The sequence below is a fragment of the Emys orbicularis genome, chromosome 6 (genome assembly GCF_028017835.1).
Source record: "Emys orbicularis isolate rEmyOrb1 chromosome 6, rEmyOrb1.hap1, whole genome shotgun sequence".
NCBI classification, from domain to species: domain Eukaryota; kingdom Metazoa; phylum Chordata; order Testudines; family Emydidae; genus Emys; species Emys orbicularis.
In genome coordinates, this window is record NC_088688.1 from 19,685,139 (window position 1) to 19,829,317 (window position 144,179).

The following is a 144,179-nucleotide window of genomic DNA, read 5'->3' on the forward strand; positions in this document are numbered from 1 at the left end:
TGTATGTCCATTCTGCTTGCATGCTTTCTACCCATACTTTATGCCATAATTATCATCACATCACTTTAGTAAATAATGTTGACACATGGTTCCATAACAGCTGTAGAATGTCCATCTGACACCCTCGCAATCAGAAGTTCAGCTCTTCAAAAAGGGGACAGATTGAGCCTGGAATTTCTTCATCTGCACAATTTTCTTTTACAGACATAACAAGGAAGATATGGGATCACTGGTAGCACTGTTATAGATGAGTAAATCTATTATTTCCTAATAAATCCCTTCAAATAATCCATTCATCTGATCTTTAAGAACTGTAAAGTGCTCATTAATCATACAACTGGTGAGCACTGATTTACAGATTAATCTAATTAGACCTCATTTGTTTCAGGTGAAAGCAGCTATATTAACAAATGCTGCCCAGTGCACAAAGCTCTGCACACGTGGCATGATATACAAGTCAGGATCAATTACAACGTTGACTTTGCTGTTCGTTATAATGGTGCACACTTGCACTGTTATAGCTAAGAGTCTGTCAACATTCCCATTGCAAAGTCAAACATCGCTTTTAAAGGATTTATTACTCAGCCATAACATTTGGTTGACTCTTGGCATGCATGAGCTAAGTCCAGAAACATTTTTTTAATTTAACAAATTGACTAATCCAATTTCAAATCACTTCAGACTGGGAAAAAATCAGACTGATTGTTCCATATATTTTTGAACTTCTTAGAAATATCTTTCTTTTATAAAAATTAAATTCTGTAAAAGTAATTTGGATTTAGGTCTTTATAATATTTGGAAAAAGTAAAATGGCCAATTTCTGGCTAGCTGTAACTGCATTGTTCAGGGGGTTGGTAATGGGCTATAGATCCTCTTTGTTATCTCTAGTTTTCTGGACAGTGTGCTAGGTGGACACATGATGGTGGTTTGGTGGTCTCTGTGCATATATACCTACATAAAAATCCTCCAGCATATTTAGGGCCTGATTCAAAGCCTATTAAAGTCAAAGGAAAGGCTGATTGCCTTGAATGGGCTTTGGATCAGACATTGGGACATTTCTTGGACCTTTTATAGACAAGCCAAGTATGTTATAGGACCTGGAAAATGAACAGACACTATCACTCCTAGATAGTAACCTTGAATAGCATTAAGGTACATTGGTGGGGAAGTTTATAACGTTTCCCAAGCTGTAACTGTTCTGTGGATAAACAGAATTTCAATCCCCAGGACTGAAACTTTGGTTGCTTTCATCAGCATAAAATTCACTGTTGCCGTTTTCCTTTAAGGTTTGAAAAAATTGACTACGACATAAATGCATTAATTTTTCTTCACTTTATTTTCCCTCACAGATAAAGGCATATCAATACTGTGCCCCAATTCTGAGTTGCTCCATTACTGAACTCATTGCAGGAATGGAGGGGGGTGTATGCAAAGGTATCTTGAATTCCTTTTTGCAGTCCCTATGTTTTGGGGCAGCTGTAGGCCTGCTAGTCTGCTAGTGCAAGTTAGAGCAGCCTCAGGACTGCTTTAAAGTACATTCTAGTTCCCAAGGCTCTCTATAGGCTCAAGGAAGTAGAGAATAGTCAAAGCACACTGCAGTCTGCCTATACCCCGTTCCTGGCTCCCTACATATTAACTCATCTCTACCCAGCCTGCCCCGACATGTCCACAACATAGGTGAACACAGGAGGCACACTCTGTGTAACTGAGTGAGAGTAAGGAATACACATGTGAATAAAGCTTTGCAGGCGCTGTATTATTGCTTCACCACAATGCATTGGCTCTGCCATAGGCACTGCCAAAGAGGCACCTTCACTGAACCAGCCTTAAGCTTATAGCAGTGAGGAGAGTCACATTTAAAGCAGAAACTCATGGGCATGGCAAACATCCCTTCCACTGATCAGCTCAGTGTTCCTCAACATCAGCAAAATCTGTCATATATAGAGTATCATGTGCTGTTGCAGGACCTCTGGATTACCTAGGCTCAACAGCAATGAGTGAACAATCAATGACTGGCTTAGAGTTTGCCTTGTGTTTGTGAGCTGAAGCCAGACTCTTAGCAATACTTCAGCATGGGTTCTGGGTTTCAATTATATTGAAGCTGGTTTGTGCAAAGAGTCTGGCAGATCTTTGCGTATCTAGTAAACTCTGGTGTTGTCAAATATCTGGCATAATAGGAAGGTTGGCTCTGTTCTCATAGGAAATATTGTGGTACTCCTGTGAATGAAACAGGTGTCTGAATAGACTCCATCATTAAGACTTTTGTTGTCTACACTGCAAAACTAATATGAAGGATACATTTCAAATCAGTGTGATTTATACTTTTAGACAGATATTGCCTTTTTGATTCAACAGATGTGCACTTTGGACTAACTGTTAGATAACAGTGTAGACCAGAACATTTAACTGACATGGCAATTTTTTAAAGCCTGCTTGCAAGAAGAAAAGAAAATTCTACCAGAAAAAAATGCTTCCTATTTATTTTCATCTGCATCTAGGTAAATACAATGTAATGGAAACATTTAAGGACCTATAATCTTATTTACATTCTGAGCATGAATACAGTTCCCAGTACAGTGCAGACATCTGTCAGACAAACAGACAAGACTGCAAAGATATTTAAAAAGCTCTTTTCTTAAACAGCAAGGAAGCTGTTTGGGGATTTTGGCAGGCTGGCTGGTGTAAGATATGCTTTGTAGGTTGTTTCATAGGGTATTTACTATGAAAATTGTGGTGATAACTCAAGGACCAATCTAATTTGTCAGGCATTTTAATTTTGAGAGTTTTGTTCTGCCCTTACCTAGTTCAATCATTTTTATTATTATTATTTAAATAGGAAATAGCATAACACAGATCACGCATTTGTATAACACTAATCAATATTTTGTATTTCAATTTAATCTAACACATCTTGAGGGGTAATAAATCATGAATGTATTATCAGTTGTAGAATAAAATTTAGTTTTCTGTAGCCCCTTACGTACACCAAGTATCACTAATTCTTTTACAAAGCAGCAAGTTAGATAGTAGCAATACAGCAGCTGCGTAAGCAAATACAACCGCCATTGCACACTTGGCATTGCTCACTTGGCCTTGGACGTATGTCCTGTCCTATAGAATATGGGCAGGGATACAACTCCTATTGTTTTGGCGGGGGTAGAAACAAAGAACCAAATTAATCCTATTGCACCACACTACAATATACTCAATCAATGGAGTTAACACCAGGGGTTAATTTGGTCCTTTATCCCATCCCTAATTTATCCAGCTTGCACCTTCCTTTCTCCAACACTGGTCTTGCCTGCCACACTTCTAGGGCTAGCAGCAGACTGAGATCATCTCTGTCAATTCTTTACTTTAAAAAATATTCCTATTCTCTCTTGCCACATAGCAACTGCAACATGGTTCCAGCCCAGTGGAGAGCCACTCATGCTGGTCAGAACATTTTTGACTAAATGAAATGTCATCAAAGCCAAAACATTTTGTGGAAGTGTTTCAGTTTTGCCAGTCTTTGTCAAAACGGCTTTTGGCTTGGGGAGAGAGTGAGACTCTGTCACACTCTGTAGCCTTGTGGTTAGGGAACTGGCTTGTGAGGGACCCAGCCTTAAGTTCCTATCTGCCTGAATCAGTGCTCTGGGATGAAAAAAAATCTGCTCTGGATCAGTCAGAGCAGGTATTTGACCTTGGCTCTGCCCCCTCATGCAAGGCCAGTGCCCTAACCACCAGGCCACACACACTTCAATGCTACAGCCTGAATTGAATACCTCAGCTTTTCGATTTGCAAATGGGCATTTCAACCAAAAGCTGTTTTCACAAAAAATGTTTGAAAGGTTTTGTTGTCATTCAAGTAGGGACCCAAAACAAATTTTGAAGCCTTGAAAGTTTCCACAGAATGGAATTGTTGTCCTCTGAACAGCTCTAACAACTAAATGGATTCTCCCTACAGCAACCACCTGACTGGAGTTTCATGGAGCGACAAACCTGCTGCACCTTATTCCTTGAGATGGGGCCAATACCTTTTCAATGCTGCGGAAGTTGCTCCACTTTGCTGAGGGGTTGTTTCACCATTATAAATGTTGTTGGCATGTTTAGAGATAGCTGCTACTGTGCCACTACTGAGAGATCCACAGAGCTGCAACTTTGATCCATATTTGCAAGTTTTATTACAAAATAGATTTAAACTTGTAATGACATTAAATTTGCATGACAATTTGGAGAATTCTGTAGATTTTGGGGGGAAATCTCAGCAGAAGCTGTTTAATTTGTTGCTGTAAGATTTGTTACTATTGCAGTTACACTGTAAGTTAAAAACAAAAGGGTTTCTCATTTTCGTGGGAAATCAGAAACACAGGTCTGGATTGTAGTACCCCTCACATTGATTGCCTTCATTGGGATTACTCAGGGGAGTAACTCCTAAATTATTTAAAAAAATGAGGAGTCCTTGTGGCACTTTAGAGACTAACAAATTTAGTTGGGCATCAGCTTTCATGGGATATAACCCACTTCATCAGATGCATGGAGTGGAAAATACAGCAAGCAGGTATAAATATACAGCACATGAAAAGATGGGAGTTGCCTTACCAAGTGGGGGGGTCATTGCTAACGAGGCCAATTCAATTAGGGTGGATGTAGCTAAATTATTGTGTAGCTATTGCTGTGCACTTCTAGGCAAGTGGTTAGTTCAACTACCGAGAACAGGGACAACCTTTTATCCAGCACTTTTCTTCCTTAGACCTTTTTGTGACAAGGAAGAGGAAGTGGCTTTACTGATTATTGTTATACATCAGTTAGGGAAAGTTGAAGCTCATAAATGAGAGAGACCTGAGATCATGGATGCATAATCAGCCCCATCATTTAAAAATCTTTCCTCCATCCTGTGTCCTCTTCATTAAAGCTAGGTGGAGTAGACAGCTTGAGTCATTTTGAGATAGGTCAATTGAAGAGGAAGTTTGCCCTTTCTCTCATGACACAGATCTGCTTCTATCAGCTGGCTGTCTTCCCCATTCTCTTGGAGTTAACTGAGGAATTTCAGGCTTGCCAACATGTTGCTCAGTAATCTGTACCAACCTACTTAGCAACAGATCTATGTGCTCATGGCCATTGTATATTTGTCTCAACCCATTATTCATACTACTTTGTTGGTCCTGCACTGTCCCGATTCACTTTCTCATGGAAAATAATTGTTTCATTGCATTTCCTGAGATCTTTTTGAATGCCCATTTTCAACTACTTGATGTGTAATTTTGCTGCATAATTTGGAGTGTCTCCGCTCCAGTTTTTGGATGCAAGACTTAGCAACAGAGAAAGGTGCTAAAGAGAGACAAAACTTATGTGGGTGGCTGGAGATTAGCCATTTGGAAATCTATCCTTTCCTTTGTACCACAAGCTGTTTTCATGTTTCTTCTCCAACTCACTGTACTTGGGTGCTACTCAGCTACAGATGCCTTATTTTGATCCCCAAGGCCACCCTGAGGAGCATTGGAGTGAAGAATATTTTCAGTTTCTATGTCCTCCTCTCAAATCAACAAAATGGGACCCCCTCTTTTTAAATTCCCTCTTCAATGGCTCGCAACTTAACTGTTTTCCCCTGACACTAACATTTCTCTTTCTTTCTTTCCCCGATTTAGCCTCCCCATCTACCATTCCCTCCCCTTCAATGGTGTGGAGTATTTGTCTTGCGGTTCTTCTAGTACATCTTGATGTGTTTAGGAACTGGATCCCATAGAGCAATGCTTTCCCTTGAGTTGAACTCAGAATCACAGCACCTCCCTGAAATATAGCTCCTCCCTGAAATATGGCAATTTAGGAAGCTGCCAGTTAGCTATGTTTAAAACCAACCTTGAAGCTAATGGAGATTGCATGTGTATATAGACTCATTAGACATGCCCTTATTTGAGAGTGACATACCCACCTCTCCAGACTTCCCCTGTAGCGAGCTGCTCTGGAGATGGCATTGGGGAAGTGCAGAGCCTACAGGATCCTCTTGCATGGGCTTCCTCTTCTCTAGTTCCCTTGGCACAGTGAAAACTCATTTCCACTAGATGTAGGTCTATAGCATTTCAAAATCTACCCCTATGTCCTTAACACTTCTTAACCAGAGCTTCAGAAGGTGATATACATCTTGGATTCCTCTGAGAATAGGCAGGTGATATGCTACATGTGTTTATTTATCTAATACAATTTAGCAATTTACAACCGTATCAATTCTTGTTAGGTTGTCGTGTAGCATTTTCCAGTACATTTTGATTTGGTCTGTATCAGGTTCTCTCTCTCATCAACTTTCATTCGGAGCATTTTATTTTGTTGTTGTCAGTGCTGCAGTGCTGAGCAGCTGCCATACCCCTTGACTAAATTAAGGAGAATGCTGCAGCATACATGTTTAAAATTCATGTCTGCCACTTACTAACTTCATTGGTATGAAATTCAGAACTCCTCTTATTAAACACCGTTAAATATTCTCTTTATTTCCAAAGACAAATATGAACAGAAACACAACCAAACATGTACTGTATTAAAATCATTGATTCACAATATTTAAATTTCCAGCTAGCCTCCAATTAGCAGGCTTTCCAATATTTGAATAGAAGACCATTTTAATGTAATTACAAACACATTTTAGGCATCTAAATTTTTTGCATAATTTGTTCCCTATTAAACTATTTATGTAGCCCTTTTCCCATCAGAAACAGAGAAAGCAGAACAATTTTATTCCTTACTGTTACAATAATTAAATATGCAAGTAGAACAGCATATTAATAGAGTATAATTTGTTTACATTTAAAAGAAAATTGTGTTAGATTAGCATAGCAAAAGACTATTTCCATATCCAGGCAGTAATATGCAGGCCTAATAGCAATTTACAGTGTAGTTAAAGAATATTATTAATAAAGTAATACAGTGTAATTCTGTTTGCCCCCACCATATTTCACAATGTCTTTAATTACAGCTAATTCCATTGAGACTAATTTGGGTGTTATTAAGCAGTAGATACAGGAATCTTAAATACAACCTTTGTTAATAATTAATATGGAAAGTTACTGTGGAGCATGTTCCTATAAGGAAAAGTAAACACATTGTAAGCATTTTATAGGAAGATTAATTTTCCCATGGTAGAATCTTGTTATAAGGGTCAATAATTAGTAATACAAGATTGACACCTAAGGAAAGTTTCATTGAAATCTGAATTTCATTTGAACAGAGTTTAACTACAAGATTGCTCCAACTTTGCTAATATTTGTCAGTTATATGTTTGATCCTTGAGCGCCCTCAATTCCCCTTGAAATCTGCTTTCATTAAAGCTCAGTGTCTTATGGGATCCCTAAGTTTGCAACAGTTTGCTGGAGTATAGCATGAGGTTTAGAACATAAAGAATCATATTGCATAAGACTTGGTATAAACCTGGAAGCTAAAGGCCATTGTCAATATTTTGCTTTTAAGAAGAAAATATGTATAAAACTGTTACATGAAAGAAATGTAAAATGTAAGATCCAATTCTAGGATCCTCACAAGAAAATACAGTAAGAGGTACATGAAGGCTTGATTCTGACCTCACATTTATTTTACATTATGTTAAGGGAGTTATACCAGTGTGGAACTGGTTTTAGTGAGATCAGAATCAGGACCTCTGGTGAAAATTTTATTCCTGGTTGCATAGATGTAAATACAAAAGAACTCAATTTAAGTCAATGGAGTTCCTTCAGCTGTTTCAGAAGAAGGTGCAAGAAACTCTGTAGTGGACATTTAAGAAATAATCTGCATATTGAGGATGTTTCTTCCTTCTTTTGAGTCAGTGGTTGCCTTATGCCTTGGAACATGAGTTATTATTAGTTGTCATTGTCCATGTATCTGTCCAACCATGATTTGCATCCAATGTTTAACTAAATATAATGTCTAGAGGCCTCAGCTAGTTTGGGCCCCATTGTGCTAGGTCCTGAACAAACACAGTAAATGGCAGTTCCTGGCCCAAAGAGTTTACAGATGTTTAAAAAATAAACCAGAGTTACTAGACACTTTCCCAGACTTCTGTTACTATGCCTTAGATTTTGGTTTTTCACCACTGGTACCTCCCCCTGTCTTTTGTATTCAATATGAACCAGATCCCCAGCTGGTGTAAGTCACCATAGGTCCGTTGACTTTAATGGAGTTATACTGATTAACACCAACTGAAGATCTTTTTTTATATGCTAATATGCACAATTTTTATATGTTAATATGCACAAATCAGGATAATTGTGGTACAAAGTTCCAATTGCACAACCCTTATTCACATTGAACTACTCAAAGGGCGTACCTGACACACAAAATGACTACATGTGTCTTCTTCTTTTGTATGGCTTGGGTAGCAACAACTACCAATGTATGTCTACATTTGATAGCCAGCACATTGCCGGAGCAGTGAGCTGGTGCATTTCCTTCAGGCCCCCGGTGAAAGAATGAATGGGACACTCAGATATGATGTGCTCCGTCATTTGTGCCTGGTGACCACGGTCGCATATGTTTGCCTCATTTTCCATTTAAAGAAGGTTTGTTCACATCTCTCATGAGATGTCCTGATACGATTTAATCTCTACCAGTCTTTCTGACATAAATCAAAACCCAGTGGCTCCTTGGCAGGGTCAATGACAAGCTGTTTGTTTTGAATGGTCGAAAAGCTCCAGGTGTCTCTCCATTGAGCCTCAGCATTGAAGTTGGGTGTAAGGGTCTTGACACGGTTCAATAGCGGGTTGCGGAGTTTTTAATCTTGTCTTTGGTGGGTTCTGCAGGTCATTGTGCAGCGGGATCCTTGTGTTTGCATTGACATGGTTAAGAAAGCGAGATGTCTGAGCAGCTTTTCTAATCTGTGGAGCCTGGATGTGCGATAGGATTGGGAGACAGTTGACTGAAGTCGATTTGAGCGTCCCTGACACTATGCACATAACCTTGTTGAGTTGAGTGTTAAGGAGTTTAGTGTGACTGTTGTGAGACCACACTGGTGCACAATATTGAGCTGCAGAATATACCAAGGCAGTTGTTTTGGTTCGTAAAGTCTGTGGACTGGATCCACGTGATGTTCCGGCCAATTTTCTGATAAGCATGACACGAGACCTGACCTTATTGCGGGTGTTCTCAAGGTGTTGTTGAAAGGTCAAACTCCAGTCCAGTGTAACACCAAGATACTTTGGGTTAGCCTCATGGCTGAAGCTCTCACCGCAGAACTGCACATCGAGTTTGGTATTAGCCATTTTATTGTTCTGATGGAAAGTGGTTACCATGTTTTTTGGGGGGGGGGTTAGGCCTAAGTTTCCAGCATTGGAAATAATCAGCCATTGTGCTAAGATCGCAAGTTAGGGTGCAGCTGATGGTATGAAGCCTTTTGTGCTGAACAGTTAAGACAATGTCATCTACATGTGTAAATGTTCACCACAGTGAGTAAGGATTGCACATTTGGGTCCTGGTAGTTTATCTGCCCTTAGGGCTCAGTCCTGTGAGGTGTTGAGTCCCTACAATTTTCACTGAAGCTTAGCACCTCATAGGATTGAGCCCTTACTAGTCATTTCTTCCCTGCAGTAATAATCCATTGTTTGCCATAGCAATGAATAATGATGTTGTACTCACCTCTGGTGCATCCCCTATGTGCCTCGGTATAGCAGGCTTTCCTCCTCAAATACCTCCTGGTGACACTCTGGTCCTGCGGTGGTTTGCCTTTTCTCACAACTCAGCCCTCAGGCCATGTCACATTTTAGTCCCACTTCTTCCCACTACTCAAAGAATAGTTATCAAGGGTTTGCTGTCAAACTGGGGGATGTATCTAGTGAGTTCCTGCAGGTGTCTGTGCTGAATCTGGTACTAGTCAATATTTTCATTAATGACTTGGAAAATGGAGTGGAGAGTATGCTTATAAAATGTGCAGAAGACAGTAAACTGTGAGGGGTTGCCGACCCTTTGAAGGACAGGATTAGAATTCAAAATGATCTTGACAAATTGGAGAAACTGCTTTGAAATCAACAAGATGAAATTCAAAAAAGACAAATGCAAAGTAGTACACTTGAGAAGGAAAAATTCAAATGCACAATTACACAATGTGGAATAATTGGCTAGGCAATAGTACTGGTGAAAAGGAACTTGGGGTTATAGTGGATCACAAACTGAATATGAGCCAACCATGTGATGTGATTGAGGAAAAGGCTAATATCATTCCTGAGTGTATTAATAGGAGTGTCGTGTAAGACATGGGAGGTAATTGTCCTGCTCTACTGAGCACTGGTGAGGCCTCAGCTGGAGTGCTGCGTCCGGTTTTGGGAGTCACGTTTTATGTAAGATATGGAATAATGAAGGTAGTCCACAGGAGAGCAACAAAAAATGATAAAAGGTTTAGAAAACCTGATATATGAGGAAAAGTTTTTAAAAACCTGAGCATGTGTAGTCTTGAGCAAAAAAGACTGAAGGGGGACCTGATAACAGTCTTCAAATATGCTAAGGGGTTGTTATAAAGAGGACAGTGATCAATTGTTCTCCATGTCCACTGAAGGTAGAACGAGAAGTAATGAGCTCAAACTGAAGCAAGGGTGACTTAGGGTTAGATATTAGGAAAAACTTTCTAACTGTAAGGGTAGTTAAGTTCTGGAATAGGTTTCCAAGAGAGGTTGTGGAATCCCCATCATTGAAGGTTTTTAAGAACAGGTTGGACAAACACCTGTCAGAGATAGTCTAGGTGTACTTGGTTCCAGCCCTACATTTCTATGATTCTATGATAACCAACTAAGCCACACCGTATGGTGGTGTGGTGATGTAAACCAAAACATTCAGTATAGGCTAGTTTAAGCCCATGCTAAATCATTTCTCTTGTTACCCAGCCTGGGATTTAAATGCAGCTCTCCAAAAATAAAAGACTAATGCATTATAGGTAAGGCTGATTAGTAAATATCTTTGAAGATGTCCAAAATAGTTAAATGGCATTTGTTTCACTTCAGATTTTGGAGCTGGGTACATATTAAAATTCTCAATAATCCAAAATTCAGATAAATTCTCTATCTGAATTGCAATTATCTGCAATCCATTCCTCTCAACGTTTTTTAAAATAGATTTATTTATTTATCTATTCTCAGTAGAGCTGGCCAAATATGCAAAATAGTGTTCAGACGCATTCATTTAAATTCATGACTGTAGAGTTCACAAGTAAACATGGTTCAGCAGTGATTGGGTCCACCAAAAAAGAAATTGTAAGTATATCATCATATCCTACAGATGGCTAATATTCATATGTAACTGTCAAGCATATCACAACGCCAAGCTTGAAGACAGACAGCATCAGCTTGTACTTGCATCTGAGCCATTAAAACCCAATGGGCCCCATGCAAAACAAACTATTACATACTGTACCCGGGGACTGGCAGGCTCAAGAACACAGGCAGATTCCAATCATTCTGAAACTCTGGAAAATGTGAAGAGTCTAAGCAACAGTCTGTTCGAAGGCAAAGTGTTTCCTGGCCTGGCAGGCATCAGGTTATATAAGACTATTTGCACTAGGCAGAGGAGAGTTTCAGTGTGGCTAGGGAAAGTTGCAAGCCCTCAGATCCACATACCTCCCACAAATGTGCTGCTACATCTGCAAGAAAAGTCACCTACTTCTCCTCTCTAGTCTGGTTGCATCCCCTAATGTAGCTGGCTCTGGTGGTGGCTCACGTGTACAGGGTTGGAAGCTTAAGTTCAGCTCAACAGCCCGAGCTTCTCTTACCTTCTCTCTTGGCACTCAGCTCAGCTTTCAATGGAACCCAGGGTCTCTCCACATGCCCAGCAGTGTGTAGATTTAGGGTGAGTTGGGAAACAGGAAAAGGTGTCAAATCTATCAAAAAGTGGTGAGGAAAAAAAAAAGGGGGAGGAAACGATTTAGCAACAACCCACAGCCAATTAGGGAGGGACGATTACCTCTTTACTGTACAGTGTGTATGCAGTCTAACACTGTAGTGACCGTTTTTGTTGGAATATCACATTGTAAAGTCATGTCAAATATTTGGCCCATTTTCACCCCTAAGTCAGACAACATTACTGCTGTCCAGCCTTCTTCCTCCCATTGTATATTTGTGTTTTTTAGATAAGTGCATTATGAGATGTCTCATCACAGCTTGATACATTAACAATTATCACTGCTCTTTGTTTACAGTCCTTCCAATGTTTTTCAGCTCTTTGTGACTGTTCAGATTAAAGCCAATTTAAATTGATGTTGAGAGTAAGGTTCCATTAAATACTATAACAAATGCTTTGCTAAACTACAAATATATAGGGCCTGATTCCCTGCTCTTTTCTGGGGTGAAAGGGCAGGTTGTTATGCTCAACTCTTGTGGACTTTAGTCCTTGATTCATCCCTAAAAGTGGATGAATGGCAATGGTCTTAATATAAATTTGAGGACCTATTGTAGTGCTGTAGTTGCTACACCAACCCATGCTCCATCCTCCTTGCCAGAGGATGCTGTGAAGGCCAAGACTATAACAGGGTTCACAAAAGGATCACTTGATGGTTACCTGTTCTGTTCATTCCCTCTGGGGCACCTGGCATTGGCCAATGTTGGAAGACAGGATACTGGGCTAGATGGACCTTTGGTCTGACCCAATATGGACATTCTTATGTTCTTATGTATGCCTTACATGTGAGAAAAGAAATGCACATTAGAGATAAACCAAAACCACCTCATACAGATGCAGAGCCAAACTTTCCCAGAGCTCAAAGTGGTTTGGTTCATATCCATCTCTAATTTCTACCCATTGCTGCTGACTTTTACCAAAGTCCAATGCAATCTTCCTCCAATAAATTCTCCTAACAATGGGATCTGAATTGTACCCAAAACAATACTCTCAGTTTTCTTTTTCACTTTTAATAGTGCCCTGTGTTACATTGAATAAAACACAAAAGACCCTTTTGTGTAAACCCTGGCAGAATCTTTATTCACAGTCAGAAGTCTGGGAGATTCCCTTTTTAGAATTGACAAACCTCTCTGCCTACACAGTCTCCTGTACAGAATGATAACCTCTCAAAACACCCATAATCCCCAAAGGAAATCTATGTTATCAGTTCTCCACATGAGCATCTAGAACATAAACACACTATCCTCTCTGCATGTAATTTAGTCCTCTGGGAAGACGAACACTCCCTCAGTCCGTCTAAGTTAGACACGATCCCTAAAGCATACAATACAATAAATCAATGTCAACTTTTTCCATACCCTCCAAAACTTCCTACTATTCTAGTGAGGACTCGTTACCTATTTAGCAATATGGTAAAGGTCAAGTAGTTATGGCCTCTTGACATCTGTTCATGACCCCGCTCCCCTTATGCAACCTCCAAATCAGTATCTGATTATAATGGCATGGTCACAGCAGGTCATACTATAAAACATAGGAGGTAAATGTATAGGTCATGTAATCCCAATCCCACACCACTCTAAATATATTGTAGAGTGAACCTTTATGTCTGCACTACAGCACTGTAAGTAGTGTGTTTTGTTTAATAAATCAGGCATATAATTTATAGCCAACTTCAGAGTAAAAAAATATTATTGTATTAATATGGCCCAACTTCATAAAATATAAACTCTGGGTCAGATCCTCACCTGGTGTAAATCTGCATAATGCAAATTAATTTAATGGAGCTACATTGGTCTACATCAGCTGAGGATCTGGCCGAGGATCTTTTCTAATGTGTCATACTTAATAATGTATCTCAGCTCATGGAGCCAATGTATTCTGGAGGCCAGTTCAGTGAAGTTATTGCAAGCCCTTTGCAGACAATTAAAAAAATAAATAAACCTACTGCCTGGTGCCTCTCTCTGCTGTGAGTTAATCGGTAGGTGAAGGATGAAATGCAATATGAAGGTGTTCTGCAAAGAGTGGGAGTTCAGCTGTTGATATTTCACTAAATCAGATTGAATACTAACACTGCAACTAGAGAGACCAAAGATAGAAACAAATTTCATTTCAAGTGACCATTTGTACAGCTGTGCTGAAGCAGTCTAAAAGCACCACAGACGGTGAGCTTTCCAGCCTCCAGAGCTCTCCAGGCTTTTCTCTTACTGATATCAATTTTAGCATTTGCATTTTTTTTAATTGCTGCTGCACAAATTTGCAATGCCCTCCCAGCACAATTTGACAATGTTTATCTATTATAAGTGACTTTTAATGTACCATTTACTTTACATAAGAACATAAGAACATCCATACTGGGTCAGACCAAAGGTCCATCCAGCCCAGTGTCCTGTCTGCCGACAGTGGCCAATGCCAGGTGCCCTAGAGGTAGTGAACCTAACAGGTAATGATCAAGTGATCTCTCTCCTGCCATCCATCTCCACCCTCTGACAAACAGAGGACACCTTACCCATCCTGGATAATAGCCATTAATGGACTTAACCTCCATGAATTTATCTAGTTCTCTTTTAAACCCTGTTATAGTCTTAGCCTTCACAGCCTCCTCAGGCAAGGAGTTCCACTAGTTGACTGTGCGCTGTGTGAAGAAGAACTTCCTTTTATTTGGTTTAAACCTGCTGCTCATTAATTTCATTTGGTGGCTCCTAGTTCTTATATTATGGGAACAAGTAAATCACTTTTCTTTATTCACTTTCTCCACACCACTCATGATTTTATATACCTTTATCATATCCCCCCTTAGTCTGCTCTTTTCCAAGCTGAAAAGTCCTAGCCTCTTTAATCTCTCCTCATATGGGACCCGTTCCAAACCCCTAATCATTTTTGTTGCCCTTCTCTTGAACCTTTTCTAATGCCAGTATATCTTTTTTAAGTTGAGGAGACCACATCTGTATGCAGTATTCAAGATTTGATATAAGGTCAATAAGATATTCTCCGTCTTATTCTCTATCCCTTTTTTAATGATTCCTAACATCCTGTTTGCTTTTTTGACTGCCGCTGCACACTGCGTGGACGTCTTCAGAGAACTATCCATGATGACTCCAAGATCTCTTTCCTGATTCGTTGTAGCTAAATTAGCCCCCATCACATTGTAGGTATAGTTGGGGTTATTTTTTCCAATGTGCATTACTTTACATTTATCCACATTAAATTTCATTTGCCATTTTGTTGCCCAATCACTTTATTTTGTGAGATCCTTTTGAAGTTCTTCACAGTCTGCTTTGGTCTTAACTATCTTGAGCAGTTTAGTATTATTTGCCACCTCACTGTTTACCCCTTTCTCCAGATCATTTATGAATAAGTTGACTAGAACTCATGAACTTTAGAACATGAGTGGTCAAATACTCCCCTGGTACAAATCTATTGGGTTCCTTGGGGTTAAACCAACAATGAATTTGGCCTCCTTCTGCTTGTCAGGATGATTTACCAAAATAAATTAATCTGTTAACAATTTCATTTAAAAAAAAATCTGTTTCTAGGCTGTGATGCTAAAGGTTTATAACTATCATTGCAAGAGTGAGAACTAACGAGCAAAAGGAAGAGCTAATGTCCATATTTTATCTTTCACAGAACTGAATTGCTATTCATTACTTGGTTTTACAAGTAAATGTTTGGGATTTTAAAAAAATAGATGTGAAACAAACTCTAGGTTTTTCTCATCAATCCCAACTTCTTAGGTTGTGTTAATGCTCCTCCAAGATATAAAAGTTTATCTGAAATATATCTTCATCTTTTTTTAGTCCTTATAAATTGCCATTCTGCTATCCCACAATACAATACCTTTTACTGCTTATTTTGGCAAATCAGTTAGTGTAATCTCACCTGATATGGGCTGCCAAAAAGATTTTTGTACTCAGTTATTTTGAAATTTGTCAGATTTGTATGAATAATTAAGGTATATCTTTTCTATTTGGCATAAAGAATAACAGTATAAACAAGGAGCTATTTTAACACACCTAAAATCTGTAGGTCCAGATCCTTTGCACCTGCTAAGGTCCATTTGTGCCACTGGATGAATGCACATTTACCTTAAACCACCCCTAAAGGGACTGATGAGGAATATCCTAGCCCGGGGGAGTTCCAGGCTGCTATAGGTAGTCTCTCCTCAGCACTCATTCTGTAGGGTGTATGTTGGGACCACGCCAGGAACGTGCCAGCATGAGGAAGGGGCTTATGAGGACCAGAGGTGGTGAGGCCAGAGTGAGATTCACTCCACTGATCCCTCCCCAGTGCAAGCATCCCTTGGTGACTGTTCTAGCCAATGTAAGTTAGAGCAGCCCTTTGGCTGCTTTAATGTTCACCAGAGGCCAGTCCAGGACCAAGGGAGATGTAAAGGTGGCTTAGAGCCATCTTTATCTTCCCCTGCACAAGTGCACTGACTGAGTTTGGTGCAGTTGAAAATTGTGCCCAGAAAGTGCAATATAAATACTAAGTACTTTTTTAACCAGAAATTCATCTTCCCATTTCAATATTTACATGAACAAACCCAAGTCACCACAAATCTTTCTTACCACTGAAAGATGCTCACAAATAAATATTCTTATGAGCTAGGTGAAATTGGTTGGTCATTATGATGTATGTAGTCTCAAATTTTCCTTTTTTGGGGTAACTGTAAATATGCAGATATTATTACTTATATTAGCCTCTCGAAGCCTCAACTGAGACTGAAGCCCCCTTGTGGCAGGTGCTGTGGCTACACATTAGAGACCATAAAGAGCATGCAATCTAAGGCTCTGATCCTGTAAAGACTTAAGCATGTGTTTAACTTTACAACCTGTGGATTTGTCTACATTTGAACTGGGAGGTGTGTTTCCTGGCTCTTATAGACATATTCGCTAAAGCAGTGTAACAAGGATAGCCTGGGCAGTGGCTCAGGCTAGTTGCCTGAATACACACTCACTTGGCGCCCCAGGGACTCCAGAGACCCTACTAACAGTGGATAAAGTTAAGCACATGTGTGAATCTTTGCAAGGTCTGGGGCTAAACAGACAAGGGCGGGACCAAAGAAGTATTATCTCCACTTCACAAGTACAGGGAGATGACATGATTTGCCCACAGTTTCAGGCACAGCCAAAAACATATCCCAGATTTCCTGAATCCCAATTAGTGCCTTAAGTACAAGACCAGCCTTCGTCTCTGACAAGGCATATGATATGGTTTTCCAAAGTCATTTAATCACTGCTACAACCTTTCAGAAGAAACCAAAATGTTTGTCCTGGACTGACGTGCTTTTTTTTACCTTTCTATACTCTTCAGTCAAAGTAACTAATGCATGCTCTTTTAAAAAAAAAAAAATCTAGCCCTGCATATACTTATGGCAACTACTGTATACTGGATTGTATATGTATATGCTGTATTTTCAAATTATACTACTAAATCAATTCTAAAAACAGGTCAATTGATATGATACTTCAACATACATTTCTCCACTGTCTTATGGGCTAATATTGAATTATCTTTGAGTAATTTGCTACATCTTTAATTAGACTGTTTAATAAAAGTTTTCAGTGCCCAAGAATACTAACATAACAACGCCTCTTCTCCGGAGAGGAGTTCTAAAGATGTATTTATTCCACATGTTTCTTAATTTTTTCCTAGTGAATCATACTGTTTTTTTTTATATAAATACATAGCTATGGCTCATGCATTACCTCAAAAGATAGAGCTACTGTAAATAGCCACTCTTCCACCAGCGGCTAAACATTACGAAAGCCATAAAACTGTAATTATGCATAAGTATAATGATAAAAAACCTGGGCGACATAAATAGCTAATACATTTAAACATGAATAATTCTTTCTGTTAAGGCTTAGGGACCTGATCCTGCAAAAACTACTGCATATGGCTAGCTTTACTGGGCCTACTCATATACATAGTGTATGTGCTTAAGTCTTTGGGTGGGTCACAGCTAGGGTGACCAGACAGCAAATCTGAAAAATCAGGACAGGGGATGGAGGATAATAGGAGCCTATATAAGAAAAAGACCCAAAAATCGGGACTGTCCCTATAAAATTGGGACATCTGGTCAGGGCCGGCTCCAGGGTTTTGGCCGCCCCAAGCAGCCAAAAAAAACCCAACAACCCGCAATCGCGATCTGCGGCGGCAATTCAGTGGGAGTGAGGGACCGTCCGCCGAATTGCCGCCGAATAGCTGGACGTGCCGCCCCTCTCTGGAGCGGCCGCCTGAAGCACCTGCTTGCCAGGCTGGTGCCTGGAGTTGGCCCTGCATCTGGTCATCCTAGTCACAGTCCTAAATACCGCCTGAAGACTCATGGCTTCTTTGCCCACAAGAAGTGAGTCCAAGACCAAGTTATTCTCCTGACCAGATTCTGGCTCCCAGTTCCATCACCTTTGCCCTGCTCCAAAAGTGTGAAAAAAAAACAAATTTATGTTGTCTTCCTTTGAAATATGGTTCCAGTTCAGAGCTTGGTTGTTTGAGTTGGGTCACTGATGACAGGGCCAGGGACTGTCTCTCACTGTCCAGTACCCAACACAAACAGGGCCCAGATCTCAGTTGCGCCCTCTAGGCACCACTTTAATACAAAGAATAACTGGTACTGTGGAGTACCTACCTGTTCTGTATGAAGCATGTACAGAGTTGATTGCAGCTATTCAGTGAAGATACAGCCTGCCTATAATTGAGAGAGCACAAAAGCACTCTGGCCCCTCCTCTCCTGCCCCAATAACCCTCCGCCTTCCCGTACACCCCTAATGTGGGAGGCTGTGAAGAGGTGAGAATGTAAAGCCACATACACCAGATCTATGAGTCCCCTGGTATAATTCTTCCCATCTCCTGCTCCCTTTATTGCCCTTGTACACCACTGGATCAGTGTAAAGGGGTTTTAACAGAAGCCAGAATCTGGACCCAGGTTCTGTTCTTTGCTGTTCCAGAGACTTTCTCTGTGCCAGAGACTTTCACCTGTCTGTGTCTCACCCATCTATAAAACAGGAAATAGCTTACTTACCCAAATATCACATTGAGAACACCACAGTAATACAGATAAGTAAATAAATAGTTTTTCTCTTTCTCCTGCCTCATTCAGTGCCCCTTTCTCCCATTTTCTTTCTATCCACATGCATTTTCTTTTCTTTTCCCTTTTGTTGCATTCTGTATTTTTTGCTCCCTATCAGTCTTCTCTTTCCATGGTGGCTCCTGAACCCCACTGCCTCAGTCACCAGAAAGCTACATGCTGCTTGGAGTGTGGAAGAGGAATCCATTGGTAGATGCATGATGAGGCTAGGTCCATCTGCTCTGACAATTTGAGTCCCATGAGGGCCGGGAAGCATTGGCTTGTGGTCTGCTGCTTGAGTCTACAGCCCTGGGCACATAAGCTTTTTCTGCAGTTGTATTAATGGCTGCCGTAAGAACAGGTGAGAAAGGGAGGCAGCAATCATGGAGCTGCCCTCCACTTTAACCACAGTCAAACGATTGTGGAAAGGACAGATCCAAAGCATTCAGCCTTTCCTGCTCCAGCTGTTCTTCTGCCCCGCTCCTCTCTCCCTCCCGGATTAGCCTGGCACCCCACAGAGAGGCCGGGAAACCCTGAACTAACACAATTAGGGACCATTGTAAATGGAACCTAAATCTGCCTAGTGAGGGGGGGGAAGGGTCTGAAATTAGGAGTAACACCCTGGAGGGGAAGGCTCTCTGAAATGCTTAAACAAGGACACAAAATATTCACATTGTTGCACACGTCACATTGAACTTTGTCAAATAACTCACTCCTTTTGCCGCCCGTAGAAGGCTTTTGTTGATGCCAGCATTACGAGATTACTCTAGTCTCTTATTTATTCTTTTTCAGCAATGTTTTCAGATACAGTACCTGTTTTTTCTGAGTGCCAGTTAAAATGTGCCTCTGGCAGCAGTACTTCCCTAGTGACATTTTCAAATGCCTCAAGAAGAGTAACCATACTGACTGTCAGATTTCACTGAGTGGACAACATCAACAGTACAACAGAACATCTTTTATTCTGAATAAAGATGTGCAAAATTATCAAGCCTAAGTGTTTTTGTAGGTTGGAAATACGTGTCTCAAATAACAGGGTAGTTTACAACCCAACTCTACTTTTGACATGCTGATATCCTCAAATAGCAACAATAAAGCTTCTGTCTTCTTTCAAGATATTTGTCATCTCTTGATCTTAAGCCAGAAAAAATTGAATTCTGGGAGATCATAACTACAAAACTGATAGCTTATGTCCTCAGCAAGTGCTTATCAAGTGTAATCCAGAAAGATGGTACATTTCAAAAATGACAACTAAAAATAATGAATAAAGTTCGGCTTACTGGAAAAAAAAGCAAACACGGCTTCAAACGGAAATGGCTTTAGGAGCTCATGGACTTCTTTCTAAGAGTATTTTAAATATTGATACTTTTACTGAAAATAGTGTCTACAAATGACTATCTTGGGGACTTTATAATGAAATTAATACAGAATAAAAGCCTATCTTACATGAAAGGGACAATGTCAAGTTAAATATCTTATAGAACACATTTATTTCCTATGTTAGCAGCACTATTATAGCTCTTCAGACTGAGAACAAATACTAAAAATCTTGCCTCTATCTCTGCATGTCCAATCTGGTGCACGCAGACACTTGTGAAATTTTTGTGCACTATCACTTGTGTATGGAAATGGCAGAAACTATTTGTGAATCTCTCACATTGGTGTAACTCAGAGTCAGGCCTTCTCTGAGCAAAATGAGTACAAGTCACGCTCCTAATCCTACAAACACTCTCACACAGGCTTCACTTTAAACCTGGGAGCAGTCCCATTGAAGCCAGGGGTCCCACTGCAGGATTGGGGCCTAAATGTGCACAAGTGAAACTTTTAGCCCCTCCAAAAATGGGCAGGCAAGAATTTCCCCTGACATAAGGAATCTTCAGGTGATGCAAAGCTAACAGAGCTGCTTGTCTGCGTCCCACTTGGCCCCCACCCTAGCATAGTTAGCAAGAGCGTGCGTGTCAGGATGGGAAGGAACATCATTACCAATAAAGCAAATATTAGATTTTCAAGTTTATTTCTTAATTCTTATTTTGACAAAGCAAAAATATTGGCTTTAAGACCCTTTACAATAAAATGAACCACCTGTATAAAACTACATATAATATCAATATGTCATGCCACAGGCCTGCTGAAATAAAATTAGTTTTAAACCTGCTTTAAAAAGGGTTAGTTGCATGGGTATTCTAAGGCGAAGGGGGGGAAATTTTCCCTGGCTTCAGAGCCATAGGCTCAGACTTAATCCTGTCTCTCAAGCCTTCTGGCTCCTACAGCTTCATCCCCTTGGCCTTCAGGAGGCCAGAAGCTGAGGAAATTATCTGGGACCCAGCTCATTAAGGGCCTTAAAACTCAGTCTATGCCCCACACAGGCAACCAGTGAAGTAAACACAACAGCAGGTAGGCATAATCCCCTCTGTCCTTGTCTGACAGTATTTGAGCTATGACATTCTGTATTAATGCAAAAGAAGGATCAGCCTTTTTTTTTTTTTTTTTTTTTTTGGTATCTCTTAATAAAGTGCAATGCAGTATCCTACCATTGGTATCACAAAGACATGCCTCATGGCTGGGCAAAATGAATTAGCCAGCACACTAAAGTATCTTCACCATCTTTTATCATATCAGCAAGAGAGAAACTGCTTAAAAACACACTATGGTTTGTGTTCTGAGTTATAGATAAGATAGAAAAAAGAGCTATTTACAGCCCCTGTCATATAAAAAAATTCTTTATCAGGGTAAAAAAATCACAGATTATTGAAAGTGAAATTACTTTTAAAAGCCAGACCCTCAACTGGTGTAAACTGGCATCGCTTCATTGACTTCTGGCCTTGAAAGTCTAGTTTTCAGAATTTTTCAACTATCTTTGAAACATTTTTCTCAGTTCTGGACAATAAAAGTAGTCTCATCAATTTTACTTTTGATGCTAATGCGTAATCATGCAATGTTTGCACCGCAAATACAATAGGGAATGTTCAAATCCAAACCCAGCAATTTTTCATCGAAACATTTTTTTAAAAAATAACTGTCATAAAAATAAAACATTTAATGTTTGATTTTATAAACCTTTTTCTTATTGTACAGAACTTAAATTTGGGGCCCAAATCACCTGATTGTCTCCACTGAGATATCCTATAGGCTCCTGCACTGTCCACCATTCCTTATGTATCCTAGAGCTCTGCTAAACAATACTGGGCCAGGCAGAGGGTTGCTGGTAGATCAGATTGGGTCAAGAGTCTCTTGTCTAGGATGTCCCCACCATCCCCATTACCAGGAATCCCCAGCTTTTTCTGCTGTGCTTCCCCTCACTGCTGATTCCCAACCTCTTTCTTGGATGTTAGCCATCTGAGCCCTCCATGTCACATTTGACCTACCATCAGCCAGCAGAGACCAAAAGGAAGCATTACGCAAACAGAACTTAAAGGGGCAATTTTAACCACACTCCTCCTACCCGCAACTACTAAAATATTATTGTTCTGTGTGGTGCAGTGTTATGCAGCCCTTTCTGCTAAAGTGCCTAAAGGTTGCTACCTTCTGGAGCTCCTGACATTTACTTTAAAGTGCATTGCCAAGATAGGGAAATTAATGCCAATCTCAAATTAGTCAATTGCTTCCAACATAAATGTCCAGACCTATGTGGATCTGTTAAATAGTAAAGACCAGAATCTCTGGTCCGTTCTACTCCCTCTTGATGACTGATGCAGCACAAAGGAAAGGGGAACTGGCCACAATCCCCTAGTTGGGGATTTTCCCAGCTTGTGGGAGTTCCCAGAGGATGTAACTGGCTCCTATGCCTCTCTTCTTGCAGCCTTGGCACAGGGAGCATGTTGGGCAGGGATGGACATGCTGGATGCACGTATCACTCCAGCTATCTTCAGCTGGCAGATGGTTCCTTGGGGACCATCACCAGCTGGTGGGACTGCTCTAACATGTTCTGGGGCTGTAGTTGGCTCCCTGATGGCTTCTCCTCTCTGCTGAGCCAAGCAGAAAAACTGCACAGTAGAGAATGTGGTCCTAAAGGTCCCTGAAGTTTATAATAATGAGAAACGGGTGATTTTCCCATTTAACTACCATTGAATTGGACATCTTAGCACTTGAACATATTCCACTATGGAGGGCTAAGCAGATGCAAAGGAAACTATAAATAAAAATTTAAAACAGAGCAAATTGCTGCCCATTGTAGTGGGGCCTATAAAAAAAACCACAAGCACCCCTTAGAAATGAATGAATAGAAATGAATAGAAGTCATTATGATGGGAGTAAGAATGGTTGGCATTAGTTTCTAAAGCTGCAGGCAGAACAAGTCCAGCTTCTGAGCAACAGGTCAAGAAAGACAACAAGGAGTCTGGTGGCACCTTAAAGACTAACAGATTTATTTGGGCATAAGCTTTCGTGGGTAAAAACCTCACTTCTTCAGATGCATCTGAAGAAGTGAGGCTTTTACCCACGAAAGCTTATGCCCAAATAAATCTGTTAGTCTTTAAGGTGCCACCAGACTCCTTGTTGTTTTTGTAGATACGGACTAACACGGCTACCCCCTGATACTTGAGGTCAAGAAAGGATGGCCCTGTAGTTAATAGCCAGGACTAGGAGTCAGGGAGAAATGAGGTCTCTTCCTGGAGCTGCCACACTGTGGCCTTAGAAAAGTTATTTAATATATCTGTGATTTGGTGTCTTTATCTGTAAAATGGGAACAATAATACCTACCACTAATGGGTGTGGTGAGGATAAATCAATATTTGTAAAACTTACAGATATCCTTTGGTAGAAGGTGCAAGATATGATATTTATTCAAACTGTTCAGTGGTATTGATTAATGGGATATGCCACCTCTAATCCTACTTTAGATGCTTAACTGTGTTCTAGAAAAAGCATTCACTCCATTTACAGTCATGTCAGAAGATCACAGTCACACACGGAATGGTACTTAGTTGATCAATTTGCCATCAGTATAATTGTGGCTCCGCCCCCTTGTGTAATGCTTAAATAGGAAGGCACACTTTAAGCAGCCATTTCAAACTGTGCTGAATTACACTCATCATTCCTGCTTTGACTTCTGAACTTTGATTACTGAGCCACATGAAGCAAGTCTGAAGCATGCTTTGGCCTCTGATCATTTTTTCTTTCACCAATCTCAACATTTTTATACATTTCACCTCTGGAAAAAGAAAATACAAAAAATAAAAAAATCGAAGAATTCTTCAAGATCCTTTTAGCAGCACTAAGGCGATATGACACAGAGAAGAAAATGTAGTCAGCAGCAATTGTAAATTGTCTGGAAATCATAAATTAAAATTAAAGAGTTCAAATATGAAATAAAATCATTTAATCTGGATGATTTATGCTCATCCTCAGATGCAATTATTTACTAACACCTCTGTTTATTGCTCTTTTGACTTTTTTAATTACTGTATTCCGAAAATTCAATTACAGAGTGTAGTGTATATTTCAAGCAATAGTACTGTAAATAAAAGGAGAACCAATTAATAATGTGCTTAGTCTAGCAAAGCTAAATCAAGTGTAAGAAAAACGCTTGGAAACTTGATCAAGGTTTGAAGACTAATGGAAAAGATCCCACGATTGGGGAAATCTAAAAGAAATGGTAATGTGTTACATGAAAGTGCACTGTTCAATGGACACTCCATAACAGGTGAGCTAGGAAAGATCATTGGGATTTCCGAGGCTGGTGGCCATATGTACTGTTGGGTTTGACAGACATATTTTGGATTCTGTTCTAAAGCTATTAAACCTCTCTCTTTCTCTAGGGATTGTGGGAGTTTCTGAGAGTGAGGCTGTGTTTGGTATGTGCTGTGTGCACTAGCTGTGTTTGTTTTTATTTTGTTACATGCTGTTTTTTTGTTTTAGGGGTGTTGTTAGTGCCCTCCTTTTTCCTTGAGGAACTGAGGGTTTCTCTGTGGTGTCCACTTCAGATGGGTTTAGCCGTTTGACCCGCAGTGGGGGATTTGCTGCGTGCCTGCTGTTTCCTGCACTGTGCAGCATGTGTTGCTGAGAGTAGGTAAGGTTATTGGCTGTGCCAATATAAAATCTGCCTCTCAAATGAGTAAATCAATAGTGATTTTACTGGCCCAGGAGCAGTTTGTGAATTGTTTGGTACAGGAGGGACTCTGGGTCAAGAAGTCTTTTGTTTATGTTTTTCCATTCCTGCTACTAAAGTAGTTTTTTCCAATCTCCCCCCCCCCACGCCCCCACCTGCTTTCCTTCACAATGAGACGCTAGTGTCTGATCTCCCCTGTTATGGGAAGGTACCTTATGCTGTTAGGTTGATTCTGTTAGGCTGCAAGAACCCAAATGTGAGACATGTTATGTGACTCTGGAGCCAGGTTTATGTGGTTCTAAATAACCCTGAACAGCCCTTGCACCTGTTTTTAAAGCACCACATAGATGGGGCAGATTATACAGTGTTTGCTACCTCTGAAAAGATTAAATGTTTCCTGTGAGGTGACCCTGGTCATTTGAGGGGTTCCTGGCCACACACTTCTGGCTTGGGGGTCCCTGGGAAGAATGTGGGACCCCAGGATAGTGGGAAGGAGTCTGGGACATCAAGGGACCAGCAGGACACAGAGTCTGCATCTGCACTGCCAGATTCTCTCTCTCCCCTCATCTTACGTGGTCTGCCATTGTCCAGGGAGAAGCCTCCACAGAGGAACCCTCTGTTGTGACCCCATCACTTGTGCCTGTACAAAAGTGAGTCTGGGAGGCTGAGGAATACCTAAGCAGGGTGACAGGTAATATTACCAGTTTCTACTCCCAACTGAAAGACCCTCAGGGCCCCAAACTTTGACTAGACGTTTGGGTCAAAAAGGGCAACACTATTATTCCTGTTGGTAAATGAAAGGAAAAGAAAACGGCACCAAATGTGCCTAGGGTGAGGGGTCACCCTGACTGAGCCTGCAGCCAAGCCCAGTTGGGGAGGGGAAGGGCTCCTATCTTCTGCTGGTGTGCCTCTCTGGTGGCAAGGACTCTGTTAAGGGTCCTACATACGACTGATCCCTCTCCAAAGACTCAGCAGAAAGGCAGGTTCAAGACAGTGGATGCTTTCGAGGCGGTAGGCTGAGCTGAGGCAGATGATGGAGCTGAGGTAGCTTGGGCTGAAGCTGTAAAGAGCAGCACCCTATCGAAAGGACTCCACTTCAGGCCTCACTATCCAGCAATGAAAGATTAAATCACTTCAGCTGGGTCATGTGGTACAGCCCCTATAGTAACCCAGGCAGCAATTCCCTTCGGGGCTGGAGACTGACCTGCCAGAATTCTTGGACTCCACCAATCCTGGACAACAAGCTGTGACTGTGAAGCTAGGGAGCAGAGAAGTGGCTCAAATACATTAGCCACTCACAGCTGCAAGAGGAGGACTGAGGCTGGGACTACTGTTAAGACTCCCTGGGGAGTTTTGCCCAATAGAAACTATAAATCTATTGATTTCTAGTTTTCCCAAGTTTAATTTTGTTGTTCCCCCAATAAAGTTTTCTTTGTCTCAAACCCCTGGACTCAGTGCTTCTGAGTGGGGATGTATGTAAAGGGTATGCAGGGTGGTATATATAGTCTTCCAGGTTTTTGGGTGGGAGCTCAAGCCCGTGTTATTTAAGTTTTCAGAAGGAACAGCTAGACATTTGAACTTGTTGTCGACAAACCTTGGTAGAAAGGTTACACTGTGCTTGGGTTAGGAATTTTTGGACCCTAACTAGAGTTCTAGTTAGAATTTAACTGGGGAAAGGGAGGATCCTGCTTGGATTTTCACTCTCTAGAGCTTCCCATCCCTCTACTTTCCTGTTACTGTATTGGTACAATCTAGGGTAGAATCTACAGCCTGCTGAGCACCTCCTAACGGATGCTGAATTTCTCAACTCCAGTTAACTTCAGCACTTCTCAGGATTGGGTCCCTAACCCCTAGAATGGCATGTGGGTTGGGAAAGGCTCAGGAGACTACAACCCTCAATTCAATAATTTTCTCATTAGATTCTCTCCTTATTCTGATTTGCTTTGGAAGCAGCCACCTTCCCCCACCTGAAAAATGTTCTACTGCTAGCGCATGGATCTAATTTCTCTTTCTGTACCTTGTGACCACTAAATCTATCAGCTTTCAGTCTCACTGCTCCAGTATTTCACATGTAATGTGGTACCAGAAGTAGTGATTTGTGAAATGCGATAGCTACTTTGTCTGTAAAAGCTGTAGCTCACATAAAATTGTAGTGTTTTAAAAAGCAACCAGAACACCAGAAAGAGCTCTCCAAATCTTCTTCTGTCTTCAGAAAAAAAAAGACTTATAAATGGGAATTGATTCTTGTAAAACCTTCATAAAAAATAAATCCAAATGTTTAGAAACATCTGTTGTGAAGCACAAGATTTCTTTGAATGAGTCCAGCCTAAGAGATCTGTGACTGGTTATATCCTGTAATAAAGACAAGCTAACTGAAATGTTTTCAACACACATTTTAATGCTGGTTATTGAAAATATCCAACATTACAGACAAGCAATCTGAAATGTTCCCTCACCGTACTTTGAAACAGGTTCATATCTTAAAATGATTTGATATTACACTTAAAATGCATATATGGTCATACTTCAGCAAATTAGATACCAAACACTGGTTCTTTTCAAAGGATGGTATTACTCACAATACCCAAAGAGAAGTAGAGTCGTCTAATGGACTAGGCATGTGTTGAGAAATGAAGACAACTCATTTTTGTCCCTTCTATGCTAGATGATGTATGTGACCTCTGCCATATCACTTAATAATGTAACATGTGGGCCTCAGTTATCCCCGCAGTCACATGGGGATAATAATACTTACACATCTTGTACAGCACTTTGAGATTTGGCTATTTAAATTTAAAGTATAGAGCTGGGAATAATAAGTATTCCCCCACTTTTCAAAAACTGAAATCCAAAATTTTGTTAATGTCATTGAAATTTCAAATTGCAAAAGGTTACCACCGGCTATAGGAAAATATTAATAATATTTGCAGTGATGTTTATAAACATTCACTACGTTTCATTGCTCTGTTTAAGATACTTAATAAAGACATCTGAGCCAATGAAGTCATAGCTCCTGCAGAGCATGTGGTCCTGCCAGCAGGGTTAGGAAGTTGCTTCTGGTTTCCTTAGTAGCCCAGTCCTGTGGGGGTCTAAGCAACCTCAACTACCACTGAGTTCAGGATACAACCCTAAAAGGCCAGCATCTTAAAATGCATATTAACCACTTCAATTCCCATTAGTGCTCTGATCACTGCTTTTACTTTGGATTGAAAAATCTTGGGGTTTCATTCAGAATGAAATGAGAAAAATATTGGTATTTCAGCACCTCAAGGTTCCCCACCTTTGCAATATTCTTCTTATTTTATTGTAAAATCCCTAGACAGTGTGGTCTAATGACCCATTCACACTCAAACATTTAAAGGAGATTTTACGTGAAATGTTACTCAGGAGTAACCATTCCATTACAAAACATTTTATTGATTTAATGGGATTGCTCATTTACAACAAAGCTATTGGACTAATATATATGTATGTGGCATCCTCATCACGGGAGGTTACTCAAACAACTGTCAGTGATGTTCTAGCTATACTTAATCCTACCTTAGCATTGGAAGAATGGACTAGATGACCGCTTGAGGTCCCTTCCAGACCTACATTTCCATGATTTTGTAAAATACATGATGGTGTAGTCTGATACAAAGCTTCTACTGGCATGATTTTAAGATGGCTGCTTTAACACATGAATAGCAAAACCATGAGTGATATATGCAGGTGATCATAAATAAATGCCAATAAAGTCTTTATCACTGATTACATGCTCATGTTCAGATGTAGCTGAAGATGGTGGAAACCACACAAAAATAGCTGAGAACAATTGATGAGACTGTGGCATAGCTGAATCCAAGTCAACCCTTGAATGCTAGTGCTGAACCCTAATCTAAACCTAATCTGGATAAGGACCCAAATAGTGCTTCTTTGGCCCTTCCTCACAGGGCACAAAGAAGTAATTTCTATTAATGTATTTTAGTGACTACTGACAAAATAACAAAATACCATGCCAGGTTCTTCCCTCCACTGCATGAATTTGTTAGTGGGCAAAAAGAATAAGGTTCACCCCTAAGCATTCAGGAACGCCTTACATTGGATGATCTGCTCTCACAATGGGAACTGCATCATGGCACTAAATAGACATGGCCCTATCCCCATCTATCCTCCTACCCACTCCATGGACTCCTGCCCTGGCTGGTAGGATTTGTGGAGCAATGAATGTACTAGCCAGTGTTCCTATTTCCCCATTCACTCTGGCCAGAGCAGAATTTGGCCAGGTATTTGCACAGCTATGCTCAGATAAAAGAATCATTCAAAGTTAGAATACAAATTAACTGTGTGGGTTAAAACCAGGGCTGGATGAACAACTTCAAAACATACAAAAACCAGCCAAAACTTCTCTCATTTTCTGAAGTGAATGCAAACCTCTTATCACTCTGATTCCACCATTCCCTCTTTAAAGCCCTCCATGAGCTCACTCTCCTCCCCCACACCACGCACAAACTTCTCATCCTAACCTTCAAAGACCTCCACCCAACCACTGACCTTCCATCTTATTGTGAGGTCAACTTGTACTTCTGCTCTGCCAACAATGTCAGCCTTGATCATCTGCTTCTCCCACAAGTGCCTTCACGCTTTCTCCCACGCTGACCCTAGTCATGTGAAAAGTCCCTAGTCAAAATTCCTTAAGCCATCACCTTATCCTCCTCCAAGTCCCCCCTCTAGGCTCACCTCTGCTGTAATGCAAACTAGAAACAGCAATCTGATGATGGCTAGTCAGGTGACAACGTGATTGCTGCTACTGATTGGCTAAGAGTTATGCACACAGATAATCTGTGCTAAAGTATCCTTTTTTTTCTTTTTGGTTACCCCATCATCTCTTCTTCTCCCTTCCATTCTGTTTGTCTTATCTACTTGTTATACCTTGTATTTTAGACTATAAGTGTTACACACCATTAAGGTATTTTACAGGATCCCTGTGATGCTGGGATATGAGTTATCACTACCCCTTCCTAGGGAGCTTTAGCTCAAGCTATAGTAGTTCATGTTCTTTAGCTGTGGAAGTCCCTGGTTCAGTTGCTGTTGTGTCAGCCAACATGGCGGTCATCATACAAGCTCTTTGAGTCAGGGACTATCATGACTGTATGCTTGTACAGCGCCTAGCACAATGGGGTTCTGACCTTGTTGAGGCCTTTAGGCACTATTTAAATAAAATGTTACTAATAATATATCCTATTTCCTTTAAGCAAAGAAGCTGAGTGGTTTAAATGTTTTTATTGTTTTGCACTATGACATTTTTAACGAAACAATGAGTTTGAGAAGCCTCATCAGAGCTTCCCCTCATCTCTTTTCATCACATCCTCGCCACTTTCAGCACCATTCCCTAGCTGCCATGGAGCAATTGAGCTCAGAACAATCGCTTTGGCAACTGCCATTCCTATAGGAATAGAATACAAAGTTAAGGACTTTGCTCCACACATCAGCTTCTGAATAACCAACCCCACTTCCTTTTGTGAGGGGAGGGGAAGAAGGCTGGGGGAAAAGGAGGTTGGAGGAAAAGGTCTCTCATTCAAATACTGACCATCCTTGTGAGATCTGATAGGACCTCAGGCCAGGGTGGAATGGATACAGGTTAATGTGTCATTGTTCCTCTAGAGCTGATAGTGCCATTTTATGATTGTCTTCCCCTCTGATACTCAGCTATTTCAAGTACTTGAAATGTTTTGCTTTCCACACCTTTTTGTTAGCTCCACAGCACGTCAGATTAAAGGAGCAGAGGTGTATTTCCTGCTTTTTAGATTTGTTAATGGAAGTCATACAGCTAAATCCCAGTGCGCCATGCTGAAAACTTCCCACTGCACATCCATATGGTCATGAAGGTTCCAGTACACTGTGTGTCTGAAGTTACTGAATGGCTTAATTAAAACATTAAACTGATTTACAGTTCCTAAATAATAGGTATCATTAAGCTAACTCTGCTTAAAAAGGGTTTTGACACATGTACACTTTCAGCCATAACATATGGAGCAAAAACCTGAGCACTCAGCAAAAGGATACAGCAGCAGCAGCTAAAAGTTGGACATCAAAGCATTTTAAGATGTATGCATGCAAGATGCTAAAGCAAACCAAGGTGAAGGGTATGTGATGACTAAAGAATTTCAGGTTCCTGTTATCTGGTCAAGTTATATAGAATCAGAGCTGTACAATGGATTGCCTTGATGATGGATGGTAGAGTCCCAATAGTGATGAGTGGATCACCTGGAATGAAAATGGAGAGTTGAACTGGTAGGATCTAGTGGGTCAGACACCAGCTGGCATAAACTGGCTGATTTACACCAGCTGAGGATCTGGCCCATATGGTTGCATTTGGCCTGACCTACATGTTTGTTAAAACCAAGGTAAAGTCTACCGCTGAGTAAAAATCCATTAAATCCCATTTTGCAAAATTTGACCAGAAAAAATATTCTCAATGTCCCTTTGGGACACTTAGTGGCCCAGAAAAGATATTTGCTCTTTTCACACATAATAGCTGGTTTTGCAGTGAAAAATCAAAGCTTGAGGTTTTTGCCTGTTTATTTTCTTCCAAACTAAATTTTAAAAATGTTGAGGTTTCTGTTCAAAATTAGGGACATTTTTGAGTGTTTGCTCCAAAGAACAACTTTTTAAAGTGAGAACTATGGCATCCTCTCCTGGGCTTTAACAGAGAAGGAGGAGGACTCAGAAATAGGATCAGGGGAGGAAAATTATTTAAGGTCCAGCAAACATAGACATACAATGTTCAAAATACATTTGGGTCTGAGCCCCTGAATCTGAACTCCCTAAAAAATCCAGAGATTCTTAGGCAGATGGATTGGATGCACATAGTGCCCTGCAAAAATGAAGTGTTACCAAAAAAAGTTATTTTTAACAATTGCTTAAGGTGACTACATTTTCTTATTGTAGAATTTTCTTCCTGTTTAAATGAAAACCATTCCAGCTGGTGGTTTTTACACCAGAATCAGATCCAGACTTGATAGTCTAGACTGTTGTTTCAAGGTATAAATAAAAACTTTTGTCACACAAAAGAAGCCCCCAAATTACAGATTTTGTGAAACAGGTTATTATCAGTTAAATAGTAAACGTGCTACCTGGACAGAAAAAGTATTAAAACATATTTACACTTGAAAAGAAGTAATTAGTAGTAGTTGAATGATTATGGAAAGTGCCAACGAGGACAGACGAAAGAGTGTAAATAGATAAAGACAGAGCAATTTTTTATTAAATTAAAATCACTTAATTACTGCAAATGTTAAATATGCAGTTTTCTGACATTTAAATGATATTTTTCCCCAAAATTAAAATGAATTGTCCATCCCGAATTCCCACCTCTTAGACAGCATGTAAATGTCAGTCCTAAATTAAAGTTAACTAGAATTGGTGTCTGCTATACATTTTAAAAAGATTTAATTAGAATCTATAAACCACTTTTTTATTGAAATTTCCAAAGTGTTCTATTATTCTAAACATACAGCAAGCCACTTACTCGCAATGTTCAAAGATTTTAAGAGGTTTAGGTCAAAGGGGAGTTTCTGGCCTTGTAAGCTCAATAACACCATCTGTGAGAAGACTGGAGACTTTTGCCCATCTGGAAAAGAAAGCTCTTGCTTTGGAATATCAAAGCCTGTGCTCAATGTACAGGAAGGATCCCATCTTCTCTGACCCCATTCCTGGGTTGTCGTTGCCCTCTCTCTAAAAGCCCTGAGAGTCATGGGAAGGGCCTGATTGCATGTCTCACCTTACATCATTGCAAACCAGGATGTAAGGAAGTGCATAGAGCTACCCTGGTGTAAGGGAGGACAGATTCAGGTGCAGAATGTTTTAAGCTAAACAGTGCCTGTCCTCCAGTGGGCTTTACTTATATACATAGAACAACTAATTTGAGAATGTCAAATTAATTAATTGCCACATTTGCTCTGTACTGTTTAAGATATTTTAGGACTGATCTGAGATGCCAGCAGGAGCTGAGGAACAGGTGTCTCTTTGAGATGTGTGAGTGTAAAGCAGTTGCATTATAATTAGTCTAACTTTCCTAAATCAACAAGCTCTGGGAGTGTTGTGGAATCCATTCCAGTGGTTTAGAAGTTAGCAACTATAGCCAGCAGGTGAAAGATCACATTTCAGTTCCTCCTGCTCCTGGCTTTTTGTGCATATTCGTCAAATGAGGGGAGCAGATGAGACTGTGAAATAGTCAAGCATTCTCACCTATTCGTTATTTAATAAGGAAGCATAATAAAGAAACAGTAGAATCTGTAGAAGGTTTTATGGTGGTAATATGCCCTTTTTGTGGCTCCCTGAATTTGGCATGGGATTGTCAGGGATCTGATAAAGGATCTGAGTCCATAACTGACATCAGAAATTGGCCAGTCATGAGTGCCTGAATAAACTAGATATACAAGGCTAAATCTTCAACTGAATGAAGCCAATAAAGCTATGACAACTTATATCAGATGGGGATCTGGCCCACAGACTTTTTATTTACTGCTTATATTTGGATACTTTCATCGTAAGCCATAAGGCTGGCTAGCATGCTTCTTTTTCATCTGCAATAAAGAAACAGTACTTTTAGGGATGGACATATTTAAATTAAAAGCCTGATGGTGTCTTAGCAAAAATAAATCAAAACATATATTTAGGCATTTAGTGAAAATTAAATTAAATGTGTACCTATCACAAGTCCCCCTAGCTGCATGTATAGCATGACTTCAATGGACTTAAGCACCTACTTAAAATTAAGCACACACATAAGTGCTTTGCCGAATAAAAGTGGATTTAAGCATACATTTAACTATTAGTTAAACTAGGGCCTAGAAAAGGCATTGTCTTCAGCATTTGGGTCCTTTATTTTTAAAAATAAACTCATGTAAGGTGTTTGTTTTCATGCTGAAATTAAAGCTTTGGAGCTTTTTTATGTTGCCTGTTTAATTAATTTTAAAAATCCCTTTCTGTGAGTTTGCCTACTATATGGCTACTGTACGCATAATCATCACTCCATTGAAGTGATTATATTAAAAACCTTTTTACAGTGCATGCACTCAGATCAAGATGTAATATGCATTTCATATCCCCTGACTCCCCGTCCTAAAATAGAGACAAAACATTCTGTAATCTCAGATTGCTTTGAATTAGTTTTAATTTGATTAGAAATATCCCACAAGGCTACCCTAGTACATAGAGATTATGTGTAATTAATGCGGTGATCAATTAGATCTGAATTGTTAGTCCATCAAGAAGCAATAACACAGGCTCTGATTTTCAAAGAATTTTCCCCTAATCCTCTTGTTCTAGTGCTCTTTATGAGGAGATACAAAAGCTCTTAAATTAGGACAACGTTATGCCACACACATTTGGAAAAATCCTTCTGCTTATTATTTATAAATATGTAACTGATATATCAGTCGAGTTTCAGTGCAAGTGTAAACAAGTACAACTCCAATTTACTCCACTGGGGGTTGTGCCCATTTGCACCAGACTGAAATTGGCCCACTGATTGTAAATAATAGGCCAAATCCATCTCTGCTGTAATTCCCAGGGGTTTATAAAAAAGCAAAATTCTGCATATTTCCTTTTTATCACAGTTCCTTAAAAAAAGAGAGTTAAATAAATCTTGAGGTTGATTTACTTATCTGAAATCAGCTGGTCACATGGACAGTGCAAGAACAAAAATAATTCACTGAAGAGCTTGTGTTGGATGATGCAAATTGCTGATATCAGACTTCGAGCTATAATTTGAAGGCAGATTTGACATGAACCACACATGGTAAAAGTATTTGAAACTGCCCTGGGGACAAACAGTTGTCCCCAATAGTTATTAAAAACAGCTATACTAAATGTACTTTATAATATTGAATACATTTTTGCATTATTTTGTTGTATAACAGGGAAGACAAAGATTTACAGTAGGTACATGAATAAGAGGTGGCAGGATTGGGCACAATTGTTTGCTTCAGGGCTGCTTACAATTTGTGAAGAGACAAAAAGATGCTAAATTCAAAATGAATATTATGCACAATGTATATAATTCAACCAGTTTTATTCACTGCACCCATGTAAGATAGGCAGGTGATATTATTATTATCATACCCATCTTACAGATGGGTACACTGAAGCACAGTGAAGATAATTGATTTTTTCGTAGTCAAGTACAAAGTCAGTGGAAGAGATAAGAATAGAATTTAGGATGCCTGTCTGGCAAGTCCCTGCTTTAACCATTGGACAGCAGTTCGTGCAAGTGCACCTCTAGCTTCAGAATATGCTCGTGCAGAAAAACTGCAAAGAAATTCAGTCACAATCTCTGTTATAAATACAAGTTTATGCATTTTACAAATGCAGCAGAAATATTTCATCTTGGATTCACAGATGGTGAAGGAAGCTTACACCTGGCCCCCACTGGGATTTAAACCTGTGACCTCAGAGATGTGTGAGAAAAATATGTCAGCACTCTTCCACAGAGGCTATTGTGAATAATACTCCAAGCTGCAATATGACAAGAAAGGAGCAAGATCTCCCTTCTGAAGCTGTAATAAAGTTATGTACTTAAAACACATACCAAGGTGGGAATTGTATTCCAGTGTATTACATGTAAAATCATTAAATAATTCATGGAAATTTATTATTCAATGGGCAATTCCTACAAAAGCTAAAATCAGACAGCTGAAGCCCTCTGGAATCTTTTGCTTCCTAACTGCTACATGTCAGTCTGCAAACTAAGGTATGAATATTTTAAGCAGAAGCTACTTTTTGTGTGTGTGTATATAAACAGTATGTGTCACTGAAGGTCACAGTGTCTCATCTATTAAAAACTGTACTTTAAAGAGGGATTTAAAATACTTCATTTTAGGCTTCTGATGTTTGCAGCAGGTTCAAAATACAGTTTTGTGGTGTAATTTTGGTCCAGGTCAGATGCAGAGCCTGAAAGCCCCTTTCAGTTCATTAAGTAGGTAATGAATGGGCAGAGACACGTAAGGTTTCACCTCAATATTGGGCCAGTTCAGTACAGTCTTATTCCACCACAAGACCTCCCTGTCCTCAAACTTGTAGTTAGAAATGTATAAAACATTAAAAGCTGATGTTTCTAATACCACTGATATTTACTCCACTGAAATCAATGGAGTTGCCCTGTAATAAGTAATATCAATGCTTGACGCTACTCACTCTTTCGTTTCTTAGTCTGCATTTTGAGTAAACGGCTTCCACTTTTTCTGTTCTTGGGACCACGATTTTTTCCCTAACCTTATTCTCAGCAACTAAATAGATGCACTGGTGTCTCAATTCATTGCTCACCCTACCATATCTACTAGGGTGATTTGGACAGAACATACAAGTGGTGTTTAGTCAAATAGTTCCAGATTATGGAATTTCTTTCCCACCTTTTTTCTTTCTTTCTTTCTTTCTTTCTTTCTTTCTTTCTTTCTTTCTTTCTTTCTTTCTTTCTTTCTTTCTTTCTTTCTTTCTTTCTTTCTTTCTTTCTTTCTAAAACCACAGTAAAAACCACTAAAACCCCCCTACATTAAAAGAATGTTAAGGATGCATAAGAACAGCCATACTGGGTCAGACCAATGGTCCATCTAGTCCAGTATCCTGTATTCCGACAGTGGCCAAAGCCAGGTGCTTCAGAGGGAATGAACAGAACAGGTATTCAGCAAGTGATCCATTCCCTGTCGCCCATTCCCAGCTTCTGGCAAACAGAGGCTAGGGACACCATCCCTGCCCATCCTGGCTAATAGCCATTGATGGACCTATCCTCCATGAATTTATCTAGTTCTTTTTTGAACCCTGTTATAGTCTTGGCCTTCACAACATACTCTGGCAAAGCGTTCCACAGATTGACTGTGTATTGTGTGAAGAAATACTTCCTTTTGTTTGTTTTAAATCTGCTGCCTGTTAATTTCATTTGATGACCCCCAGTTCTTGTGTTATGAAAATGAGTAAATAACACTTATAGAATCATATCATATCAGGGTTGGAAGGGACCTCAGGAGGTCATCTAGTCCAACACCCTGCTCAAAGCAGGACCAATCCCCAAGTAAATCATCCCAGCCAGGGCTTCGTCAAGCCTGACCTTAAAAACCTCTAAGGAAGGAGATTCCACCACCTCCCTAGGTAATCCATTCCAGTGTTTCACCACCCTCCTAGTGAAAAAGTTTTTCCTAATATCCAACCTAAACCTCCCCCACTGCAACTTGAGACCATTACTCCTTGTTCTGTCATCTGGTACCACTGAGAACAGTCTAGATCCATCCTCTTTGAAACCCCCTTTCAACTACCCCTTTCAGGTAGTTGAAAGCAGCTATCAAATCCCCCCTCATTTTTCTCTTCTGCAGACTAAACAATCCCAGTTCCCTCAGTCTCTCCTCATAAGTCATGTGCTCCAGCCCCCTAATCATTGTTATTGCCCTCCGCTGGACTCTTTCCAATTTTTCCACATCCTTCTTGTAGTGTGGGGCCCAAAACTAGACACAGTACTCCAGATGAGGCCTCACCAATGCCGAATAGAGGGGAATGATCACTTCCCTCGATCTGCTGGCAATGCCCCTACTTATACAGCCCAAAATGCCGTTAGCCTTCTTGGCAACAAGGGCACACTGTCGACTCATATCCAGCTTCTCATCCACTGTAACCCCTAGGTCCTTTTCTGCAGAACTGCTGCCTAGCCATTCAGTCCCTAGTCTGTAGCAGTGCATGGGATTCTTCCGTCCTAAGTGCAGGACTCTGCACTTGTCCTTATTGAACCTAATCAGATTTCTTTTGGCCCAATCCTCTAATTTGTCTAGGTCCCTCTGTATCCTATCCCTACCCTCCGTATCTACCACTCCTCCCAGTTTAGTGTCATCTGCAAACTTGCTGAGGGTGCAGTCCACGCCATACTCCAGAGCATTAATGAAGATATTGAACAACACTGGCCCCAGGACTGACCCTTGGGACACTCCGCTTGATACCAGCTGCCAACTAGACATGGAGCCATTGATCACTACCCGTTGAGCCCGACGATCTAGCCAGCTTTCTATCCACCTTATAGTCCATTCATCCAGCCCATACTTCTTTAACTTGCCGGCAAGAATACTGTGGGAGACTGTATCAAAAGCTTTGCTAAAGTAAAGGAATAAGACGTCCACTGCTTTCCCCTCATCCACAGAGCCAGTTATCTCATCATAAAAGGCAATTAGGTTAGTCAGGCATGACTTGCCCTTGGTGAATCCATGCTGACTGTTCCTGATCACTTTCCTCTCCTCTAAGTGCATCAGAATGGATTCCTTGAGGACTTGCTCCATGATTTTTCCAGGAACTGAGGTGAGACTGACTGGCCTGTAGTTCCCCGGATCCTCCTTCTTCCCTTTTTTAAAGATGGGCACTACATTAGCCTTTTTCCAGTCATCTGGGACCTCCCCTGATCGCCATGAGTTTTCAAAGATAATGGCCAACGGCTCTGCAATCACATCCGCTAACTCCTTTAGCACCCTCGGATGCAGCGCATCCGGCCCCATGGACTTGTGCTCGTCCAGCTTTTCTAACTAGTCCTGAACCACTTCTTTCTCCACAGAGGACTGGTCACCTCCTCCCCATGCTGTGCTGCCCAGTGCAGTAGTCTGGGAACTGACCTTGTTCGTGAAGACAGAGGCAAAAAAAGCATTGAGTACATTTTTCCACATCCTCTGTCACTAGGTTGCTGAATCCCCCATTCAGTAAGGGGCCCACACTTTCCTTGATTTCTTCTTGTTGCTAACATACCTGAAGAAACCCTTCTTGTTACTCTTAACATCTCTTGCTAGCTGCAACTCCAAGTGTGATTTGGCCTTCCTGATTTCACTCCTGCATGCCTGAACAATATTTTTATACTCCTCCCTGGTCATTTGTCCAATCTTCCACTTCTTGTAAGCTTCTTTTTTGTGTTTAAGATCAGCAAGGATTTCACTGTTAAGCCAAGCTGGTTGCCTGCCATATTTACTATTCTTTCTACACATCAGGATGGTTTGTTCCTGCAACCTCAATAAGGATTCTTTAAAATACAGCCAGCTCTCCTGGACTCCTTTCCCCCTCATGTTATTCTCCCAGGGAATCCTGCCCATCAGTTCCCTGAGGGAGTCAAAGTCTGCTTTTCTGAAGTCCAGGGTCCGCATTTTGCTGCTCTCCTTTCTTCCTTGTGTCAGGATCCTGAACTCAACCATCTCATGGTCACTGCCTCCCAGGTTCCCATCCACTTTTGCTTCCCCTAGTAATTCTTCCCTGTTTGTGAGCAGCAGGTCAAGAAGACCTCTGCCCCAGTTGGTTCCTCCAGCACTTGCACCAGGAAATTGTCCCCTACACTTTCCAAAAACTTCCTGGATTGTCTGTGCACCGCTGTATTGCTCTCCCAGCAGATATCGGGGTGATTGAAGTCCCCCATGAGAACCAGGGCCTGCGATCTAGTAACTTCTGTTAGTTGCCGGAAGAAAGTCTCATCCACCTCATCCCCTTGATCTGGTGATCTATAGCAGACTCCCACCACGACATCACTTCCTTATTTACTTTTTCCACACCAGTCCTGATTTTATAGACCTCTATCATATCCCCCCTTAGTTGTCTCTTTTCCAAGCTGAAAAGTCCCAGTCTTATTAATCTCTCCTCATAAGATAGCTGTTCCATACCCCTAATCATTTTTGTTGCCCTTTTCCGGACCTTTTCCAATTCCAATATATATATTTTTTGTGATGGGGCGACCAGATCTGCACGCAGTATTCAAGATGTGGGTATACCATGGATTCATATAGAGGCAATATGATATTTTCTGTCTTATTATCTATCCCTTTCCTAATGGTTCCCAACATTCTGTTAGCTTTTTTGACTGCCGCTGCACATTGAGTGGATGTTTTTAGAGAACTATCCACAATGACTCCAAGATCTCTTTCTTGAGTGGTAAGAGCTAATTTAGACCCCATCATTTTAGCTGTATAGTTGGGATTATGTTTTCCAATGTGCATTAATTTGCATTTATCAACATTGAATTTCATCTGCCATTTTGTTGCCCGGTCACCCAGTTTTGTGAGATCCTTTTTTAACTCTTCACAGTCTGCTTTGGACTTAACTATCTTGAGTAGTTTTGTATCATCTGAAAACTTTGCAACCTCACTGTTTACCCCTTTTTGCAGATCATTTATGAATATATTGAACACTACTTGTCCCAGTGCAGCCTGCTGCAGTGGGGGGGGGGGGGGGGGGAAACGCACCACTATTTACCTCTCTCCATTCTGAAAACTGACTATTTTGTTTCCTATCTTTTAACCAGTTACTGATCCATGACAACTTACTTTGCTTAAGAGCTTTTGGTGAGGGACCTTGCCAAAGGCTTTCTGAAAATCTAAGTACACTATATCCACTGGATCACCCTTATCCGCATGCTTGAAGACCCCCTCAAAGAATTCTAGTAGATTGGTGAGGCATGATTTCCCTTTACAAAAACCATGTGGACTCTTCCCCAAAAAATCATGTTCATCTAGGTGTCTGATAATTCTGTTCTTTACTATAGTTTCCACCAATTTGCCTGCTACTGAAGTTAAGCTTACCAGCATGTAATTGCCAGGATTGCCTCTGAAGACTTTTAAAAAAATTGGTGTCACATTAGCTATCCTCCAGTCATCTGGTACAGAAACTGATTTAAATGATAGGTTGAATACCACAGTTAGTAGTTCTGCAATTTCATATTTGAGGTCCTTCAGAACTCTTGGGAGAATACCATCTGGTCCTGGTGACTTATTGCTGTTTAATTTATCAATTTGTTCCAAAACATCCTCTAATGACATCTCAGTCTGGGACAGTTCCTCAGATTTGTCACCTAAAAAAGAATGGCTCAGTCACATCCTCAGGCATGAAGACCAATGCAAAGAATTCATTTAGTTTCTCTGCAATGGCCTTATCTTCCTTGAGTGCCCCTTTAGCATCTTGATCGTCCTGTTGGCCCACTGTTTGTTTAGCAGGCTTCCTGCTTCTGATGTACATAAAACATTTTTTGCCGTTATTTTTTGAGTCTTTGGCTAGCTGTTATTCAAATTCTTTCTTGGCCTTCCTGATTATATTTTTACACTTCATTTGCCAGAGTTTATGCTCCTTTCTATTTTCTTCAATAGTATTTAACTTCCACTTTTTAAAGGATGCCTTTTTGCCTCTCACTGCTTCTTTTAGCCATGGTGGCACTTTTTTGGTCCTCTTACTATGTTTTTTAATTTGGGGTATACATTTAAATTGAGCCTCATCATGCATGATGAAACAAAAGTCAGGAAATGCCAGGGACAAGGTTGTATGTGAATGGAGTTCAAACCCATCACTCGTACTAGCAACATTTACTATTCAGGAACTCTCCTGTATTCTTGCTTCCTTTCCTTGGGTGTCTCTCCTACATCAATTATTATTTTTTAAATGTTTTAAATCAAGACCTCACTTAAACCAAGACATTGTGCATGTCTGCATGTGTGTACACATGCACACATATATAAATAGGCAAACCTTGTACCACTACCAATTTTTCAGGTTAGGGAAGATATGGGGTTCTTTTGTTCATGTTAAAACTTTCTGGTGACCTTTTCTTTGAGAAGCTCTAATGTCCCCATGATTTGGAGCAGGAACTTGAAGTTTGCATATGCTCAGTAGAGAGTTGCTAGAGCTTTACAGCTAAATCCTCCAAAGATTAAGTGCACACTGGGCATGCTCCAGCCCATGGCTCAGCTCTGGGCTTTTGTGAGTTGGGCCACGTCTGAGCACCTGAACTGCGAGCAGGGAACCTGTCTCTCCTGTGCTCTCAGTGCCCCCATGCCGGACCCAGGCAGCATGGAGGAGGACTCTACCTGATTTGCAAGAGAAAAGAGCTAGATCAATGGGCAGATAGACAAGGGGACAAAGCGCACAGGCAGGGTAGAGACTCAGGCAGACCAGAGTCTGGCTGAGGAGGGAGAGTGAAACTGGGACTGGGAGTTGGAGTGCGGGGGAGACTGGAACTGGCAGGGAAAACATACTTGAACTGAGGTACAGGGGGCAGAGGAGACTGCGACTGGTTGGGCAAGAAACCTGGAACTGGGAGCAAGGTGGAGGGAGACTGGGACTAACAGTGAAAAGAAACTGAGGGAGAGAATGCTGAGATTGGACAAAGAGCTTAGGGATGGAGACTGGGACAGGGAGTCAGTGGGGACAGGAAATGTGGGTGGGAGTGGGCAACTGGAGGCTGGGTATAGGGAAGAGGGGATTGGAAGAGGAGCAGGAAAAATATTATGTAATAATGTAATTAAAGACTACCATAATGCATACTCACAGGGGTGCTGAATTAGGTTACACAGGCAAACTAATTCTGGCATTTACTACATTTTTTGTGCTTAAGTTTGCAACTTTAATAATGTTCTTTTAACATACCTTTTATGCATGAAGATATTATTTCTGGGGACACCAGGTGGAACTGTTACACATACCCTTCCAAGTTCTTTTTCTTAGCATATGAGCAAATGTTCCGTCTTCGGAAGACATGCTGTGTGCTGTTTTTAGTTTTGTTATAAAAGGTGCTGGCAGAGTAGCAGGGGAATTTGTTCTCTGCCTTCATCTCTGATTGGAGTCAATTGTTTTGGAAGAATTTTTCCCTGGCAGTGGTGTTGGAATGAGATTCCGGAAAGATGGGATTGTTCTGCATGCTGTTTGGGACCACCTCTGATCCAGGTCTGGTATATATGTGTAAATAAAACAAGGTATAAACCTAAACTGATTTCTCCTCCACTGGGAAGCCAACGAGTAGGACCCTGAACATCTGCTACCACTTGACAGATAGGAAACAATATAGAGCCAAAAAAAAAAAACACCTTTGTTAAAAGAATGTTAAGTTTTCAAAGTCAAGTACTCAAAAGTTAGGAAATGCCTGTGCAACCTTATTTGGCCCCATTATGTGCTTGCATTCTGAGATAGTATGTGGCCATCTGTTATGTGGCCATCTTCAGTGCACACTGAAAAACAGAAATTCAATTATGTGGAACCAAATTAAACTCTGCATGGGGCATCAACAAGGTTTTTAGATCCTTAGCTCATTTCCTCTACCACTAAAGCTAATGGAGTACCCAGGAACAGTATTAGGTGGCTAAACATTATGTGGCCCAGCAGCTAGAGGGGGAAGAGACACACATGTTGCCAATGGATTTCACAGGTATTTGCTACAGAGCAGAGGAGTGTAGATATTCAGGAATCCTGGGTCTAATTCCAGGTTCTGGAAGGGAGTGTGCTGTTGTGCTTACAGACCCTTCTGATTCTGTTGCCCCAAGCCTGACCCCTCCTACTCAGACCCTCCAGTCTGTCCCTGTCCCAGTCTTTCTCCTCCTCCCCAGCTCCTGTCCCAGTCTCACGCCTCCCTCCCTTACCCCATCTGTTTCCTCACTGTTCCCCCACTTCTGCTTGTCCACCCACCATCATCTGTCCCAGTCTTTCTCCCCAGCTTCTATCCCAATCTCCTTCCCCTTTCCCCCTTAGTTCCTGTCTCATTCTCTCCCCCCCAGCTTCCCCCTCTCTCCTCCCCAGCTCCTGTCCCAGTCTCATCCCCTCCCTCTTCATCCTCTCCCTGCTCATATTCCAGTTTTCCCCGTCTCCTACTTCCCTAGACTCAGTATCCAGCAGGGTGCCAGCAGGAAGAGCATTGAGAGCATAGGAGAGAGACAGTCTTCCTTCTCTTAGGCTAGGTCTACACTACCCGCCTGAATCGGCGGGTAGAAATCGACCTCTCGGGGATCGATTTATCGCGTCCCGTCGGGACACGACAATCGATCCCCGAATCGACGCTCTTACTCCACCAGCGAAGGTGGGAGTAAGCGCCGTTGACGGGAAGCCGCAGAGGTCGATTTTGCCACCGTCCCTACAGCGGGGTAAGTCGGCTGCGATACGTCGAATTCAGCTACGCTATTTGCGTAGCTGAATTTGCGTATCTTAAATCGACCCCCCCTGTAGTGAAGACGTAGCCTCAGTTGCCACAGCAATTCCCAGGTGCCCCAAAGAAGCAAAAGCAGGTTAAATCCTGTTCAAGCCCTGCAACCCTGGAGAATTCTCAGTGCAGACAAAATCTTTAGAGAATTTAGCAGCCAAACTCTAACAAGTCACTACTGAGGACACACAAACTGAGGTTTTTCAGAAGGGTGTGGCCAGTTTTGGGTTGATTTTCATGAGGATGGTAAAAAATACATCCCTGACACCATGGTGAACCTCCGATCAAATTTCAAGTCCCTGCTCCAAAGAGTGGAGGCTCTGCAGCTTCTCAATAAAACTGGTATAAGAAGTTTTTAACATTTAAGATTATTTCTCATCTCATTCTCAGAAAGAGCTGCACCATTTTAACTGAGACTTTCCAGAAAAATTCAGCCTGAGGCATGGAAAAATTTCACCTTAAACTATTTAAGTTTGGCAAAATTATAAACAACTAAAAACAGGGTCTTTTAATGGCAAGTGTTAGGCAACCTTAAGTATAAGTATAGGTCACTATCGGCTCTGCCTATAATTAATGGAAAAGGGCACACTCTGGCATCTCTTGGTTACCCAGCATTTTGCCAGCTGGCATAAGACTACATAAGTTACTCTCCTGATTACATAAGAGAGTCCAGAGCCTATTCATTCAGATTAAATTTATTTGTTAATCTCTGGTGTTTAGCCTGGTTGTTTTAATTTGCCTATGGTATAGCCTTCAATGGGACTGCTCACATGAATATCAGGGCCTAAATTTGGTCCTTTTTTTTTTTTCTTTCTATTTTGCAAAGTGTCCAAGGTGGGAGCACTGTTTTACAATTGTGTTAAATTATAGTTGTTTTTACTCTTGGGCTGAGAATTTGCAGGTCACATCTATAACAGAACAAATTAAAACAATCCAGCTGTAAACTTCTGAAATGCAGGGATAAATTGTTTGCAACAAAGTTCAGCTAGCTCTAATCACACCTAGCAATTATACACACATTAGTGGTCTTTAGACCAAACAGAGAGCCTGGTCTAGAAAAGCAGCAGAAAGACAAGAAATCTTCCAATCTGTCACAGCAGCCATAGAACAATGCAATAGATACTAGGTCGGATTTACACTAATTTTACACTGGTACAACTCCATGCCCTGATACTTTTCATGCTGTGTCTCCATATAAATGTTTCTGGTTTCATTAGGCAACAAACATAGCATAGGATATATCTTTCCAAGCTGGTCTTGCCATAGTCCCATTCACCAACCCCCTTTTATTGATTATTAATTATTATTATTTACAGCCATGTATAGAGTCCCCAGGTGAGATCAGGGCTCTAGTTTGCTATGAGCTGTATAAACACACAGTAAGAGACAGTTTCTGCCTTGAAGAGTTCATAATCTAAATAAACAAGACAAAAGACTGGGGAGGGAAACAGAGGCACAGAGTGGGGAAGTGACTTTTTGCCCAAGGAATTCTAGCAGGTTTTTTGTGGTTCTGGTACAGTATCTCTGTGAATTGGAAGTGGTTTCATAACTTGCCATACACTGCCCTAAACACACACACACCTTTCAGCCTTATCTGTAGCATGCAATCCAGAGGACCATATAGTCCATAGTGAGGGAGTTTAATATAGGCGGCTGATGTGCTGAGACCACTGCCTATCATGCTGACCAATACTGTCCCATTGTTTCCTGGTACTCCCTTGTATGTCTGCATCCACCTGTTGTCTTTGTCTTAGAATTAGATTGTAAGCTCCTTGGGGCAGGGACTGTCCTTTTGTTCTGTTGTACAGCACCTAGCACAATGGGGTCCTAGTCTAGGATCAGGGCTTCTTAGTGCTATGGTAACAATAATAATAATTAACAGCTTTGAATGTATTTTCTCCTGTCAGTTTGTACTCTAGCACGCATGCCTTTTTGAAACCAGCACGTAAATTTTGGTTAAAAAAAAAAGCTAGTATTGAAAATATGATGTTAGGGAAAGACTATCTGTGCCTTAATACACTGGGTGGGAATCAGAACACTCACCGTACATAATGATCAGGGACAGACAGAATTTGCCAGGCCTGGAAGGCCAAGCAGTAGAAGTAGAGCCTTGCTCAGCCCCACCCACCAGTGGACCCCTGGTCTCTACACTCCTCCTCCCATTGTTGTACACTTCCCCTTTTCTCTGCCACTTTTCCCTGTTATCCCTACCTACTTTTCCCTACCCACCTTCTCCCTGACAAATATTCCTCATTTTCCTTTCTTTCATCTCCTGTCACTACCACCTCTCCCTCACTTTTGATATCTGCCCTCTCTACATAGTTTGTGGTTACCCTCACACCATTCTGACCGGGCTTCTCTCACACATACCCATACCAGCCATTTTTGCTACCACTAGACCTAGGTTCCCATCAAACCTAGCCCTCTCCTGCCTTGTGATGCCCCTGCCAAGGGCAAAAGCCAGTACTCCACCCCTAGTTGCAGCACTGATGGTTATCATGCACCAGTGCCATGATGGATATCACAATGCTGACATGTAGGGCTGATCCAGAAAGGAAGCTCAGACATTAACTAATCATGTTCTTGCTCTCAAGAACCAGCTCTTTCTGCACGCTCCCTTCCCCATCTCATCTTTTCAGCATGTGCCTAATTTATGCATGAATTGCCATTGCAGGGTCTCTAACTCCATTTAGAATTCCAGGAGCAAGATTCATCCCCTGTCAGCAGGAATGTTAACCCTTCACCATCTTCTGTAAGTAGACCCAATCCAATATTCCAATTTACACCTATACAAATGGGTGTAAAACACTACCCATCACAGGTATAACTAAGTCTACAATAAGAATGGCCCTACTGGATCAGACCAAAGGTCCATCTAGCCCAGTATCCGGTCTTCCAACAGTGGCCAGTGCCAGGTGCCCCAGAGGGAATGAACAGAACAGGTAATCATCAAGCGATCCATCCCCTGTCGCTCATTCCCAGCTTCTGGCAAACAGAGGCGAGGGACACCATTCCTGCCCCCCTGACTAATAGCCATTGATGGACCTATCCTCCATGAATGTATCTAATTCTTTCATGAACCCTGTTATGGTCTTGGCCTTCACAACATCCTCTGGCAAAGAGTTCCTCAGGTTGACTGTGCGTTGTGTGAAGAAATACTTCTTTTTATTTGTTTTAAACCTGCTGCCTATTAATTTCATTTGGTGACCCCTAGTTCTTGTGTTATGAGAAGTAGTAAACAACACTTTCTTATCCACTTTCTCTACACCAGTCATGATTTTATAGACCTCAATCATATCTCCCCTTAGCTGTCTCTTTTCCAAGCTGAAAAGTCCCAGTCTTATTAATCTCTCCTCATACGGAAGCTGTTCCATATCCCTAATAATTTTTGTTGCCCTTTTCTGAACCTTTTCCAATTCCAATATATGGTATCTTTTTTGAGATGGGGCGACCACATCTGCCCACAGTATTCAAGATGTGGTCATACCATGGATTTATATAGAGGCAACATGATATTTTCTGTCTATTATCTATCCCTTTCTTAATTATTCCCAGAATTCTGCTTGCTTTTTTGACTGCTGCTGCACATTGAGTGGATGTTTTCAGAGAACTATCCACAATGACTCCAAGAGCTCTTTCTTGAGCTAATTTAATGTGCCAAATAATGGAGAAGCAGGCCTATGTTTTCCTATGAAGATGATGGCTTCCTTAACAAACAGATCCTATCAGTAACTCACTGAAGATCTGAAAGTCCCTTTGGGCCAGGTTTGGCCCGGTCCTTATGGATATGTGCAATTGTGGAGAATTGGGAGTTTAAGCAAAACATTTGGTTATCCTAGTGTTTCATTGCCTCTCACTGCACATATATATATTATATATGTATGTAGTAACTTTTCATTATTTTGTGTCACTCATCTCTCATTGTTGCTACGCATATTGTGGCATAATAACAGGAAATTACATTTGCATCTTGTGTGGCACAAGCATGTTGTGAATATCATAAAAACACATATGGTCATAAATGATTTTTTTTTAAAAAGGCGATAAAACTGACATTTAGAAAACAGCTTTTGAAAAGAGAAAACATGTTCCTAGAGCTTTTGTACATTTCATCTATGTGCAAAATTCATCTCCGTGCCATTTCAGAGGCATTTTGTACAAACGTCTTAATTTTTTTTTTGTTCCTATTAGGGTCATGTGCTGTGGATTTCACTTAGAGTGTTGAGTTTAGCTACCTAAAATCTCAAAGTGAAACTCAGGTGAACCCAGTCAGTTTCCCCTTGTTTTAGGTTGAAAACTGAGGTTTGGCTGGATTTTAGAATGATAGTTTTGCACAGCTCTGATTTTATTCAGGAGTGAGTAGAGTCTGAACATGTACACCTTTGAAGTAAAATCCGTCTGTCTAATTTCATAAGGTTTTGAATAGGGATAAGATCAAGCTATAAAGTTTGTGATTACTTAGCTCTAGGGTTGTGTTTCTGCCAACTATAGATACAGGGGCCAGTCGTGAAGGTTGGGTTTGGACCTCTGCAAAGGTTGTGGATATGTGGACCTGGGGTTTTGGTTCTCACCCACGTCTTGTTTTAAACAAGACTCCTGGAACAGCAGACGGTCGTGCATGATATAACTGTTTTGGCTAGGATTTTATATCATGCATGACCGTCTGCTGTTCCAGGAAAGAATTGCACTAGAGATCAGAAGTCCTCAGCTGAGCAGTGTGAAGTCCTTTCAACAAACTGGACAACATGACCTGAAGAAGAGCTCTGTTTAGTCTGAAAGCTTGTCTCTTTCACCAATAGAAGTTAGTCCAATAAAAGATATTACCCCACCCATCTTGTCTCTATCATGTCTACACATGTTCTGGTCCTTTTATTCTCTCTCTAAAGCTGATCCCTCTCTACAACCTCCCTTCATCATAACTCCTAACTTCTGACAAGTTTAGCTGATTACTGTTCATTGCAATGAAACTGTAGAATATGTAAGCATCAAAATGCAGATGTCCTGTCTATTGGTCACTGAATCTGCTTCTTTGCTTGATGTCGGGGGTATTCTGTTGTCGGCTGGTCTATGTGCCCTGTCTTTTGCTTACTGTATCCAACTACATAACCACTTCCTCAAAGTCATCTTCATTGTAAATCAGCTGTGGATATTGGTCAATCTCAGTGTCTCTGAAAAGATTCCTGCCAGTCTTTCCCTGTGTTCACAGCAGGTAATTCATTCTAACACATTTCCAAAGCTGTAAACCACAATCCTTTAATGAGTAGCCTTTAACACAATCAATGATAGGCAGATCTTATGTTAGCAAGCCATGCTGCAAAATCCTCCGGAAATGTCTTTTTTTACCCAGAAACGATGGAACTGACTCATCATCCAAATACTTATTTTAGGATGAACAAATGGGTCTTGCTTAAGCCATTCTTTCTGATTTATACTTGAAATGAGCATGAGAACAGTCAACCAAGCAAACTAGCTTTGTTTTCCAGGCAGCACCAATTTTTTTCCAGCCAATCAATGGAGAGGATTCCATGTTCTTGCAGCTGTTTCTTGAGTTTGTGTATTTTACTGGCAAACCGGATGTGTTAAGATAGTCAGAGAATTAGGGATTTGCATACTGCTTAGTGCAATGAGCTTAATATGATTTTCTATAGAAAATAGGTACAAATTAAAAATGAGCATCTGTCCATCACTTGTTTGTCCTCCATAATTACAGAGTCCTTAGTCTTTTGTACTAAAGTTGAGTCGTGTGCCATTTCCGAAACAATACAGCTCTGTGTCCATTTTATAACCCTGTTCAAGCCACAGAGTGTATGTTCATTGTTCCTTCACATTCTATGTTGAAAGCACTTATAGTCTGAATACCATTCAGACTTGCATTTGGCAGTTATTTTCACCTGGTGGATTTTATCCAGTTCCTGAAAACACCACCACAGTTAACTGTCTGAGGCATGAATGTTAACATTCCCTGCAGTCTGTGGAAATCTGATCTGCAAAAATATGTCTGCCTTTTCCCCTAGGAGCACACCCCAAACGAGTGCACCTTCACCCACTTCTGGTTTGTTTTAATCATGCCACCAACACTAATTACTGTCCCCTCCACAGTTGGACTGTAGGGCCAGATCCTCAGCTGGTGTAAATTGGCACATCTCCTTTCATTTATTGGATCTGATATACTCTGATATATACCAGCTCTAGATCTGACCCTACTACATCTTTTTTATATTTCAGTTCCCCAGGTTTCCCAGCTAAAGCAAGGTGTTCCTGCTGTTTCACTTGCATTTTGTTAAAAAAATTTCAAATCCTGGGTAAATTGCAAAAGTTTCTCTGTGGCAGTGATTAACCACGATAGGTAAGTATCTCTGGTGTTGCCCCTTCTATTTTTCTGTATTTATATGCATTGAGCTAGACCGTCAGCTGGCCTAAATCAGCGTTCTTCCATTGATTTCAGTGGAGCTAACCCTATCCAGGGCCGGCGCAACCCATTAGGCGACCTAGGCGGTTGCCTAGGGCACTACAATTTGGGGGGCGGTGACCGCGGCGGTATTTCGGCGGTGGGACCTTCCGCCGCCTCTGTGCAGGGGGGCAGCATTTCGGGGCGGACTGACCCTATCTACACCTGCTGAGCATCTGGCCCCAGGCTATGCTGCTGTCTGTAGTCCAAAAATAGGATGGAAAATATTTTCAAAAATCGGAGCTTAAAGTTAGGCTTCTAAATCCATAGTTAGGACTGTATGGGCCAAGCTGTGCAGAAGGGTTGGAGGGATTGGACCTAAACCCAAAGCCACTGGGAGTTGTATTTGTGTGTCTGAGGGTAGAATTTGGCCCACTGTCTTCAAAAATGATCTTGTGTTCATAGATTCATTGATTTTAAGGCCAAAAGTGACTGTTATGATCATCTGATCTAATCTTCTCCATAACACAGGTCACAGAATTTTACGCAGCAATTTCCTAGTAGAGAAGTTCGCAATAGCTATGCACTAGAGCAGGGGTTCTCAAACTGTGGGTTGGGACCACAAAGTAGGTCATGGCCCCATTTTAATGTGGTCGCCAGGCTGGCTTAAGACTTGCTGGGGCCCAGGGCCAAAACTGAAGCCTGAGCCCCACCGCCCAGGGCCAATGCTGAAGCCTGAGGGCTTCAGCCCTGAGTGGCAGGGATCAGGTTATAGGCTCCCTGCGTGGGGCTGAAGCTCTTGGGCATCAGCCTTGGCCCCTGCCATGGGCGGTGGGGCTTGGGCTTTGGCTTTGACTCTCCTCCCATGCAGGTGGGGCTTGGGCGGGCTCAGGCTTCGGTCCCCCGTCCTGGGGTCGTCTAGGAATTTTTGTTGTCAGAAGGGGGTTGCGGTGCAATGAAGTTTGAGAACTGCTGATCTAGATCATAACTTTGAGAACGACTTTCATTCTTAAAAGACCACAAGTGATGGAAGCTTTTCCCACTACCCTTGGTAAACTGTTCCTATAGTTAATGTGATCCTATTAGCTCTAGTTATTCCCTGTTGGATCACCCTGTGCAATTCCTCCCCTTTATGGTTTTCAATAATGAAATATATACCCTTAAGGTGATTAGAATCAGGTAAGAATTTGTGTTGGGAAAGTCCTCTAATGGGCCATCCAATATGACCCCCTAACTCACAGAAATGCCATTGCTTAAATACCATTCTTTAAAAAAAATCACCCTCAGTGAGATTTATTTTCTCAGGATTAAAAACATTTCAAGTGAAGAGAACTCAGTTTTAAAACAAAGAGGAAAGATGGTCTAGTGCAGAGGTTTTCAAACTGTGGTCCGCAAGCTCCATTCAGGTGGTCCGCGGATAGTTCCCTCTAAGGTGCGCACTTGGGCGGCCACACACAAGAGAACGAAGGGCCACCCACCTAATTAGTGGAGCCGCGCAGATGTTGCGCCACTAATAAGGTGCCTGGACCCTGGAGAAGAAGCACATGTGAGGTGAGGTGGTGGCCTTGGGGGGAATAGGAGGTAAGTGGGAGGGGGCAGTGGGGTGAGAAGAGGGGGTGGAGGGCATTTGGGATGTGCAGGGCTGCGGTGGCTGGGGAGAGATAGCCCTCCTTCCCAGCATCAGCTCTGTGGCTGCTGTGGCGGGGGAGAGACCCCCCCTCCTTCCCAGCCCAGCTAGGGGGCTGCTGCGGTGGGGGAGAGAGGGAGAACCCCCCCCTCCCTTCTTCCCAGCCCCAGCTTGGAGGCTGCTGCGGTGGGGAAGAGAGGGCACATCCATTGCATTAGAATGGTAAGACTACTAATATTAAAATAGGAGTTGTGTGCTTTTATTTGTAGAACAAAAAAACATTAATTATTAAGTTTTTTTTATATAGCACTTTTATCCAAAGCGCTTTACAGTACTTAGCTAATGGTACAAACAACATTTGGAAAGATCATTAAGAGGTCCGCCGAAGCCCTCATCAATTTTCAAGTGGTCCACGAAAAAAAAATTTGAGAACCACCGGTCTAGTGGTTGGCACATTAGTTGGTGTCCTGGGTTCAATTCCCTGCTCTGCCACAGATTTCCTGTATGATCTTGGGCAAGTCACTTACTATCTCTGTATCTCAGTTCTCCTATCTGTTAGATAGGGATAATAACACTTCACAACCTCAGAGGGGTGTTGTGAGTATAAATAACAATTGTGAGGTGCTCAGATACTATGGTAATGGGAACCATAAAAGCACCTGGTGTATATATAGATAAAATTGTTCTTTTTTTTTATCCCAACAAGAATATTTTTATTTTCCTTTAATGTTTATGTGTAAAAAAATGCAAAAAAAGAAACAAACAAAAACCCAGTGAGAAAGACAGTTCAATAACAATATCCCCCCACCTCTCTGTCATTCCTGAAAACACACTAGCCTTTCTCAAACTCTTCTTACCCTCTTACTATAGTTCTTAACTAATCAGAGGAAAGGTTCCAGAACTCAGACTGGTGCAGTGCAAAATAATCATGTTCACTGTCTGTGGGAAAACTTAGAAATTACTGTCAATTTGTGAATTTCACCATTTCTTCCAACTTATCATTGCAAATCTGGTTTTTAAAGTTGGGTGAGATATATATATATAATTCTAATATTTAAGAGATCTGTCATTCATAACCCAATAAGTAAATGGAATATATCTGTGTACTTATATGGTCGTCATCATCACAACATTTGAGTGACTGGTTCTGGTATCTGATTTTCATTCTTGTTTAATGTGGATATGAAAATTTTGTGCTTCCTGAATTTAGATAGGTGTCATAATAGTGACTAAGCACCCATAATTTCTAGAATAATGTTTACCCTGAAAATGGAAAGCTTTCATTTCTCTACACATCTCTGCTACATTTAGTTGCACCAGCTATTGTGTTTCACATCTCTTCTGTTGAGTTATCATCATCTTGTTGAGATTAATTTAAACATACCTCTCAAAAAATTTCTATAAGCAAATGCAGCTTTCCCCCACTTTTTAAAATAGCAACAGCTGCTAATCTATAAATGGAATTGTACTTTTGATCATAATAAACTCACCAAAAAGGGTGAAAACTACAGAAAATGCAATCAAACAGATACATTCGTGAGACTGATTTTAGCAAACGACTTACTTGTTCATGGGTACCTCAAAAGCATTTGGAATTTAATTTGAGGAATGGAAACAATAACCATTTGAGGCCAGATCATCAGCTGGTGGAAATCTGAAGTCAATGGATCTACGCCAGTTTACGCCAGCTGAGGATGTGGCCTTGTAGATTTGTCTGAGCATTTTTTGTGGTGATGTGAATATCTGACCCCTGGGTGTGCAGACACTAAAAAGAGATAACGAATTGAATAATGCTAGCCAGGTTTTGCAAAACCAAACCACAGTCCCCTTTGCCCCTGTGTCTCTTGGGAGCAGATGTTCACTACAAAACATTTCACTATTCATGGAGATTCTGCTGTTATTATTATTGATTATTTGTATTGCATTAGCAGCTAGAGGCCCCAAGAGTCAGGGTCCCATTGTGCAAGGCATGTATACTCATATAACAAAAACACAGTCTCTGTTTTGAAGAGCTAAATGTTCAAAACTAAAATAAAAGGGGCGTAATTAATCTGTTTCCATATAAATACAGGTGTTAATAATACAAACATACAGCACTGGAAACAGAACCCATGATCTTTAGTTCCAGAAACAGGTACTGTTTAAGCTAAAGGAAAACTGCCATTAACTGTAGAAATAATGGTATTTTTTATAATGTGTCATCCTTCTGCCAGGTGGAGTCAGCAGCAACCAGGCTGGGTTCAATATCTAGGGATTCCTTTTCAGCAAGACAACACAGAACTGGCTCGAGCCCCCACCCAGTAACCTAGGAAAATGACACACTACCCCCTAGGCCCTTCTAAGAGGCAAGACTTCCCCTCTCCCAAGCACAGAGTCTGAGGGTAGAAAATAAACTTTTAATGAAAGGAGGGAAGTCACCCAGCATTAATTTGGGAAAACGCTGCAAGCAGGATTCATAAACATAAAACTGTGAGTAGGGCACCCACCCCAGAGTACATTGGGCAGTGTCTTTTGCCTCAGGTTCTTGAGTTCAACAACCAGAAGTTCCTTTAGCGTGCCCTTCTCTTCTCCCTCCCCACTCACAGTGGTTGTCCTTGGTCAGTGAAGACCCAGAATTCAGAGGTGCATCTGTGTGAATTCACTTTCTACCCGGGGGGGTGGGGAGGGGAGGCACCTTGCTTGCTCCACCGTCTGAGCACTTGCTCTGGCAACACCACTCTGCTGGCTGTTCCTTTGGCCACCCTGCCAGCCATCACTAATGTGCCTCCTGCTGCCACTTCCAGTGGATCTTGGAGGCATTGTGGATAGTTCTCTGAAAACATCCACTCAATGTGCAGCGGCAGCCAAAAAAGCAAACATAATGTTGGGAATCATTAGGAAAGGGTTAGATAATAAGACAGAAAATATCATATTGCCTCTATATAAATCCATAGTACGCCCACATCTTGAATACTGCATGCAGATCTGGTTGCTCCATCTCAAAAAAGATATATTGGAATTGGAAAAGGTTCAGAAAAGGGCAACAAAAATGATTAGGGGTATGGAAGAGCTTCCACATGAGGAAAGATTAATAAGATTGGGAATTTTCAGTTTGGAAAAGAAACGACTAAGGGGGATATAATAGAGGTCTATAAAAATCATGACTGGGGTGGAGAACATAAATAAGGAACTGTTATTTACTCCTTCTCATAACACAAGAAACAAGAACTAGGGGTCACCAAATGAAATTAACAGGCAGCAGGTTTAAAACAAACAAAAGGAAGTAGTTCTTCACACAACGCATAGTCAACCTGTGGAACTCTTTGCCAGAGGATATTGAGAAGGCCAAGACTATAACAGCGTTCAAAAAAAACTAAATAAGTTCATGGAGAATAGGTCCATCAATGGCTATTAGCCAGGATTGGCACGGATGCAAAACCATGCTCTGAAGTGTCCTAACCTTTGTTTGCCAGAAGCTGGGAATGGGCGACAGGGGGTGGATCACTTGATGATTTCCTGTTCTGTTCATTCCCTCTGAAGCACCTGGCATTGGCCACTGTCGGAAGACAGGATACTGGGCTAAATGGGTCTGACCGAGTATGACCATTCTTATGTTCTTATGTTTACCTGCTTCTCTACTGTGACCTCTGCCAGTCCTTCTCTTGATGTTTCACCCAGCTCTCAGTGATTTTCAGCTTTTAATGAGGGAACTTCATTGCTGAAGCAGTCTGGGGAGAAATGCTGTCCCTCAACAAGTGCGTTGAGCTCTAGTGATCACTTAACAAAAGACTCCGAATGGAGCCTTAATTGGCTGTATATATGGACAGTGGGGAGGGGCAGGTTAAAGCATGCCTAGGACGCTTAGGCAGAGCCCACGCCTCTTACCAGGGACACCTGCCCCCACCCCCTCTCTCTTTTCACAGAGGTCTGGCATCCGAGTTTAGCTCAGTTGAGGGTGACCCTCTCAATCAGGACAGGCTAAGCACAGTTCTGCTGCTCTTTACTCATACCATAAGGATAAAATTTCATTACCACTGCATTTAAATTTAAATTTTTTATTAAAGCTAATGTTAAAATTATATAATACACAGGTTGAGAAACGGGTGTCTGTACATCTGGGTATAGCGCTTAGATTATCCACAAATACAAAGTTTGTTTTTAAAAGTCATATGATACCTATATCAGGGGGTAGCTGTGTTAGTCTGTATCTACAAAAACAACAAGGAGTCTGGTGGCACCTTAAAGACTAACAGATTTATTTGGGCATAAGCTTTCGTGAGTAAAAATCTCACTTCTTCGGATGCATAGAGTGAAAGTTACAGATGCAGGCATTATATACTGACACATGGAGAGCAGGGAGTTACTTCGCAAGTGGAGAACCAGTGTTGACAGGGCCAATTCAATCAGGGTGGATGTAGTCCACTCCCAATAATAGATGAGGAGGTGTCAATTCCAGGAGAGGAAAAGCTGCTTCTGTAATGAGCCAGCCACTCCCAGTCCCTATTCAAGCCCAGATTAATGGTGTTGAATTTGCAAATGAATTTTAGTTCTGCTGTTTCTCTTTGAAGTCTGTTTCTGAAGTTTTTTTGTTCAATGATAGTGACTTTTAAATCTGTAATAGAATGACCAGGGAGATTTAAGTGTTCACTTACTGGCTTATGTATGTTACCATTCCTGATGTCCAATTTGTGTCCATTTATTCTTTTGCGGAGGGACTGTCCGGTTTGGCCAATGTACATGGCAGAGGGGCATTGCTGGCACATGATGGCATATATAACATTAGTGGATGTGCAGGTGAATGAGCCCTTGATGGTGTGGCTGATGTGGTTGGGTCCTCTGATGCTGTTGCCAGAGTAGATATGGGGACAGAGTAGGCAATGTGGTTTGCTACAGGGATAGGTTCCTGGGTTGGTGTTTCTGTGGTGTGGTGTGTAGTTGCTGGTGAGTATTTGCTTCAGGTTGGGGGGTTGTCTATAAGCGAGGACTGGCCTGCCTCCCAAGGTCTGTGAGAGTGAGGGATCATTTTCCAGAATAGGTTGTAGATCGTGGATAATGCGCTGGAGAGGTTTTAGCTGGGGGCTGTATGTGATGGCTAGTGGTGTTCTGTTATTGTCCTTGTTGGGCCTGTCCTGTAGTAGGTGATTTCTGGGTACCCATCTTGCTCTGTCAATCTGTTTCCTCACTTCCCCAGGTGGGTATTGTAGTTTTACGAATGCTTGATAAAGATCTTGTAGGTGTTTGTCTCTGTCTGAGGGTTGGAGCAAATTCGGTTGTATCTTAGGGCTTGGCTGTAGACAATGGATCGTGTAATGTGTCTTGGATGGAAGCTGGAGGCATGTAGGTACGTATAGCGGTCAGTAGGTTTCCGGTATAGGGTGGTGTTTATGTGACCATCACTTATTTGCACTGTAGTGTCCAGGAAGTGGATCTCTTGTGTGGACTGGTCCAGGCTGAGGTTGATGGTGGGGTGGAAATTGTTGAAGTCCAGGTGGAATTCTTCAAGGGCCTCCTTTCCGTGGGTCCATATGATGAAGATGTCATCAATGTAGCGCAAGTAGAGGAGGGGCACTAGGGGACGAGAGCTGAGGAAGCGTTGTTCTAAGTCAGCCATAAAAATGTTGGCATACTGTGGGGCCATGCGGGTACCCATAGCAGTGCCACTGACTTGAAGGTATAAGTTGTCCCCAAATCTGAAGTGGTTGTGGGTGAGGACAAAGTCACAAAGCTCAGCCACCAGGCTTGCTGTGGCCTCATCAGGGATACTGTTCCTGACAGCTTGTAGTCCATCCTCATGTGGAATATTGGTATAAAGTGCTTCTACATCCATGGTGGCCAGGATGGTGTTTTCAGGAAGAACATCAATGCATTGTAGTTTCCTCAGGAAGTCGGTGGTGTCTCGAAGATAGCTGGGAGTGCTGGTAGCGTAGGGTCTGAGGAGAGAGTCCAAATAGCCAGATAATCCTGCTGTAAGAGTTCCAATGCCTGAGATGATGGGGCGTCCAGGGTTTCCGGGTTTATGGATCTTGGGTAGCAGATAGAATACCCCTGGTCGGGGTTCTGGGGGTGTGTCCATGTAGATTTGAAGCAGCTTTTCCTCTCCTGGAATTGACACCTCCTCATCTATTATTGGGAGTGGACTACATCCACCCTGATTGAATTGGCCCTGTCAACACTGGTTCTCCACTTGCGAAGTAACTCCCTGCTCTCCATGTGTCAGTATATAATGCCTGCATCTGTAACTTTCACTCTATGCATCTGAAGAAGTGAGGTTTTTACTCACGAAAGCTTATGCCCAAATAAATCTGTTAGTCTTTAAGGTGCCACCAGACTCCTTGATGATACCTATAGTACATAATCAGCAATAACCCAAATTTAGGTGAATAAATTTAAGAATACAGTTTAGATATTAGCATCCAAGTATTCAGGTACATCATTCATGAGAAGCGGTACAGAGATTTGGCTGTGGAAAGCAAAATATATTAATGATTGGAGATTGTCCCTCAGTAATTGAGAATTAGGGTAGGTTGTCCAATTAGAAAATACAATCTCTCAGGGAAGTATTTCAGTCACTTTCTTTACTGGGCTTCTCGTCGGCACTAAAGTGATTTGTAACCCAACACCAGCCAAAGTTGATCACTTTGGCAACACAGCACTGTCTGTTGGATACTTCGGCAGAGTGGGTGCTTTCATGTAAATACAGTCTGGTCCTGAAGCCTTTCCCCCTCCCCAGCTAGTGGTCTAGGGAGAGCTCAGTCAGACCCTGCTTACAAGTGTATGCCAGCCATTAGGAGTTTGATAGCAAATGATCAACCCTTATTTCTTTCTGGAAAGATTTTTTTTTTAACTTCCTTCAAAAGTATGTTAGCCATATCTTTAGTAAACTTGAGGTGTTATTCTCTGCTGCTGTACTTGTAGAACTAGCTTGGCTCTGGAGTTCTACATGGCCGGGGTGTGCACTGAAGTGACAGCTAGAGCTGCACAAAAAGTCACCGTGGTTTTCCACAGACGTGCAATCAAGCTTGAAAGCAAATTTTGATTTGCTTATATTTATGTTCCTTTCCTGTTCACTTTCAGGGAACATTTAAGTGCTTAATCATTATTAATGCAAAGGTTTGAGAATACCAGGTTTTATACTTGAAAGCAAATTCTAAACTGTATATTCAAAACCATCACAAAAGTGCTTTGAAAAGTGAAAAATCTGGAGTTTGCACTGTTGGTTAGTTCCCTCCGTCATATGTTTCTGTATCCAGGGAACTTTTAGTGCATGCCAGCAGCGTCCATACGAGCCAGCTAGTGCGCAACATGCTCATGCACCATAGAATTCACACCCCAGCAAGTGCAGACTAAGGCACCTTGCAGACAAGCCTTCGGATAGCATGCAATGACCTAGTACGGGGTATTCAATTATTTTTTGTCAAGGTCCAAATTTCTTGGTCAAGATATAGTTCAGCTCCAGACTCCAGAGAAACATTTTTCACACCACTATAACAATAATGATAATATTAAGTAAATAAAAATTCAAAAGTATCTGGCGGTCTGGATTTGGCCTGGTATGTCCATGTGCACCACTGCCCTCTCCTGGATGGATCGGGAACCATTTGAATGTCTGTTTACAAGTCAAATGCCTTATGTTCCTAGAGCAGGGGCGGGCAAACTTTTTGGCCTGCGTCGGGTTACAGAAATTGTATGGAGGGCCGGTTAGGGGAAGCTGTGCCTCCGCAAACTGGCAGGCGTGGCTCGGCCCCCGCCCCCTATCTGACCCCCCCTACTTCTTGCCCCTGATGGCCCCCCGGGACTCCTGCTCCATCCAATCCCCCCTGTTCCCTGACAGTCCCCCCGGATCCCTGCCCCATCCACCCCCCCTGCTCCCTGTCCCCTGACCACCCCCAGACCCGACCCGCCCCTAACTGCCCCCCACTGCCCCATACAACCCCCTCCTCCTTCCTGACTGCCCCCCGGGGGCCCCTGCCCCATCCAACCACCCCTTCTCCCTGACTGCCCCTGGACCCCCTGCCCCTAACTTCCCCCTGCTCCTAACTGCCCACCACCACCCCATCCAACCCCCCCCTCCTTCCTGACTGCCTCCCCCCTGGGACCCCTGTCCCATCCAACCACCCCTTCTCCCTGACCTCCCCCAGAACCCCTGCCCCCATTCAACCACCCTGTTCCCTGCCCTCTGACTGCCCCGACCCATATCCCCCCCCCAAACTCCCCTGCCCTCGATCCAACCCCCTGCTCCCTGCCCCCTTACTGCGCTGCCTGGAGCACCAGTGGCTGAAGGCACAGTTGCACCATGACAGGCAGCCGCACCACCCAGCTGGAGCCAGCCACGCACCGCGCAGCAGAAAGCACTGGGTCAGGCCGGGCTCTGCAGCTGTGCTGCCCCAGGAGTTCACCACCCCGCCACCCAGAGCATTGCGCCGGTGGCGCAGTGAGCTGAGGCTGCCGGGGGGGGGGGGGGAGACCAGTAGGGGTCGGGGGCTAGCCTCCTGGGCCAGGAGCTCAGGGGCCAGGGAGAACGGTCCCGTGGTCCGGATGTGGCCCATGGGCCGTAGTTTGCCCATCTCTGTGCTAGAGGCTCATAAAGAGTCTTGAGTAGCAGTCTGTGCTTTCAAAGCACGTGGATGTGGGTTCTATTCATCACTACTACATGTGGCCAGGTAGAAGAGGCACAACTATTAAGTTCTAGGTCTCCCTGGATTTATTACAATACTTTAACTTCAGCCAAGTTTCCTGAAGCACTAACAATATGGCTATCCATGGTATTTGGGAGACAAGATGGGTGAGGTAATATCTTTTGTTGGACCAAGTTCTGTTGGATAGAGGGACAAGCTTTCAAGCTTACACAGAGCTCTTCTTCAGGTCAGGGTATTGGGAACGGTAATAGTCCGCCAATTGAAGGGCACCTTTCTCCTCCTCACATTCCCTGCATTTCCAGATATCATCTAAGTCACCAGAGTATGTAGTGCTAGCCCAGCATTGATTCTGTGAAGGTAGTACGATTTGCCTTAGAAGAACTGCTGTTTTCAAAGAAGGCATTTTTCTTGGTCCCATATTTCTTACATACGCAAAACTCTCACAGAATTAAATGTGAGTCTTCCCTGCATAAGGACTAGAAGAGTAGTATCTATCTGGTGTCATCTTGCTGAAGCAAGACCAAAGCACTAATCCAGCTCAGAACCCACTTCCCAGTACACAGTATAAATGGCTTGAAATGGCAGAGGTTCTCACTATTGGCAGTTTAGCACCCTGCGTAAGTTTTGGAGGCACTGAGGCAAATTCTGCTCTCTCACCAGTGTAAATCCAGAGCAATTCCACTAGAGTCAGTGAATTTACACTAGGTTTAACCTGATGCATCTGAGACCTGAATTTGTCTCACTTGACAATAATGAGACAGAATTTTTCAGACCCGCTTTCCCACTCCCCCTTCCATAGTTTTGAGAGTTTAAAATTAACGCTGTATGACTGTTCTCTGTCTGTAACATGCAAAATCCATCCCTGTGCTTAAAGTCAAAAGACTATTGCATGCAAAGCTGTACACTGTGAAAAATGTGTCTGAAATCCAGGGGCCACAGCTCACAGAATCCAGAGAGTTAAGAAATTACTGAAAAGATGGAGACATTGGCAAGATTTGCATAAGGGCATAAGGTAATCAAACAGCTAGGTAATCAAATAGCCAGAGCTGTGTTCAAGGCAGCAAAAGGTCCAGCTCCACAAGCTGAGCTAGAAGGAATTTATTATACTTGCCAGATGTCATAAAGTGCTGCAGAGTTAGCCGGAGATGCTCATATACAGGAGTAAATCAGTCAGATGATTTGCAGTCATTGCTCTGTTACATGGGCTAACACAACTATACCCACAGTGACAAGGCATTGCCAGGAGCAGTCCAGCATGGCAGTGTGAGAGTATGTTAACTAATACAGCTGAAACCAGGGGTAAGGGATGAAGTTGTCTTCAACTGTAGCTGTGAGAACAGCCCCAGAGCGCCTACATCTCTCTAACAGCTGTGATTTGATTTCTCATTACTGCTGGTTGAGTTGGGAATGGTAATAGTGGTGAGTAGAGATCTGTTAAGATATGACCTGGTAGATTAAAAGAGAGAAAATACTTCACTGAGAGGGGGATTAGTATTCAAGCCATCTTGTGCCACTGAGTCAGAAGAGAGGAAAGAAACAAAGGAGTGGGATAAAGATAAAGAGGGCAGGGACTGTGGGTTGAACTCGAGGACCAGCTGTGTCCTTGAGAGGAATACAAGCATGTGTCCTGTCATAAATTAATAGAACTTGTGTGTTTAAAAAAATCAACCAAAGTAACTTAACTGAGCTTTAAAAAAACAACAACAACGACTCATTGGGAGCTGGGACTGAAACAAATACACAACAAGGGAGATGTCTCATTTGGTACGTCTATCTAAGGCAGAGCCATGTCTGGTGTTCATAACAAAGCCCGCAGCCATGTGAATCTTGCCTGGTATCAGGTTGTGTTAGAAGCTTAGAACTCAGACCAGGATCTAATTCTCCTGTCTCTTATACTGGTGTAAATCAGGTGCCAGTGGCAGATGTGAGTCATGTTGCTAATGCACCATTGAAAGAAGCTCAGATACTACAATGATGGTGGTACAGGAACCTCTACAATATAGAATAGAACTTGACATTCTATTCATAATGAACAACATATTCTTTCAGGCAGTCTTAGGACCTGATTCTTTGTCCACGTGGGGAGGTGCAAAGGGGGCTGTTCTGCCACTTAAGGAGCTAAGCAAACCAAGCGATGCTGCTCTTTATAGAGGAAGGAAGGGGCTGTTAGGAGCAGTGCAGCCCCTGAGCTACTGCTCCTTTAATAAAGGGCAGGGGGGAAATGGGGAGCAGAGCAGGGATCAGGGCCCCGCTGGAGGAGGAGCTGGGAGATCAAGAGGTCAGGACAGCAGGAGCAATGGGGGCAGCAGCAGAAAAATCAGTACAGGGATCCTGCATGGGGGGCGGGGGGAGAAATAGATTATAGGGTGTCAGATGGACTGTTTTGTGGAGGGGCAATTGATTGGTGGGAAGAATGGATTGTTTTTAGGAGGCTGAACTGATCAAGGTGGAAGGCAGAGATACTTGATTTAGTGGGGGAAGAAGTTATTTGCAGGGGAAGAATTGATATAGTTGGGTAGAATGGCTGGGGGCAGTATTAACTGAGTTATTTGGGGGGGGAGATATTTTGGTTGGGGAAGAAGCTTGCTAGAAACAACAATGTTTATAATCTAGAGCTGTTACAAGCACATTTCTGCTCCTGTAGCAGACAGGTGATTAATTTCAGGCCCATCAACAGCGATATGTAGATTAAAGCAATCTCTTATGGGAAAGTTCTATAGAATGCAATAAAGAATGAAACATGTTTAAACCAGCCTATGACATTCTAAAGCAGGGAGATGTTGCACCATTAAGCTCTATAGGAAGGTTTAACAATTCTATAGGAAGGAGACCATTCTATGTTATATTCAACAGGCTTTTGTAGTCATTTCTGTAGAACCTGTTGCATTTCTGCAGAGCCCATTGGTTTCATCCCTATTAAATTCCATCAAGCTTTCCTATAATGTGGGAAACAACATTTTAAATGGAGCTAGTCCCACCCACCATCATGAAGATGAGGTTTGCATATAAAGAAGCAGCTGAATATAACCTTTGCTCATAAAGAGACAGATAGACAGCCTTGGTATGGTGTATTAAGTGTGGCGCCTACTGACAAATGTGCTGTCCACTCTGCACAAAATTTGCTCTCTCTCTCTTCCTCACTGTGCTCCCCCCACCACAGACACACCCTGATAACTAAAACTACGGCAATGTCCATAGGAAACCCAGGCCGTACCCTTTCTTTTCAAAGATAGTCACTGTATGTGTTGTTTCTTGTGGACAATGACTTAATACAGGAAAATGTCTTTCATATATTACCCAGATCTTCCCTGTCCTCTCACTGAGGTTTTCATGTGCCCCATCCCTGTGTGGATGTGTGAGATGGATGGGGAACAAGGATTCTTCCCTGTCATTCTGTCCTGCCCTTGCAAAGGCCAGGCCAAGTCATAATCCCTCCTCTTAGATGAGCGCACACCCTACTCTCTCCTCTCTGTTCTGGTGGTGACAGTCAACGGGACTGTTTGTGGCAAAAGGTGCCACTCAACATGAGGTAGGGGATCGGAACCTGTCTCTGGAAGTACAGATATGTCTATTTTTAAAAACAGGCATTCTGTGTTCTCTTTCCAGCTATGTCTGTCCAAACTAAGCCAAAGATGTTTCTCAGCTTAGTATAAAGCTTCCTGGGATTAGAAAGCAAAGTACGGTAAAACTATTCTGGCAGGAAAAGCGACATTTCACTAAAATTTTCTGCCACAGGCACATCTGAAATTAAGTTTAGGATTTAATGAAAAACTAAAACAGAAAGCAGTTCTGGAAAAAAATCCACCCACCCCCAAACCCATCATTTTTATAGTGTCGCAAAAATAGATTGAAAAAGAACCAAGTCCATGTGGCCACACGGCTTTGTATTGCGCAGCCATGCAGGAAAAGCAGCTGCAGAAAGGGATGGAAAGGTTCACTGTCCAATGTGAGAAAAAGCAGTCTGATCATGGGCAGCGGAAGGGTGCTAGAGATACAACTCATAGGCTATGACTTGGCTTGTTGAGTATCAATGCTTTCAGCTCATTAAGTAGCTACTGTCCTTTGCTGCCACTCAAAGTCTCTCACTGGCTGTTTCCGAATATGAACATTGGAATCAGCAAAAATGGGATGCAAATGAGGAGAAAAAGAAAATGAAAAATGGACTTTTGGAAGCCCGTTCAAGCCTATAATCTCTTGCGATGTTTATGCTGAAAGAATAAATGAATGTTCCATTTCAGATTTGGAATGGTGTGGACAGAAATATAAACAAGACTGGATTTGGCACCATATGATGCCTACAGCCATCACACCTTGTGCTGTGATCATGTCAGCTCTCACCTGCTAAATAAGGTTGAGCATGATACTTGGATGTGAGATTTCCAGGGAAAACCAGGGGTCCTGGAGGGAGTGGTGCTTGGTGATTCAGAAAGTGGCACAGTTCCCTCTGAAATAGAGCTGAATCTAGTCCACTGCTCTCTGCTTCAATGCTATAACACTCATCAGGCATAGCTCCTACCTCCACTGAAGTCTAGGCTTGTTTCATGAGTCAAATGTTTTAATCATGGATTCAAGTAGCGATGGCTGTGTTAAACCAGGAAAAGGTACACTTGTTAAAAGCTTAATTTAGAAATCAGAATTTATGTATCCAGTTGTGAATAAAATAATACAAATGCTACCTGTCAATGCAAACCTGTTTTTAATTAAATATATGAAATTGCAAGCTGCCTAAGCCACCACCGTTTTCTTTTATAAACAAGAATGCAATTTGGACTTCGACCACATTCCCATATTGAGTAATAAGGAAAAGTAAGAATCCTCCCTTACACCCCCGTAGGAGGCTGGACCCTGGGTGAATGCATAGGGCAAGAAATGGGCAGAGCCTTGGTATTTTGCCTTCCCTACCATAAGAACTAGGCTGGTGCAGGAAGTGGTGTAATTCACTGCTGGCATAGGTCAACAGCAAGTTGCTATCCCCATCCTTACTGGAGGAAGAGGGAGCATGGAAGGAATTATGCCTCAGAGGGTCATCTTTGGGGCACAGTGCCTCCTGGTGCTGCTCCTGGGGTAGTGCAGCTTCCCTTCCTCAGGGCTGCAGTCCACCCCAGGAATGAAATTGCTGCTGGGATTGCAATTATAGCTTTGATCATAAATAGCCAAGTTGCTTTGACATAGAGCTAAGAAGCCTGAGGGTACTGCATGAACTTAGGCAATATTATAATGGTTTTTAGATTTCATGTATGGAAAACTAGAGAACATTGCTCTTTGCATTTCAAATAGAAGTGCACAGAAAGCAGTATATCTATTCCTCAATAAGGTGCTACATTCCAAAGCATCCATGTACACAACTTGTGTGTTTGGGCTTACTTAGCCTCCCTGGTGTGTACATGGAGCATTTTGGCATTTGGAAACAGTAACCATGAGTTCCATTTTCCCCCCCATACAGTCCTGGTTTTTCATAGGGCCTCCCAATTTCCCAGGAACTTCATTTGGAACATCTACAATGTCCTAGTTTTTAACTGAATCCGCTAAAGTGCTAAACTTTTAAAATAACCAGAATTCTTGCTCAACACATGGCGACACTGAATAGAATTTACTTTGTCTTTAAGCAGGAAGACTCCAGTGGAATGAGTGTTCAGTGTGATGAACAAGTGTTTGGAGTGAAGAGAGAAGCTGAATGAGGATAGAAACTATCAAAATTGTTCTTTGCTCAGAGTGAAAGTGAACAACACTCATTCAGTGTTTCATAATAAACTCATTCAGAACACTAAGTTACTTGGAAAACTCCACTCTGAAAAATGTGCACATATCACTGAGTCAGAAGCTGGCACTAGTGACTCCAGCACATATTTTTTTCTCAGATAGATTCATAGATTTTAAAACCACAAGGGACCATTATGATAACCTAGTCTGACCTCCTGCATAGCACAGCCCAAAGAACTTAACCCAGTAATTCCTGCATCAAGACCATGTCTTGAGCCACAGCATCTGTTTTAGAAAGAGATCCAATCTTGGTTTAAAGACTTCAAGTGATGAAGATAATAATGATCATATTGGGTCAGACCAATGGTCCATCTAGCCCAGTATTCTGTCTTCCGACAGTGGCCAGTGCCAGATCTTCAGAGGGAATGAACAGAATGGGTAATTCTATAGTGATCCATCTCCTGTCGGCCAGTCCAAGCATCAGGCAGTCAGAGTCTTAGGGTAGGTCCACACTACCCGCCCAATTCGGCGGGTAGAGATCGATCTTCTGGGATCGATTTATCGCATCTCATCTGGACGCGATAGATCGATCCCAGAAGCGCTCCCCCGTCGACTGCGGAACTCCTGCTTGCCGAGAGGAGGAAGCGCTGTCGACGGGGGAGCCTGCCTGCGCCGCGTGGACCCGCAGTAAGAAAATTTAGTTCGATCTAGGAAACGTCGACTTCAGCTACGCTATTCTCGTAGCTGAAGTTGCGTTTCCTAGATCGATCCCCCACCCCAGTGTGGACCTGCCCTTAGGGACACCCAGAGCAATGGGTTGCATCCCTGACTATCTTGGCGAATAGCCGTTGATGGACCTATCCTCCAGGAACTTATCTAATTCTTTTTTGAACCCGGTTATAATTTTGGCCTTCACAACATCCCCTGGCAACAAGGTTGACTGTGCAATGAGTGAGGAAGTACTTCCTTATGTTTGTTTTACACCTGCTGCCTATTCATTTCATTGGGTGACCTCTGGTTCTTGTGTTATGTGAAGGGGTTAATAACATTTCCTTATTCACTTTCTCCACATCATTCATGATTTTATAGATCTCTCTCATAACCCATCTTAGTCGTCTCTTTTCCAAGCTGAACAGTCCCAATCTTTTTAATTGAGTACATCCCCAGGTTAGCTGTTCCAATGCTGAAATACCTTCACTGTAAAAAAAGTTCTGTCTTATCTCTAGCCTGAATTTATCTGGCTTCAGCTTCCAACCATTGGATTTCAACCACTGGATCTTGTTATGCCTTTGTCTGATAGATTAAAGACCATTCACCTCTAAGAAATCTTCTTCCCAGTAGCTATTTATATACTCTAATCAAGTCTCCTCTTAACCTTCTTTTTGGTAAATGAAATAGATTGAGCTTGCTAGGTATCTGAAGGTCCAGACAACATTTTTTTAAAGGAACATACAGTAGAGCGGGTGAATCTGCATTAGAACAGTGAGAAAGTGGTGAACATTTTTCATTTAATTGTTTCCATTAAAATTGTCATTTTGTTATGGGTGACATTGTGTGCTTCGGATTTAGTTTTTCTGCACTATTCAACAAAATGGCTAATTCAAAACTTAAAATCTGAAAATACAATATCCAGCATCATTTGGAATGGTCCCATTTTGCACCAAAACTAATTTTCACTAGACAAGAGGCCTATTTTCAAGGGGGGGAAATGGCAAAAACTGGCAAATTTTTCTGCAAAATGGGACCCTCTTTGTGTTAGTAACTAAAGGGGGAAAATGCTGATACTTTTTTTCTGTTTGTTTTAAATATTTTGCAAACTTTAAATCTGAACCCAGTAGGCCAAATTTATCTTTGATGCAACTCTACTGGTTTTTCACAAAGCAAAAGGTTCAACACAGAATCAGGCCCGCATGGTCTTTAACATGCAGACTGCTAATCTTGACAACCCTGAATACTGTTACCAAGACAGAATGCTAAACTTCTCAAGCATCCCTTTGGAATACGTTTACTTCTGAAGTTCAAGCAGTATAAAATCAATTTCCTTGGACCAATCTGAACATTGCAAACAATTACGATCTGCTAATATCAGGTCAGCACGTCTGAACTGTATGTAGAGGAAAGAGAGTACACACTGAATCAGAGCAGGAGCTTGGTCTCACCTGCTATAATTATTAATGTTATGTCAGGACTTTGATTATAACCCATTTTCAGATGCTGAAAAAACTTTCTAAAAAATTGTCCTTCTGGGCAGATTGACAGACAGACTCCTGCTTGAAAAAAATGTGGGAATAATATGTCAGAGTCACTTAATATATGTCCAGTCTTGCCACCCCTATCCCTACAAGTAGTCCTCACACATGTGAGAATCCCATAGCAGCCTTCCTAACCCCTTTTGCACCTTACAAGATTGCAGTCTCACTCCTCCCAATTCCAGGTGTCTTAATCAAGTCACACCAATATATTGGACTTGACTTTGCTCTGCAAGGCTAATTTAACCCCTCTAGCATGTTGAGTGTATCATTCCTTAGCTGCACACTTTACAAGCTTAGTGAAAAAATCAAAATCAATTTCCTCCAGAGCAAGCAAAGACACTTCTCCTCAGTGAGGGCTGTTTTCATGGCAAAGTTTCACATTTCAATGCCCAGTTGTTTTGGCTCCAGCTCTGCTCAGAGCGCATTTCTGAGTGACTGAAAACAAAGAGTTAGAATGGAAAATGTTGTGCAACAATAACAATTGCTGCCGCTCTCATTATGACATATGATCATAGCCACAATCAGGGGTGGCTCTATGTATTTTGCCGCCCCAAGCACGGCAGTCAGGCGGCTTTCGGCGGCGCGCCTGCGGGAGGTCCGGCTGGTCACGCAAATTCGGCGGCATGCCTGCGGGAGGTCCGCCGGTCCCGCGGCTTTGGTGTACCGGCCGCCGAATTGCCGCCGAAGCTGCGGGACCGGCGGACCTCCCGCAGGCATGCTGCCGAAGGCTCCCTGACGGCCGTCCCCACAGCGACCGGCAGGCCGCCCCCCGCGGTTTGCCACCCCAGGCACGCGCTTGGTGCGCTGGTGCCTGGAGCCGCCCCTGGCCATAACATGCACTCATCTGATTCTTGTCTTTTATACCCTGATAGGAAGGATGGTCTTGTGGTCAAGACACTGCCGTTGGTCTCAGGAGAACTAAATTCGATACCCAGATCTACCATAGCTACATGACCTTCGACAAGTCACTGCAGCTCTCTCTGTATCTCACTTTCCTAGCTGTAAAATGGTGATAATACAATACTTCCTTTTTCTTATCATGTCTATTTAGATTGTGAGCTCGCTGGGGGCACGGACAGTCTCTTACTATGTGTTTGCATATTGCCTAGCACAATGGGGGCCCAATCTCAGTTGAGGCCTCTAGGAACAAGCATCCTATTACTGTACCAAGGTGTAATTTGTTGCCTTGTTGCTGGAGGAATGTAGACATACAGGGCAAAATCCTGGCCCCCTGAAGTCAGTGGGAGCATCATAAAAATATTCCTTTTTTAAAAGTTGTGAATAGATGTTTTTAAAGCATCGGAGCTCTGAATGCCCTTTTTGTCTGACTCTGCCCCCTTGTGGTCTTCCATAAATGTCTGGCTTGTAACAGAGAATTATAAATTTTGCTGGAGTGCTGAATTTAGTTGATTTCAGAATGTTAAGAACAGTTAAGCCTAGTTAACGTGGGGGAGAGTGTGATGCAAAGTTATGGTGACCTGCCAATGTATTGTGGTGGAAGTGCTGATCAGATCAAGCACAGATGGGCGACACAGAGCTGTCATAATCAGCCTGGATTTGAGAACATTATAATTGGGATGGTAAACAAGTTCACAAGGACCGTGATGAGGCAATGAATTGCCATGGTAACGGACCAGAAAAGTCTGGAAATGAGTGAGGTATCAATATTTGAGGACAGGAGGAAGTTCTTAGAAGTGGGCAGTTTTGGGACACTGTTGCACACACCCCTTTTTGACATCCTTTGACACCCTGACAAAGAGCAACGAAGTACAAGGGGGTAGAGGAGAGAATTCAGCCCATTACACATTTTTTATTCCATCTTTTGTACTGGAATAGGAGGTGCAAGAATGGAGAGTAACCTCTGCACTCCCCTAACATGAGGGAGTTCATTGTGTAATTGCAGAACCCCTAGACATTTCCCTGCCCCTCCTCTACCTACCCCTGAATCTCCCTGCCCACGCTGGCCTTGGTTTAAACAGGGTTTAAGTGGGACTTAGCAGGTGGATAGCCCTCTGCAGTGGGGTGAATTTCATCCTATAAGAACTAATTATGTCCAAGCATTCCTCACCAGGGTTTTGGGTTGGAAACATGGCATTAAAGTAGCTGGGTGAGTATGGTGAACATACTTCGAATGTTCATGGTCAAATTCTATTCTTTGCACCAAGTTCCTTTAGCCTGAGTCAGCTGACCCCATTTTATCTGTTTTGAACAAGCCTTCAAACTATTTGACACATCTGCAAACTAACAAACATAGCAGAGCGCAAATCATTTCAATCCTTCCAAAGATTGCAGTCTATTTTTTCCTGCTGGAACCAATGCACGAGGTTTTAGGGTGAGGCACTCCACATGAGGAATTTAGAGCAGGAAAGAAAACAGATATCTCCCTAATACAGCTGAGCCCAGGAAGCTATTATTTATTTCAAAATAATTTTTAAAACCCTCCTTATTTTGTTAATTGGCTGTTTATCTTTAATAGTTTTCATTCCAAGACAAATGTAGCAATTTTCTCCACCACAGTAAAACAATAAAATTAGTTTATAGGCAAAAAGAAACATTATTGGCCACTTTCCTGCTACTTGCCTACACGCAAATAAGATGGATATGTCAGTGTGTTAGGATTTCACTTAATGCCAAGCAATGAGGCATCAAACCACGTATAATAAACAAACATATGAATGAATAATCTTTTAAGGAAGCTTTTGGGAAAGGAAATTCTGCTTGAGGTATCTGAGCTGCAGATCTATGATATTATTGTCACACTTTGTGGGACTGCTGCTGGTTCTCTTCTGTTTATAGTGACTAGGGTTTTTTTTAAATTCTCAGGGGTAACTAGAGTTGCAGAGCTGGGCAAAAATCTTTTCAGCGAATAATAAATTATTCAATAAACATCATTTTGGGGAGACTGCAAGTATTTGCCTAGAATTTGGAGAATTATCTTGGCTGACTAAAATATGAGGAAAAAGACTTCAAAAAAGTCCAAATGGTTCGTTTTAACATCTTCTAAACAAACTGTTTTGACATTTCATTTAGAAATGAACCGTCTTCTCTTGAAAATGTTGATTTGAACTGGTATTTCGTTCAACTTGAATGAAACACATGGGTTTTTTGTTTTGTTTTTTTGTTAAGAAATATAAAAAAAATCAGTTTTGGTTCAAAACAGACTGAATTTTTTTTCAGACTTTTCAGTTCAGCCACTGAACTATAAAATCTGTTAATCACTCTAGCAGACCTAGAGTGCGTGCCCTTTATTGTTCTCATCAATCCAAATAAATAAAGTACAGCAAGTACTAGACTACCAATGAATTTCTTTGCTGTGGACAGTCTCAAATACAGGTAGTTTCATTATTTATCAGAATTGTAGTATAATACCTGGTTACTTAATACACTAAGAATCATAGGAGATGGTACTGGGGGGGGGGGGAACCTTTTACTAATGCTTTGTTTTAGTCAACTTTTTAAATATCTAAAATGATGATGTTGCTATTACTTTATTAGAAGATTATTCCATATCGGGATGATCTCACCCTTAGGAAATTTTCTTGCTAGTCACATGTATTTTGAGAGATGGATCTGAATCAAAAAATAAATATGGATTTGAAACCATTCCAGAATGGGACAAGGACTCGAGAAGCATAAGAACGTAAGAACGGCCATACTGGGTCAGACCAAAGGTCCATCCAGCCCAATATCCTGTCTACCAACAGTGGCCAATGCCAGGTGCCCCAGACGGAGTGAACCTAACAGGTAATGACCAAGTGATCTCTCCAGCCGAGATTAAATAATCAAATGTGTCTGTGGTACTTTAACTAACCCATTAAAATAAAATTAGGAGAATTTTTTTAAATCTTTAATTTAGAACAACAGAATGAATGTAAAAGGCCCAATTCTCTTCTCAGTTACCTAGGTTTAGCTCTACTGAAGTCAATGGGCTTGCACCAATGTAAACAAGAGGAGAATTTGTTTCATAGACATACTCCACTTCTACATACCTGGTATAATAACTTTGCCGGTGCTTAGATTAGAGTTATTAAGAACTTTTTCATTTGTCACTGCTTCAGAGTCTGCTCCCACAAGATGCTGACAGACCTCAATTCCCACTGACTTCAGCAGAAGTTCAGGGTGCTTAGCATTTCTTTGGGAACAGGCCCTTGAAGTATCTACCTATTCATATTTTAACTATGCTAACCAAAAGGAAATTTGAATTAAAAATGGCAGACTTTTCCAAGGTGAAGATCAAGCACATGTGCATGCATCATTATTTTGCAAAGATCACACAAGCCCAGATTTTTCCATCACTATCATAACTGCACTGCAGCACTATTTTTCACTTTCCCAGTTGCTGCATTCTGTTCCATTCACAATGAATTGCTATGAAAGATCTTTGAAAATAACTAGCCACTGAAACCTATGAGACTTCATCTATTATGGCATAATATACACATTACCTAACTTGTGTTGGACCATATGGAGAGCTCTCTGTTGAATTTGGCGTAGTTACTGGGGTGAAACAAGGATGAATTTTGTTTCTCATCCTCTTCAATTATGCCAGAGATTGGATCATGAGGCAAACTCCAACAGATCATCTGGGCATAGCAATCAGCCCTCAGGACCACATCACTGATTTAGTGTATGCCAATAAACACAGTGTTGTATGCTAAAGTACTAAAGGGAATGTAAGTGGCACTGAACAGCTCTGATCCCTGGAGCCAATCATTAGAGCTTAACACTTACCTAAAGCTGAGGTCTTCTCTGCAAATGGGACCAGTCACTTCAGTTTATCACTTGGAGGCAAGAAAGGGTTTAGAAATATGATGTTTGTCTCTGAGCTCACAGAGGAAACAGGTGATAAGAGCAAAACTTATGTAAACCAAGGTCAGTTATATTACTGCATTTGAAACAGCAAGAAATTTAGCTGTAAAGCTAAACTCTGTGGGGGGTAAATCCTTTGATAGCATGATGTGCAGTGTAAATAAGCCATACGATTAGCCGGTCTCATTCCTTTTCGGCGTGTGTGTGTATGTATACTGCATGGATTTCCTCCAGACCCTAACATTTCCCTTTTACCAAATTTAGTTAACTAAGAACTCTGTCCTCTCTGGTGCCCAGAACTCCCATCCACTTTCATTTTTCCAAGGAGTTGAGGGTGTTCAGCACCACTCAGGAGTGCTCACAACTTTGCTGGATTGAACCCTCAAGGTTCTGATGACAGGGTGCGAAGTGGGGCATTTCCATCAGCGTTACTCTGCCTGTACTTTACCCTCCAATCTCGCTGATAAATAGGACTTATTTAACAAAATCCCCTTTTTGGTGTCAAGGTACTAATAGAACATGACATTTATTATTCCAAAGAGGTGGCAAATGAATCAAGACACTGATTCAATGTGAATAGGCAGAATATGATCCCATGCGGCTCTCTCTCTGTCGCTCTCGAACATATAATACAATGGTTCCCATTCCCATTCCATTATCGCTAGTAATGAGTTATGGGTAAAGCCTACCCTGTCCCTTGAAAAGGACAAGATATAGCTATGCTTATAGAGGATTATTAGAGGATAAAATAAAAAGATTGCTGCCCCCCCCCCCCAAAGTCTAATTAGTGTTAGTCTATTGGAGAGGAAGCTGAGCATGCTGCTCCACCACTGCCAAATGAAATTAAGGCCCAATTATTGATAAATGAAGAGTGGTTTGTGCTGGAGCCTGGCCTGGAGTCGAGGAAATACATCTGTCATTTGGCCTGCACAGGAGTCATTCATGTGTGACATAGCATCCTGTGCATTTATCATGCATCTGTAGATTTTTGTTTTAATTCAGTTAGCTGTCTAACTAGATTCGGTGCTGGATGCCTTGTGCGTAGTCAGAATTTGGACTGACAGATGCAATTCTAGTCTGAAATGGTGTGTGACATGACTAGGTATCCTGCATATTAATTATTATTGAAACCATTATAGCCAAAGCCTATGCACTAATGGTCTATTCTGTTATCTGTTTTGTGGCTTCTACGTTTAACAATTGCCCAGTTGCTCTGGGGCAGGTAGGAGACAAACTGGATCAATGGACCATTGTTGTTAAGCGCATTTACTATTACCATGAAAATTAGAATTGAGGTGTTTGAAATGCTGTAGCAAAAATGCCCCTGTTTTACCATTATGCAAATTGCAAATTCTATAAATGAGATAAGTGAGGGTGGGGATCTAGGGAGTGAGATATATTTTTCATAAATCTTAAATTGGTAAAATAGTTTATTAATTCCATTGTCAAATGCAAATGGAAAACAAACATTTGTTAAGAAGATAAAATTGTAATGCTGGTGCGATTGTTCCGACGCCAGTTCAGTGCAGTCAGCTGTGAGACTTATTTATCCTGTCGCACTAAAGTTTGATTTAAAGTTCATGTAATTTCATCATCATATTGTAGGGAGAATTGAAAATAAATGTCACCTTCAAACAGAAAGAGCTAATGGAGTTTTTCAAAAGTTCTGAGAAAATATTATGCAAGGGAGACATTAATGAAACATACGCCAGGACAGCTTGTATGCTTCAACCTCTTGTGCATCTTTTCCCTTACCATTTATTTCCTTTACTCTGTTCACGTGGCTTTTGTGCCAGTGCCCGAAGCTTGGCAAAACCTTGTCAGAAACTTTCTTGGGGGTCCTGTTTGCACGGGCTAAATCAATGTGACTTAAATGTACTAAATTATATTCCAGAACATACTTCAAAATAACATGAGAACTTCTATCATGCATTCAGAACAGCTGGAATGGGGCTGCTTTTTGACCTCACGTATCTTGAAGCAATTTAAAGGTACACAGATACCTCAGTGATGGGCATCTATCACCATATAGTCTCTACACTGTGATTTGCAGATATAGGCCATTTAAGAGCAAGTACAAGCAGTGTGCAATATGTGTTAATAGTACCATTCTTTGCTGCATAATAGCAGTCCCATTGTTTTCTACAGTGAATAAGATTCAGATAGGCACCTAATGGGATTTTCAAAAGTCTATGATTTCAATGGGATTTAGGCACCCAAATACATTTGAGGATCTGGGCCCTAGCTGCCAATGATTTCAATAGGAGTTAGGTGCCTAACCTGGTTAGGAGCTTTTGAAAATTCCATTAGGCACCTAAATACCTTTGGAAATCTGGTATAAAGTCACTTTTGAAAATGTGACTTAGGCATCTAATTCCCCTAGGATCTCTCTGAAAATCACACCCAAGATCCTTAACTGCTTTCTTATGGGTTAAAAAAACACGCACAAAACTACTCTCAAAATGCTTATGTTTATTGTGGGGTGTGTCGGTCATGACTCTGTATTTAGGATTTTATTGTGATTTGCAGCTAAAGCATTTAACACCTTTAATTTCCCTTCAAAATAATCCAATTCATTCTTCACAGTTAAGACTCATGCAAATGAGATACTAATAGAATTTTCTACCTGGGGTTTATAATATTTCAATCAATATTCCAGCCACTGAAAATTCATAAAAATACATCCTTTCTGAAAATGTGCTTCTCTTTGTCTGACTTTTCATTGGGCCTCTCTAACATAAGACCCATTTCAGATTCCTCTAATTCAGGTATACTATGCCTCCAACCTGAATCTAATGCAAATTAAGCAGAATTATGCCTCTGACATAGGCTAAGTTTCCAAATATTAGAAATAACAAACAAATACAATTCCCCTAATTCCTCCTAGCTCAGTTCGGGGCCGCCAGCGTAAGCCAACAGCTATATGGAGATTTGCTAGCCACTTCTGTTAAATGATGCAGCATTCCTGAAAGAGAGAAGACTGCATATGGGAGACAACCTTCTTTAGCTCCAGCTCCTTGACTACTTTCCCCACGCAGTACCTGCTGCAGAGTCCAGTACCCTAAACATACTACCCAGCCTGTGTCTTTGTTTCCTCATAGCCCACTCTCTAGCTCCCTGCAGTCCTTGTCCCTCTTACCCCACCTCTCTTCCAGTCTCCTGTGGACATGCTAATGTTCACCAGTGGCAGGCCCAGGCTGCTACACCTAGCAAGGTCCATGGGACTGAGGTTTTTCTCTGGCAATCCTCCTATGGGAGGTTCACCAGATGGAGAAGCAGCCTTCCTAGAAGAGCTACAGCCAATTTTACTGGCCGTCCTCTCCCTTGCTCTGTCCCCTTCCCCTATGTCACTGTTGCTTAACAACAACGGGGGAAGGAATGGACAGCAAGAGGTGGTAGAATATGTACACACATACGCACATTTAGAAGTCTGTTTACAAGTTCAGTAGGGAGCAGGAGGTCGGACATAGACTTGGATCTGTGAATAGGTGAAGGGAACGGGGAGGAATGGGGTCATAGACCAAATGTAAGTGGCAGCACCACTCTATTATTATTACTCCCACACAGACATAGAAATGTCCAAAGGGCTGTAGGAGGGGAGCCCTGCTGCAAGTGACAGCCTCATTTCAGTGGGATTCATACAATCCTTTACAAATCTTTCCTGATAAACCTATTTAAACATTTTGTCCTTAATCCAAAAACAAACAAACAAACAAACAAAAAACCAGGGAAATTTCCAGGAGAGATTTGAGGAGGGATTCGAGAGTGGAAAATGAGCTGGCTTAGTAACTGTCTTGTTCTGATGTGTATAAGCAAATGGATTTTACAGCGCCCATACTTTATAAGAAAAAGGTATCTCAATATCTGCTTGTGGAGTTATATGGAAAGGAGAATAGAAATTGGTTTCTAATCTACCCTTTGGCTCATGTGCTGCATAACTGCAAACAGTAATATTAATATAGCAGAGGACTAGGAGACACAGGATTCCTTCATTTTCTCCCTGGATCTGCAACTGACTGTGTGGCCATAGGCTGGTTACTTAACCAACCTCTTCTTCAGTTTGCTCATCTGTACTGGGGAGAGCCTGTGAGAAAGTGGGGGAACATACCCCAAAACTTGTTTTTTCACGTTTTGAAACACTTTGATCAACTCTAAAAATAGTTATCATACCACTCTCAGAGAATGTTGTGGGGTTTAATTAATTAATGTTACTATAACAACTTCTTCCATGTTTCTTCCTATGCATGGATCAGCTTCTCAATCCTCATTCACAATATGATGTCCCATCTCATTCAGAACCTTCCTAAAAGTTCACTTTTCCTGTGATATCCATTTGTTGTGTGTTCATTTAAAAAAATCAATTTCTTTATACAAAACAATAAGTTGTCCTCTACCCTGGATGACCTGGTTTGTCCTCTTTCCTCTGTGCCTGACTTTTATATTGTAAACAATTCAAGTAAATAACTGTGTTTGTCTTTGTGTCTTGTATGGCACCAGCCACCATATCAGTTATTAGCAAATAATGATCATAATAATATATTTAGCTCTACAGCATCCATATATTTCAAAGCACTTGACTAAACAAAAGTATCACTACCCCCACTTTACAGATGGGGAAACTGAGAAACTAGGATGTAAGTAACTTGTTGAAAGTCACGCAGCAGGTCAGGGAACAAAAATCACACCTCCTAATGCCCAGTTTAGTGTGGTATCCACTAAACCACAATGAATTTCTTCATGTTCTCTAAATAAACAGTGCTTTGACATTTGTGGATGAGAGACAGTATATAAATGTAAAGTGTCTGCACTGGACCAAATCCTGAAGGGATTACCTAGTTCTGTTCTGGAAAAACGTTGACATCTGTGTGATGTAAGGGACCTCAGAATCTGGCCCGATATTATTGATGAGCACAGCTGATCTTATTCTTTCACCTTCAAGCTCGCCCACCTGCATTGTGACCCCATAACTTTCATACAAAAGCAATTTTTACTGCCGACAACGGTTTTATGTTTACAAAAGAATATGCAAAGTAGCACTGTGTACAGAATGACTTTCTCACCCTCACAAAAAGACAAATTTCCAAAGCTTTGGGTGTGTGACTGTTTTCACAGCTTTATTCACTGTAGCAAACAATGGAACTGATGTTATGCGGCAGCTATTAACATATACTGCACGCTGCTTGTACTTGCTCTTAAATGGCCTATGTCTGCAAATCACAGTGTAGAATATATGGTGATAGGAGTGGTACCAAGGATCTGTGGACACTGTGTGCATTGACTTCAATGGGCTCTGGACCAGACTTTCCATGAGGCCAGAAAAAGCCTTGCCTACTCTCGAAGTAATTTGCCAAAGAATAAGCTTCTATGGGAAAGTTCAACTAATCAGAACTTCACATTTTACTGAATGTGGATAAGAGATGTCTGGAATGACCAGGAGCTTCTGTTGGCAACCACCAAGATCAGAAAGGCATATATGGTCTTGACTTCCATTCAGTGGGTAACTTTTTCTTCTATACCTTGGCCTACAAAGCAAGTAAAACGCAACACTGTGAGTCTCAGAGAGTTGTGCTATGATGACTCATATAGTCTCCACCTTCATTGCTGGAAATTGATATTTAATGGATTTGAAATCAAAGGAGATTCTCCTGCAGGCCTGCTTCTAGAAACCCAAGTTCTTGAGCTGCCTTACACTTCAGAATAAAAAGTATGCTTGCAATTGCAGTTCATGGCGTACGTAGACAGCATTCCATCCTTATCCCTTAAAGGCAGAAGCGAATCTGTATTCCATATAAGCATTAATCGCTTAAATGTACCTATGAATAAAGATGTTTCTGTAAATAAAGTGTAGCGATCATCACCCTTCACCTTCTCCTATTCCTCCACAATTTCCAAACCACACTCATTTCAGAAAACTCATCCTTGCATGGGATTTGGTCATACAATTCACAGTAAATGCAAATGCTTAATACTGGCAGGAGTGTGAATACCCACACTGAAATCAGTGGAAGCTTCTGTGTGCTCAACACTTTTGAAAAGTAGATCACAGGTACCTAAATAGGGATTTAGATGCCTATGCACCCGTTTTTGAAATTCATGGTACTAATCCATAACAGGGCTGCCCAGAGGGGGGGGGCAAGTGGGGCAATTTGCCCCAGGCCCCAGGCCCCGCAGGGGCCCCCACGAGAGTTTTTTGGGGCCCCTGGAGCGGGGTCCTTCACTCGCTCCGGGAGCCCCGGAAAACTCTCGTGGGGCCCGGGCCCCCGGAGCTTCTTCCGCTCCAGGTCTTCGGCGGCAATTCTGCGACGGGGGGTCCTTCCGCCCCGGGACCCGCCGCCGAAGTGCCAGGCCCCCCGCCACCGAAGACCCCAGGCCCCCTGAATCCTCTGGGCAGCCCTGATCCATAATTTGGTATCTAAACATGGAACTGGAAGATTTGGGCTTATGTCTCCAAGTATACTTAAATTCTGTCTTCAGCCTAGGGTTAGTTAAAAGTCCTAAGAAAAAAATGTACTTCAAAAAATTGCTGATTTGTGCTTCTCAGGGTATGTCTACATTGGCGGCATGGGCTACAGTGTAGGCTAACCATGTTCCAAGCTGATATACAGCTTGTCCTGCCACAGCTTCATTAGCTTAGATATGTCTACATGAGCTGCAGTCACACCCTGTGCTTGCAATATAGACATACTCTAAGTTTGCCCATCCTGCCTGTGTGCTCCACTACGGAGATATATAGGCACAGAAAGCCTGAGGATACAGTACCCTGGGGAAGCACTCATGTGACTAGATTGGACTGTGCAGCCATGGCCCATGAAAACCCAAAGCTGAGAACAGCAGCAGTCTATTGTTGCTGCAACAGAGGGGCATAATGAAAGGAGGGGGAGGGAAAATAATGAAAGAAACTGAGGAGCGAGAAAGAGGGGAAAGGTCAAAGCAGCAGGAAAGGAGGCCTCTAGGACAGAGAGAGACAATGGAAAGCCAGCTGTAGTTGCATGTGTAATGTTGTTTGGTTTCCCCTCTACATTTATCTAATGCTTATAATATATTCATAAGTCCATATGCATGGATTTGCTTTGCTCCCATATAGTTAGTTACTTTACAGGTAGCATGTGGAATGATCTCTTGTCTAGTTAGTTTCCTTCCCAGCTCTAATTACAGAAAGTGGGCAGGTTAAATGGCATAATTAAAATGCACCGGGATAGAAGTACTCCATTGAGAATTTTGTTCTGAGGAACAGGGTGATTGCATCAGAAACTGGTTTCCTGTGGTGTCTAGAAAGGAGAACGAGAACCAGGGCCGGCTCTAGGCACCAGCAAAACAAGCTGGTGCTTGGGGCGGCACATTTTTAGGGGCGGCATGGGCGGCGCCAGAATGCCGCCCCTAAAAATGTGCCCTGGCCGCCCTAGCTCACCTCTGCTGCCGCTCGCGCGCCACTACTCGCCGTCCCTCCCAGGCTGTCAAGCCTGGGAGGGAGGGTGAGAAGCGGCGCCCGCGCCGCGGCCACTCGGAGTCTCCCCCTCCCTCCCAGGCTCTCAAACCTGGGAGGGAGGGGGAGATCCCGAGCGGCCGCGGCGCGCAAAACAGTTGTTTCGCGCGCCGCTGCTCTCCCTCCCAGGCTTGAGAGCCTGGGGGGAGGAGGCGGGGCTGGGGATTTGGGGAAGGGGCGGAGTTGAGGCGGGGCGAGGGTGGGGTAATTAAAAAACTGGGCGGGGGGCGGCCAAAATTGTTTTTGCTTTGGGCGGCAAAAATCCTAGAGCCGGCCCTGACGAGAACGCTATAGTGAGAGCCTGTGACTGTGAATAGTACCTGCTGTTTGCTTTGTTGTTTACTTATAGAGCAGTGATGTTGAGATTGTGAGTTCAAGCCTCCTCTAGAGCACCAAATTGGGGGGGAGGGATAGCTCAGTGGTTTGAGCATTAGCCTGCTTAAACCCAGGGTTGTGAGTTCAATCCTTAAGGGAGCCATTTAGGGAACTGGGGTAAAAATCTGTCTGGGGATTGGTCTTGCTTTGAGCAAGGGGTTGGACTAAATGATCTCCTGAGGTCCCTTCCAACCCTAATATTCTGTGATTGGACCTACAGGAAGTATAACTCACATAAAGGCACTAGAGTAGAGGTTTGGAGGTGCTTGGTTACTAGATGAATTCTATTAACAGTAAAAGTTTGTTTGACCAAGCATACTCCTCATAGAAGGGAATTCACTATCTGCTGGTCTGGGTGTTTTTCCCTGACAGTTGAGTGGAGATGACCTGAAGCTGTAATATTAGGATCAGGATTTTGAACACCCTAAAGTTCTGGGGCTTTTGGAGCCAAGGTCTTGTTTCAGGTGCCATTTGCAGAAATTTGTCTCCAAGTTTAGATTTCAAGTATTTTTGGGGGGAGGAGGGTGTATTTACGCATATCTCTAATTGTGAGGTAATTGCCTTGTCTTAACATTTTTGATTGTCCTCATTTGGGAGAAAATCTCTTGGTGTATAATTAAGATAGCTGCTCATCTGCAATATGAGGCCATGTCTAGTTTGTCCCTTTGTGGAATGGGAAGAGGCACCTGGTCAGAACCAGTCATCCATGTACCAAATAGAGATGCAATGTGGTGTGGGTTTTTTGTTTTGTTTTTATTTCGCGGATGCCTATACAGAGGCCTGGTGGTCTGTAGTCAGGTATCCTCACTGCTGTAAGACCTGGTAACTTGATGGTTGATAAGCAGGGCAAGGAACTCTCCCTGTGTCTGACTTAGATTGGGGTAGGGATCATGCCAACAACTCTGTGATTGCTTAATAAAACAAATAATTAAGAAATAGATTTTATACATGCACACGATTATACTATGTAACTGTAACTATTAACCTGATGGCTTATGTGTGATTAATGTGACCTTTATCGCCATCATAATAATGTTTCACCTACGTAGCAATTTCCATCTGAGGATTTCAAAAAAATTCACAAAAGTTAAGGGCCTGATTCTGAAAAAGATGAAGTCTATTGTCAATGTGTATTTTTACTGAAATGAAATAGGTATTTAGACCATAAGTAGCTATGTAAATGTTTATGTAAAATTGCCCAGGGACCTCAATTTTCTGAAAGACAGGTGCTAATTTATTAAGATCCAAAAACTCTTTGAAGTAGGTGTAGTGTTCTTATTTCTGTTTTACAAATGGGGCAATTGTAACACAGAGAGGCTAAGAGACTTGCCCGAGGTCACACGCTGAGCTAGTGTCATATGTAGGATTAGAGTCCCTGGATGAAATCATGGGCCCATTGAAATCAATGGAAGTTTTGTGGATTACATCAGTGGGGTCAGGATTTCACTTCATATCTATCCAGTTCCACGCTTTAACAATTAGACCATGCCTTAGTTATCATTGATCCATTCACCATTCTTTTAATGTAACTACTCATTCATTGCATTATGCATTATGCAGAGAGCTATATACCATCCACTAAAATATTTGTTATAATTCTTTGTGATCTGCTTTTCTCTCTTCGTGTTAAACTTGTAAATCCTGTCTTGATCATCCTGGCTGTAGTTGGAAATAGATTGCGAATGAAGCTATCAAAACCTTTTATAGCAAACTTTAAGTTTAGTAGAATTGTGAGATATTTCTCAGCTGGTTCCTAGAGGTTCCATTTGATCTCCCTACATTTTGGAACAGAGCAATAGAGCTGTTAGTGCTTGTAGCTACTGAACTTCTAACACAGAGAATAGCAGAAACCAAGAGAGACTAGTTGAAGGATTCTAATAGAATTTACTGGAATTTCCACCAGGGAACACTGAGCCAAGCAAAGTAAAACTTACCAAGGTTAAAATTAAGGTTCAATAAAATTTACAATGAAATGCTGAGGTTTTAGGGCTAAGTGAGTTCCACCTTTTTTCAGAGGTTCTTTGTCCTAGCCTATCCAGGATCATTACTGCCCAAAAGGGGGTTCCAAGCTCCTCCCTTAGCTGATGTGAACAATGGGGGTCCTCCATCTAAATTGTGCAGGGGATCAGGAAAGGTAATCCCATTCCATCCCTCAGCACCCTAGGAAAATCTTCTAGGGAGGGGCTTCAGTCGGATGGCAACCTTAAAGTTACACATAGACTAAAATAGCTTGTTGAATTGGGCCCCAAATCCTGACAGTAGGGGCATTCGCAGCACAGAATGAATTACGCCCATAGAACCTACTCTGACTTGCACAAAAGTAAGCTGGTGTCTCTCCATTGACTTTATCACAGCTTGGCCCCTGGTCTGCTTTCTACTTGTATTTTATGTATTTATTTTGTTTTTCTTGTTCAAATGAACCTGAAAGCAAAACTCAGGTCCCACAACTGTCAATTAAACCTGCCCATAAGTTTCTCTGTATCTCCTCTAAATAGAGCCTGGGGGTTTCAGGGAGCCCTATTTTTGACCTTCTGAGTCTTGACTGAGGGATTTTTCTCCTCCATCCTCTATTCTTCTAGGTTTAATAAGGAATTGCAGTGTGTGTGTGTGTGTGTGTGTGTGTGTGTGTGTGTGTGTGTGTGTGTGTGTGTGTGTGTGTGTGTGTGTGTGTGTGTGTGTTGAATCAAAGGTTGACAATGTTTTACTCTAACTATTTTCCCCCACAGTACATAAAAATCTAATTTAATCTACAGAGGAAGAGATTTATTTGGGGCTTTCATTTACTATATATTTTAGTGCATGGTTTTAGTGGCCCTGTATGCCTTACATCAGGGCTGTGAAAAAGGCAATGTTTGGCCTTTCACTGTGTTTGAACAAATGTGAGGTTCACCTTTCACCCTTTCAGTAGTTTTGGTCTTCTTTTTTTTTAAAGAAATGGAGAGTGAAACTATGTGCTTAGTGACCACAAAACGTAGAGCAGAGGGAAGTGCAGGTCATGAGGTGAACTCCTTGTGATACATCAACACCTACCCCTAATCTGAACCTCATCTGTGTGACCAAGGCCATACCATTTAGTGGGGAGAATTTAGAAAGGAAGGGAAGTCATGCTGAGAACACAGATGGAATTTTCAGCCTCTTCAGTTCACCTGTTTCTGTCTCCATGTCTCTCTCTCCCTCCTGACTTTATCAAATCTCATGGTCAGGCCAATGTGGTGTGTGCCCTGGAGGATGATCTATTTTTCCAATGTGCCATCCTTTGTGCGCTGTCTGAATTTGACAACACATAATTTCTTCTGAAAAATATGAGACAGTGGTGCACAGGGTGGATATGAGATGCTGAGTGCTCAGTGGCTTTAGCCACCACTTTGCAGGCTGTTCCACCTTAGGAGCTTAGCACAACAGCCCCTGCTCCTCCCCGCACCAGCTGAAACAGGAGGCAGTGACCGAATTCTACCCTAGAGATATTTAGGGAGGAGAGGAAAGTCAGCATTTTATTCAGGACACAAGTGGTTTGTTATGGTGCTATTTTTCTTTTACAACTCTAGGACAGTAAGTGGTTTTCCTATGATATCCTCACTGGGGCCGCCCAGCTCCCAATGCTCTCTGTCATTAAAGAGTCTGTCTCCTTAAATTTGCCTCCTCCTTTGCTACAAACTTGAAATGCCCAAGTGTATAGCGGGAGGTCAAACAGCCTGCATACTGTAGGTACAAGTTTGTGGTGAAAGGGTTCACCTTCTCTTTGTTCTAATAAGCCAGAGATTATAGAATCATAGACTCGTAGGACTGGAAAGGACCTCAAGAGGTCATCTAGTTCAGTCCCCTACACTCATGGCAGGACTAAGTATTATCCAGACCACCCCTGAAAGATGTTTGTCTAACCAGCTCTTAAAAATCTCCAATGATGGAGATTCCATAACCTCCCTGGGCAATTTATTCCAGTGCTTAACCACCATAGCAGTTGGGAAGTTTTCCCTAATGTCCAATCTAAACCTCCCTTGCTGCAGTTTAAGCCCATTGCTTCTTATCCTATCCTCAGAGGTTAAGAACAATTTTTCTCCCTCCTCCTTGTAACAACCTTTTATATACTTGAAAATTGTTATCATGTCCCCTCTCAGTCTTCTCTTCTCCAGACTAAACAAACCCAATTTTTTCAATCTTCCCTCATAGGTCATGTTTTCTAGACCTTTAATCATTTTTGTTGCTCTTCTCTGGACTTTCTCCAGTTTGTCCACATCTTTCCTGAAATGTGATGCTCAGAACTGGACACAATACTCCAGTTGAGGTCCAATCAGTGCAGAGTAAAGCAGACTTACTTCTTGTGTCTTGCTTACAACATTATGTACATCAGGAGACGTAATAACTCAGTGACCTTAATAAAATCCTGACTTTGTCTTTGAATCTTCCAGAAAATTCATTTTTATGTCAAGCTTGCAGGCTTTTGTGGCAAAACTAGTTCAAAACTTGATTCATTATTACTGTCAATACTAAGTCCATTATATGTGTGAGAGAAATATTACTTGAAGATTACATCTTTTAACCAACCTGCTTTAAAGAAAAATTCTACCATTGTCCTTGATGGGGATGCTTTGTTTGTGGCATTTCTCAGAGGCCCTGATAAAAAGCCTAGTGAAATAAAAGGGTCTTATTGTTAACTTCAGTAGACGTTGGGTTAGACCCTAGTTTTTCATGCACTTAACACAGATATGTCAATCTTACCTGCTACACGTTGTCCGGGCTTTCGTGTGTTGGACCCACTAGCAGACTTCATCCTTGATTTACTGGTCTGGTGCTGATTGGACCCTGAAGGTTCCTGTAGAGTAGACACTCAATTAAGATAGACTGGATCAAAGCTGCTAGTAGGCCAAGTATCTTGGTATTGCTAGATCTTAGGATCTTTTGCTAAACACAGAAAAAGGCCTTATTCATAGATTCATAGATTCTAGGGCTGGAAGGGACCTCGAGAGGTCATCGAGTCCAGTCCCCTGCCCGCATGGCAGGACCAAATACTGTCTAGACCATCCCTGATAGACATTTATCTAACCTACTCTTAAATATCTCCAGAGATGGAGATTCCACAACCTCCCTAGGCAATTTATTCCAGTGTTTAACCACCCTGACAGTTAGGAACTTTTTCCTAATGTCCAACCTAAACCTCCCTTGCTGCAGTTTAAGCCCATTGCTTCTTGTTCTATCCTTAGAGGCTAAGGTGAACAAGTTTTCTCCCTCCTCCTTATGACACCCTTTTAGATACCTGAAAACTGCTATCATGTCCCCTCTCAGTCTTCTCTTTTCCAAACTAAACAAACCCAATTCTTTCAGCCTTCCTTCATAGGTCATGTTCTCAAGACCTTTAATCATTCTTGTTGCTCTTCTCTGGACCCTCTCCAATTTCTCCACATCTTTCTTGAAATGCGGTGCCCAGAACTGGACACAATACTCCAGCTGAGGCCTAATCAGAGCAGAGTAGAGTGGAAGAATGACTTCTCATGTCTTGCTCACAACACACCTGTTAATACATCCCAGAATCATGTTTGCTTTTTTTGTAACAGCATCACACTGTTGACTCATATTTAGCTTGTGGTCCACTATAACCCCTAGATCCCTTTCTGCCGTACTCCTTCCTAGACAGTCTCTTCCCATTCTGTATGTGTGAAACTGATTTTTTCTTCCTAAGTGGAGCACTTTGCATTTGTCTTTGTTAAACTTCATCCTGTTTACCTCAGACCATTTCTCCAATTTGTCCAGATCATTTTGAATTATGACCCTGTCCTCCAAAGCAGTTGCAATCCCTCCCAGTTTGGTATCATCCGCAAACTTAATAAGCATACTTTCTATGCCAATATCTAAGTCGTTAATGAAGATATTGAACAGAGCCGGTCCCAAAACAGACCCCTGCGGAACCCCACTTGTTATGCCTTTCCAGCAGGATTGGGAACCATTAATAACAACTCTCTGAGTATGGTTATCCAGCCAGTTATGCACCCACCTTATTGTAGCCCCATCTAAATTGTATTTGCCTAGTTTATCAATAAGAATATCATGCGAGACCGTATCAAATGCCTTACTAAAGTCTAGGTATACCACATCCACAGCTTCTACCTTATCCACAAGACTCGTTATCCTATCAAAGAAAGCTATCAGATTGGTTTGACACGATTTGTTCTTTACAAATCCATGCTGGCTAGTCCCTATCACCTTACCACCTTCCAAGTGTTTGCAGATGATTTCCTTAATTACTTGCTCCATTATCTTCCCTGGCACAGAAGTTAAACTAACTGGTCTGTAGTTTCCTGGGTTGTTTTTATTTCCCTTTTTATAGATGGGCACTATATTTGCCCTTTTCCAGTCTTCTGGAATCTCTCCCGTCTACCCACGATTTTCCAAAGATAATAGCTAGAGGCTCAGATACCTCCTCTATTAGCTCCTTGAGTATTCTAGGATGCATTTCATCAGGCCCTGGTGACTTGCAGGCATCTAACTTTTCTAAATGATTTTTTACTTGTTCTTTTTTTATTTTATCTGCTAAACCTACCCCCTTTCCATTAGCATTCACTATGTTAGGCATTCCTTCAGACTTCTCGGTGAAGACCGAAACAAAGAAGTCATTAAGCATCTCTGCCATTTCCAAGTTTCCTGTTACTGTTTCTCCCTCTTCACTGAGCAGAGGGCCTACCCTGTCTTTGGTCTTCCTCTTGCTTCTAATGTATTGATAAAAAGTCTTCTTGTTTCCCTTTATTCCCGTAGCTAGTTTGAGCTCATTTTGTGCCTTTGCCTTTCTAATCTTGCCCCTGCATTCCTGTGTTGTTTGCCTATATTCATCCTTTGTAATCTGTCCTAGTTTCCATTTTTTATATGACTCCTTTTTAGTTTTTAGATCATGCAAGATCTCGTGGTTAAGCCAAGGTGGTCTTTTGCCACATTTTCTATCTTTCCTAACCAGCGGAATAGCTTGCTTTTGGGCCCTTAATAGTGTCCCTTTGAAAAACTGCCAATTCTTCCAAATGGGGAGACTGGAAAGCTATCTTCCCTGGAAACAATAATTTCACTTATCACCCCGACACCTTCCCCAGGAATGATTCAAACTCTTTAGGTAAGGAGAGAAAAAAGCAATAAATCCTTAGTTACTAAAAAAGCAATAATCCTTAGTTACTAGGGAAAGACAGTCTGTTTGAACTCGCAGCAGTGAGACCAGTGACATGAAAATACCTCAAAATGCCCCAACCATCCATCTTGTATATCTCACCCACTGATGTTTTTCCTTCCTCTCTATTCATGGAAACAGAGGACAACATTTGCCCCAAAAAGGATAAGTAATCAGTGCTTGGTACTTTGTGGGCAACACTGTAGATTCCCCGTCAAGTATAGTCCTATATAAAAAAGAAATGTTGCTGCTGCTGCTGTTATAACTAGACTTGCAGACACTACAATACCATGACTTCCAACTTTAAGGTAAGTTTTCCCCCTTAGCACTGCACATCAGATTGCAGCTCCGATATGTTGCTGCCTATGCCTGGAGTTCCCATTGCTGTCAAGAAAGCACATTGGAGATGCTAAGAGCTTTGGCTGTGATGTTCAAAATAACCTAAGGGAATTAGGTGCCAAATTAATACTGAAAGTCAATGGGAGTTGGGTGCCTAATTAACCAAGACTTATTTACAAAACCCTGCCTTTGCACTTCTTTCCTCTTCAATTTTTAATTTGATCCACTCCGACGGAAACACAGCTTAGGATACTAAGCAGTTGGTTGCAGTTTTACAGCCAAGTTAACCAACCAAAAAAATACCCCCGTCCACAATATGGGTTAAAAATAGTAAAATGTAACTTGTCACGTGAACATCAATAAAGTTTTCTTTTCTTTTCTTTTCTTTTCTTTTCTTTTCTTTTCTTTTCTTTTCATACATATGGAATTTTAAAAAGCCAAAGCAGAAATATACAGACACAACAATAGCTTCAGGGCTGAGACCTTATGAAGAAAGTTTGAGACTGGAGTGGATTTTTACAGTGGAGTTTTAAACCACTTTAAAATGCCAGGCTTAGTTTTGACATGGTTACGTGTGCCCCATAAAAATAAAGTGACTTGAAGACCCTTTGGGACCCTCAAACAGCTCCCACACTTGCTATGTACACTTTGCTTCTCATTTTGTTGTAAACTGCTTATTGCCTTTTGTGATACTGCGGTTATTAGGTTAGATCAGCAGCACTCCCGTTATAAACCACTATTGATCACGTACAGTGCTTGAAAGGTCGGCAGCTTTTTATGTGAAAGGAATAAATGATATACTTGTTTCTAATCATTACACTATAGAGTTGTTGAGGGACTGAATAACTGCCCTTAACATGGCCATTATTTTTGCAGGTACAGTGCTCAGTATGTTTAAGCATAATTACCCAGTAATCTGGTATTTACTGTGTAACTGCAAAGTGTAATATTTGCATCTTGTAAAATAAAACAGGCATTTAGTATATTATTACTTTCTAGCTTTCCTTTGTGTTTCTGCCTGCATTTTCCCAGAATGCAATGCTGTTGCATGTTTCCTTTCAACTAAACCCTCATAATTATGACAAGTTTGTGCAATGTGGGTATTTTTTAACTCTTGAGATTGGCATTATGCCCTGTCCATTGAAATTATCAATTTACCATTGTGCATGGTGCCTGTCATTTCCCAATTCACTGGCAATGTGGGAAGGAGAACTATGGTGGTCTCTGAAGCCCAGAGAAACTATATATTTGTTTGAGCAGTGAGAGCTTAGAAAAATCTGCCTAGAGAGTAACCTCCAAGCCTAGGGAAAGCTTAATTAAAGTCAGTGGAGATGTTTTCTTCTCATTTTCTGGTGCCTAAGGGAGGAAAACAGCACTTCAGAGTCCATTCAGAGCTCAGTCCATATTGCCTAATCCTTCTCACAGTCTTTCTAAACATCGCCTTGGTAATTTTTAAATAGCACATTCTGATCATGATTTGAATCATGACCTGCACATTGCTAGGGTCTGCATGAGCCATGCAGGGTTTATTTCAGTGGGGTTTGCAAAATGAAGAATGCGAGTTTGGCTTGCAGGGATTGGCAGCAAAAGCAGAGCAAATGTGAACCCTGAAGCTTCACAAATATGTCTGATTTTGACAAAGCGGTTATCTCACTGGAATCATGCTTTGCACTTGTGAAGTGGGTGGGCAGACAGATGGGAGTGGCGTGTGCAGGCTGGACCTCTAAAGTACCCTAGCCAATGTTTGCCAACTTCTTGAACATGGGCTTAGGTGCATGAACCCTTCCAAGCCATCCTGTGGGCAATTGGGTGTGGCATGAATGTTGTGCACAGCTGTCAATATCCCAGGTTTCAGCACAATTATCGTGCATTAGGATCATTTTAAATAATTAAGGTGATAGAAGCCTCAATGCTGAAAACATTTAAAACGAGACATGCCAAAATGCTGGGAAATATGCTATGGGAAACAATGCTGCAATTGACATTGGGGAGAGAATGAATTAGAGGATCCCCAAACTCTCTTCCAGCTTAGTTTATGGGTGTTAAGATACTGCTCATATTGGGGGAAGAGGTGGGTAGGCAAGAGGGGTATTTGTGTCTAGAGTGGCTCTGAACCTTCTGTAGTTTCCAGAGAAATAATTGTCTAGGTAGTCAGAGTACTTTTGGTCTTCCAGACACACAAGCAAGGGTGAGGGCTGAAACACCATTTAACAGGTGCATTGTACCTCCCATCACCTCCCCTGTGTGAAGCCCACTCCACATCCTTTGGATATCCTTTTCTGGACCTTGCATTTAGCATCTGGAAGGACTGAGACTGTGATTGGCCCCTGTGCACCAAAACCAGAGGTAACTCAGAAGGCTCCTTGCATCCTCTTCATTCACCACCGTGCACACCCATGCAAAGCAAGTGACTGTCTGGCCCTACAATTGTGGTTCAGATGGTCATTAGCATGTTCTCCCACTATGGGATAATGGAGCTCAAGTTTGAAGAGAACATTCCAGCAATGCCCTTCTGTCATAACTATAAAGGGAAGGGTAACAGCTCTCCTGTGTACAGTACTAAAATCCCTCCTAGCCAGAGACTCCAAATCCTTTTACCTGTAAAGGGTTAAGAAGCTCGGGTAACCTGGCTGACACCTGACCCCAAGGACCAATAAGGGGACAAGATACTTTCAAATCTTGGGGGGGGGAAAGGCTTTTGTGTGTGTCCTTTGTTTAAGGGGTTGTTCGCTCTTGGGACTGAGAGGGACCAGACATCAATCCAGGTTCTCCCCATCTTTTTAAACAAGTCTCTCTTATTTCAAAATTGTAAGTAAAAGTCAGGCAAGGCGTCTTAGATTTACTTTGTTTTTCTCAACTTGTAAATGTACCTTTTACTAGAGTGCTTATCTTTGTTTGCTATACTTTGAACCTAAGACAGAGGGGGTTCCTCTAAGCTCTTTAAGTTTGATTACCCTGTAAAGTTATTTTCCATACTGATTTTACAGAGATGATTTTTACCTTTTTCTTTAATTAAAAGCCTTCTTTTTAAGAACCTGATTGATTTCTCCTTGTTTTAAGATCCAAAGGGGGTTTGGATCTGTATTCACCAGGAGTTGGTGAAAGGAAGGAGGGGGGAAGGGTCAATTTCTCCTTGTTTAAGATCCATGGAGTTTGGATCTGTATTCACCAGGGAATTGGTGAAAGGTTTCTCAAGGCTTCCCAGGGAGGGAATTCTTGAGATGGTGGCAGCGGACCAGAACTAAGCTGGTAGTTAAGCTTAGAAGTCCTCATGCAGGCCCCTACATTTGTACCCTAAAGTTCAAAGTGGGGATACAGCCTTGACATGGTGGCACAGCGGTGGGATCGTTTTAAACCCAAAAGCCAGTAAGAGATTTTTTTTTTCCTTCTAGCTGCTTGGAGAGCAGAGCTGAAGGTAGATGCATATCTTATCTCTCCTTGCCTGAAGGCAGAGGTGTTAAGTTTTTTTAACAAGGGGCTTTGTTAAGAGAAGGGTTCAATCAGTGAGCAAACTTTGATCTGGTAAAGGTAATTTACAAGCTGAATTGTTTTTTTTTCTTTTTACATCCTCGGAAGTAGCTAGTTAGAAAGTCTCTGTTAACTCAGCAGCACTCAGCAGGAGCCTAAGCTAAATACATCCCAGTTTCAGTCAACTGCAGAGGGTGTGACCCAGCACAAGAAAACAGGAAAATGACTACCAAAGAAGCAGCTAACAAAATAGAACTGGCCAGACTAGAAGCAGAAGAAAATGAGAGAAAACATCAGAGACTGCTTGAAATTAAAAAACTCGAGAAAGAAGCTGAAGAGGAGGCCCGCAAGAGAGAAATGGAGCTGGAAAAAGCCAAACATGAAAGAGAAGAGAAAGCCAAACAGGAGGCCCACAAGAGAGAAATGGAGCTGGAAAAAGCCAAACATGAAAGAGAAGAGAAAGCCAAACAGGAGGCCCATGAAAGAGAGATGGAGCTGAAAGAAAAAGAGATGGAACTGGAAGCAGCAAGGACTAGGCAGGGTGCATCAGACCATCCTAACAACTCCTCTCCAGGTACCACTTCCCATCCCAGGAAATTCCCCACCTACAAGGCAGGCGATGATACTGAGGCCTTCTTAGAAAATTTTGAAAGGGCCTGCCTTGGATACAACATCCCTCCAACCCAGTACATGGTAGAGCTGAGGCCGCAGCTCAGTGGACCCTTAGCAGAGGTGGCGGCTGAAATGCCTAAGGAACACATGAACAGTTATGAACTTTTTAAAAACAAGGCCAGAATCAGAATGGGGCTAACACCTGAGCATGCCCGTCGGCGGTTCAGAGCCCTAAGGTGGAAACCTGATGTGTCATTTACCCGACATGCCTACCACATTGGGAAAAATTGGGATGCCTGGATATCAGGAGCAAATGTTAAATCTACGGAAGAGTTGCCCTTCCTATTGCAAATGGAGCAGTTTTTAGAGGGTGTTCCTGAGGAAATAGAAAGGTACATCCTAGATGGGAAGCCCAAAACTGTAACCGAGGCGGGGAGATTGGAGCCAAATGGGTGGAGGTGACAGAAAAGAAAAAAGCTAGTAGCAGTTGGAGTGAATATCAGAAGGGGCAAGCCGAAACAAAACCTTATCACCGGGGACAACCCAAGGCCCCACCCACATGCCAAGGGAAACCCCAGACGCCTTCTCACCCCACCACACCAGTCTCCATCAACCAACATCGCCCCGATGATACCTTAGCAGGGCGATGTTTTAAATGTAATGAACTGGGGCATATAAAGGCTCACTGCCCCAAGAACCCCAACCGATTACAGTTCATTACACCCCAATCACACCAAAGAACCCCAGACCCAGATGCCTCTCTCATACCCTCGGAGCGAAGGGAAACCTTGAGAGTGGGCGGAAAGAAGGTTATCGCTTGGAGGGACACTGGGGCACAAGTGTCAACTATTCACCAATCCCTAGTGGACCCCAAACTCATCAACCCGGAGGCTACAGTGACAATTCAACCCTTCGTGTCACAGTCTGTAACCTTGCCTACAGCCAAGTTGCATGTCCAGTACAAGGGCTGGTCAGGAATGTGGACTTTTGCAGTCTATGACAATTATCCCATTCCCATGCTACTGGGGGAAGACTTGGCCAACCATGTGAAGCTAGCCAAGAGGGTGGGAATAGTCACCCGCAGCCAGGCTAAGCAAGCTTCCACCCCCATCCCTGTTCCTGAGCCGTCCACCAGGACCCCGTCTGTGTTACCAGAGACCCAAACAAAGGTGGTGGAACCGGATCCCCTGCCAACGACTGCAACAGCCGTAGTGGATCCAATCCCAGAGACCCAGCCAAAGCCAGTCCCAGAACCGGAACTGGCAACGCAACCAGCACCAGAACCATTGTCAGCACTGAGTCCAGTGCTTGCAAGCCCGTCTACAACTCCAATGCCAGAGGACACCAGCGAGCCTGAACTGGCGGAAGCAGCAGATAACCTTACCCAAGAGGCTCAGCCAGAGCCTGAGATACCACATAGTGTACCAGCGAACAGCGGTTCACAGTCAATGGAAACAGCCCCAGCACCTGCATCGCTTCCAGAGGGACCAAGCCCCAGTCCACAGTCCAAGGAGGAACTGATGTCTCCAGCATCAAGGGAACAGTTCCAGGCCGAGCAGGAAGCAGATGACAGCCTTCAGAAAGCTTGGGCGGCGGCGCGGAGCACCCCACCGCCTCTCAGCTCTTCTAACCGATCCCGGTTTGTTGTAGAAAAAGGACTTTTATACAAGGAGACTCTTTCTGGTGGGCACCAGGAAGACTGGCATCCTCAAAGACAGCTGGTAGTTCCCACTAAGTATCGGGTAAAGCTCTTGAGCTTAGCCCATGATCATCCCAGTGGCCATTCTGGGGTGAACAGAACCAAAGACCGGTTGGGGAAGTCCTTCCACTGGGAGGGAATGGGCAAGGACGTTGCTAATTATGTCCGGTCTTGTGAGGTGTGCCAACGAGTGGGAAAGCCCCAAGACCAGGTTAAAGCCCCTCTCCAGCCACTACCCATAACTGAGGTCCCATTTCAGCGAGTAGCTGTGGATATTCGGGGTCCTTTCCCAAAGAAGACACCCAGAGGAAAGCAGTACGTACTGACTTTCATGGATTTTGCTACCTGATGGCCGGAAGCTGTACCCTTAAGCAACACCAAGGCTAAAAGTGTGTGCCAGGCATTAGCAGACATTTTTGCCAGGGTAGGTTGGCCCTCCGACATCCTTACAGATTCGGGAACTAATTTCCTGGCAGGGAACATGAAAAACCTGTGGGAAGCTCATGGGGTGAATCACTTGGTTGCCACCCCTCATCACCATCAAACCAATGGTCTGGTGGAGAGGTTTAATGGAACTTTGGGGGCCATGATACGTAAATTCGTAAATGAACACTCCAATGATTGGGACCTAGTGTTGCAGCAGTTGCTTTTTGCCTACAGGGCTGTACCACATCCCAGTTTAGGGTTTTCACCATTTGAACTTGTGTATGGCCGCGAGGTTAAGGGGCCATTACAGTTGGTGAAGCAGCAATGGGAGGGGTTTACGCCTTCTCCAGGAACTAACATTCTAGACTTTGTAAGCAACCTACAAAACACCCTCCGACACTCTTTAGCCCTTGCTAAAGAAAACCTAAAGGATGCTCAGGAAGAGCAAAAGGCCTGGTATGATAAACATTCCAGAGAACGGTCCTTCAAAGTAGGAGACCAAGTCATGGTCTTAAAGGCGCTCCAGGCCCATAAAATGGAAGCGTCGTGGGAAGGACCATTCACGGTCCAGGAGCGCCTAGGAGCTGTTAACTATCTCATAGCCTCCCCCACCTCCAACATAAAGCCTAAAGTATACCATGTTAATTCTCTTAAGCCCTTTTATTCTAGAGAATTAAACGTTTGCCAGTTTACAGCCCAGGAAACTGATGACGCGGAGTGGCCTGCAGGTGTCTACTATGAAGGAAAAAGGAATGGTGGCGTGGAAGAGGTGAACCTCTCCACGACCCTGGGACGTCTGCAGCGACAGCAGATAAAGGAGCTGTGCACAAGCTTTGCACCGATTTTCTCAGCCACTCCAGGACGGACCGAACGGGCATACCACTCCATTGACACAGGTAATGCTCACCCAATTAGAACCCCACCCTACCGGGAGTCACCTCATGCCCAAGCGGCTATACAAAGGGAGATCCAGGACATGCTACAGATGGGTATAATCCGCCCCTCTACCAGTGCATGGGCATCTCCAGTGGTTCTAGTTCCCAAACCAGATGGGGAAATACGCTTTTGCGTGGACTACCGTAAGCTAAATGCTGTAACTCGTCCTGACAACTATCCAATGCCACGCACAGATGAGCTATTGGAGGAATTGGGACATGCCCAATTCATCTCTACTTTAGACTTAACCAAGGGGTACTGGCAAGTACCACTAGATGAACCCGCTAAGGAAAGGTCCGCCTTCGTCACCCAGGCAGGGGTGTATGAATTCAATGTACTCCCTTTCGGGTTGCGAAATGCACCCGCCACCTTCCAAAGACTTGTTGATGGTCTCTTAGCGGGATTGGGAGAATCTGCAGTTGCCTATCTCGATGATGTGGCCATTTTTTCTGATTCATGGACAGAACACCTGGAGCACCTGAAAAAAGTCTTCGAGCGCATCCGGCAGGCAGGACGAACTGTTAAGGCTAAAAAGTGTCAAATAGGCCAAAACAAAGTGACATACCTGGGGCACCAGGTGGGTCAAGGAACTATAAATCCCCTACAGGCCAAAGTGGATGCTATCCAAAAGTGGCCGGTTCCAAAGTCAAAGAAACAGGTCCAATCCTTCTTAGGCTTGGCCGGATATTATAGGCGATTTGTACCACACTACAGCCAAATCGCCGCCCCGCTGACAGACCTAACCAGAAAGAAACAGCCAAATGCAGTTCAGTGGACTGACAAGTGTCAAAAGGCCTTTAACCAGCTTAAGGCAACACTCATGTCTGACCCTGTGCTAAGGGCCCCAGACTTTGACAAACCGTTCCTAGTAACCACAGATGCTTCCGAGCGAGGCGTGGGAGCAGTTTTAATGCAGGAAGGACCGGATCAAGAATTCCATCCTGTCGTGTTTCTCAGCAAGAAACTGTCTGAGAGGGAAAGCCACTGGTCAATCAGCGAAAAGGAATGCTACGCCATTGTGTACGCGCTGGAAAAGTTACGCCCATATGTTTGGGGACGGCGTTTCCAACTACAAACAGACCATGCTGCGCTACAGTGGCTTCATACCGCCAAGGGAAATAACAAAAAACTTCTTCGGTGGAGTTTAGCTCTCCAAGATTTTGATTTTGAAGTACAACACATTTCGGGAGCTTCTAACAAAGTGGCTGATGCACTCTCCCGGGAAAGTTTCCCAGAGTTAACTGGTTAACAATTGTTCTTGGAATGAAACATATTGTTAGTTTTTATATAATCAGTAGTATGTCTAAAGGTACATGTGTCTTATTAACTCTGTTTTCTCCTAGAGCTCCAGGAAAGAAATCACAGCCAGTGTGGAACCAAACGTCCAACACTATCTGTGATTTGGGGGGCGTGTCATAACTATAAAGGGAAGGGTAACAGCTCTCCTGTGTACAGTACTAAAATCCCTCCTAGCCAGAGACTCCAAATCCTTTTACCTGTAAAGGGTTAAGAAGCTCGGGTAACCTGGCTGACACCTGACCCCAAGGACCAATAAGGGGACAAGATACTTTCAAATCTTGGGGGGGGAAAGGCTTTTGTGTGTGTCCTTTGTTTAAGGGGTTGTTCGCTCTTGGGACTGAGAGGGACCAGACATCAATCCAGGTTCTCCCCATCTTTCTAAACAAGTCTCTCTTATTTCAAAATTGTAAGTAAAAGCCAGGCAAGGCGTCTTAGATTTACTTTGTTTTCTCAACTTGTAAATGTACCTTTTACTAGAGTGTTTATCTTTGTTTGCTATACTTTGAACCTAAGACAGAGGGGGTTCCTCTAAGCTCTTTAAGTTTGATTACCCTGTAAAGTTATTTTCCATACTGATTTTACAGAGATGATTTTTACCTTTTTCTTTAATTAAAAGCCTTCTTTTTAAGAACCTGATTGATTTCTCCTTGTTTTAAGATCCAAAGGGGGTTTGGATCTGTATTCACCAGGAGTTGGTGAAAGGAAGGAGGGGGGAAGGGTCAATTTCTCCTTGTTTAAGATCCAAGGAGTTTGGATCTGTATTCACCAGGGAATTGGTGAAAGGTTTCTCAAGGCTTTCCAGGGAGGGAATTCTTGAGATGGTGGCAGCGGACCAGAACTAAGCTGGTAGTTAAGCTTAGAAGTCCTCATGCAGGCCCCTACATTTGTACCCTAAAGTTCAAAGTGGGGATACAGCCTTGACACCTTCTAATCTCTAGGTAACTGGATTGGATTTTAGTGCTTCTGGTGTTCCTCACAAGCCTAGGTTATTGTGTTTAAATGGGATCAAACATAAGAGAATCTACTCGGGCGGACACTTGTCTTAACTGCCCCAAATAACTGGACTATTGGGGAACTGCTCATGAGTTTTTAAAATCAGCCTGCAATGTATCTCATGGGATTTCATTATTTATTGATTTTATGCAATACCATCATAATTGTTGGTATCTATTAGGATTCCAGTGATACCTACCATAATGTGTTCTGACCCAAAGCTTATTGAAGCCAGCAGAGAGACTTGCATTGACTTCAGGGGGTTTTGGATCAGGGCCCTGATGTGTGTTCATATACGCATGCACACACAGGAAGGCACAGTCCCTGCCTCAGCCAGTTTACAATCTAAGAAGACAATCAGGTAGAGGGATGCAATCAAAGTATGTACAATTTTTATATACATTTATTATTTTTTTAATACCAATTGTCATTGGATGCCCCTAAATCTACTCATTTATTACTTCATTAATTTCTTGTAGGAATGATGGGTGAGTTATTATTTTTTCCCATCTCTTCTAAAGCATTGTCTGCTTTTGGAAGAGAAGAAGGGACAGAGTAAGCTGCTGCCTAGCGGAGCTGAACACAAGGATTGCTAAATTGTCAAATACTATAATGTGTTATGACATAGATCAGCTGTTGTTTTCCAGTCTCAGAAGAAATCTCATTCCTTTGACTGTATTAAATTATCTGAAAATGTCCTTTAAACTCACTCAGGGCCCTTTCATCAGAACATCAGACATGAGTTGCGTGAATGGTAAAATCTCTTTATAGCTATTGTTTCTTTGGATATTTGGTTTACCTTTAGTTTACAGCAAAGTAAATAAATAAATGAAGGGTTTGGCGAATTGTTACTATAGCAATCCCCATGGTACCATAAAAATGCCACAAGCACTCATCTTCCTGTAAGAGCTCAAGTATGAGTGAAACACAGGGCTAGCTCTTCAACCACGGTGTTACGAAATTAAATAAAATTTCAGTTGTTTTTAAAGTTAGTCAAGAAGAGTTAATGTTCTCACTTAGAAATAAACAGAAATGTCTGAAATCTCTCTAGGTCTCTTGGAGTAGTCATCTGTCATTTATCCCTGGTAACTACACTGTTATAGGAAGTATTTCTGATTTGAGTATTTTGCTTCTTCTTTCTTCCTTGTCATAGGACTAAATATTTTCCTTGGGTTCTCTGAATGGCTGTAGTACTTTTAATGGGCTTGCATAACTTCTCTATTGTGAAACAGCTTAGCAAATATCACAAGATATTGTGTTTCTAGTGGCAGTGCACTCATGTTTTTCCTCAGTCTCCTCGTGTCTATGCAGAATGTGAGTATACTGCAGCTATTCAACTTTTATCATAGGTCACGCTACCTCTATATAGGAAGCAGTAGAAATGGGCCATCAGTTTCTACTTCAGAATGAAATAAGGAAACGTCTTGTTGACTTAGTAATCAACTTGTATATTTTTGACCCAATTTAGAATCTATTCAGAATAATTATTCTGGACCAAATTCTGATATCCTGATATTTTACTCCACAAATAGTCCCATTGACTTAAATGGGACTTACTAAGAGACAGATTCTGCAAATCTTGCTCAAGGCTTCCATGAGGAAGTGGAATGCTGAATAGAAGAATACTGAATAGCAAAGATACATTAGTTCCCACCCTTTGTTCAGTCCATTGTAACTTTGCACATGCTGTTCCAATACAAACAAATGGACCAAATTCATCACTGATGGAAAGAAACACAATTCCACTGTGTTCAAAGAAGCTTATGCCTGCTTATAGCAGTGATAATTATGACCTAAAACCATCCAATGTACATATTGGACTATAGTTTTGGCCCCCATTCTACGCCCATTCCATTATGGAATTTCTCTTATGTAAGGAGAGGAAGGATGGTTCAGTGGTTAGAACACTGGCCTAGCACCTGAGTTCAAGTCCTTGCTTAGGCACAAATTTCCTGTATGACCTTGGACATATTACTTAGCTGTGCCTCAGTTCCCTCTCTGTAAAATGCATGAAACAGTACTTCCCTACCTCACCATGGTGTTGTGAGGATACATACATTAAAACAATTGTGAGGTGCTGACACACTACGGTAATGGAGACCATAGATAGAAGCCTGTTGAGCCAGAATTACCCCTACTTCTGGTATAGGGGTTTATGAGGACACATATTAGGGGCAAGAGAGGGGTGGTCAGTGCCTTTTGCTCCAGTGATCCTGGGTCACTAGAACAGCTCTTAGACTATAGTTACCACCAGTGTAAGTGAGAACATCCCTGTTTTAACATGTGTGAGAGCAAACCTGGCATTCTCAATGTTCTCAGGATTGGTTAAGCCACCTTTGCTCCAGCTTGGGTTCTTGCATCTCCGTTGGACCTGAGGATCTGGCTCAAAGTTTGCCAAAAGACTTATTTCTATTTGTTTATTTTGACAATTAAAGACCAAAATATAATTGTAGCAAATAGTCAGGACTCCTCAAGGCACTTTTAACATCAGCTATGTGAGCCAGTTCTTCAGCACTACAATCCAATGGATTGGACACGGTTGTGAGGTAGCATCATACTATGTCAGAAAGTGAGCAATCATGGAGTGACTTACCAGATTTTCTAGAGAATTTGAGGGTTCCATTACTGTGATGATAGATTTTAAAAATTAAGTTTACTGACTTTTTAATTATTTTTTCAAATGTACAACACTGCCTTTAAGGACTGAATTATTGTATTCTCTAACGGTATACTGTATTTTTAGAATTGTCCAACAAACAATTATAGGTTCAACTGACTGCAGAGGCAGAAAAGCCAGTAAATAAGATGTCAGAGAGACATTGATTTATAAGAGGCTACAGGGCATTTAGACTCTTTCGAAAGGATGGGAGAGAGGGAGAGAGAGAGGAACAGACAAACAGATATAGAGATATTCCAAGACAGCCTTAGGGACAGGAAAGGAAAGGAATTTAGTTCCAAATCTGGCTGTAAGAATAAACAAAATCAAAGATAGTGCTTGCTAGAATGTATTAAATGTTCTAGTCCATTTTTGTGGTAGATGACAACTCCAATAAAACCCTCTGGAAATGAAGGGAATTCCTGCAGCAAATATTTCCTTGTGTTTTGTTTTTCATCAGTTAATCATTGCTCAATTAAAGTTCTCAATGACTAACAGTCGATAATAGTCTTTTTATCCCTTGCACTAAATAACTCCAGATCCTCTAAGAGCCTGTAGAAGCTAAAGCATAGCACAACAGTAGTTCTCTTGATAAAGCTTCCCCACATACCTCAGATATTACACTTTTTTTTACCATTACAAAATGTTCTTGGTAAATTTAGTGCTCATGAAATTTAGGGACTATTCCTTGCCTATTCCTGCAAGAGGCCAAGCAGGTTCAGCTCCATATGATCTCAATGAATCTGACAGGATCAGGCACTGAAGAGTAGAGATCGAAATAGCAATATCTGGAATTATGCATGGTGTGAGCAGGTACCTTATAATTTTCCATATTCAATACTCCTGAGTCAACCCCAATCCTGCCTTATGTCATGTAAAACAACTTCTGGCCTCACTTCATCAGAGGATGGAAATCACACCAAAATGTGGCATGCTGATTAGCTTTGCTTTCTTTTTTAAATAGAAAATGTGAATTTAATTCTGATGGAAGGTACTGGCCTGATAAGCCTAGACACCCAACTCCTCTGTTTATCTACAGCAGTGGTTCTCAAAAGGGGGTACAAACAGGCTTTAGTGTAAATGAGAATCAGGTTCTTGGTCACCAATGATCTAGGCTGGATTTGCAATAGTGGCCTAAGGGTGAAAGACTCAGTACCATCTAGTGATGTATTTCCATGGTGCTTTTTTTGATATGCACAAATTAAGACTAGGCTACAACCAACAATCTAGTTCTGGCTTGTGATCTAAGCCAGCAATTGTAGTCTGTTTCAGGGTGAAAGGCTAATGCACCAACCCACTGCATCACCAAACCTTCCTATCTTTCTCCTTCAAATAGTTTTGCTTCCCCCCCACTTCCCAGAAAGAGAGCATACAGAATTTACTTTTCATATAACACCTTCTGATTTTCTGTGTGGAAAACTTGATGACTTTTAATAGGGATTTGAACTTTTAGACTCAGGCTATCAAAATGCAATTTCATACCTCCACACAAGGAGAAATAACACTGATAGAATTTCCACTTCTCTTTACGCCAACAAATTTTTAAAGTAACACACTGCTGGAGTGCTGCTCTTTTACTCCGAATGAAATGAGGTAGAGGTTAAAAGTCGCTGGTGATATTTTTATTACAACAGGGTATAATTGGTGAATTAAAAGGATAAAACGAACACTAGCAACATAGCCGGTGCTGTGCACACAGAACTAAAGAAAAATGAAATGGGACTGTGGGTGTGTGTGTGTGTGTGAAAGCTCTGCTTTCAGCTCTGCAGTTTAAGTGTTCAAAGAATAAAATGTAAAGTGAGCTGCAAGGGTCAGATCTGGATAAGAGCCCACATTCTGTGTCTCAGCATCCGTTCAGGAATAAATTTGGCTCTTAATCAGGGCTGACAATTAGGCTGTACAGTTAATATTTTTACAGCTGTTTTATTAATAACATATACAGAGCATCCAGCCAGGATTTGTTGGAGACACCTCAGGAAAACGAATGATGTAAATAACAGATGGATGTAGAATATTCTTACACACAGGCGTAAAGATATTCCCATCTTGTTTAGAAGGAATTTAAATAGACAGATTGTAGAGAAACAGGCAAGGAAAGAAAAAAAGAAAAAGAAGAAGAAAGAAGAGTACATACAGCACAGTATATAGAATACTAGGTATTTACAGTGCCTGACATACCCACTTGAAGTAACAGTAGCATTCAAAAGACTAACAGTGCCAAGGGTTGCCGTGCAACATTTTTCTGATTATTAACCTTTTTAAGCAGATGGCACTATTACTTCAATGCTTTTGCTAATATACACTATGTTTATGTCCCTGTGGCTTACGTAGTGTGTCAGCGAGGGTCGTATCCTGCAGCCATGGGAACAAAGCTGGATTGCTTTAGGCAGTCACTTAACCCTCTCACATGACTTATAAGCCCCACACATTTAGAAAAATCTTTTTTTTTAATTATATTTTTGTTAATTTCTTAGAAAGATCTGAGTCTCCTAGACTCAGGCGGCTTCTTCCTCCATTCCACAGCCCCCATCGCCACATCTCTGCTCCCTGTTCCATTTAATTTTGTTCACCATAGTAGCTATTCTTGCTTCCCTATATCGCAACCTGTTCTTCATCATCTGAGCAAGTTTGCCTCACTGCTCTGGTGGCTCTCTCTTCAGTACCTCTGAAGCACCTTGGATGGTTGCACTTTTAATTCTCTGGTGTCAACTTGACTATCACATAATTTTTTGTACTTGTACATGTAATAGTAGAATTCAAAGCATTTTAAAAATAAAAGCATTTTAAAGTATTCCTTTAAATATGTTTTCATGTTGAACATAATTATTAACCTACAGACAGGCAACAAACAAGTACTGTATGCATTACAGAATTTTTTTAAAAAAATAATGCTATGCCATCATTAAACAACCACTCAATGCCAAGCAATAAACATAAAGTTGTGATCATTGCATAGTAGGTTTTGTGGTCCCAAATTAGGTTAAACTGATTTTTAAAGACACATTAGATTTTTTTATTTTGTATTTTCCCCTCATGGTATCACTCCAGGACAGAATGGAGGTTGTATCCTCAATTTCCATATTGTAACATGATTGCATAGCTTTTTAAGTTTAACCAGAACTCTGAATTTCCTGGGTTTACAGTGCTTGCTTAGGGGATAATTACAACATACTTGTAATAATTTTACCCTTGAATTACTGATAGGCATTCAATCCTTATTCCAATATAATGTAGTTTTTTTTATCTGTGACTCTGTTAGAGGGTTTGAACATCGTGGCAAAATACTGGAGAAAGGAGAACTGGATGACATGATGTATCGGGACTCCCAAAATGTTTTGACAAAATACCTCACAACAGTCTACGAAAGAAGTAATCAGTCATGGGGTGAGAGGTAAAGTACTGTCATGGCCATGTATAGTGACAATCAAAACATCTACAGATACAATAGGATATTTTAATAGGATGTTTTTTAGAACAACTACAAACCCTCAAGGATGGGAGTCAGAAAGGTTATCCCATAAACGTCCACTACCAGTTTTTTTGCATCTTCTTCTGGAGTAGCTGATACTGGTCATTGTGAGAGATAGGACACTGGCTTGGATGGACCATTGGCAACCACAAAAGGGATGCCGGCATGGGAAAAGAGAATTCATTTTTAAAAGCTGAAGCAAATGTTCTCAGAAACATATTTACATTATCAGCTTCTTTTTCTCTAAACCTGCTGGCTTCTTTATAAAGGGAAACCAAATCTTTTTTCTAAGGAATAACATCCCTCTGATTTTTAAAAAAAATCTTTGGGCTGGATTCTACAGGCTGCTAAGTTCACTTTGTTTACATAGTGCAATGTGAACTGAAACCTGGGCGAGATCCCTTATGTAGGGAGGATCTACAGTGGTGTAAAACTGGCAAAGGCAAATTATCCGCTGGGCCTCCTCCACTGGAGTAGTGTGCCCAAGGTTAAGAGGGGTGGGGAGTGGGTGTGTCTGGGTGGGGAGATGAGGTAGGGTGTAGATTAGGGGAAGGGAGGTGAATGGGTGTGGCCCTGGAAGAACAAGGCTCCGCCACACCTGTTTCCTTGCTGATGGAATGTCTTCGATTAGGAACGTAATTTTAAAATGTCTCCCTGTTGGGGCCAGGCAGAAAGAATCAGGGAGCTGTGATTGGTTGCCTGTTAGCCCCGACTCTTCACTGTATCTGAGCTCTTTGCAACTCAGTGGAGAATTTCACCCTTTGTTTTCTTGCATTCATTTTATAAAAGTTTGTTGTTGTAACTTAGCCCCTGTGAGGAAGACTCGGGAAGCTGGATAACACCAAAGGCAAGGTTTATTCCCCTTGCACCTTCGCAGAGCTCACATTCTTATCTCTCCTTCTCTTCCTCTATCTCCTCTTTCCTCACACAGCCCGCTCTCCATGGTGCAACCTGGGAATTGTAGTTCCTGCACCCAAAGCTACAGGAACCCCCTATGAACAACCTTACAAACTCAAACTCGTGTGGCTATCTGCACCTAGCTAGATACAACACTTGTTTTTACAAAACCTGTATTTGGAGCCAAATTAAACCTGAAGGGCCCAATTCAGGAAAATCACCTGTGCACTTTCCTAATTGTAAGCATGTGCTTAAGCCCATCCCTATTCAGCAAAGAACTTAAGTGCATGCTTAAAAGTGTAAGTGCTTTGCTGCACTGTGGCCTCCATTAGCAGATTTCTTGGGGTGAACAGCTGCCGGATATTTGTGTACAATCCAAGGAGCTAAACATCAGCAATGTTTGATACACAAATGCTTTGCACATAAATGGTAAAACAAAATCATTTGGCACACGTCGCGGGTGAATCACATGGATTTGCAATTGCATTTGTACACTGGGGTTTTCTTTGGAGCTTCACATGCAGGTCCGATGGTTAGCAGCTGTAATTGTTTTTAGTTGCTGAAGCCTGGGTTATCCATCCAACATATAGCGAAGACTGGAGAAAATGAGGTTAGGATTAGATAATACCACAAGGTACACAGGAAACCTGAGGGAAAATGTGCGGCACTGTGGGAACATGTGGCCTATGAAGGAAAAATATGAAAGGAGATCATAGGCAAGATTCAGCCTGGCCCCAGTGTACGTGCAAAAGCAGATGACAGACACCTCATGCATCAGTGCAGGTACCAAGATGATAGAAATCTCTAAAGGGGCATGACGCTTTGTGAGAGGTGTGCTTCTGCCACGGCAGAGATGCTACGGTAATAGCGCTGCCCCCTCCCCTCTCGCCTGCTGCGCTGGCCAGCAGAGCTATCAAGGTTGCTGATGGGAGAAGGTGCTGCCAATGCTTAAATGGTGATAGATCAACAACACTCTCAGGAGCCCCTACTGATGGAGCACCTTCCCCAGGCAAAGTAGTTCCTGGTTCTCATCTGCAATATCCTCAGTGCAGGGCTTTGGCATGAAGGCACATGAGAGCCCTATGAACTGAAGTGTTCTTCCCCTCAGTTATCGAATTAGAGATGTCGAATACTGCAAAATGTTTCCCATGAACAGTTCACATTTTTAACACATTTTCTTCAAATGTGTTTGCCCCCCTTTTTGTGTTTTGCTTTCCATGAATATTCTTCCAAATGAATTCGCCAGCCCTGCGTGCTGAAATCATGCATTGGAAATGAATATTGCAGAATATTTGCAGAAAGCAAATTTGGAGTTTGTACCTGCACTAGACCTGTAATAGTTGTAACAGTAACATTCATCCAATCAGGGAACAAAAACATGCCATATGGCCCATGTGTCCAATAAGAAGAGCTCACATTTTTTGAATATCAAATCAACACACACAACAAATCACACACAAGCAATCTATAGAATTATTAGCAGAAATTATTTGATGGATATTTTTGAATAAAAATAATATTTGAGAAAATGGCAGTAATGCCAACTCCCTCAATTCTATCATGGGTCTTGCAACACTGGGTGTTTTTCTCAAAGCCTCGGCTCCTGGAACCCTGTGCTTATGTGAGAGTCTCAGCTTTCAGCTTTTTTTAAAAAAAGGAAGTTTCTAGCCCTCGTGGTTGCAGAGGGTACCTTGAAAATGTGAATCCTAAAGGCCGAAAAAAACAGATAGCAAATAACAAAACCATGAATCCAGAGTTACTGTAAAGACTCAAAGACCACAATTTACAAAATCAGGAGCCTGAAGTTAGACTTCTAGATCCATATTTAGGCCACTAATTAAATAACCCGATTTTCAAAAGTGTGAGTGCCCAGAAGTTCCCGCTGAATTTATTGAAAACAATGACAGATACTTGTTGCTCAATACTTTTGAAAATCAGGCCCCCTAGGCTCAAGTTCTGCAAAGAGAACTGTGCAGGCCCAGGTCTCCACCAATGTGAATCTCTTGGCAAGACTGGGAGCATATGTACCTATCTACATATAAATTTAGGAGACCAATCTTTGGCACCCATTTTTGAAAGTCTTGGTATAGAAACATAGTTCTACATTGAATATTTCCATCTTAATAGATAGTGCTGCAGACCACTTAATGTTTTGTTTAGTGAAAAGGTAACCTCCATTAACAGCTGAAGATGGTACAGATGAGGAATACTATTTTTCAATGGTTATGTTAACCTATCTTAATCATAACTAACATGTAATTTTAAACATGTGTGTCACTTACATGAATTAGAGGGTTTTTCTGTTCTATCTGAAGATGGACTAAATTAAATGGCAACTCAGCAAGAGAAGTAGAAAGAACTTTAAGGAGCTCTTTAACACCCAGTCAGAAGCAGTAGCTGAGTATCTTTTAATGTTTAGTCAGTGGTTATAAAACTTCCCTGGTCTGGGGCTGAGAGAGAATTGGGGGGACTAGGATTTGAGATTCTAGACACAAACATACTGCAGCTGATGAAGACCTTGAATATTTCTGAGTAAAGGGATTACTAATAACTTCATCAGGACCTCTGTAACTGCAACTGATTATTCTAACTTCCAGCTATTTTGCAATTATTTGAGTTCAAGTCTTGAAGTGCTACATTGCATTGCTTTTAACTAGCTAAGTATGTGTGTGTGCTGCCAATAGCTAAATATCCCAAACCTAGTGGAAATGGGATACTGTGTGATTCTTATTATTAACAATACCAAAGTAAAATTAAAAGTGGGAACTCATCACTGCATGCTTAATGTGCTACATTGTGGCAACTATATATATTGCAAACTTCTCTAAAATCTGTGTAATCCAAACTAACATGGGATGCAACACATTAGATGCATCAGGAAAAGTTTAAGAATAGAACTGGAGCATTAGCTTTGAATTTCTTGGCTGATGGGTTTGAAGTTACAGTAGATCTTAACTATTAAGCCAAATAACAGGATTTTCTTTTGCCCTCCATACAGCATTTAGGTCTACATTTCATTGCATACAAATCACTGCAATATTTTAGTGCCTCCTGGTACCTCATCGGTGGATGTTTAGTCAGGCACATTTCAACTCCATTATCATCTGTTGGTGTCTATTGTAGGTGTTTGTAATTTTTATTTAGAGATGTTTCTATGGCACTTAGCGGCAAGATATTTGAGCACCTCACAATGTTAAAGGCAGCATGTCTTGCTATTATTTATATGGTTCCCATCAGCATAGGATCTGTGCAGCTCACAAGCAATGAATTCATCCTCACCACCCATTTGTAAGGTAAGGAAATATTAACACCATTTTAGCTGTGGGAAGCTAAGGTGCAGAAAGTGGTATTTTCAAAAGTGTCTCAGTTTGACTCCACATTGTACACATAGTAACGTAGATGAACTAAATATCTAGGCTACCAATGACTGGCTGAGAACAAGTATCCCAGATGAAATGCAGATAAACAGTTTGTTGTGAAATTAATATATATATAAACCAAGAGGTAAACAGTGCACTAAAACAGGAGCCAATACATCACTGTATGGTAAAATACTATAAAAACACAGAAATGAATGATATTTTAAAAAATCACAACGTGATAACGATCAGTACAGTAAGCCTCCCTTGGGAACACACAGGCTTCCTAGAGAATGTCTGCCTTGGCTATCAATGCCTTTATAAACAAGCTTTCTGTAGGGCCGTGTGTGGAGCGCAGGGTAAGATCTTGAGAGTCTGATGTCTACAGGGATTTAAAGACAGAGATTGTGTTATCAGTGATTAAAGTTCATTTTAGTTTATTTGAGGGTAAGGAGAAGAATAAACAGCAATTAACACCAAATTTAACAGCACTGCTATTTTATGCAGCCTATTCCTAACAGTGGCAGGAGGACATGCTTGCATTGCCATGAAATGTTACATATCTGGGTGAATGCAAAAAACTTGAAAAGCAGGTTACTCTATATACTGCACAACACAGAGGCTGGCCCAGCTGAGGGTACCTTGCGAGGTGTTAGAAGGCCTCAGTTCAATTCTTGGCTCTGACTGGATGACGTTGGGAAATTTTTCAAAAGTGGCCACTAACTTGGGGTGCCTCCATTTTTGGCTGCCCCACTGCAAAAACCTACCACCTGGCTTCAGGGGTGCACACAGCTTCTGTTGAGTCAAATAGGAGTTTCTGTCTATCTTGGCATTTACTTCCCGAGTGGTAGTATCTCAGGGCCAGGTTTTTACAGGTATTTAGATAGATGGGTGCCTTGTGGGATTTTTTAAAGTGTCTAGCCACCTAACTCCCATTGATTTCAGGCAATTCAAAAAAATCTCACTTAGCTGCATCTTTAGGCTCCTAAGTGCCTTTAAAAATCTGGGCCACAATTTCTCAAATATAGTGGGTTCTTAACCCCTCTGAAAATGAGGCCCTTGTCTCAGATTGACCTACTAAATTTAGAGGCCACCTTTGAAACATTTGGCCTGAATATCTCTTTACCTCAGTTTCTTCATCTATAAAATGGAGGTGCTGTGACTTCCCTTCCTCACAGCAGTGTGGTGAGGCTAATTGTATTATTTCTATGGATTGGGAGGAGAGAAGGTTGACCAGGGCAGTGGTTTTCAAACTTTTTTTCTGGCGACCCAGTTGAAGAAATTTGTTGATGCCCACGACCCAACGGAACTGGGGATGAGGGGTTTGGGGTGTGGGAGGGGCTTAGGGCTGGGGCAAAGGGTTGGGATGCAGGGGTGAGGGCTGCGGGGTGGGGCTGGGAATGAGGGGTTCAGGGTGTGGGAAAAGGGTCTGAGCTGGGGATTGGAGTGCAGGAGGGGGTCAGGGCTCTGGGCTGGGGGTACAGGCTCTGGGGTTGAGCCAGGAGTGAGGGGTTTGGGGTGCAGGAAGGGGCTCCAGATTTGTGGGGGGCTCAAGGCTGGGGCAGGGGCTTGGAGCATGGGCTTACCTCGGGTGGCTCCCGGTCAGAAGTGCAGTGGGGGTGCTAAGGCAGGCTTCCTCTAGCCCGCAGGCATCACCCCCCCCAGCTCCCATTGGCTGGGAACTGGCCAATGAGAGTGTGGAGCCAGTGCTCGGAGCCAGGGCAGCGCTCGGATCCCTGCGGCCTCCCCACCTATGAGCCAGACCTGCTGCTGGCTGCTTTCGGGGCACAGCACAGTGTCAGAACAGGTAGGGACTAGCCTGCCTTAGCCAGGCAGCACCGCCAATGGGACTTTTAATGGCCTGGTCGGCAGTGCTGACCAGAGCCACCGTGACCCAGTGCCTTACATTCCGTGACCCAGTACTGGGTCGCGATCCATGGTTTGAAAACCACTGGACTAGGGAGACAGCATCATCCCTTACGGAACCTATATAAGATACAGGTATAAAATAACATAGAGCCAGTCAACATGGGTATTTTTCCCTTCCACTATGGTGGGGGAAGGAAGGCTTGCGGAAAGCTTCAAGCATGCTGCCCCAGGATTTTACCATTAATGACAATATAGCAGATGGTGGGGGGGCCCAAGTGCTACCTGGATTCTGTAATACCTTTGGGTTTAAAGGGTCAGATCTCCTTCTTATTCAGTTAGGGGACAACTCATCCTCCATTAAATTATATGAAGGAAATTCTGTGAACAACAACTTTGAGTTTCCAATTCCTTATGCAGTATTTCTCCCAATTTGGCCCTAAATGGATTATTAAAGATGGACTGTAGTGAATGTTATTTGAATTCTTGTATTCTTATTTAATAAAGGTAGTATTGGCCTGTGGATCAGAGATATGGAATCAGTTCTCGGTTCTGCCACAGATTTCCTCTGTGATCTTGGGCAAGTCACTTTCTCTTTCTGTGCCTCAGTTCCCCTTCTGTACAATGGAGATAATAATACTTTTCTCCCACCCTTTGTCTTGTCTACTTAGACTGTAAACTCTCTGGGACAGGGACTTTCTCCCACTATGTATGTACAGTGCCTAGTGCAATAGGGTCCTGATTCTGGCTGGGGTCACAACATGCTACTGTAAACATTATTGCTAAAGGATTTTATTTAGTATGAAATATTCTTATATATTTAAAAATTGTTCTGTTTTCTCAATCTAGACAGCAATTGAAATATGATCATAGGCTATTCCCTGAAGTGTTCCCATAAAGAAAATCCTAGTGTATGGGGTAGGATGAATGAGTCATAAACACAAATTTTGTTTACATGTGTGGTTATATTGGTCTTAATGCAGCCTGCTCCCCATGTTAAGCATTAACGTTCTCTTTTATATACTTACTACTCATTAGGATCACATCATTAGAGATTGACTACATAATTAAATTTTGTTAACTGTAAAACACAGGAATCCAAGCTTTCTGAATTTCAAAGCCCCCTTGCCAGGTATAACAAACAGACATCGAGGCATGCAGTTGAGTACATGCCAGGAGTTACTCTATTAGGCAGATAACAGGATAATCAGGCATTTTCATGAAGATAGTTAAAGGATAAAAATTGGAAGCAGATAGTCAACTGCTTAGTTTGCTGATTTGCACAGCTCTACAGTAGAGACATCTTCCACATAAATTTAACAATTATTATTGTATTGCCCTTTTCCAAGAAAGGGTAAAGGAGATTTGTAGGAGCACTTAGCACATGTAAATCCCCACCTCTCTAAACCAAAGCAGTCTGTTAAATGGGTCCATAAATTTTGTAAGTATTCTGTCCTTTTAGAAACCATACCTTTTTTTTCTTTTAATATAATTAAACTTGTACCTTATTATAACATAACCGTTGGGAACCAAACATTTAATATACACTACGTGGGTGTTTTGTCATTGTCATTGGGTCAATGTAGGCAGGAGGTCTGTATAAAGTACAGTACCGTATCATGAAATTGTCAGTTGTTTTCTCAAACATAAGCTGAGGCCATTTCATCCCTTAAAATGCCCAATTCCACATTTGGGTGCTAAAATCAGCACTTAGGCATCCAAATACCTGTCTGAGGCACCTGTGACAATCTGAGCTGACAGTCTGCAGTGTTGTTGTAGCCGTGTTGGTTCCGGCATATGAGAGAGACAAGGTGGGTGAGGTAATATCTTTTAGTGGACCAACTGCTGTTGGTGAGAGAGACAAGCTTTCAAGCTCACACAGAGCTCTTCTGGAGCTTGAAATCCAAGTGTCTGCCTTTGAATGTTTGGATGTTGTTTTAACTTTATTTGTTTTGGTTTTTTAATCTTCACTGCTGGTTGATGATATACCAACAAATTCTGTCAAGGTTTTACTGATAGAGAAGCATATAAAGCCTTCAGTACCTTCTCCCAGATACTTGAAGGCTCTAGCCGGCAAGGTGCTGACCTCATCACGTAAAATAATCCCTAACTTTAAACACATGAGTAATCCTGTTGATATCATTGGGACTGTTCACGTGCTTAAAGATAAGGAAGCACTTTGGTGGATTGGGCCTGGAGACTTTAGCACCTAACAGGATCGAGCCCATACTGGTCATCATCTCATGTCCTATGACCTGCTAAAACAGTAGAGACTGACCAGATTATTTTTGCACTCCGACACATGGTCCCAGCTTGACCTGATTGGGAGTCAGGACTTCTCTATACTAAAACCTCATTTGTGGAACAATCTCACTGAGTAGGCAACCAACTTCTGTGGCCAACTACTGGCAGGATTTGGTCTTCAGTTTATATTGTTTAAATAGAGTTCCTAATGGACAACTTTGCTGCAATGTATTGCATTTTGTTTCTCTAGCTATTGCATGCAGAACACCTTCAATAAATTACTTACATAAAAGGTGCCTATTGTGCAATTTATTATATGATTATTGTACAAAGCTCTAGTTGAAAATTAATGAGGTTGGACAGTACTTAAATCCCGTATTCTAGAGTTAATATTCATGCGCTGGCCCGCTTCTTTTATGATTCTTGTCATAATGCTGTGATATTGCATCACTGCCAATTTAACTACACTTTTACCAGTATGATGAATAAGGAAAAATGAAAATTGCATTTGGCACTTTTAATCAGATAATTATTTTTAAGAAACTAGCAGGAATGTTAAATACATTTCCCAGTTTTTTCCATCTGTTCCAACCGACGTGCAAGACTGGCACTGAAATAACGAGGCAGATCTCATGAATATGCCTCATAATGAATATTTCAGGATTATCAGTGTACAAAGATGTATATGCGATATCTGTTTTGCAGGACATCTGGTTGCAACATGTGCCTCATTAAGTTACACCTGTAAATTTGAGGTCAATTTTTAAACCAGTAATGGTAATAAAGAATTCAATGAATAAGATTATTAAGGGTGCCAGGTGTTGGATGTTGTAAGTACTAGTATATTGCTCAGATGCTGGTAACCTATTGTTAATTACTATAGCTCCAAAATTTCTGGTGTAGTGTGTCTAGAAATACAATTATAGTTAAATCACTAGTAAAGTTGTTGTGCATGAAATGTCTTTTTCCTGCTGCTTAAAAGAATACTCTAGTAATGGTACTTGAGGAACATAATGACCTTTGAATAATTCCACAATGTGTAGTGAGCAAACTAAACTGTATAGAATATAAACCACCTTGAAAATTTGCCTAATAGTCAAACCAATCTTGAACTTCTTTATTCAGTGTGTGTGGGGAAAATCACCTTTTTTTCCTTTTTAAGTTTTGTGCCCTTCCCAGTTAAGTGGAGATGCATGAGATGATCCAGAAAAAGGCAAATGTAGGGCCAAATCCTGCCCAGCCCTGTGACTGGTGTGCAATAGCATACAGGGAGTAAGCAGAAGGAATTTTCCCCTACTTGAATGGTCAAGCACAATTGCAGCCCCAGTACTCAAAGGAAGTTTTAGGTAGCTGGTTAAATTAATTCTCTGGCTGCTTTTGTGCCATTAGTCTCACAAAACAGCCAGAATCTGGCCTGATTACCTAGGGTTACCTAGTGAGGTGGTGGACAGGGCCGGCTCCAGGCACCAGCTTAACAAGCAGGTGCTTGGGGCGGCCAAGGGAGAGGGGCGACACCTGCGGCAATTCGGGGGTGGCAGGTCCCTCACTCCCTCTAGGAGCAAAGGACCTGCCGCTGAACTGCCGCCGCCGATCGCGGCTTTTTTTTTTTTTTTTGCTTGGGGCGGCAGAAATGCTGGAGCCGGCCCTGGTGGTGGAATCTCCATCCTTAGAGGTTTTTAAGGCCCGGCTTGACAAAGCCTTGGCTGGGATGATTTAGTTGGTGTTGGTCCTGCTTTGAGCAGGGGATTGGACTAGATGACCTCCTGAGGTCTCTTCCAAGCCTAATATTCTATGATTCTGTGATGTAGATAATTTCGTTAAAAGGGACAAGATGCCTGATCCAAAGTCCAAATTCAATAAGAAGACTCATATAGAGTTCAGTGGGATCTGGATGAAGCCCAAGGTGGCTGTATACATGCATTTGAAGGGTGTAAACACAAGAGATTAAAATAAATTATTTAAAATAGCAGTAATGATTACGCGTAAAATTTTCCAAAAGTGTCCAAGGGCCACATTTTCACAGGTAATTAGGTGCCTAAAGATCCTGAAATCAATGGAATTAGCTGCATCGGTGCTTTTGAAAATCCCACCCAGCACGTTTAGGCACCTAAATACTGTACCTTTAAAAATCTGGCCCTAAGTGACTTAATAGTGTAGTCTCTTTGGAAGTCTGTGGGATTTAAGAGCCTAAGTAACTTAGGTATTTTTGAAAATAGAACTTAGGCTTCTAAGTCACTTACACACTTTTGGATGTTTTACCCTGTATCTAGCCAGATGAAATTAAGTATAGTCAGATAAAATTAAGAAAAGGAAAAGTTTAGCTGAATATAAGGAAAACTTCCTAATGGTGAAGGCTTTAAGATAGTGGAATGGTCTTCCAAGGGAAGTGGAAGAAGCCCTGTTGCCTGATACATTTAAAATGAGACGGATCATGGAAAATGTGCTTTGGAGAACAATCCAGCCCTGGTACTTGGGTAATTAATTTAACAGGTCTTGCCCATCTCTTATTTCTAAGTTTCTGTAAGTCAGGTTTACAAACTAAAAAGGTTTAGATAAGCATCTAAAAATTGCTAAACTTCAGAAACTTTTGAAGTTTCCTTTCCTCCTAGCAATAATACTGTGTATAGCAAACTGGACTGATGCACTTGGGAGGGGAACATCTCCTGTGTAATTTTGTAGTTGCTATAGTGATTGATTAAATTAAAAATAACTTGTAAATTCAAAATCCTAATTGTACTGACAACAATCTAAATGTGGTTAGAACAGTGAGTCACACTCCAGATTATGTGTCTCAAATAAGGATTTAATTTAAATTTAACAAGGCAATTATTACACAGTATGTTAATTCAATACCATTTGATTAACAAAAACTTGTTGCTTGAGCTTTAACAGTGTTTAGATAGATCTATATCTATTACATGGTTAAACCTCTCCTGTATACTTGGTGCTAATAATTAACATACAATAACTATTGTATATAAATGTACCTTTCTAGATTTCTTGAGATGGCCATTGGACATGTATTACATAGCAGCTGATTATTATATGCATATACCATAGATAGAAGGTTAGCAACCGTCTAACAAATACATATTTTTAGGTACTGTATCTGTTTTGTATATTACCCTCTACAAATATGTTTTAATAATTGTTTATTGTGCAATAAAATCCTATGCATGTAAATTGAGTGAGCAGTTAAAGCTTCTTTTAGAATACTAATTCAAAGTGTTACCAAAATTTGTTTTCCAAATGTTGCTTTTTGTCTCGGTCAATAAGTGGAGTAACTCAGAATGAGACAGGTGTTTCATTTCATACATTGTGATCAACTTTAGACACAAATGGCCTGATTTTCAGACTTCCTGAGGAACCCCAGGTCCCATGAAAAATCAATAGGAGCTGTGAGTGCTCAGCTAATTTTCAAAATCCAGCCAGGGATAAAGCTTCTAAAACATAATTTTTATTGTCAAAGGTAATACAAGAATTAAACTTCAAATGTTATTTTTACTAATCTTGTATATAGTTCTGCAAATATAGGCAATTCTTTACAAAATCCATCAGAAACATCCCCTGACCTGCAGAGCTTTCAGTCTCTGACAGTCAAGACAATGAAAGATAGAACAAAGATGGAGCAACACTTTAGGTAAAGGCAGATGTGGACAGATTATTGGTGAGTCAAATCAAGTAGGAAGGATTTCCAGAATGAATGGGTGTAGGGATGGATTGGAAGGAAATACAGGGCTCTTGAATCAGAATTGGAACAGTTTTCAAGCATAGAAGGTGGTGTGAAGGTAAGAATATTTAAGGGGATGGGAGGAAGCATTAAGGGAAGAGAGATTTGGGAGAGTGTATGAAATGAGAGACTATAGGAAGAAATAAGGTCACAGACTGAGTGGGGTGAGATTCAGCAGGGCTTTGAATGTAAGGACAAAAAACTTGAGTTTGAAGCAATAGGTCAGAAGCTAATGAAGAGGCAGATGATGCGATGTAGTCAGTGGAAGAGGAAGGCAATGCAGCCTCTGCATTTTGGATAGATTGGAGAGGGGAGAATTAAGAGGCAAGGATATCATAGAGGAGAAGGATATAGTAATCAAGGGAGAAATGACTAGCATGTGGGAAAGGATTCTAATGGGTTAGGAAGAGACAATGAATTTGGGTGGCAATATAGAGAAGGTGACTCAAGATGAGGGACGAGGAAGAGAGAAGGGAATCAAGGATGACACCGAATTGGTTAGCCAGAGAGATGGGGGGCAAATTGTATTTGTCAGTGGCACTAGAGAAAGGAAGAAGTAGAGAAGGATTAGCAAGAAAAGCGAGTTGGACTATTTTGGACAGCTTTAATTTGATTGGAATCATAGAGGACAGGGGTGTATGGGACCTCTTGTGGTAGCTAGTCCAACCACTTGTGTAACAAGAACATAATTACAGAAATAAGGACATTTGAAAAAAAAATGAGGAATGCCCCATTCCTTCTGCTCCCTCTCCACAAAAAAGAAACACCAAAGTTTGGGAAGGGCAGAAACCCTCATGCTTCTGTTCCTAAGCCAGTCTCTAACCAATGGAGGTAAGGAAGAAATGTTCCCTCTCGGCCAATTATTCCATAACTCCCAACTGTTGTATTTCTTGCACCTTGCTCTGAAGTATCTGGTGTTAGCCATTATCAGAGACAGGATACTGGACAAGATGGACTGCTGAGCTCACTGGGTATGGCAATTCATATGTTTGTACCCATAATATGTTCTACCTTATACTGACCTTCAGCACTTCTAAGTTTTCATACCAACCTCTTTAGGCAAACAGTTTTACAGTAGAATTTTCCCCTCCTTATCATCAGCATTTTTTTTCTCATCTCCAGTATGAAACTGTCCCTTTAAAAAAATCTTGAATCCACTATTCTTTGAGGGGGGAAACCAACTAAATAGCAATGTCCTATCCTTTAAGAAGTATTTGTAGAATTACCATGTTGTCCCTTAAATACTCTGGAACAAATTCATGCCTGGTGCCTGGTTTAGGTAATCAAGAACCTGGCAAAGAGCTGTCTCCATATACACCAGATATCTGTCCCAGATCCTACTCCATCTGATTTTAGATCTAGATAGAGCAACAGTCAGCAATATTTGTACTGGCGGATGATCTCTTAGCTATGGACAGAGGGCAAACAGTCTTATTGACACTGTGTGTGCCCATACACTCAACACACTCACAGCTGCAGATTTTGCCATAGGATCTAGCCCTTGCCACAGAACTCTGATGCAAAATCGAAGCTTTCATTTTTTCTGAAAACGAAATTTCTGGACTTTATGGTTGGCAAAAGCCACAACTGTGCCTTACCCAGCTGCCACAATTAACACCTTCCCCTCAAGACCTTCTACATATTGTTTTCAATGTAAATATTTGCAGCACATGGAAAATTGAATTGAGGGGCAACACAAAAATGCATTGAATTTAATATTAAATTAAATAAAACAAAGAAGATTGTTCTGGCTGCTTGATTTGGTTTCATATTTAATCACATAAAATCCTCCCTCTTAATTTATTTAAAGCTGTCACAGAATAAAGGGGCCTTGCTGCAGAAATTAGTCAAGTTAGCTGCGAAATACACAGGGTCTTCATAATGAGTTGTTGATGACTCAGCTTTGCGACCAGGCAACAGTAGGAGAAAGTTCTCCAAGACGGCTCTGATCCTTTCTCTCAGACTGATCCCAGAGGGTCATGATAACCAGCTGCACCTCCATCTCAAGCTATCACTTGTGGGTATCTTCAAGTCTCTATTTTCTCTCCTAATGTTTTCAATATATACAGTCAAAACTTTGTTATCCATCATGTTGGGGAAATGGGGGTGCCAGTTAGTCAAAAATTCCGGTTAACTAAGAGTTATACTTACCAATGGAATACCAATAGAATACAATAAAATGAATAAAGTATTAAATAGTATACAGGTACTCACCAATCCAATAGTAGTATTGCACTGCAGAGTGGTTGGTTTCTTGAAGCACTTAGGTGTATACAAGTAAAGTTTTCTGTACAGTAGGTTATCTTATGACACTACATAGCACTATGGGCAGCGCATGGCATATACTCAGATCACTAAAAATATACTTAACATTAAAATTATACTGAACATAATTTAATCTTTCTTTGATGATTCAGAAGGCACTTCAGAATCTTGCAATGCCTCATGGTCATCATTATCAACATAAATTATCATTGTAGGTTTAGAAAGTGTAGGAAATTGGGCTGAATCTGTAATGACCCTATGACACCCTGGAAGCTGCTTTTTTGAATAAATCCCTGATATCAGCTTGCTTACTTGTCTTCTGCCTCTTTTGCATAAAAGTAGAGAGCAGAATATGCAATTGCATAACCTCCTGTCAATATAGTAGTCCTGGTTACTAGATTGAAGATTTGTATTGGGAGATATCAGAAATGCTGGTTAATAGAGCTTTCTGGTTGATAAAGTGCTGGATAACACAGCTTTTACTGTACCTACAATCACTTAGAGAATTGGGAGGCATAATGGACTTGAATGACACCACTATACCCAGATCTACATCTTCTTCACATCAAATGCACAGTATCATCTCACAGCTATCCCAGCACCTATTCATGACAAGGGCCTGGATGAAGAAGAGCCAGATTAAGCTAAATCCTGGCAAAACATGAGAGATATTAAAGGAAGAAGGAAATGTGTAAAAGAACTAGCCATAAGAACGGCAATACTGGGTCAGACCAATGGTCCATCTAGCCCAGTATCCTGTCTTCCAGCAGTGGCCAATGCCAGATGTTTCAGAGGGAAGAAACAGAACAGGACAATTATATAGTGACCCATCCCCTATTGTTCAGTCCCACCTTCTGGCAGTTGGAAATTTAGGGAAATTCAGAGAACTGAGTTGCAACCCTGAACATCTTGGCTAATAGCCATTGATAGATCTATGGTCTATGAACTTATTTAATTCTTTTTGGAACCCAGCTATACTTTTAGCCTTCACAATATCCACTAGCAATGAGTTCCACAGGTTGACTGTGCATTGTGTGAAGAACTCCCTTATGTTTTTTCTAAACTTGCTGCCCATTAATATCATGCGTGACCTTGGTTTTTGTGTTATGTGAAGAGGTAAATAACATTTTCCTATTCACTTTCTCTACACCATTCATGATTTTATAAACCTCTATCATACCCATGTTAGTCATCTCTTTTCTAAACTGAACAGTCTCGGTCTTTCTAATCTCTCCTCATATAGTCAGAACTATCATACCACCCTCAATCAAGGGCATCTGCCCACAGCAGGCATGGGCTGCTCTAGACTCTTCACTGATACTGGATACCCAAATAATATTTGCTCGAAAACACCTTTTGCAAACTAAGGCTGGCCAGGAGATCATGTCCCTAGATGTGTACTTTGCCTGCTTCAGAGACCACCTCTTTGCCCAGTCAGAGGTTACAACTGTGGTCATATGGAACAATGGCACTGTCAACAACTAGGATGAGCCTGACAATTGGAGTTTCTTTGCACAAGAGATAAACATAACTACAAAACGTACCACTGTCAAGATGAAATGCAAGTCCAATCTCTTCAGCTTAGTTTTACCTCAATGCAAGAAGGAAAGAAAAAAACCTACATTTTGTGGAGAGGAGGGAGAGAAACAAAGATGAACTATGTTTACACTATTCATTGGCTTTATGTAATTTTGAAAGACATTTAGATAAACGAATATATATGTAGAGAGAGATGAATTCATCTTTACCTTTCTTTATAAAACTATATTCTCAAGCGTCCATAAATTTGTTGCCCTTCTCTGAACCATTGACTCCATTTCTGAGCTCAAGCACTCACCCTGACATATTTTGATGCCGTATCACTGGGCTAGCTCCCATTTAGCCATCCTAAAAAAATGAACAATATCTCAAAACAAGTTACTGCTAATGGTTTACAGCACCAATGTAGAGTGCTAAAGTTGTTTTCCTATGAATATAGATTACATTTTTTACATAGCAAGTAAACAGATGCATAAAGATGCATTATTTCATGAGCATAAAAAACCCTGCTACAAGTATAGTGCTTTTAATTTGTTTTTATGATTACTTGTAATTAATTAGCATCAAAAGTAAATTATCAACATAGCTAAAAACTGAAATTGTACCAGTAAATGCAGGAATGATTTAACTGGTTTATCTTTATACTAAGGTGGAAAAAAAGAAATAATCTTTTTTTTTTAAGCTATACGTAAATTAAAGTGTCAAAAAATAGTGGCAACACAGCTAAAAATGTACCAAAAAAGAAATAATATTCTATAATTACAAGTTGTGTGGAAAACATGCCATGCACATAAATATTTAAGGCTGTTCTAACAGGTTTGGCTTATTATTAAAGTTGGATTTCAAAAAGAATTTTTAGAACTCATGTTTACACTTTATAGAACAATTTATGAGGTCACTGTTCACACACCTCATCAAAAACTTCACCTTTCAAACTGCAAGCCATAAAATGGAGGCATTTTGACAGGATCTGGAGATTTTTAACAAGTCCTTGCTGTTTAGCTCCACATCTTTCTTCCCTCTCCCCTCCCCAATGTTAAATGACAGGGCTGTTTGTGCTTTGGTCAGCCTAAAACAAATCAACAGGTTCAAACAAGTGATCTTCTTGACCCCAATCCATTTCCCTTGACATTTACTGCCATGTCTTGCTCTGCTGTCAAATAGTTTACCCAATCCTTTGGAGAGAGGACGTTGATATGAAAAGAAACAAGGTGGTTGTTTTAGGAGGCAGGCTTGCATCTGCAAATAATGCATACAATACTTTAAAAGAGTTGTCCATGTCTGTTTAGTTAACAGGAATGTATCTGATCTTCAGAACTCAGTCTTTTAAGCCCAGCTATCCAATCTTAAAAGAGAGAGAGAGAGAGCAGAGAGAGCAGAGAGAGAGCGAACGGGGGGAGAGAGAGAGAAAAAATACACAGATGAGTAACTGATGTATATTCTTCCTAGTTGTTCAGTAACTCCCTAAAACCTCAGCATTTCATGCCTCCACTAATCAAGTTAAATTAAGAAGAACTTTTAGTAAGCGCTGTGCAACAAGGAAGAACATGAATCCACATTTTATCAAAAAAGACAAAGACCAGTGTTACTAGTAGAGCTCAGAAATGTAATTTTGTTATTGTTTCTCCTCTATCAAATTGTAAGAATAGAATAAATTCTATGTAGGGAAGCAGTAAAATAGACATTAATTAAATCACAATCAAAGTAACTATATATAAAGCAGATTATGTTAGAATAAGATATTCAATTACAGGGTGACTTGGGAGGCATCCATAATGATTTCCTTCTCTTCCACTAGGAATTCTAGTCCAATTAAATGATTATTGTTACATGTATTACAATTTTACAGTACTTTAAGGTGACTTTGATGTTTATTGAGGACCTGGTGATAGTTAGGTGTCTATAAAGAAGAACATGGATGGCTGCATGCAGGTTCATCTTAGAGTTCTTCTCTAAGGCCTCTCTAGCCTTTGCAAAGTCTCACCCAGTGAGGATGTTGAACTGCTGTATTACCTCAAACAGCCTTTTTAGGTACATGGTAGTATGTCAGGTATAACACAAGATGGGGGAAAGTCTTGAAGGTGTTTCAAGTGCTAGACCCTATAGTCTCTAGTGTCTATGGGGTTCCCAGTAAGCACTCAAACACAGAATTTTGCTTTTTGGGCCAAGGGTGCCCATGGAAGAGGTTAGGATTTGGCTCTAACTCACAATAAACTCTGAAATATTACTCCAAGTACAAACGATTGCAACCACACCATACAAACTGCAATTTCACCTCACTCTGTACATGGAGATTTTCTAATTTATCTCATCAGCAATTTTAAACCTATGTTCTTCATCAAGGGAACATGGCACACCCAGAAGAGCAGATTATGGGTAATAGTAACCTTAACATGTATTTTCCGGTTCTTGGTCACTATTTAAGCACTGATCATGGGTCAAATTGAAAATTTTCTGTAAATCGGCCTGGCAAAATAAGGGACCCAAGGTGCTGAGCGGACAGTGATACCCATAGGGGTGAAATGCCCCACTACCAAATATGATGAAGGGGTCTCCCACTTCTATGGGGTGAGACCAGAGTCTGCTTTCTGTCTGCAAAATTTGAATTGTCTTACATAAGAACATAAGAACATAAGAACATAAGAACGGCCGTACCGGGTCAGACCAAAGGTCCATCTAGCCCAGTATCCTGTCTACCGACAGTGGCCAATGCCAGGTGCCCCAGAGGGAGTGAACCAACAGGCAATGATCAAGTGATCTCTCTCCTGCCATCCATCTCCACCCTCTGACAAACAGAGGCTAGGGACACCATTCCTTACCCATCCTGCCTAATAGCCATTAATGGACTTAACCACCATGAATTTATCCAGTTCTCTTTTAAACGCTGTTATAGTCCTAGCCTTTACAACCTCCTCAGGTAAGGAGTTCTTGTTTTATATCTTACCATCTAAAACACAGTAGACCTGTGTTAAAATCTTGGCCCCATTGAAGTCAATGGGAGTTTTGCCATTGACTTAATTGGGGCCAGGATTTTAACTCAGGTCTCTGCTTTCGGTGATAAACCATTCGGGGGGCGGGCAGAGAGATAAAATATTCCCAAGAATCCCTGCATGGAATTTCTACTACATTTGTTCCATAATGGGAATGGTGAGTGTGCTCCAACCTCTGGGACCAGCTATAGTATCTACCCTCAAATCCAGTGCTTCCAGCAGGTCATCATGGGGTCAAGTCATTCACCTAGAGGCACCATCGCCATAGCAGCTCTCTATCCCAGCAGCCTCCAGTCTCTGGCAACTCAGCTCCACATGTGGATCAACCCAGCGGACAGTCCCTTTCATGCCTGGCATCTGTGGGGGAGGAAGGTGACGTTTCTGTATAAAATGCAAAATGAAAAACATCTTCCATCTCTGAATCTCCCTGCCTGATTAGCAGCACTCACAATGTTCGTTGCATGCACAGGGTCCAAGTCCTGTTGCTTTTTGTTTTGGTCCTGTCATTTTTTTTTAATTTAGATTTTGATTGGTTTCAGTTGCAAAGCTTTGGGCTAGGGCAGTTCTGGCTCCTGGAAGAGGACAGGGATTATTAATTTCTGTCTTCTTTGCTGACCATTACTCTGCCACCAGTAGTTGGTCAGCATTACCTGCAGGAGAGATCTCTTCTCTGCATGTAAAAGGTCTGAATGATAAAAACGAAGAGCACTTTTGGCCAACCTAACCCTAGTGTATCTAGCTATGCTGTGATTGCTGCTCATGCTGATCAGAATTGTCTCCTTGTTACCTTTTGCTCTCCTCCCATCTGTTTGTTGTAACCACCTGTGCTCTGTCACCTTATATTTCAATTACACTTCGGAGCAGTGGCCATCTCTTTGTTATGATTGCACAGGGGCTAGCCTATAGGCACCACTGCAATACAAATAATTACTAATATGAATATCTATAGCTTTCTCTCATTTGTAATTATCATTTAAGCCCCAGTGCCTTTTCTGTGCTGCCAAAATGTGAAGTTTGAGTAACATGTCTCTAATGGTCAGCTCTCTTCTTATGCCTGTAAGAGTACTTGTCTATCTTTTATGCTTTTATGTATTCTTCTACAAATGGAGAGTAGCCGTATTTGTTCAAACTGAGATAGCTTTGACCTTTGCTGCTATAGACAAGTGGCAACTCATGGACAAGACTGTAGATCATACAGATCAAACAAGAGGGTGCTGGCTAAAGTAGGTTGACAGACCATGGGTCCTCAAACTACAGTAGATCATACTGTAGTTTGAGGACCTATGGTCTGTCAACCTACTTTAGCCAGCACCCTCTTGTTTTTCAGTATCTCCTCCCTAATTTAAAGATCAGTCTCATAAGCCACAATAAAGGACCTCCTAGCTATCCATGCAAAGCTAAGATTTGGTGTGTCCTGGGCTCCACTGTACATCAGAATGTTATGGCTGCCATCTTGACTAATATTCTGGGGACCTCCAGAGCTAAAAGTATGAACTTGTTATAGCTTGAACAAAAGAGCCATAGCTACCTGCTGGAGCCACAAGACTCAAATCCCCTCTGGACAGGGCACTGATGGGGACCTGTAACACACACTGATCAGTAGGTTACAATATCATGCATCTTTTCTTGAAAAGCTGCAACAAATGCACAAAAATAGTAGTAATTAAGATTGGGAAAATGCAGAACAGTGCCACAAGTTGTGCTGGAAATCCATATTGGGTCTTAAAAAATCTGAATCTTACAAACCAAGTTATGTATATCACTGTAGAGTGTTGAGGGCTTAAGATGAATTACCTAAAAGCTGAGGAAAAAATCAGTATCTGCAAAGAAACAGCAGAGACTTGGTTAAGAGAAGTAGTTTTTGGTGGGTCTATCAATAACTCTATTTAGTTCTACTTTGTGACGTCTTTCAGGAACCTTTTTGTAAGCAGCAAAACTTGCTAACCTTTTTTAAATGATTGTGCAGCTCGGTAAGCTCTTTTTAAACACTACTTTTACTATTAAATGCCAAAACTAGAGCTCTGTGCACTGCCTCATTAGTTATTAATGAAGCAACATATTTGTTCAAAATTTATGATTGTTGATTTGCTCCCATCACTGTATGAAATATTAACATAGCATTTGTACTTGCAACCATTTTGCAGACATTAGAATGTGAATTTGCATATTCATGAATGCTCATAAATGTTTAAGGAGACAGCACAGAAAGCATGTGAGCTGTCAGTGAGCCAGTAAAAAGGCATATTTACAATGTTAATAAGTATTTGAGTTTATAGGATAAAACGGCAAGTAACAAATTAAATGAATTTCAGTTTGCCTGTTGCAACAAAGTACTGTCAGCTTTTTTCTCCCTTCTACTAAGCTGAATAAACTTGAGAACATGCCTGTGGAATCCTCCATTAGGCAACTAATGTATTTGAACACTCCTACTGCTTTAGCTAACTTTCTAGAACTTTAGCTTTTCATGACTTTACATTATGATATACATTACACTGGGCACAAAAAAAAGTGACAGATCTATTTAGCATTTTAATTTGTGTGTCTATTTGTCTGTTGTTGACATGTGAGTCAAGGGACTGGATCCTCATCTGATGTAAATTAGAATAGTTCTACTGGAGTCAGTTAAGTTACTCCAATTCCCACTAGATGAGGATTTGGCCAAACATTTTAAAACGTGGGTGCCTAAATTAAGCACTTAATTAAAAGTGGCTTGTTTTTAAGAGGACTTGAGCACCTGTAGTTACCATTGAGTTCTATTACCGTTGTGGACACCTCTGAAAATCAAGCCACTTATACATGAATTAAATATGGAATGACTTGCTTAACTTGTGTTACACCTGTTTGAAAATAGAGTTATATTTACAAATTGTGCATCTAAGCTATGTGCTCGAAACAGACAGTTGCACACACATGTCAGGAAAGTGTCTGTGCCGTTTGCAATTTCCAACTTCTATCTGCAATTGCCCAGGAAGTTTCCCCATTTTGGCCCTGATACTGGAAACACTTACCCATATCAGTAGTCTCACTGAACTTCCAAAAAAAAAGTTACTCATGTGCATAAGTGTTTGCAGGATTGGGGCCTTTATGCATGCTGTGACAGGTTACAAATGCTCAGTTGTGATGCTCATTTCAGAATGGGTACCTCTAAAAATCTACTTTGCGCCACAAAAAAAAGACACCCTGCTTAATTATATTAGTAAAGCAGGACTTTTCCCTTCTCGTGATGCTAACAACGTGGACCTTGTGGGGAGGAGGCTCCTATTGGAACTGGGGTCTCCACTCAACCACTGTGTAAATGAGACAAAGATTAATTGCTGCTAACTCCAGAGGGCATTTGTGGTACGGGGTCTCCCCCAGGCTGTACATATAGCCTCAACAATAACAGGAGTACTTGTGTGATGGATTTCCACTCCATACGGCTAAATGCAGTGCCTTGCATAATGACAGGTTTCAGAGTAGCAGCCGTGTTAGTCGTGTTAGACTAACACGGCTGCTACTCTGAAACCTGTCATATAGCCTCAACGTCACTCCCACTTTCAAACAAAAGCTTTTGACATGCTCTGTAGTTTGTAACACATAAAACTGACTAATAAATGGATATTTATTTTTATGTAAATCTTGGAAACTGAGGCAGCTACTTTATAGAACTGATTAACATTTCAAAAGGCACTGTTGCCATTAGGGAAAAATAAAGCCATTATTTACAGTGTCTATATTTACAATAAAGTGCTAAATTAATTGTATTAAATAATAATTTTTATATTTATGAACTTATTTTTTACAGCAGGACAGTGATTCATTGGCAAGACAATAAAATTTCCTTTTCTGCTTACTGGATTTTTTTTTCTTTTCTGTGCAGAACATAAATCACATTTTGTGTGATGAGTACATCTTTAGTTAGAGCTAACCATGTTTTAATGGGACCAAATCAGTTGTTTTAATCTCTTGTTCTTTATAATAAATACCTTTCATTGATTATTATACACTGCCAGGAATTGAGCAAACTAAAATATGAGCAACCAAGAGCAAAAAAGGCTGAGGGAGAATATGTGATTAGTGTGTTTGACAATTAAAGGTAAAAACATAATGGTTAGGCATTTTCTTTGGACAGCAACGACCAATGAATACATTGAAAAGGCGTTGAGAGTGCAGTGCATGTTATTCTTTTCTCTTAAAACTCTGGCATTAGGGAAATTGTTAAATGATGTTTTTCTTTGAAAGCCAAATTATTCTGGCATGATTCGGTCACCCTGATTCACGCTGAGTAGAACTGAACTACATGAGCAGAAATCAAGGACCATCACATATCTCCTTGAACCTGCCTTCTCTGACATAAAAACAGGGCAGCATGTCCATTGGAACAAAAAAACAAAACAAGACACTACACTGCACGCATAATTCTCCCGCTGGAGAGGATGACAGAGAGAATGAATCACATGTGACACACGTTAGTTACTTAGTTCGTCAGAAAGGCGTCTGACGAGGTGGGTATTCACCCACGAAAGCTTATGCTCCAATACGTCTGTTAGTCTATAAGGTGCCACAGGACTCTTTGTCGCTTTTTACGTTATCGCTTAATGCACTTTGGGAAGGTGATCAGATACTACAGTGATAAGGCGATATAAGAATATACATAAAATAGAATAGTCATTTCCACTGATGTGATACGACTCTGGCTCAAGGTAAGGGTGGGAATACTGGGCCTTTAGTAAGGGCTGTATTGTATTACAAAGCTATGCAACCACATCAAGGAGGGTAAGACTCTCTTCTGTCCCCCTGCCCAGCTGTGTGAGCACTCCCTTTATCATGACTTCAAGCATTTGGGGGAGACAGAGCCCAGTACTTTGACTCCCACCCTAGAAGCAGGTGGGTGGTGAGCGCAGGGAGCTGGTGGAGGGCAGGAGTGGGTGGAACTTTGGCTTGCTCCCTCAGTGCACCAGCCAGCAGAGCTAGACTGGCATGAGTGGGGAAGCAAGCCACACCCAGTGCAGCCACGGGGAGGGAGCAGGGAACAAGCTGTTACTCTGATTCATGGTTCCTGCCTGGGGCTCCTCCGGGGATGGTGCAGCTGCACATTTGCCCTTGCACAGAGCTGGTGCTAGAGACTCCATCTGAATCTTAGTGATTACTAAACTACACTCTGTTACCATTCTGTGGTACAACGTGAGCCTGACTCCAATTATTCAGTGCTGTGGTGGCTGTTGTAGGAATGGCTACATAATACATGATTCTTCAACTATTTATGGGTGGGGTCTGGAGCCAGGGAATTCACTTCACATGGCAGTTCACTAAAGTCTTTATTTGATGACTTTCTGGTCCCACTGTAGGACCACTTTTTTCTCCAAAGCTTTTCTGTGTGGGGAAGGGCTAAGTAGAGGAGATGGATGGGTGTGATGGATGGGTTCTAGATCTTTAGTGATATGATGCATGTTGGAGGGGTTCTGACTGTTGAATATTTGATAATATTGGTGTTCAGTGTTGTTGACAATTGGATGGGTGCACTTTTATCATTTGCCATCTTCAGTAGCACCAGTAGAATGACTCTCAGTACCGCAACCACCATCAACTCATATAAAGGAATATTTAGTCCACGCTCTTGCTCTTGCATTGCAAATTAAGGCCCTGATTTTTGCAAAGAATTACATATATGCTTAGTTTTATATGAATAACTGCACTGAAGTCAATGGAGATACTCACAGTATATACAATTAAGCATGTATATAAGTCTTTGCTGGATCAGGGAGTTAGGGGTAGATTTTCAAAGGTATTTAGGCACCTAAAGATGAAGATAGGTCCCTAGTGGGATTTTCAGAAGCACCTAACTCTTATTGATTTAAATGGGAGTTACACCTCTACCCTGATATAACGCTGTCCTCGGGAGCCAAAAAATCTTACCGTGTTATAGGTGAAACCACATTATATCGAACTTGCTTTGATCTGCCGGAGTGTGCAGCCCCCCCCCCCCCGGAGTGCTGCTTTACCACATTATATCCAAATTCGTGTTATATCGGGTCGCGTTATATCGGGGTAGAGGTGTATGTACCGAGGCACTTTGAAAATCCCATTAGTATATCTTCATGTTTAGATGCATAAACATCTTTGAAAAATCAGGCCCTTAGTGCGGTCCAAAGTTTAAGGTGTGACATAAAAGCTTCATTTAAGATCAGGTTCACATAGATGTGGCTTTGTATAATTCACAGCAGTATTAGGTCGGTGTGTGTTATACTGCAGGAAAGGAGGTACTCTGAATTTAGGGTAATCCTAAATCTTAGCAAATAATTTTAAACAAAGAATAAAACTAAAGATTCATGGAGCTTTTAGGGAAAAAAGTGAAATGTGTGCAGTAAATTATTCATTACCTATATTTTACTAACTATAATTACAATATTGTGGGGAAAGGACTAGGCTTAGTATGGTGTGACACTGATCTCTTACATTTTAAGCTGTTTGGGACGGAGACCATCTTCTTTATTATGTACTTAGCATAACAATTATGATTGGGGCTCCTGGGTGCTACAAGAGTATACGTATTACATAATAATAATAGTTTATCCTTCAACCTCTTTTACCAACCCTCATTCTGCATAGCTGGGAAAGGGGTGGGTGTGAAAACCCCATCTGCAAGGGGCTTATAATAGATAAAGAACAGTTTCTTTAGCCGTATTGGTCTTCCCAACCTAAAACAGATACTCCTCCCTTGGGCGCGGAGGGCGGAGGGGGAGCCTTAAACACAGGCAACAATGACACTGGTTTATTATTTTGCTGAGTCCTTTCTCTGCAGATGACCTATAGAAGTGATTTAATACAGAACTGCTGGAGTTCCAACACTTTCTCTGTGCTCTTCAGGCTGAGACTAGTTGATTTCTTTGGGGTGTTATAACTATGACCTGCTCCATTAAGTAGCAAACAAACTACAGCTGGTTTTAGCAAGCTCAGCTTGACTCTTAGCTTTCACACAACCTGCTTGATTAGGAAAAATGCTGTGCCCTTGTCACACAGCTCCTACTGTAGTCAAGAAAGATGGGTATCCATTGATTTCTGCATAATATGGATTCACACTACCTTTCCACAACAGCATGTCTTTCACACCCTAAAATAACCTGGCAAAAGGATTTATTTTACTTGCTGGTTTAGCTGTACACTTATATTACTACTCTAGGTAATGTGTAGCTTATTACACAATTACCGGAAGTGCTTTACCATGCATTAATTGCTGCTTACTTTAGTAACCAAGCTATATCATCATGACAAATTACAAGTCAGTAGTCTGGTTACTGAAAGACGAAAAGAATAAGCTGAAGGCTCCCATTAAGGGAACCAGACTATTGATAAGTAAAATAGCAAGATGATGCTATTATCAGTATTGTGATGCATGTGCTGAGATTTGCATTGCAGAAAGGACCAAGGGAGATAAGAACACTGTAAAGCAGCAGATATATACCCCTACTCCTCTAGAGATGTCAAGCACTTATCAAAAATAATAGTGAAGAATTAGTGATGGGATAGAGTGTGCAGTTTTTAAATCTTCAAGCTGACCCCTCTTATGGGGTTTCAGAACTGGGGAAGGAGAATGATGGGAGGATAGATCATAGAATATCAGGGTTGGAAGGGACCTCAGGAGGTCATCTAGTCCAACCTCCTGCTCAAAGCAGGACCAATCCCCAACTAAATTATCCCAGCCAGGGCTTTGTCAAGCCTGACCTTAAAAACCTCTAAGGAAGGAGATTCTACCACCTCCCTAGGTAACACATTCCAGTGCTTCACCACCCTCCTAGTGAAAAAGTTTTTCCTAATATCCAGCCTAAATCTCCCCCACTGCAACTTGAGACCATTACTCCTTGTTCTGTCATCTGCTACCACTGAGAACAGTCTAGATCAGGGGTATGCAACCTATGGCACGCGTGCCGAAGGCGGCATGCAAGCTGATTTTCAGTGGCACTCACACTGTCCAGGTCCTGGCCACCAGTCTGGGGGGCTCTGCATTTTAATTTAATTTTAAATGAAGCTTCTTAAACATTTTAAAAACCTTATTTACTTTACATACAACAATAGTTTAGTTATATATTATAGACTTATAGAAAGAGATCTTCTAAAAACGTTAAAATGTATTACTGGCATACGAAACCTTAAATTAGAGTGAATAAATGAAGACTCGGCACACCACTTCTGAAGGGTTGCCAACCCCTGGTCTAGATCCATCCTCTTTGGAACCCCCTTTCAGGTAGTTGAAAACAGCTATCAAATTCCCCCCTCATTCTTCTCTTCTGCAGACTAAACAATCCCAGTTCCCTCAGCCTCTCCTCATAAGTCATGTGCTCCAGCCCCCTAATCATTTTTGTTGCCCTCCCCTGGACTTTTTTCAATTTTTCCACAACCTTCTTGTAGTTGGGGCCCAAAACTGGACACAGTACTCCAGATGAGGCCTCACCAATGTCGAATAGAGGGGAATGATCACATCCCTCGATCTGATGGCAATGCCCCTACTTATACAGCCCAAAATGCTGTTAGCCTTCTTGGCAACAAGGGCACACTGTCGACTCGTATCCAGCTTCATATCCATTGTAACCCCTAGGTAGGAGCGCAAGACAGGTTTAAGTAAATTTGGGATGTGTTGCAGAGGCACTGAATTATGATCCCACTAACTTAACAACCTACATGCAATGATTACTTTCTCATTCACCCATCTAAGCCCCATTGACAAACCAGCTAGTGACCAGGGGATGGAATTCAGGAATAGGTAACTCGTCGAGAACGCGGGTCACTATACCTATCAAATGGCCCTCATTTCATTGATTTTAATCCCAAAGCTACCTACACTCCACATCAATTTAGTGCCCCCTCACTGTTACTGTTGAAAATTTACATCAGAAATAAAGAATGGTGAAATAGAGATTACACAAAGAATTTACACTAATGGGTGCATCCCACAATATTTTAATTTTCTATATGAATAAATGTTGTGTCCCTCATTTTAGTCTTTGTCCCACATTTTGACTCTGATAAACTGGCCAAGATTTGTTGACTAAACAACCCCTGGTGGAGAAGGGACAGACTAAGACTAAGAAGCAGGTTTGGAGGGAAAAAGAGCATCTGTCCAGGGCTTCCTTGGGAATTTATCCTGCACGCAGAACTACACATAGTGGTTCAATTGGATGCTTACGTTTCCAGGCATTTTGGATGAGATTTCAGTATTGCCAATCCCAAACATTCAAATATCATGAGTCAAGCCCAAAAAATCATGAGATTTTAAAGAGACAAGGTGGGTGAGGTAATAGCTTTTATTGGACCAACTTCTGTTGGTGAAAGAAACAAGCTTTCGAGCTTACACAGAGCTTTTCTTCTCAAAAGCTTGTCTCTTTCACTAACTGAAATTGGTCCAGTAAAGGATATTGCCTCACTCACCTTGTCTCTAACATCCTGGAACCAACATAGCTACACTGCGAACAACAATGAGATTTTAAGTAATAAGTTTTGGGTTATTTTTATTTGTTGTCTGGTTTTTGAGCCTTCAGGGTCCACTCGGGTCACATTTTCAAGCTTTTCTTTGCAACCATAAGGGCTAGAACTTACTTTCTTTTTTTTTTTAAGTGAAAACCAATAGGTTCACACAATAAGTTGCCTCAAGGAGCTGTGGCTTTACAAACAACACCAAATATCACGAGATTTGTGATAAAATTGCAATAGTTGCCACACTGGGATTTTTAAAAGTGATCAGCATTAGCCTAATTCTGCGTGCAGTGGGGTCAATAGGAGTTTTCCATCAATTTCAATGGGAGCTGAATTAGTGCAATGCTAAGAAAATTCCACCCCTCGGGGGGGAAAAAAAGTAACAACACTCGGAAAAAAAACTGGAGGCTGTAGCAGAATAAAAAAAAGAGAAAACAAGATAATGTACGAGAGAATAAACGGATTTAAAAAAAACCGTATGAAACCTAGCTATGAAGAAATCTATACTGACTAGATACAAGAGTAAAGGAAAAATCATTGGGACTGAAACTAGAAATAAAGGAGGAAGAACAGAAAAAATAGACAATATTTTCATAATTAGTTTTACAAAGTTTGCTGCCAAAATTTCTTTTATAGTAATATGTATACACACAGGTTCTGTATGTGCCTGCATACTACTGTATATTATAGCTAGGAGGTTAGATTTTCCCTTGGGGTGCAACTTCCACTCACTGGTAGGCTGCCTGGGAGTTGGTTACAACTCCTTGATTCTGTACCAGCACAGCCTCAGCCTGAGTTAGAGCAGCCTACAGACTCTTATACCAATATGAATTGTCATAGCATGATGGCGCTCTGTCACACCCAACACACTCCTCCCACCCCGGCATGCCTCCTGTGCTGGGGGCTAGGGGGAAGTTGGTGTAAGAGCCAGCTTCACCAGCTTTATGCCAGCAGAATTCCCCTCCACTGGCCTTTTACAGCTTGAATCTCAAGCTTTGTGCCAATCATAGTGATGTTTGTGCGTCGTTAATTTTCTTCTTGATATACTTTAAATGCACCCAAATGTAAAGTGAGTCATCCACTGGATTGGATGTGTCCATTCAGCATGTGGACCGATGGATTCTCACCAGCCCAGGAAGTTTGGCAGACGGTCATTAAGATGACCTGGCCTTCTGACTAAGCGCTAAAGTCCACTCCTTTGGGAGGTACCAAAGTTTAACAAGTCTTCTGCCCTACTCCTGGCCTCCACTCTATCTCTCTTTTGTCAGTATCCACATACCTGCCCTTATCATCCGGGGTCATTACTTCACCTCACGAAGCGGAAGCAAAGGGGAACCCACACCCAGCCTCTTCTATGGCTTCCCAGCCCTGGGGCTTCTAAAGAGTTGGACAGTCTGCCCCCATAGCAGAGTCAGAAATTAGGACTTACTCACTTCCTCAGAGCCTTTTCCTATACTACCAGGTGGCTGGCTGGCTGCCCGCTCTCTGGCAAGCACCAACTCCTAGGGCTCCCCTGCTTGGCTCACCCAGTGTCCAGCAGGCCTCCCTTCAGCAACAGCACACCTTTCCAGGTATTGTTTCTTCCCCCTGCCACTGTACTCCTTCAGCTGCAACACACACTTCTTTGGCTTCCTTCAGCAGCAGCAACAGCTGTTGCCACTGCGACCGCTGCTGCTTTTTGCCGCCCTTCCTTCCTTCCTTCTGCTACTCTCCAAAATCAGGGACTCACACACAGCAGACAGCTTCCAGCAACCAGCTTCTTTCCTCTCCCAGTACTCCTCTTTTTTATCCCCCAGCAGACCTGGCTCCTGATCACCTGACTCTTTGTCAGGTGATTTTACTGATTGCTTCTGCTTCAGGAGGCAGGCCAAAACTGGTGTTGGTGCAGTGGAGCCCTCAACCCTCTTAAATACAAACTTGCCTGGTGATACAAGAGTTGTTGGTCTGCTGCCTGTCTGACCATAATGGTGCAAACTTCACTTTGGTTTCATTATGTGCATTACAAAATAATACTGTTTGGACAAAAAGTGTGTGTTGCAATAGAGGAGTACTCTGAATACAGTTTATAGTTGATAATCCAACCCATAGATTACAGTCTTTAAAAACAGAGACAGGGCCAGAAATAAACCGGCAAGCATCAAGCTAACTTAAATGATGATTAATGAAACTATTGACTGGAAAAGATGGTCTTGTAGTTAATGCACAAGACTGTAAATCAGGAGACCTGCCCTCCATTCCTGGTTGGGCCATGGACGTCCTGTGTGTCTTCAGGCAAGTCACTTTGCTGTAATTTATCAGACAGACTGAGATGATAAGTTATCTTTGTCACAGTTCAGGGCAAGTGCACCTGTATTCCCTTCGATAGCCCAGTAAGGGTACCCATTCCAGGCTTCCAGTTCCCCAGCTGTTGCCTCTCTTGGGACACATGCATCTCTCTCCCTTCTGATGGCATATTGCTAGCCTCACAGTCCCCTGAGTATACTGTGAAATCCCTTGCAAAAGACAAGCAGCCCAAGCAGGCTTCTTTTGTCTTCTCTTCAGAGGTGGTACACAGTGTAACTGCTAAAGAGATGCATTACCACACAGCTCTTTCTAAGCAAGCTTCTATTCTCATAGTAAAAGCTACAGAGAAAATATGTTAAAAACAATAAAAGAACCTACACATATGCTAATAAGTTTACCAGAGATCTCCCAGCTCCAACATGGATGCTGGGAGTTTAGCAGTACTTCAAAACCCCACTCAGGAGTGTCCCTGTGGTTTTAAGTTCATAGCACTCTCTTGCCCAGAACAAGAACTCTCATGACTCTGTGGGTCACTCATTTATCAAGGGCCTGTGACGAGACACGGAATAGATAATCAACCAGACAATGGTTTTCTGCTCAAGGTGAAGCTTCGAGGGTTATTTGCTTTCCCCTCACCTCAAGTATTTCCTAGAAAATCTACTTCACATATATTGTCCCAAAAAGTCCTTTGAAGTTCCTAAAACTTCCCAGAGACTGCATTAATCACATCTACTAGAGAAATTACATACAATTCCACAATAACATGTTAACAATTGCATTTGTAATATAATAGACCCCAAAGATATTAAACTTAATTCAATAAGGCTTATCAAGGGTATTGCAGGAGATTGCCCTATTTGTCACAATCATATGTATTTATTATTATAGTATTGTTTATCTTATCAGTAACTACATGAGTAAAGTTATTCAGACTGGCCTCCTAGTTACAGAAGCAATTTACAGGTAGAAAAAAACTTGTTTTCATATTTGCATCTAGTTTTAAATTGCAGACACTATAATCAGTAGTTACACATGTAATGTCGTGTTTTATGACAACAAAAGAAGACTAGAATTCTGAAAATTTAGTCTTTAGTCTATCTTTGCTTCAATCTCCTCATCATGGGGATAACACCTACTTCAAAAAGGGTATTTTGAGGCTAAATTTATTATTTGCAAAACAATTCAAGATCTGTGAATGGAAGGTGCTGCAGAAGTGTAAAAAAATAATCAACAACAAATTCAGGCAACAAATAAGACTAAAAGACTTTCTCAAAGGATGGCATTCATAGATATCACTTACATGATTTAGGCTACTCACAACCTTCCATAAAATAAGAGGGCCCAAAATTTAAAGTGAATAAAAATCACAGGCTCCGTATATCTATATTGTTCATACACTAGATTTAGCAGAATAACAAATTGGACTCAGTAGCAAAGGTTTAGATTGGTGTGTGCTTTGCAAGCTTCTCAGCATAGCTCTGCCCACTTCAAAGAGGACTAGGTCAAAGCACATTAACGAACTGTTAGTGTGCATCAGCAGAGTCTACACAGACAATTAGGCTGAAGCAGGCTAGTGTGGGGTAGATTCACACCCCATCTTGCCACAAGCTAATTGTTCATGTAGAGAAGCCCTACGTGTTCATTAAGCGGTAAACCTTGTCTTGTAATTTGTCCTCCTTCTATTTGACATATTGGATACAATTTTCAAAATTACCTCAGTAGCTTAGGAGCTTGAGTCCCATTTTCAAAAGTTACTTAGGCAGTTAGGAGCCAATGCCTCACCGAAAGTCAAATTTTACTCATTTGGAAAATTGCTATAAAATGAAATAGGTATGAAACCAGTAGGGTTCTATTGAAATGATTCTAAAAAGCTATAGAACTGACAAAAGAATAATTTCCTTTTTACAGTTTTTTAACCATCCCATAGAATACAATAGCAAGAATATAATTCTCAGTTCAATTTAGCTGAAAGTTCATTATGTTCTATTAACCTCTATAGGACTTTATCTCAACAAGCTTTACTGATATGAACTTAAAAATTGACCTTTCTATCTCCTATCCTCTTCTTTTATTTCCTCCTAATTTTGAATATCAAGTGTTTCATATACATCATTGTCATTACTATTAGGATTATGATTATTTTATTTATTTGTATTGCAGTAGCACCAGGAGCCCCAGTCCTGGTCCAGGACTCCATGGTACTAGGTGCTGTACAAACACAGAACAAACAGACCATCTCTTCATCATGCATCCTGTTTCTATCAGAAGGAAGAGAAATGTCCATGTTGGGAAAGAAAAAGGATCATGAAGAGATGAGGCCTCTTGATATTTTGAAGCTTCATTCCCATTTTATATGAGAGGAATGACATGGTTTGGAATGGTGAGTTTTATCGTTTGTGGAGTTGGCAAAATATTCTTTGATTGCGCCACATAAAGTTTTTGCAGCCTTGTCAATATTGCTTTAATGACACACTATTAGTCAGTGCATATATCTGCATACCTCTCTTCAGTGGAAAATATTTTTGTAATAAAACTGTTTTCACTGAAATTTGAAGTGATTGTTTAAAAAAAGTCTAATGCTTCAGCCACCTGCTGATAAAATGGCTGTTTCAAAAACTGCTGGAATTTGATGGAGCTTTAAATTACTGGATTAATATCTGATGAGAATATTACAAATGTAAATAAATTACAGTAGAGAACATTGCCATTAGAAAGAAAGTGTTTACATTCAAAGAGTAGCTTTATAATACCAAAATACCCAGTAGGTATTATTCAGTATTTGAGGGCTACAAATATTTGCTTGTTTCCATAGTGATTGGCAAGCCTACATGCAAAAAAAATACCTTTTCCCACATACGTTATCATCAGTTCCTAATAATATAATCATAAAAACATTTCTCAGACCAGACTGAGAGGAGAATAAAGACCATTAATTAACAGATTTATAAAATATTGGAGGAGGAGGTGGCAAATGAGGTATTGAATGTAAAATACATATAGGAGTAAAACATGAGCTTTTAGGGCTTTTTTTATTTCTCAAGGAAACTTCACTAACCCATAATTATATCGCAAAATACTATCTGTCTCTTTCTAAAAATAAAACATCTGACAACTCTTCAAACCACACTGCACTCTCACCCACAAAACACACACACATTTAACAAAGAATATATAGCTATGGCTGTGAAGTGTGAGAGTAATTTATTTGAAGTAGAAAAGTGAGACTTTTGGCACCCCACTTGAAATCAACTGAGAAGTTCTTTACTAAAGATGTGAGATGTCTTAGAACTACTTGACTGGAGCTACAGGGAATGGGGCACATTACAAAGGAATAACATTTGATCAGATAGTAAATTAGTAATGTAATTCACACATTGCATACAAGATTCCACACAGGAACAACAGTTGTCTTAAATAAGCAGTCCCGTGAACAACAGACTCCTGATTATAATGAAGCTCAGGTTTCCCAGTGCAGACATCCATACAATGACTGTATTAGAAAGTCTTTTACTTTCTTAGTAGTGTTCTGATATATAAATGAACACACACACACTCACACATGTGTGTAAAAATATAGTCATTCCAGAGCAATTCAAAAATAACAAGTATCAAAATTCATCTACTGCACTACACGATAAACTGTAATTAAATGTGTGCTGGAAATGATACTCAAACTTGCAATGATACTGGGAAACAGGCAGACTTGCTTAAATTCATATATTCCCAGACTCTCTCTATGACTGCTTACATATGATGCAAAGAAAGATGAAGCATATCTTAGTTTATTTATAAATAAAAAACATTTTCAGAAGCAACTAATAATTTTGGGTGCCTTCACTTCTGGGTGGCCAAATTCAGCCTCTGTATGGGGGTCTCCTTTTCAAAAGATGATGCTCAGCACTTTCTGAAAATCAGGCCCATACAGGGTGTTTCAAGTTGAGCATCCAAAATCATGAGTTGGTTTTGAGACTTTGCCTATTTCTGGCTAATCTTCATTCAATATTTCTAAGCTTCAAACATCTTTAAAAATTATAAATAAAAGCTACATTGATTTTCTGGTAATAAAGAAGAAAAGACAGCATACATTGCTTTCAGCATGTTAGGTGTTACAGGAACTTGTGATTTTGAGAAAACTCAGCTCCTGGATCTCCAGGTATTTAAATAAATAACTAATATAGTGAAGAGAGTGAATCGTATTCTCAGGGTGGTTTAGTTCCTATGCAGTCAGTAAAACTGTACTTCACAGTCAAATGGAAAATATCTATATGGAAAAATAGGCCTTATGAGGTTTGGGTATAGCATATGCAGTACACACCAGGGGCCAGATTCTGATCTCAGTTGCAACAAATCCACAGCAACTCTACTGAATTTAATGAAGTTACTCGGAAGTTCATATGGCATAAATAAGCTAAGAATTTAGCCCAAAGACTGATGTCTGAAAACTCCATGTACTTTAATTTTGATATATTCACAATACTTGTTAAATTTAACACAGTTTATGGTTTGATGAATATAATTTATTAATAACAAATTCTAACTTTAGGCAGCAACTGAAAATTTTGGATCCAGCCCTGGATGACCAGGTAAAGGTCCATACCTAAGTGGCACATATCACTTGGTTATGTGTTCAGTTTTGCATTATCTATCTCTTCATTGGATTTGCTCAGCCCGCCAAATACCCCTCTGAAGTACTATACCCAGTGTATAGATTGATGAACTGAAACACAGAGCAATTAAGTGATGCAGCCAAGGTCACACAGTAAGGGCTTGATCCTGCAAGGTGATGAGCACTCTGGCCCCAGTTCAGTGAAATACCTAAGCACATGCTAAACTTTAAGGATGGAATCCTGCCCCCATTGATATCAATGGCAAAACTCCAATTGACTTCAATGGGGCCAGAATTTCACCCTAAGTGTATGAGTAGGCCCATTAATTTCAATGGTGCCATGCACGTGCTTAAAGTTAAAAATGCGCCTCATTGAATTTGGACCAGAGTGTTCTGGACTCTACAGGATCAAGCACTAAGTCAGTGATAGAGCTGGGAACAGAATTTAGACATCTGACACTCAGTCTGCTATTTTTACCTCTAGATACACTCCGTAGAATTCTTACATCTCTCTTAGTGCTACAACTTTATCGTATAAAGCAACATATATTTTTTCTGCATCCAATAAATTGAAAACATAACAAAAATCCTGAGAAAGGAGACTATATAACCTTTTCTCCCAACGTTACTTATACAAACTAGACAACATCTAATTAGCATCCTGATTCCTGACTAATCTGATTTTAGTATCAGGTCAATCTAATCTTGGAAAGATGCCTATGCAGCATTTTTCCAATTGGATGAGGCTAGATGGTATTATAACACATGTACTACAATCTAAAATGAAGAAATAATTCTCAGATCAAATAGTCTAAAAATATCACTTAGAATGTTGAATTTAAAAAAAAAAGTGTTGAAATTTGTGAGGAACCAACAAAGGAAGTCTCTCCACACACATCTGCTGATGCAACTTTGAACCAGATATTACTGATTTATTTGTTTAGTTCCTACAAGTTCCTCATCCTGTCTTTTGGAGCTTGGGGAAAATTTTAAAAACATGCAAAATTAGTTAGCCATGGTTTTCTAATGATCAAGGACTCTGCCCCATGATTTATTGATTTAACATAATGTATCCTCTTCCCCTGTTCTCTCAAACAAAAGTCTGAGAGAACAGATGAACTTTCCACCATGTTCCGAAGGTTAACAAATTTGTGTTCTTTTGAATAAATGAGGGGGAAGTAGTGTCAGCCCCTCCACTGGAAATACTCTGCCCCAGGCTCCCAGATATTCTAAGCTATGGACTGTTAGCAAGAGTTCATCCATTGATCTCAACTTTCAGAGCATGCTGAGGAAGAAAGTTAGTTTATCCAAAAGATAGGACCCAAACTATGTAGGGTTTTGAAGACTGAATTCTATACCTACATGACTAAGCCTGCAAACATTTAAGCACACAAGTATCTATCTATAGGAGCAAGCCACTGACTTCAATGGGACTATTCAGGGCTGTAAAGGTACTATGTTGTTGTTTGCAAGACTGGGTAGAAATGTATCTGGAAACCAATAAGAAGGGGACAGCGTCCCAAAATTCTGAGGTCCAACTTCATCAAGTAAGTGGGCTCCCACATTCTGTTGCTTTCTAATAGTCTGCATATAAATTAGTGACGGAAAAGTTCCATTAGTTCACTTAGTCAATCTGGCTACAAATTCAGGATGATCCCCTACAGTACATGAATAGCCCCATGGAGAGTGCATTATAATAATCCAGTCTAGAGCACACAAAAGTGTGGCTCAATGTGGCAAGTTCCATATCATAGATTGCCGCTAACAATGGACACAATAACCAGGGCCGGCTCCAGGCACCAGCGCAGCAAGCAGGTGCCTGAGGCGGCCAATGGAAAGGGGCGGCACGTCCGGCTCTTCGGCGGCAATTCGGTGGCAGGTCCCTCAGTCCCTCTCGGCGGGAAGGATCTGCTGCCAAATTGCTGCAGAAGAATGAAGCGGCGGGGTAGAGCTGCCACCGAAGTGCCGCCAATTGTGTCTTTTTTTTTTTTCCGCCGCTTGGGGCGGCAAAAACGCTGGAGCCAGCCCTGACAATAACTCTCTCCCAGATTTTATTAGATATGAAGGATTTAATTCTAACTTGTAAATAGAACCTTCTAACAGGATTTGAATCTAAATGTCCAAAGGTCAAAGTCACTTGTCCACGTCCATATGCTGTATCCTTATTTTATTTTTTAAATAAACAAAGAATAAATCTTTCCTAAAAGATCCAGCTTTTTAGGATGGAGTGTGTTGGAGGTGGAGAGTGAGGGGAGTAATAAGAAATTTTAGAAAGTAGGTGGTAGGATGATTTTTTGAAGTATTGTGTATCAATTAGGCCTATTCAAAATATCTTTAGTAGAGCTGGTAAAAAAATTAACACATTTTACAGAATTGATTTTTTTTTTTGGTGAAACATTGTTGACTTTATCCTTTTTTTTCATTTTAAATGTAAAATTTGTGACATATTTTAGTAGATATTTTTCTATAATAATTTGGGGAAAATTTAAAATTCCATGGAGAAGAAAAGAAAAGAAAAACATTGTTTCAAACGCTTTGAAAAGCAAACAATTTAGAAATTTCAAAAAATCTTCATAACACTAATTATTTTTCATTTTTCAACCAGTTCTAACATTTAGTCAGAAGCATAACAAGGTGCAGACAAATAATTTTAATTCATAGATCTCAAAGTGCTTTCCAAAGGTTCATATCATTAATCCTATTTTATTGAAGGGGAAACTGAGGTAAAGAGACTTACCCAAGTGCACATAGCAGATAAATGAAAGAGGCGGAAAGGGAAGCAGGTCTAATTTATAGGCATGTGCCCTATCCATTGGACTACATTGTCTATAGGTTCAGATGTTCAGTATTATGTTAGGCATACCCTGAGATCCTGTGGAAGCCTCATTGTGATTATTTGTATTACTGTAGGGCATAGAAACTCCAATTGAGATCAGCACACCATTGTGCTAGGCACTGTACAAATACCTCCTAAGACAAGTCCCTTCACTGGAAAGTTTGTAATCTAAATAGCCAAGACATACATAAACTGGGAGAAAACAGAGATGGACTCACAGCAGGCCTATCGGAGAACCAGAAATTGAATACCAGTCTTCTGAGTCTCATACCAGCACCCTATCCACTGGAGAATATTGCTCTTAGTTTCAATCCTGGCTTAACAGAAGGAAAGTGAATTTTACCTTGTAATGTAGCCTTAACCTTGTAAGGAGTTTAGAAATTACCGTGAAGAGTGCTACAGAAAAAATAGGCTGGCTAACCCCTCTGTAACTGATTCTTATCAGGTCTTATCAGGTCACCTTCTTTTTAAATTTATGAGATTTTAGTGCTCATGAAAAGTGCCAGTTTGGCAGCCCTGGAGACTGCAGTACTTGCTCTTTAGCATAGGTACAGTACAGAGAGCAGCATTTCTAGCCCACACCATCCCCACCAATGTGTCTCAAACCTAACCTGGAGGAATCACATATAGAGGTCTAGGGTAACATTTTCAATTTTCTTCTATTGCTGGCCTCTGCAAAGACTTTTTTGATTTTTGATTCAGACACTTGTTGTGACGTTGCACCCCATAAGGCTTTATGGAAATATGCTTATGAATATGACATAACTGGAATATGTTTTATGCTACATATGCCATGTAACATACCTCTGTAAGGGTTATGATCTACTGAATCTATTCCTCCTATTTGTGTGCTTGTATCATTTCTGTGTTCGAAGTTATGAATATCGGCTGTGTACTTGCTTGATTTCTAAGCAGCCTTAGTAAAGCATTTGGTCAGCTTCTTGAGAAAGGAATGTGCAAGTTAAGTGCCCAATCAAGAAACACTTAACAAACAATGGATCTTGGAAGGCTCCAATCTGCATAAGAAGTCTACTTAAGGACCTTCAAGGTAGCATGTGAACCATGGCTGCTACCTGTACAGTTCTGAGTCATGCATGGACATGTGACTCTCCCATGTGACTCCAAAAATCCATTTTGTAGCTGTAATTCTGCACAGGTGGAAGGAGGGGTTTAGACCCACAAGGAGAAACTATATAAAGCCTTGGGAGATCCCTCCATTTTGTCTTCAGCTGGCTCAAGAGATAGCCTCTCCACCCCCAAAGGATACCTGAAAGAAACTGGAACAAAGGACAGTAACCACGGAGGGGTGTGAGTGATTGCTGGACCCAGACTAGAGGGAGACTAGTCTGTAAAAGGAAGCTTACTGGAACACCTCTGAGAGTGAGGTTTTATCTGTATTCAGTTTTCTTACTGTATTAGGTGTAGATTTTGCGTAGTAATTCACTTTGTTCTGTCTGTTACTACTTGGAACCACTTAAATCCTACTTTCTATATTTAATAAAATCGCTTTTTACTTATTAATTAACCCAGAGTACGTATTAATACCTGGGGGGGGGGCAAACAGCTGTGCATAGCTCTCTATCAGTGTTATAGAGGGCGAAGAATTTATGAGCATAAGCTTTATACAGGGTAAAATGGATTTATTTGGGTTTAGACCCCATTGAGAGTTGGGCATCTGAGTGTTAAAGACTTCTTAAGCTGCTTTCAGTTAACCCTGAAGTTTGTGGGACATGGTTCAGAGCTGGGTCTGTGTTTGTGGCCGGCAAGTGTGTCTGGCACAAGTAGGCAGGGATCTGGAGTCCCAAGCCGGCAGGGAAAACAGGGGCAGAAGTAGTCTTGGGACATCAGTTGGCAGCCCCAAGGGGGTTTCTGTGATCCAACCCGTCACACTTGTCCAAAGGAAACAGAACGGAGACGACCAAATTCATAACACATGGCCAGTGTTAGTA